We start from the raw sequence: 121,032 nt of genomic DNA, 5'->3' as shown, positions 1-121,032 counted from the left end.
GTCATCCTTTAGATAAGTGGTACAGCATTCACTATTCACTACTCCATCCTCAGCAGTTTGCTTAAATTCTCATGAAAACATCTATGAAAGGGATTCCACAGTTCTCTTTAGCAACCTCTTACAACACTTTTCTATTACTGCTGGGGAGCACTCTCTGCTAGGGCTGTGTAACACATTACTTCGGGTGGCTGTGCAATCTCCTGCTGCGGAGTATTTTCAGTGGTTGGACAAACAAACACAGAGGATGTTCTGTCCGCACTTGATCCTGCCTCAGTGGAAACAATTGTCCTAAGTCTGTTAACTATGTTTCCTCAGGTCACAAAGTACACAAGTGTGATCCTGTGCAGTTCCTTCATTTAGAAGAGAGATTGTGTTCATTCAAACACTTGTGAAAAGCACAGTTAAGTTAGATCACTCTAGCCTGGTTTTGTTACTAGGCTTCAGTGTTTGGTCAGGTATAAAATAAAACTAATCAGTTAGTTTATCATCAGAATAAAGTAAGAATACAGCGTAACTGCAAGGGAAAAAAAAGAAAACTCCTTCCTCCTAACAGAACTGATATATGTATTCACAAGTGGACCTATGACAAATAAGAAAAGCATTGCAGGAGAAAAATAACTGTTCTGCTTTTGCATTTCAAGGCACACTGTAGGAATTGCAAAAACATCCAGTTGAAAACACTGATACATTATGAAGATGTTTATTTATCATATTCTTGTATCTGTGAAAACATCTGCCATATTTAACTGAATTAAACTTTCTTTACTGTGCCACTAAAGAAGTACATAAGATTTTAGGAGAGATCAAACCAAAGATATTATAAAAGTACTTTGTAATATGCAATGAACCAAATAAATTAATGTAAAAAAGGGAAATATTAAGGTGGTTTTAGCAGTTACAAGTAAAATTCTACATATATGTAAAATCAAGACTTACTGTGAGACCCTTTATTTCCACACCTTTAAGTCTGTGACTATGAGAATTATTATTCAGTAATAATGTAAGACCAAATGTTCTCAATTTAAGCATTTCATGTAAAACTGCAAGGAAAGCTAACTCTGCTATTATCTTAACGAATTCTGTGATTATGTGTTTTATGTAGAAAGAGAACTGACATTAGATAAAACTGGAGACCAAATATCTTCTTGGTAGCAGAATCCCAGTCTTTCCCAAGTTCAAGTTGATAGCAAAAGGATGGAAATCACCTCTCAGCTCTTCTTACTCACCCTATTGCTTTCTTGATCAACTCAAAAGCCCAGTGAACACGACTGTGTGTAGAAATGAAGTTTTAGTATAATAAAAACTTGTAAATCCACCAAAGGGACAAGAAGAAAATAATTTATTCTAACGATAATTACTTGAAAGAGAAAATTTTCTATAGTACAAAGATCTGGCCTGTATAAAATACTGTCTGATGCTGAAAACATCATCATCTGAGCCACCCTATCTTTTTAGAATCTTCCACATGGGAAGTATGTAGACTTATAATCATTACTTGCATTTATTTGCACTACTGCAGTCACTGCAGTGGAGTACCATGCATTTCATAAAGGCAAGCTTAAGAGTCCTCCTTTGCACATTCACGTCTGTTAGAATTGCTTCCATCCAGCAGTCAATGCAATTTTATTTGCATTCCTGACTAAAGTAGCCAAAATCATAGAGTTTTCCCCTCTGTCAAGGAGTTACTAAAGAGGAAGATTTCCAGGGCTTTCCTGACTGTTTCTTTATCTTGTTCCTACATGCCCTGTAAAGTATGAAGTGTGTAAAGCTTCCCATTTTGGCACAAGGAAGCTGTGTCAGGGGCAATTCAAATTCACTGGAGGCCTATTCCTTCATGCTTTTTTTAAGACCTTTGTTCTTCCTCTACAACAAAAAAAAACTTGCCAGCTGATGATTGTCCACTTCACTTCCAAAGAAAGGGAATTTCCAGATGCAGGAACCCTATATTCGAAAGAGAATAGAGCACTGGGACTTAACAGAAGTGAGGGGGGTGGGATTCAGAATGAGCCAGCACCAACATTCCCCACAACTAAAGCAAAGGGCAGAAGTTTTGCTGTGAAGAATCATCTGCTCTAATAATTTCAAAAGTCTCGTCCAGAATGTTTTATATTGTACACCTGTGAAGAACACCAAGCCGTAAGTATAATCCTAAAAAAGGGTGCAGGCCAACAGGCACAAGTTACATGAAGGACAACAATTTTTTCCCTAATTTCTAAAATAAGTGGTATCAAACACTGGAAAAGGTTTCCCTTAAAAAAGTTGAGGTTGATGAATCTCCATCCTTAAAGATGTTTAGAACTCAGCTGGGCAAGATCCTGAACAACTTATCTAACATCTGACTTGACCTTGCTTTAAGGAAGAGATGACTTCCAGAGGTTGTATCCAACCTGAATTATTCAATGATTCCAATAAGATGTACAAATATCTTCTACTACTTTCTATACTTCTCAATTTTTGTATCATATTTTGCAAAGTATTCCTTCCTCCATCCATCCTCTTAAAAGAAATCACGTGCCCATGTGCCACCAATATGATTAATATGTTCCTACAGCCATTTCCTGTCGTATAGTCATTGACTCTCCAGGATGAAATTAAACTTCTGTAGGTCGAGATTTATATTACTGTATTAAATGATAAGATTTTATTTAAAAGCATACCTTGAGTTAGATGAATCATGCAATTTCATCAGTGTTTTGAAAACTATCCCTTTCAATTCCTTTGTGCAGCGTATGAACTGTAGCAGAAGAATAGCAATCAACTGCAGTAGCTTTTATTTTCCATTTGAGCCTAAGGAAGAAGAAAAGGGAAGCAGTATTGCTATTTAAATAATTTCTTGACAACAGAAAAGGGACTTTCTACAAATCACTCCATATCACTTAAATATCACAGTATCAATTGTCCTAACGCTATTTAATTGTTTCGCCATACAATCACTACTATCAAGAGTATTCACAGTAATGATTTGACAAACATGCTCCCGGCTTTCAAACTTCAACTTGGTAATGCTTTGTTGGGATTTCTGCAGTTTGTGTTTGCTTGAGTTTCTAATTTACTTTGATTTTAACCCATGCAATAATGGGAAACTTGTAAGAGTTTTGTCCTTTGATGAACCACTGCACCCTCTAACAATTCAGGAAGAAGGAATTGCCTTTTTCCCCCCAGGGTTTCTGGTCTGCTGCCAGCAAAGAGCACCAGCTGACAGAATCAGACAGCAAAGGGTGTATAGGCAAAGTGCATACTGAATGCTGCAGATGCCTGTGTGTGTGTAAGAATTAGAAAAGTACTATTTGTATTATTTATATTACTTGAAATGTGAAAAGCAGAAGTGACCTCTCTCTCTCTCCTAGGAGACACTTTTCTTCACTTTTTTCGTTAGTAGGTGATAATATAGCAGATACAGTAACTGAGATACAAGAACCTGTATTGCTACTCCATCTCACATCCTCCACATGTTTCCACAGGCGCACTTAGCAATCAGGACACTATATATTGAGAGAAGCTGAGAAGGAACTGTATTACTGACATCAGGCACTTCTTTTAAGAGATCCATCTAAACTGTAAGCGTATCTTACTGAGAGCTCCACTAGACATACAGAGTAATGAGACAGTTAGGAAATAGAACACAATGTACTGTGTTTTAATGACAGAAGGGTATTTATCAAATGACTGAACGTCTTGTCTAATAAGGAGATTGTTAATTAAATTATCAACATAAAATTTCAAGATTTCAAGATTTTTCCCAACTGTGGACTGAGATCCCAAGAGCCATCCTATGGAAACAAAGATAGGGATAAGCCAAAGATTCAGGACACTGAATATGTATTTGGCAGGAACAAAACAAACATAAGAGAATTACTTTATTTTATAAAAAGCTTACACAAATACAAAACCTGAAATCCACATAATTAATTTAGGTGATTCAAATATTAAACTTCAACAGCCTTTGATATACCATCAAATGTCTGTAACTGCGCTGGAATGTTGTAGTTAGCCTACTTTGTAAAAAACCCTTAAACAGTAAGAACAAAGTCATTTTGCAATCATTCCTGTATAAAGTATGCACAATGACAACACCAGCCTCTTCTAACTTATTTCAACAAAATTCCTTCTGAAAATTATTGTTAAAGGTGCTAAAAACAAGCATTCCTCTTACTCAAAACAAAGAAAGGATCCCTCTCCTCTGCCAAGAATGCAAAGTCTCTACAAAATTGTTTACTATGTATGTTGTTAAACACAGTATTTACAAAATCAATCCCATTTTACCTGATTTTCCCTGCCAAAAATTAGACAACTCCCATGATGAAAATTATCTGTCAAACAGTTTACTAACCCCAGGTCAGATGGAAGACAGGCTTTCAACAGGATATTGAAGTACTTATTCTTCCATATTAAATACTTTTGAAATTCTACTCATCCTTGTGGCTTTATGTCTTAGAAAACTCTCACTGTAGACACAAATTTATAACCATTTGTTTAAGGCACTTTAGAAGATAATATATGATTTTAAATTAATTTTTAGATAGTAATAATCTAAATTACGTAAAACCAAAATCTGTCAAATATTAAGTTTAATTAGTATAAAAAAATTGAGAAACTTATTTTTTAAATTCAACAATTGGCAAATCTGCTGAAGAAGAAGAAAACTTGAACCGCACTTCGGGAGTTAATTCCCACAAGAGTCAATCACAACTTTACCACTCCAGTTCCCACTGTATCCATGTGGCGTATGGTAATGGTTGAATGTTTAGAAATAATTTGATAAAAGTGTCTGACAAAAATATAGCAAAAATATTTATCTCTTCTTAATGCTGAGGTTGGCTATACTTTACAACTTTCACATACAAACTTCATACATAAAATATTATGCCCAGAATGAAGCAATATTTTAAAATAAATAGCAAAAAGTCATGAGGATGCAAATGCTAGGCGGACTCTGCTGCACAAAAGAATATGAAGCTGGGGCACCTGGAAGACTTACTGGATTTGATTTCAACATATAGCATCCTATATGTAAAAGACTAGTGATGGAAGACTTACCGCAACCTTAAACTTCTCTGTAAATCCTTCTTCAGGAGCCATAACATCACACTGAATTAGTGCCTTTTTCTTTCATCTTGACCATGGCAATGCTTCTTTTCTATTGCCTCGAAAAACAGGAATTTTCTAATAACTTCATAGCATCGCATTTTACAGTTGTTTTTTAATCAGACGGTTTTTGGAATGCATGTCTGTTTTTTGATCCTTAATTGCAAATGTTGGAGTCGTTACTCAGGAAAGCAGTATTTCCAGAAAAATCTAACTTTTATAATGTACATAAGGTACTGGTATTGTTTTTTTCATAATAATGTAGACATCAAGACAAAACAGTAAAAATAAGAAAAAGTATCCTTGTTTTATCCAGCACCTCCATTGAATTTTTCATTCAGGCCTACTTTTACTTATATTAATATACCACATAAAATAAATTGTAATGATGATAGAACTGTTTTGGACACTGTAAAAAGTTCTACTCTTTGAACTTCGTGAGGTTTCTGTCAGCCAATTTCTCCAGCCTATCAAGGTCCTTGTGGATGGCAGCATGACCCTGTCATATATCAGCCACTCTTCCCAGTTTCGTATCACAGCAAACTTGTTGAAGGTGCAAGTCTGTCCCATCATCCAGAACATTAATGAAGATTTTGAACAGGACAGGCCTCACTGTTGGCCCCTGGGATACAATGGTAGTCACTGGCCTGCAACTAGACTTTCTGCCACTGATCACCACCCTCTGGGCCTGACCATTTAGCTGGTTTTCAATCCACATTACTGTCTGCTCATCCAGCCCGTACTTCATCAGCTTCTGTATAAGCATCATATGGGAGACAGTGTCAAAAGCCTCACTGAAGTCCAGGTAGCCCATATCCACTGCTCTCCCCTCATCTACCACATCAGTCATTTCATTTTCAAAGTTTATCAGGTTGGTCAAGCATGACTTCCCCATGGGGAGTCCATGTTGGCTACTTCTCATTACTTTTTTATCCTCCACGTGCTTGGAAATGGTTTCCAGGATTAGCTGTTCTACCACCTTTCCAGAGATCAAGGTGAAGCCGACCAGCCTATAGTTCCCTGGGTCCTCCTTCTTGCTCTTCCTCAACATAGGAGTGACACCTGCTTTCCTTCAGTCTTTGGGCAATTCTCCCAGTTGCCATGATCATTCAAAGATTTCTGAGAGTGGCCTCACAATGGCATCAGCCAGCTCCCTCAGCACTTATGGGTACATCCCACCAGGGCCCATGGACTTATGTATGTCCAGTTTGCTTAAGTGTTCCTTGACCTGATCCTCTTCCACCAAGGGTACATCTTCCTTGCTCTAAACTTCTCCCCTGGTCTCTGGAGTCTTGAATTTCCAAAGGTTGGTACTACTAGTAAAGACTGATGCAAAAAAGGCGTTCAGTACCTCAGCCTTTTTCATGTCCTGTGTCGCCAGGTCCCCTGCCCCACTCAGCAACAGGCCTACATTTTCGCTAGTCTTCCTTTTGCCACTTATGTACTTGCAGAAGCCCTTCATTTTGTCTCTGACATCCCTTGCCAGATTCAACTCCACGTGGACTTTGGCTTTCCTAACAATGTCCCTGCATCCTCACATTGTGTCTCTATATTCCTTCCAAGTTACCTGTCCCTGCTTCTACTGTCAGTATACTTCCTTTTTATGTCTGAATTTTTCCAGGAGTTCCTTGTTCATCCATGTTCATGCTGGGCCTCCTGGCATTTTTGCCTGACTTCCTGTTCATTGGGATAGACTGCTCTTGAGCTTGGACGAAGTGATCCCTGTGGATCAGTGCTGAGAAAAAGGCCTCTTAAGAAAATTAATCTGAACTGTTTTAAGTATTTAACTTTAGGATGAGATGAATCAAGCTCTATAAATATCTTTATTCACCGTGAGAGAAAGGCAGACGTGACTGATTTATTGCTAAATGTACACACATGTATTTGGTCAGATGAATTCCCATTCTCTGTGCCCCATCTAATACTTAATTCAACTGATATAATCTTGCTTATCATGATACAGCTTTCCACTTGACAACTCTTCTTATTGACCTTTGAATTTCAAGGTTGTCATTTATATTTATTTCTTTCCATTTGCTGCAAAGCTTTTGTGTCTCCTACCACTGTTCTAATACTGAAAACAAATTAGAAAGTTTCATAGTTTACTGCAATACTAAAGAGAGATTTTTCAAGTTCTGCTTTCCTTGTGACTTCCACCTGACACAGAGTCCCCTAGAATGACTTTTGCCAATATAAAATGCATGACGTCAGCAATCCATGGCTAGAGTGGCCAGTTTGCTATGGTTTGGCATCCTATTTTTTATGAGAAATGGTTTTGTGGTTTCTGCACGAAGGATTGAAGAGTACTCTTCATCTGGCCTTGTCCTTTGACCTGTCTGACTCCCACAGCACTATCAGGAATTACAAACACTGGTAGCAAATCGCAACAGGAACATACAGATTGACAAACTTTGATTGTAAAGTAAGGACAAGCAATATAAGAGAAAGAAAAGGAAAATAACTTGCTATATTGCAGCAGAAACCAAAATAACATCAAAAATAATAGTTTTAGCTCTGTTGTAAAAGGATAATCATTGTTCAGCTAAAGACTGGTTTTGATATGTACAAGGTTACAGAATTTAGTCTTTTGACAAAGAAACCAGTGGGAACAAGATATATAGAAAACATACCCTATTCTTAACCACAACAAAGCCTGTAAACTGACTTATAATTAGGTTTTCCAAGCTGAGGTAAATAATCATGTTTTTCAAGATTTGTTTCTTCATCTAGATTGTTAAATATTAACATATGAAACAGGTAGAAAAAAATATGATCAGCTAAAAGAAACATTGCTGTCAAAATTGAACATACACCTAACAAACATACTTTCACACTCTAAATAGGAACATGTAAATGGAAGAGCTCATGTGAATATACTGGCCTGCCTAACTGTCTACACTCTTCTAACCTTCTCTGCTACCTCACTCAACTTCGGGCAGGGATATGCATTTCCTCTATTTAGGACTTCCTTTGTTTCTATCCTTCCAGTGTAAGAAGAGGCTGTACTTCATAAGAAGAATTAGTCTAAAGTCTCAAATAAACCAACACGGAAATATGGTACATTTTTAACTAGATAAAAGCTGATTTTTAATAGATCATCAGATCAAAGTCTATCTGTAAAACAGGTCATTATCTTCCACCATGTCCTATATAAAAGCTATGGACTTTCACTGGACTAATACGTACTGATCTTCACAAAACTGAAAGGTTATATGTCTCAGGAAAAGAAAAATCACCAATGGCCTACAATGGCAGGGTTAAGATTATGAAAAACATGCACACACATGCCAATAGAGGACATTCTTGTAACGGGGAAGAAAAAAACTGTCCCCAAAATTTTAAAAATCTAAATATTTTGGGTTTAATCAGTACTGCAAGCTTTTTCAATTGGAATTCTTAAAATTCTACCCTTGGACAGGCCAACTGAAAGCAACTGATGCAATGAGTGTGCTGCTGTATTAGGTATCTCCTAAAAACATCTGAGGACACTACAAGGCACATGAGTTTTTACATGCTGCAGTGCAGAGCTCTGCAGAGAAATTAACTTAGGTTCAAACACCAATAATGCTGCATCAAAATGATCCTAATCTTGAACTAATTAACCTCAGTCTCAGCAGTTATTTAGCATGGACAAAGTTAACTTACAGCTAAGTCCAGTATCAGCTAGGGAATGTTACTATCTGAACAACATGGATATAACCAGTATAACACTTACTAGCCTGACAGAACAGCAGGCTCTGCTCACCAACAGTCTGATTAAAGCTATTCCATAGGTATATACACAAATGAGAGCTTTGTAGAGGATTAAAGGAGAACAATTAAGCAGAAAAGAATTCTTTTGGATGAGAAACAGCACAGTACATCTTGAATCTTTGCAGACAGAAAGTAGATTGGTTCCTCAACAGGACCATAGGCTTAGTGACCTAGTGAATCCTCACCAAAACCCTTCAAGGCAAAATGAAATAGTACAATTGTATCTATGCTAAGAATGCACAACATCTTGGGTTTAAAGTTTACCATTCTTTAAAAAGTGTTTTTATAGATTTTGCTGCCTTGTACAACTCTGTAAAGTACAAATCTTGCACTATTTAAAAATACTTTTTTTCATTTACCCACAGAGAATTATCACAGTTAAAATGGATGTAGTCTTCTCTATTAATTCAGCCTTCTAGAAAACGCTCTCTTTGTCTACACAAGAGTATGAACTGGAGCGAACTTCTCTTTTAGAGCTCTTCACCATTTTTACTCTACTGAGGAGATGAAGACACGGACTTCTGAATCTGACCAGAAGACCTTTTATTAGTCCAAAACCTACACTTACATATCCTCGTTTGCTGTTCACGCGCAACATACTAAAATATCATTGGTTAATCAATACTGTTCACACTGTTCTTGGCTACATATAATTGGTTAATTACTAAGCTGCAAACGTACTGAACTTCTTGCATGGTTTTTTTCTCTCTTCTTTCTTATCTCTGTGAGTTTCATGTTCTCAGCCAGCTGCTGAGACATGGCATCGCGCATCCACTCCGGCCTCGCTTCATATCCCATTTTTCCTCCAGGCGTTCAGCCAACGTTATCTTACTTTCTTTCTTCTTTAGCCTTCAAGGCCCTTCACAGGCATCGTGGCCTCCAGCACTTGCCATAAAGCTCTCTACACTCTACTAATGTAACCCATTAAATACAGATCCTGCCTACTGAAAGCAGATTGTTGCACGTGAGCACATTAATATTAGTGGTCTAGAGGAACCATTATTAAAAGCTATACCCTCTCAGACTGCCAGCACCGACCTAATCCATTGCCAGGCCTAGTTCCATCATATCAATAGCCAATAATCAATGAATGTAAATATGCCGAACATGAACTTAACAGGTGTGTAAATATGTTGAAAGTGGTGCCTGCATGCTGCTATTGGACACATACCACCTGTTCGTTACTGTGTGTTGATGCAAATTCTATTATCATCATACGATTACTCTGGAAGACCGCTGGGGTGTCTGGTATGTGGCCTGAAGGGTGTGCTTGCCCACAGCCGTGAGATGTCAGGAATGTTGAAGGAGCTATGAAGGTCTCATTTAAAAAAAACAGTCCTAGAAGAACATGCCCTCACCACTGGTCTTTATTTTGACATATCCTTGCCAACCCTCCCAGGATATGGTAAGAACCTGACACTTTCCCATTTATGCCTTGCAACCTGAAATTTGTAACTGTAACCCCGTTTTTGTTTTTTTTTTTTTTTAATTAATTTTTTATATATATATTAAAAATAAAAAAAATAAAAAAAACATTAGTTGTGTACATATCTTTCCAGTTTGTTGTTACTGAAAACAGTCAAACTACATTACAATGAATTTCTGTGAGATTTTGCCTGTTCCTCTGATGGCTGAGAAGTCTAGTGCTTGTTTTGTCTTTAAGTAATTACCTTACAAAACAAATTTAAATTAAGTAACAAAATTATACATTGAAAATGCACTCATAAAATGAGACTATACTAAAACATGAAATGCAAAGCTTTAAAATGTTAATTATTGTATTTTCCAATTATATGCTTAAATAGTAAAGTTGTTATAATGAAGAAAGATATGAATAGGTAAAATTATCTGGACATGCAGTTAATATTATTGTAGGCGTCTGACCTTTGAAATTCCTTACATATTTTCCATTCCATTATTGAAGGTATACAAACATTTCTACATTTAATTTAAACATAAATATATAAGACAGTACACTTGAGCACTTGACAGTTCTCAGTTTATTAACCTCTCATTTCAAATAAATTAGCATTGATTTTAAACAAAATATAATTGCTAGCTGACTTTGTACTTACCCAACACCACATGTAAACAAACTTGTATGTTGGACATTATCTTTCATGGTCTGGAAGGTCACACTCTCATTCTGAATGTGTACATCCGATTTAAGAAGAATGTTATGCTGTCCTTCAGAAGGAAATAGCAGACTTAAGTAACGTAAGATCTTCCATAAATAAGTGTTTCCCAATGTTGCAGTAGCAGACTGAAAAGTATTACAATTTTAGTTTGAATTTATTTTTTCCTAAAATAACATATAATGTATAATTTAATCTTTATTTCATTATCTACTACTCCTGGTTTCCAGCTATAAATAATTAATTCCTAGATTATTTTGGTTCTTGCTCTTCTATAATTACTATCAAAGATACAGCTTAAGATCCATCTAGTGCTGTATCTTCTCTGGCTTAGGCAAAAGGCACAGGCAAAATAGGTAAGGAAAATGGTAAATTTTCTCCAACATTATTTTCAGAGCTTTCCGTAATCAGTGGTTTGGGAACATCTTGAACTGGAGTTTTCATCCAGACTAGTACATTTAGAAGCTATTTATGTTTTAATTTGCCTAACCCACTTTCTGAATTGAATTACAGTTTAGCCTCAAAATCAAGCACAGCAAGAAGTTCCACTATTTATTATGCATGAAAAGGATTGTTTGGTTTTTGTTTTAAATCTGCTGACTGATTATTTTGCTGGGTGTACTGTTATCCTTAAGAGGGGAGAAAGAGCAGCTAACCATCTGTATTCCACTGTTCTTCTGTTTATCCTGGAAAAGAGATTACTGTGTAAGGATTCAACAGAGGCTAAAAAAAATATATCAGGACAAATCCTCTCCTTGTACAGCAGTTCTTCCATATATCTGGCCATCTTCGCTTTCTGTCTCTCTAGCTCTTCTCTTTGAGATGGAGTGACCATAAGTGCCTACAGTATTCAAGATGCCATAAGCAATACAGATTTATACAGCTACCCAAGTGTTTACCTTGACTGCTGCTGAACACTGGGCTACCATTTCAAAAAGACTACTCACAATGGCTCCAGCATCTTTTTTCTGGGTGAAGCCCAACACCGTACAGGTATACAGTGTTGTTTTTCCCTTTGTGCTACTCTGCACTGATCATCATTTGCATCTTATCTTCCCATTTTCAAAACACCCATTATATTAGCGTGTTACGCAGCATGCTAGCATCAAGGAGCTTCAGTTACAGATAAGAAGCCTACTTCCAGCACTGACAATGTACGGTACTAACCAAAATCTGCCGTCCTAAGTAGTCTGTCTGATCTTCTGGTGTCAAAAGCATTTTCCGTTTCACTGGAAGTCCTTTGGGCAAAGTGTGCCTTCATTTACAAATTATATATTTCCAGAAGGAAATCAGTAATTTCATCTCTTTCTGCTGTGAGCAGGCAATGAGAAGTATGCGACTCCAAAAGATAAATTTAGGGAGAAATACTGAAAAATGTCCTAACACTGACAGCTACTTGGCTTCAAAATAATAACTTAAGCAATCGCTTAAAGCCAAACTGGAATTAATATTCAGATGTGGCTGTGCTTGTTACTGGGGAGAATAGACTTCAAATAGACTAAATTACAGAAAAATCTTAGAAGATGGCCTAAAGGAATGAAATTAAAAAAAAAAAAAAGAAAAAAAAAAAAGAGAAGCATAACAGTTTTGCAATGATAAGCATCCCCTACAAAGAAGCATTTTTTAGAATACAACCAAACCGATCTACTTAGTGTAATAAACTCCTTCAGTGATACCAAATAAATTTATTATGTTCATTGAAAAAGAAGAAAATTCTGTGAAATCTGTGATAAAAGATTGATATATAAAGCATCAAAATATTATGTAGCAACAATATGGAAACACAAGTTTAAGTTTTATGACTGGAATATCACAGAAGTATTCCATGCTACTACATGTTCCTGGTTGCAGTTTATTGTTTTGGTTTGATAATAATGATGTGCATAAAATTAAGCCATGACAAGAAGGTAAAAGGTGGCGCTCAAGTAAAAAGGAAATAGGGAAACTCACTTGTGACAAATTTGACTACATTCACTCTTTGTCTGAAACCACATAGTCTCAAAACACATAAATCAATCTGCTTTGCTTGCTGTAGAGCTGAACCAGCCATAGAATTCCAGCAATCTAATAAAATAAGAATTTCACTGGACAGATGCTCTTCTTCAAATGCTGTTTCAGACTCTGGTTGGAATACAAGCATACAACCCTATAGAAGGAGAAACAAAATCATCAGCCCAGTGGACAAGTACTATTTCATTAGAAATGTACCCATGTATCTTCATTTTTCTTATTATGGAATGACAGCAGAATATAGCTGTATTTTAAAGTTTTAAGCAATATATGTGGTTTACTCTTAATGCCTGAAAAGTGCAACTTCCATTTCCTTTACTTATATCCCAGGTCTCACATGAAAACCTGAGAAAGGAATTTTGTGGTTTTATGTTCTTACCTGATTCGCTCTTCTGCAAAACAGCACTGGATTCTTACTACAAGGTTAAAAAAAAAAATAAAAAAAAAAATCACGGATATCACCTTTTACAACTGTCACTGCCACCATCAGTTTGTGAGAAGTACTAGAATTAAAAAAATACATAAATCAGAAGTGCATACTGTCCTTGCTATGAACAGAGATGCTATAAAAAACAAAGCCTTTCAAAAGTGGAACAAAGAAGATGTGAGTGTTTCCAATAGGGAAGGAAAGGTCTGCAGTTTGAAAACTCAAATAGGAATCTCTTTCCTTCTCCTTTCCCTGGGGGAATTATCAGCATTATTGCAGCAATCAGAAAGAAATCCCTAAACTAATACATTTAAACTAAGCATCTCCGATTAAAAGTATGAAAAATAAAAAACGAAATTGTTGGAAAAAAACCAGTCTTATCAGTCATTTTACTTATTTTAATCAATTTCAACATCGGACTGACAGATTGGTTAACACCAGGGCTTTACATTTCACCTCTGCAGCATTTTATCTTATTTAAGAAAATATAAAAATATTAAAAGGAGCTGAAAATAACTAAAAGTGCCAAGAGCTTCAGAAAAAATATAGGAGAATGAAACAACTCCTAACAACCTGGAGCCACCTATTTTAAGATACACTTTAAAGTTTTAAATGTATTTCTCAGGCAAGGAGTTACTGTGGGTGAAAGTAAAATGGGTTGAACTGATCCTTTCCTATTTAATGTTTTATTAATGTTTTCCAGTGGTTATGATGAGCTTTTCTGTGACACAGCCACAGCTGGATTCTGCTTCAAGGTGATCCAGAGTGCTAGAAGTGCTAGTTATGTCTTTTTCACTTATTAGTGAAAAAAGAAAATATTTAAATGCCTTTGAGAATAATCACTGCAGCAGTAACAACAGAATGCAAAATCTTGTAGAAAGACCAGATACCATCAAATAAAACACTAACAGATTCTATAAATATTTGTGTGTATGTTGTAAATACAGTCCTACAAATATAATGGTTTAAAATTTTGCTTATTTTTTATCAGTATAGTGATTGCATGACTCTGAAGCTACTTGGTTCCAGCCTCAGCTGTGAATTCTTTGTTCACTTCTATTGCTGCAAATGCAATATCTGTATCAAACACTGTAGTCACATTTCTATGAAATACAAACAGCAGCAAAACAGTTAAGAAAAAAAGTGTTTTAACAGAAATGACTGGACACTGCTGAAACACTCTCAGAAGGCAAAGCATAAAACAGAAGTAATAGCATTCTGTGCAACTGAGAAGAAAACTCATTTCTGGAGAATGCTCAGCTTAATATTTAATCATTAAATTATTAATTTATTAATTATAAAATAGAAATATAAAATTATAAAGTAATTTATAATTAAAATTAATAATTTAATAATAAACCTGATCAAATGTATCACTGTCCATGGTGTGAAACTGTTCTTCATCTTTTACCCATCAAAAGTAAACTGTTCCTGTTTATTATGTTTTAGCATATTCAGTGTTACCTTATGAACAGTACAAGTTATGCAGTACCTCACTCATTTTGTTGGGATGCTTCTCTACTCAAATTTGAGGTAGGTAGACTTGAGAAATCCATATACCTATAACACAGCCACTAATGTCTAAGGAGCTGTTCTCCACAGTCTTAATTAGTCTTGCAGTTTGTTTGCCAGAAGAGGGAGAAAATGGGCATTTAAATAATTATTTAATAACAATACAGTGAATATTGTTTACTTTGTGAGGACAGGGAATGACAACAGCAGATTTCATATGGGTAGTCCCAAATGTTTTTGCCAAAAAGGTTATAGAAAGTTTACAAGGTACAGTTTCTATTTACACATTACATTCTTTAAAATACCATTCACTTCCCTGAATGTATTTTAGACAAGACGACAACTAAACCAGAAAGGTTACAAGCACAGCAGAAACCTTCATCTGTGAAAAACAGAGGACAAAGCTGTTTGCAGAATGAACAATGCATAAAGCCATACAGATCTGGCACAAGCATTTTCTAGGATTAAAGTTCCATTTTAAATACACAGCAGAACTGCCAAGGCAGAGGCATAGTTACAGTGAGATTAATTTACCTTTATTTTTTTTCTGTGTCCAACTATGTATTTATTCAATACTTGATGGCATCTTAGTAGACATATCCACAGAAAATCCACTAAATAAACAGAAAAGAAAACCCTACCTGAATGGCGCTCCAGGGAAGATGATGTTTAATCTGCATGCTATGACATCTACATGAGAAGGCACTATGTTTCCCATCCTTTTGAACTCTTTAGATGAAAGTGGACAATACTGAACTAGTTAGACAAGTTTCTATCCCGAGGACACCCCATGCTGATTCACTATGAATGTTCATAGTTTAAAAGGTTAGAAGGGATCAAGAGGTCATTTGACATGATTTCCTCTATAACACATTACATGATATTTTACCCAATTATGTCTTCATTTAAGCTACTGTTTTATTTTTAAAGCAAAGCTTCATAACAGACAACCAAACTTGATTTCAGAGAAGGCGAGTTCATCATTTTCCCTGGCAAACTGTTCCAAACCTGACTGCTAAATCTGCCCGTCTTTTTTACATACTCAGCTTTAACTTCCAGTCTTTGCTGTTTAGTTTATTTCTGTAATGACATTAAAAAGCGATTTGATAGATGCAATCATACAATACAAGATACCATACGAAGTCATGGAATCACCTCCCAGTTTGCAGACAGAGGTCAATGTGTGTGGCCTTGAGGTGCGGCGAATGAAGAGAAGCGACGTAGCTTGATGCAAGCAAGATGTTGATTTATTAGTGATTCTTTTACATTTATATACGTTTCTACCTTCTACATGTTACACACTGGTTAAATCTTAAACGTGAACTACATAATCTAAATGGAAACTCATTGCTCTTGGGAACATAGTCATTCAGCAAGTACAAAATATTTGCTTTCCTCGGAGGTGCAGTAAATGGAGAGATCAATAAAGCCCTCTGATCCCCAATTTATTGCTTAATTCACATGATATTGTACCAAGTACTTCCCCATGTCCTACTTCAGTTTTTCACCCCATTTAGAACCATACACTATGACTCACTGAAAAGCAGCAGAATTATTCATTATTTGTATCATAGTAACAAGCAGAAGCTCCTTTCAGGGCTTCACTGTACTGATTGCTGTACATTTCCATCATTTCTGTGTTTTGAAAGATTTTTAATCAGAAAGTTTAAGATTTAAATTAGATGTAACACATAACAGACAACATAACATACATTTGTCAGAAGCAAACATATTATTCTACTGCAATACTTTGGTGAGAAAATTACAGTGATAATAGAGAAGTTTTATCTGGGTAGACTTAGGCTGCATTGAAAGAAGAAAACATTAAAGTACTTTTCAATATTCCTCTCTGCATTGCAGTACATGATAACATGTAAGTTACTGTTGATGTGTATAAAACTGCAAACCTCTTATTCATCTACTGATCCTCCTATATTCTCTCACCATTACAGAAAAGCTTAGTTTTTCAAGGACACTGTATTTTGCAACTTCAAAATCTTGAGGGGAAGAAATGAGTATCTTGACCATTTTGACTGTAAAATCAGGAATGGAAACAAAGTAATTAAAATCACATATGCCCAGTAAATAAATGTACTGTAATAGTGTCCAACATCATACTAAAGTAAGAACTAATATAAGAAGATCTATTTTTCAGCAGCAAAATAACAAATTTTTTTTTGAGAAATGAAATCCCACCCAGACAAGCTCCTGCATTAACAGGCCAGAATGTCTAGTATGAACCTGAAGACTGGATTTCAAACTTCATTCTTTAGAAAAACTATGGAAGCAACACAATAAATGTATTTTCATTGCTTGGTTGCATGTTAATTTTTTAATAGCTTGGTCTATTCCTTCCCTGGCTAATTCCTCCCTTATTCCTGACTTTCACATTAAGACACGTATGTGTAGTCATACCCTTCAGCATCAGCACTTTTAAACCAAGTGTAGTTTCTAGTACCTTCCCACAGAGTAACTAAATACTTGCCCTATGACTGAACAGCAGTCTCTAAAAGTGAAAGCTGCATTTGTTTAATAGCTTTAAGAGTGTTGGAGCTGTTTTTGTTCCTTTAACTTAGTAATTAGAAACAGTTCTAACAATATTGCTTCCCTGTCAACCAAGAGCAGTCTTAGTCACCTTGGTGTTTCAGCTCTCCCAAGAATTTTCACGGGAGAAAGAGATGCTCAGCGCTTCCAAAATCAATGAATTGGACTGGATTGCAAAAACCCATGTGAAGCAAGAAAAGAAAAAACCTGTGATGATAAACAGAGCTCCAACTAGAAAATCATAAAACTTGAGCCATACTAATGCCTGCTGAGTTGGTAGAAGCGCTTTGCATGTGTTAAGGAGCTGGACTGTAGGTGTACGCAGAGATGGAAAAAGGTAAAATCAGTAAAGTACCTCAGCCTTCTCCATATCCCAGCTCTCCCACTTCCTTCTGGTGAGCGCCTGCATTTCCCGTAGTCATCCTTTTACCACCAACGTACCTACAGAAGCTTTTCTTGCCATTGATGTTCCTGGCCAGATTTAACTCTACCAGGGATTTAGCTTTCCTTACCTGATCCCTGGCTGCTCAGTCAATTTCTCTGTATTCCTCCCAGGCTACCTGTCCCTTTTGGTGTTTGAGTTTGTCCAGGAGCTCCTTGTTCATCCATGCAGGCCTCCTGGTGTTTTGCTCTTTGTGGGGATGCCTCGCTCCTGAGCTTGGAGGAGGTGATCCTTGAGTATCAACCAGCTTGCTTGGGCCCCTCTTCCCTCCAGGGCTTTATCCCGTGGTACTTCACCAAGCAGATCCCTGAAGAGGCCGAAGTGTGCTCTCCTGAAGCCCAGGGTAGTGAGCTTGCTGTGCATCCTCCTCACTGCCCTAAGGATCTTCAATTCCACCGTTTCATGGTCACTGCAGCCAAGGCTGCCCTTGAGCTTCACGTTCCCCACCAGGCCCTCCTTGTTGGTGAGAACAAGGCCCAGCATAGCATCTCTCCTTGTTGGCTCTTCTATCGCTTGGAGAAAGAAGTCATCATCCACGCACTCCAGAAACCTCCTGGATTGCTTATGCCCTGCTGTGTGGTCCCTCCCACAGATACTGGGGTGGTTGAAGCCCCCCACGAGGTTCAGGGCTTGTGAACATCTGTCTATCAAGGGCCTCATCCACTCAGTCTTCCTGCTTGGGCGGCCTTTAGTAGATCCCCACTATAATGTCACCTGTCCCTGCCCTCCCTTTAATCCTGACCCATAAGCTCTCATCAGCTCCTCATCCATCCCCAGGCAGAGCTCCCTGCACTCCAGCTGGTCGTTGACATAGAGGGTGACACCCCTTCCTCGCCCCCCCTGCCTGTCCTTCCCAAAGAACCTGTACCCTTCCATTCCAACACTTCAGTCACAGGAGCCATCCCACCATGTCTCTGTGATGCCAATAATCACAGAGATTATCACAAAAATCACAGCCCTGCAGGCATGCACATGTCTCTTAACTCCTCGTTTTACTTCTGAGTATTTTTTACATCATGACAGCTGAGGACATCAACAGTACCCACAAGAACATATGTATTCTGAAATACAGGTTACAATTGCAGTTTCTATGCACATAACTATAATATTAATCCAAACCCTGTTTATTTGCAATTCATACTGGTACAATCCTAGAGTCCAAACAATTTTAATTGAAACATCTAATCTAGAAACATGGGACCTGTGCACTTCATCATTAGACAGCAGAGAGCAGAACTCAGGTGACAGTTCAGCTCAACTAATACAGAGATATCTTCAGAGTGTGTCCACTTTTCCACAGAAACTATGAAGATATGAAGGTGACCAGGTGCCCAATGTTCTGCAGAGCTTTTAGTAGCACATAGGAGGTCCAATAACAGGCCAAGTTCTGTTGTGGCCAACATGGTACAACCCCAAAGCTATTTGGGTATAAGTGTTGAAAAAAAAAAGCTGGGCAGAATGCTAAGTAATCAGAATATGTGCTTTGGTAGCCTTATAAAGTCACACATTATTTTATTGGAATCATATATATACTGAAAATTGAAACCTTCAGCATAGTTAGGACAAAATAAAGAATTTAGAGTACTCAAATCAAATGGTCATTAAGTTAGAGGCAGTGGATTTTGCACCTCTAACAGCTAACATTAAGCATGCAAGAACTGATGGGCACAGGTAAATTAAATATTACATCAGAATGAAATCAGATATCATTTGCTTGGAAATAAGATGATAAATGCATGTACTTTTTGTTTGTCACATATGACAGAAGTATAGCTTTTAAAACCAAGAGCTCTTACCTGATACAGCAGCACCAAGCCCCGATCTGTTCTGAGGTTCCCATTTAGAGACAGACAAGACACTTTTTAATCACAACATTAACTTCTGAAGCTTAGGTGAGATTTACCCTGGACAGGCTGGCCACTTGTTAGCTGTTCTCAGCATCCGAAAGCTCACAAAATTTACGTATTAAAATCTCTCTCTTCTCACTGTATTTATAAAAATGATCCAAAATAAAGATTTCAGTTAATACCATTGTACTGCATTACCTCTTAGTTCATTTGCTGTTTTCAATAATTAATTTTTTTAGCAAAGCTTTTTTTGAAGCTTGTTTTTAATGAGGTAATTTCCTTGACTTTTTTCCCACAAATCACATCTGGAGATCAGCAGTTTATGTGTCAACGCATCTTGGAAGATCCTGAATCTACAGCACAAAGAAATCTGTCACATCTTTGGAACACTCTTGCTAGACCTCGATATGTTATTCATCAATTTTTTATTTTCTCTCCTGAACAGATGTGCATTGTCAGAGTTAGCAGGAAACCACTGGGCTCTGAACAAGACAATTATGTGCCTACAATATTCCTTTTCTTCACACATTCCTTTCTTTTCCCTTCAATGTCAACATCTTATGTTATACACAATTTAAACTACAGACTCTTGAGGATGACATATACTATATTTGCTGTTTGTAAAATGACAATCACCTGTAGGAGCTATGCATAATGGGAGGATTTCAAGTAACTCACACAATGTTCTAATAGGAAATGTTATACAAAAGCGAGAGGGAGAAATTAGCTCAGTCATACTGTCCTGGTTTCAGCTGGGATAATTTTCTTCCTGGTAGCTGGTATAATGCTATGTTTTGGATTTAGTTTAAGAATGTTGATAACACACTGATGTTTTCAGTTGATGCTAGGTAATGTTTATACTAAGTCAGGGACTTTTCAGCTTCTCAGGCCCTGCCAGCAAGGCGGCTGGAGGGGCACAAGAAATTGAGAGGTGTGGTAGGTTGACCCTGGCTGGATGCCCGGTGCCCACCAAAGCCGCTCCATCACTCCCCTCCTCAACCAGACAGGGGAGAGAAAAGACAACAAAAGGCTCCTGGGTCGAGATAAAGACAGGGAGATCATACAGCAATTACTGTCACAGGCAAAACAGACTCAACTTGGGGAAATAATTTTATTACTACTCAAATTAGAAAAAACACCTTCCTCCCCACCCCTTCTTCCCAGGGTTAACTTAGTTCCCAATTTCTCTATGCCCTTCCCTCAAGCGGTGCAGGGGGACAGGGAATGGGGGTTACGGTCAGTTCACCATACATTATTTCTGCTACTCCTTCCTCCTCATACTCTTCCCCTGCGCCAGCATGGTGTCCTTCCCACAGGAGACAGTTCTCTATGAACTTCTCCAACATGAGTGCTCCCCACAGCCTGCAGTTCTTCATACACTGCCCCAGCGTGGGTCCCTCCCATAGGGTGCAGTCCTCCAGGAGCAGACTGCTCAGCATGGATTTTCTGTGGGGTCACAGGTCCTGCCAGCAAACCTTCTCCAGTCTGGGCTCTTCTTTCCAGAGGTCCACAAGTCCTGCCAGCAAACCCCCTTCAGCGCAAGCTTCCCCAGGGTCACAGCCTCCTTCAGGTATCCACCTGCTCTGGCATGGGGTCCTCCACAGGCTGCAGGTGGATATCTGCTCTGCTGTTAATCTCCATGGACTGCAGGGCACAGCCTGCCTCACCATGGTCTTCGCCGCAGGCTGCTGGGGAATCTCTGCTGCAGCACCTGGAGCCCCCCCGCCCCTCCTTCTACACTGATCTGGGTGGGTGTCTGCAGAGCTGTTGCCCTCACACAGTCTTACTCCTCTCTTTTGCTGGTGCCAATTATCCCCCCCTCCCCCCTCTTAAATACACTATCACAGAAGTGCTACCACCGTTACAGATGGGCTTGGTCTGGGCCAATGGTGGGTCCGTATTGCAGCCGGCTGGCATCGGCTCTATTGGACATGGAGGAAGCTTCTGGCATCTTCTTACAGAAGCCACCCCTGTAGCCCCCACTACCAAAAGCTTGCCATGCAAACCCACCACAAGAGGGGACACAGCCAGGACAGCTGACCCAAACTAGCCAAAGGGATATTCCACACCATATGATGTCATGCTGAGTATATAAACTGGGGAAAGAAGGAGGAAGTGGGGGACGTTTGGAGTGATGGTGTTTGTCTTCCCAAGTGACTGTTAGGTGTGATGGAGCCCTGCTTTCCTGGAGACAGCTGAACACCTGCCTGCCAATGAGAAGTGGTGAAGGGATTCCTTGCCCCGTTTTGCTTTGCTTGTGTGCATGGCTTTTGCTTTACCTATTAAACTGTCCTTATCTCAACACCCAAGTTTTCTCACTTTTACCCTTCCAATTCTCCCCCGCACCCCACTGAGGGGGAGTGAACCAGCAGCTGTGTGCTGCTTGGCTGCTGGCTGAGGTTAAACCATGACACATACTCTCCTTAAAACTAAAAAAACTGTATATGGAGAAACCAAAAACCTGAAATCATAACACAAGGCATTACCTTCTCCCCAGGGTGGATTAGAAGTAAGCACTCTAATATGACAACTTTTATGAGCTCAGCGTAATTGCTAGCTATGGAAAGAAGGAAATAAATGTCACTTTCAAATGGAAGAAGTAATAAGGTACTATGCCTTCACTATTAAGTTAGATAATGTTACATAATTCCCTGTCACTGTCATGCAAATACTTATATTTTAAGGCATTATCATGTTCCTTCAAGCTTCTGCCAGCTTGCATCCTCCCAGTTTCCAGGCACAGTCTGGGAGACACAACATCACCATGACCATTCCCATTAGGCAGTTTGGATATGAACATCCAGTCTTGAGGACCTCTTAAGAGGATTCACTAGTCCAGCTGTGGGCCAAGCCACGCCTGCTGGCCACAATCCCTGCAAGCATTCCTAGGCATGTAATGTACCAGTATAGATGCCGCCCACTGATTTCACTGCTGTGCATATCCTTGATTTCTCCATGCTGCGTGTTCAACATATTTAAAATAAAAAGCTGTATTTAAATTAAAAACCGCAATATCACAGACTTCTAACTCTACAACCATCTCTTCCTCACTCTGTAATCAAATGTTTGCATTCACAATAACATAACCAAAACCCAGTTCAAAGATGCACCTCTTTATTCAGAGCTTCCCCTCTCTGATGATAAGAAAAACACCATGGCAATTTATCCAGGAAAAAAACCAAACAAATACCTGGCTCTTTTGTGGAGGCAGAATATTACTCTTAATTTTTATGTGATGTTTCAGTACTACACAGCCAGTATTTTCATTTAAATATTGAACAGAGACATAATCTCTACAGTTCTTATTTCTCTACATGAGGCAAGATTAACACTCATATTTTCCTACTGAGATCCCAGAAATAAATCTGGAACTTGTCATTTTTTGTGATTAAGCACAAAATTAACTACTCCACCATTTTATTTTATGGACGCTTTCAGTCTGCTCCTCTCCTGAACCAGTAGGTGTTTTACTTCATTAAAGTACACACAGTTTGCAAAGACTGACATTGCCCTTCTGTTAAAAGGGAAAATAATTTTTTTTTTCATTTTGGCTGAGAAAACTTTCATTCCCATTATCCACCTAGGTAGTCTCTGATCAGACATATTCTTTGCAACTCTAGGAAGTTCCAAAACAAATCCCATTTTATTAGCATGGTAATCAAATCCACCCAGAACATCTCTTAATCAGTTTTGGTTTGGTTTTTTTTTTAATTATGTGGAAAATTTAGTGTGACCTACGTTTGCAATACAGTCATGGCTTGAACAAAGTGACAAACTCTTGGTTTGATCTCTTGCTGCTAATACCCACTTCTAGTAATGCGGAATTATCTTAACTTAGACTGGAACAACCTTGCTTTCAGTTCCCCTTTCACACCATACCATTAAAAAATAACTCTCTCTTTCAAGAATGTAAACTGCTTTTCATGTTTCCATTCACTGATTTATAATCTATAATATATATATAAACAACACCATCCCACAACATTTAAAAAGAACTTTGGAAAACTGATCCAGATTAAACCCAACATAGCAATGCCCCCCTGGCACCACCACCACCAAAACCCCCAAATACAAGAGGCTAATTTTAATCCAGATCTGTTTTCTGATTGATTTCACCCCCTGGCCTATGGCAAATATTTACAAAAAGGAGTAGTGTAGCAGTGGAAGCAATGGAGAGGTAAGGGAGAGACAGAAGTAGGGGGATTGCTTCTTTCTCAGCATCATCAACCTAACTTGTCTGTAAAACAACCTCAATTAAAATCAGCTGTGTGTCATTTGTGACAAACTATGCTAAGATATGAGGGGCTGGGAAAGTTTTATTCAAACAGGAGTAGAATTTATAACAACAAAATATACAGGCAGCATCTGGTTTAAGTGTTTAAAATGTATCATCAATGTGTATTTTTTTTTAGATGCCTATGAGTGTAAAGTTATTTTAAAAACTGATGAGAATGACAATTACAGTGTAAATGAGAACATTATACAGGGCACTGAGCTTTTTATATAGCATGAGCTCCTCAGCATGTCATGGGCTTTATAGAGTTTCAAACCCTATCAATGGTAAATGAGCGTTACATGCGAGCTAGAGGGCCTTACAGCTGGGTGGGTTCAGACAGAAGCCAAAACCAATGCCCCCACTGAGCTTATTTCAAGCATGGTGCCCAGTTTAGTTTTCCCTGAAAGGCATTCAGAAGGTACACCTCAAAACCACTTTGAGAACTTAAAAGGCAGCTCTTGACAAAAAAAAGATTTGGCTTAAAATTGCATCACTGCTCCAAGCCAAACGGCTAATGCAGACACACTGCTAACAGTAACTAGCATGAATAGAACATACGCTTCTAAAACAGAACATTCAGGTCATGAATTCTTTTTACCAATGACTCTTTGGATCCCAGTACACCATGTCCATAGCTCATCCAGAGGGTTAGTATCAGTGTCACTGGTAAAGCATTTGGTTTTACTCTATTTGTATTTCTGGAAAAGCTACTTGATGATGTAAATTTTCCACAGTGACTTAAGGCCAAATAAATTTACTTGTGAGATAACTGAATAAAACTGACACTCTAGAGTACTTGGCCTCCCCAAATTTACCCTGGACTCACAAGATGAGGCAAAACAAATAAGAAATTGCTTGTTTGAAAGTCAAGATAATGTGAAAGGAAAGCAGTTCTTGTGTTAGCCAAAGATGTCTAATATTAAGTGCCCTTGCTCTTGGGGGAGGCCATTAGGAGCAAAAATGGCCTTTCTCCAACTTAGTGAGAACTCCCACATAGACTGCAAATTCTGATTAAGCTTCTATCCTCCTACTTCTATAAAGAAACACCGCCTACATTAAAGACTGCAAATAGGAAAACACATGCTGTTTGAACTACTTGCGTTCACATTTTTCTGCACTAGGTATGTGCAAATCAAGAAACGCTGTATTAGAGCCGTTTCTTTACTAGTTTCTTAGGACAAAAACCAAAGAAAATCATTACCCAATAGATTTTTCTGGCTTAAAAATTAGTATTGGTCAAATTTCACCAAAGCCTTTACCAGGTCAACAAAGCCTTTATGTCAACCCTGCAGAAAGATTCCACTGTAGTGTGGAGAGAGACAATAAATGAAGAGACAGTAACAATGCAGCGGAAATGTTTAAATGGCACTGACAACACTTCACAACCTTATACAATATTATTGATTAATATATCAATGACCGAAGCCTAGAGAAGATGACTAGGATAAGGTTTCAGATAAACAACCAAACCAAAACCACATTAGCCTGAGGTAATTTTAGAGTGAGATTTTGAGTTACCCATAATACCTTTAAGGAATGTGTTTATTTTCTTACTCCATGGCCTATTTGATGCTAAATGTATGCAAGTAAAGTTGTTCTTTGGTACAGTAAAAAAGGAATCATTTGGCCAATTAATGTGGAATAACTTACATTATTAGCTAAAAAGATAAGCAGCTGTTAGTCAAGGAGAGAAAGCAACAGAATTCATTTGAATCTGGGTTTTCTTGAAAACCTAGAAAATCAACATTAGCAGACACAATTTTATACACGTCTGTTTAATTTTATCTCAGGAAGGTAATCCATAGGGAGGGCTCAAAGTATCTACTGCACTATACACCTGATGGAACTGGCAACTCCTTAACAGTAATACATACTTTTAGGTTGGGCAGACAGCAGATCAAAGGGCACATGAAGTCATGATATACCTGTATTTTGTGGCTCTTGTTTTTGTTTCTTATGGCATTAGCAGTGCTTTTGGCATAAAAGTACTCTCTGCTCACACAAAAAGCCCCCAGATCTCCATATTTTACCTAAGAGGTTTTCACAAGATACTTACGAGGTGATTGAAAGATCTTGTAGGACGCAGCCTTGTTATAACTTGACTCTGTGGGAAACTGTACCTTTGAAAAGCCCTAGTTTGTAGTATAAAGTCATACTTGAAGCTGCTTTATCATTTTGAATCTTGTTACAAACCAGATAATTTGAGGCATATATAAAGACAAATGTGCCGCTGCCAAAGGCTTCCTTTTGAAACAGAACAAGGTCTTAAAATAAAAAGATTAGTCAGGATGAGTTTGGTACAACGCTCTGGGTGATGCTCTGTGTTGTACTCTAAATAATTAGAAAAGATAGGGTGGGCACCTTAAGGAGATAAGGAGACCATCAAGTCAGGAAATCGTTGAACAAAGAAAATTGAAAGGTCTACTCCACCCAGATCCCACCTATTGTGAATGGAATGATTAGGTGTCAAAATCAAATGAGTACTATGTAAAGATGCTGTGTAACCTCTCATGAAAACTGTATAAAATACCTAACTTTTCACTGAAAACGTTGCAGCTATTTTGTCCAGTGCAAATCGGCTAGCTCCCCAACATTGCACGAAATAAACACCTTTGCTGCTTGAAGACAAAACTGGTTGCTGTGCCGTTTTGTCATCACTTTCACAACCGTAACATAGATCTGGACACTGCCTCCCACTTCACTAGAGCTCTGTGTGCACTAGTTTTCACAATATATTCCCTAAAGCAGATTCTGGATACTGCTAAAGCATCACCAGAAGTTGTCTACTCAGGAAATAATGAACTCTATTTGCACAGCCAAAACAAAAAATGTATTAGAAGGCAATGAAACAGACAATAAAATGCAAGCATTGGCCCTGTCTATATATCCACATCACATCTGGAAAACACCAAAAGCAACTGAAATCGGTAGCTACATGAAGTGCAAAACTCCACAAAAGTATTTTATATTACATTTGCTTAGGACTGTCAAGCTGCTAAGAACCAAGAAAAGAATAGAGAGAACTGATCTGTAAATAAACCATAGGTCAGCTAGTAAGCAGAAAGGAATGCGTAAACTCGAGGGATTCATTTGCTCCAAATCTGTCCGCAAAGACACCCCTTCCTTCTCTATTCCCAGCACGAGAGGTAATAAATGACCCCTGGTCCCACTTCTCTCTTCAGATTTTGAGCATGCCAAATCATTTACACTCATCTGCTCAGGCAGCTGCCCTCCCTAAAGGATCTTCCTGCTTCCCCAACAGCAGCAGAGCCTGGGTGTCATAGGTAGGAAGGGCTATACACACTCGTACACCCCTGTAAAGCACCCAAAGGGACAGCAACCCAGTCAAATAAGCCAAGCAAAGCACAGCGTACTGCACAGTAAGGGGCAGTAACCCTCGCCGCACTTGGGAGGAGGAGGAAATTGTCACTGTTAAAGCACAAGTGAACTTTGGGATACTTGACAGAGAAGAGGAAATTTAGCTAAAACCTGTTCAAAGTCTTGACCCCAGCAGCTTTTCTCTCCCTTGTGTGAAGATTTTATTCTCTGTCATTGTTGATGAATGCTACCATTGAGTAATAGCCTTCTACCATTTCCCTAGAGAACCAAACCTCTCAAGGAATTTTAGCAGTGTTTGGCTTTACTGTTTTTGAATGGCAGGATTTCCAAAATTGACAATCTGTATAGAAAGCTATTGTATTTAATCTGTGTGTTGAGAATTAATTAACTACTGATAAATACTTTTATAAGTGGAATACTGTGTTGTTGCAGCACCATATAAGGAAACTATACAAAGTGGAACTGATGACAATTACCACTGGTTTAACTCTTACAATTGCCATTTACGTTGGTGGAGATCCTAAAGGCCCGAATAGCCTCAGAAGGATTCCATGCAAGCACACAAGCTTGTACTTCATGATTAAACAAATTCAACACCGTTGTTAGCAAAGAATTCTATTTTTAGCACAGAGAAGGCGACAAAAATAAATTTTTTATCATCCAGCAACAGACCATGAACAATCTGCAGTCCTGCAAGGCCTTCAGCATGCAGGTAAACTGAAAACAAACCTCTACTGTATTGTCCTACTAAAGGGACTGAACACAATGCTGCGCTTTAAATAAAGCACGAGTACAAACCCTTGTATTTTCTAGCACAGTAGCTTAACACTATTAACAAAGAATCTAGCCAGAGGACAGCTGCACAGACAACATACCTGGCAAAACCAGAGCACAGGGAAGATGGTGGGACGTCTAACAGAAAGAACCCTGTGGAACTTCGAAAAGTGACAGCAGAAAGTAAAACTAGCGGTAGGCAACTGAAGGGGCTGCCCTGGGTTATACAGGCTGGAGCTCGGGTCTGTACCTGCCGCAAGAGCTGCAGAAACAGCTCTCGGCCCGCGGCGTGCCGCCGGTGCCCGGGCGCGGTGCCCTGCCGCTCGCTGGGGCGGAGGGAAACGCGAGCGTCGCTCCCTAACGCAGAGCGGCCTGCAGCACAGAGCGCCAGAAAGCCAGGGGAGGAGGTTTGGCCCATTTATCTTTCCCTTCCGCCCTTACTGCCGCTATTTAAAGATTAAAAGGGTACAAGCAGCCGCAATAAAAACCGCACAAGCCCGGAGCCTCACCCCTGCAGGGAACGCCGCACAGCGAGCGGCTGGCGCGCGGCCGAGCGGGGCGGCATCTCCTCACCACCGCGCTGGGGCCGCCGCCGCCGGGGCGCGCTGCGCGGGAACGGCCCTTCGGCAACGGCGCTGCCCCAGGAGAAACCCGGCTCCCTAAAGGGCCACTGGCGGAGGACCCGGGAGCCGCCTCCACCCGCTGGCCGCCCTCAGGGGCGAGGGGCAAGCCCGGCTGCCCGGAGGGATCCCCGCCGCCGCTGCGGGCGGGAGTCAGGGCACCAGTGGCTGCAGGCGCCCTTCTTCGCGGCGCTGTCGGTGCTCGTTAACGGCCGTTTCGCCGCTGAGGCGCCTGGGAGCTGTAGTTCGAGCTCCGCAGAACCGCCTCGCAACTGGGAGGGGAAGGCGGCGGCTTGGGACTACACCCCTCGGCATGCTCGGCGCCGGGGCGGGGCGCAGCCTGTGGCGCCGGGAGGCTGTGCGATGGCGGCAGGTTTGTAATAGAAGCAGAGGGGTAGCGGTCAGAGCGGAGTGTTGCTGCGGAAGCGGCCTGAGGAGCCGTGCCGGTGCTGCCGCCCCGGTACCTGCGGGGGGTCGCGGCGCGGGTGCTGCGGGGCCGTGAGGGCGTCGCGGTGCTGCCGGCTGGGCCGGTGTCCGCGTCCGCGGGGGGGAGGCAGGCGCCGGGCTTGGCCTCTCGGCCCGGCTGAGGAACGCGGCTGTGCTCCTCGCCCCACCGGCCACCTTCCCGGGGATCCCTTCGTCCCTCCTCGCCTTCCCGGGACGGGTCAGCGTCAGCCCTGCCAGCCCCTTGGGTCGGCGCGGAGGGAGGCGCTGCTGCCCGTGGGCTGTGGGGGACGCTTCGCCCCGGCGGGCTGCCTCGCGCGGCGGGAGAATCGGCGCGTGAGCCCGGGGGCTCGGGCTGGGCGGCGCGGGGGTCTGCGCGTAGCGCCCTGGGGACCTTCCAGTGGCGCCTCAGAACAGAGGGCAGGTGAAGCACATTTATCTACGGGGAATTTTGCTGTTCCTCCCGGCTGCGCCTTCAACCAGCGTTTGGAACTGTAAGCCTTTTTACAGCGGGAGAATGAACGGAGAGCTGGCGTGAGCTGTCCGCCTGGCAAGGAGGAAGCTTTTAGGAGTTATTTCCTGATAGACGGGACTGCTGAGCCTGGGCCGCTGTGGCTGCCACTCCTTCGTCCCCAGCCCCTTCTTTCCTCGGTATTCCCGTGTGCACGGGCCGAGGTTGGTTGCCCTGGGACTAGTTGGAGGTGGCAAGGCGGAGGGGTCAGGCTCTTGCTGCCACTTCATCGTCATCACCATCATCATCAGCGCTGGCACTTTTTCTTCCTAAGTAAGGGAGTTGCTTTGGGTCTCCTACCTGCCACAACGCATTCATGTTTTGTGATGCTTATGTAGGAATTTGGTTATCACTGGAACTTTTGCAGTCTTAAAACTTCGGATGGATTTTAAAAGAGGCTGGTTGGGAGAAAGAAGCTAACAGGCAGCGTGGTTGTAGAGTTTCTACGTGAGAAACTAAGGAAGACATGGAAATTACAAGTGCTGCATTGACATATGTGCAGTAAAATGTTTGTATTTAGGTGGACATATTTGAAACTTTGCATTAATATGAAGGTCCTGTGTGGGAAATCTCTCTTTCTGCTCCTCAAATCACCTCTCTTCTTTGGTTGCAGGCACTTAAAACAAAAATTCTGAATCTCTCACTGTACCCCTAAGGAGAATATTATACACAGCTTTATAATATTTGGGATAATATTAGCCACACTCAAATAAATATTAAGATTAGAAGTTGGATTATGTTGATTTCCTGCACAGAAAGCATTTATTTGTTGTCCAAATTGCTTCTATTGCCAAGGGAGAAGTAGATTGTGACTTATTTTTATAAATACACTAGGTTGATTATCAGAGAGTAACACTCTTTTACTAAAATCTGTTCTTGTAGATTTCTTATTTTGTTTATTTGCTTAATTTCTAGGTGCTAAAAGTAGGTAATAATTCCATACCAAAATACTTGGAACTTTGAAAGTTATGCTGTCCTAACCCTACACAACACAATATTGTTATGTTAATGCTACACCAGCAAACAAAGGAATACAATGTAAAGATGCCCGCTGTTGAAGATCCGGGTAGTGAACAAAACTTCGTTGCACATTGGATGTCCGATAGTTCCCGTGCTGGAGTCTTATTAGATCCTAGTTTTACTGGTTTGAAAATCAACACAGAAGACTTGTTATCTGGACCTGACAACATCACAGCTTTCCCTGCTGAAGTGTTGCATCTTTCAGACAGTTGTTCTGTAAGCGATGACTCCTTGTGTGAAGAGTCTGGCAGCTCTCGCATGCTTCAGCAGTGTACTACTGAAACACCTTTTCCAGCAGCAGCAGCATGTAACCTAGAAACCTCTAAAACAGACTTTGTCCACGGTGAAGTGGATGGTCAGAATAAATCTGCTCACAGCGATCCACTCTTACAAAAGCTTGAACAGGTAAAAATCTTAGAATTCGTTGACATAGATGCATTAAGGTTTGGTTTTTTTTGTTCCTGCATGTGATTTGTCATACCTGGGAGGGAACAGACTCTTTGCAATACATAGAACACAGAAAGCTTAAAGAGCAAGTCCTAAGTCATAGCTAGGTGTGAGTAAAAGTTGATGGCCTCCTCATGATGTGCAGTTACTGAGTCTAACTTCTGATGTTTCCAGCTGGCACAGGTTCCAGTTTAAAATGAAATTGCATTTGGTGGCAGTGTACTTGTTCTCAAAATCGTTTTACCCGGAAAGGTGCACACAGTTTTACAATGTTGCTTTGTTTCTTCACTGGAAGCTGCAGAAATGGGGTGCCAGTCATTATGGTGGTAGTACTTCCACCGCAGATGTTCACAACATGGTGAAGTTGTATGCTCTTGTATCTATAGTAACACCTTCAGTTAGTTCTCAAAGGAGGTGTGTACACCCATATACCTGACTCTGTTTAGATGAAGAGAGATGGTAGTACTGAATGTGAGTGAGGAAATATCCAAGACAGTGGGACAAAAAGGCCTGGAATTACAATGCTGTGATGTTACTGTTTTTTTCCCCAATGCATGTCAGTTAATCCAGTGTAACTGGCTATACCTTTGCTTGTAGCTCTTCCCAATTACTAGACACAAATTGCCTTAGCTGGAATTGTTCAGCAGCACTTCAGTAGATCTTGCTGTTACGGATGAAGTTGCTCACCTCCTTGTCTATTTTGCTAGCACCTATCCTTATGTCTGTTCACTCCAGTGGATAGAGGGAGAAATCTAGAGTAGGTTTCCACAACTTATCTGGTGCTGTAAGTTTTTTCCTGTATTTTACAGGATAGGAAAATATTTATTCACTCCTTCAGTATTGTCAGCAGTATCAAACAGTGGCTAAATGACAGATAGTAGCTGGTTTAACTGTATCTTAAGAGGGATTATTGTCTCCTGTCTTCAAAAGTTATTGACAGTCTAATGTGTTCTAATAAAATAAAACTGATGCTTGTAGTGGTGAGCATAGTTTTGGAAGTACGAGATTTTTTTTCAGTTTGTTTTTATGAGGCTGTCATTATCAGAACTAGTAGAAGCATGATTTCTTTAATAAGTGAAGGGGTTTTGGAGATGAGACTTTAGATGATCTTTGGATCTTGATCGTTAGCTGACAGCTTCTACTTGCATAGTGTCTTCTGTTTTCATTGGAATGTTAAGGGACTACAAGGGAAATTCAAGAGAATTTTTTTCTTACCTGTTGGATGACAGGTGTGGTCCAGTTGTTATTCTGTGGAAGGATTTAATCAGGCCTCCTGTCTTTCCTTTGGAAGAGCTGGAACTAGCGCATATGTGTGTGTTGAAGATACAGAGATGGGCACAGAGGCCTACCACCCATTCTGCACCCAACCAAACCACAGCAATGCCCTGCCTCCATACGGCCCTTGAGGCTGGTCTTGAGACAGGGCCAGGGACTCCTGCTACACAAGAAAATGAGGACTGCGTGACTGAATTTAATCAGTAGTTTAATTTTTTTTCTTTTTTTTCAGGCAGCTTCATGAGCCTTAATATTTGATGCTCTTTTTTTCTTGGTACTTTTTATCAGTAGTGTTCACTGTAACTGAGATCTGGGAGCAAGAGACACTCCCCCACCTCCCTGTCTCTAAAGCTTTAATTTGAAGTATTTCACATTTTAATAAAAACACAGCATAATAGAAGTTCACATTAAAAGAGCAGAATTTGAGTGTTTTTCCCATGCAGTAGAACTGAGTGTTCTGATTCCTACTGTTTGTAGATTTTATGAGGCTATCATTATCAGATAGCCTCATAATTAAAGACTAGTGGAACTGTTAATAGGGCAAACTGGAAATAGCATGTGTATTCATAGGTAGAAAAATTCTTAATTTCCTTCATGCAACACTTACACAATGGAACATCTTTAAAACAAGAAATACCTTTTGTCTTGACAACACTAATCCTGTGGTTACATTCTAAGTAAACCTAGCCTCTGTAATATGTGTATTTTTTTGTTTGGAAAGCTGAAGGAATTGCAACAACAGAAGCAGGAACAGTTAAAGAAACAACAGATGGAGCAACTTCAGAGGCTAATGGAAGAGCAGCAGAAGCTGCTTAGTATGGTATCTGGCCAGACAGCAGTTCTTGGTAAGTTGAGAAAGAAAGCGTAGGACATGCTTTGAGTAAACTGAAGAATTTGATCCCATTTTCCAGTTAAAATCTGATGGTGTATTCAGTGTTCTTGATCTAAGACTACTTGATTAGTCAAAATGCTGCATCACTTCAGTGATGGAAATTGAGTACTGCTGTAGAAGGAATACTGTCTTGTTTTTCTAAACTGACAACTGCAATTGTAACTTGATGTGCACCATGATGGGAACCCTCGTTTTGAAGAACATATTTTACATATAAAAGACAGTGTAAAACAAACAGTTGCTTTCCTTTCCGATTAGCTGTTTCTCACATATCCAAATGCAGGGGTCCCTCCGTGTTTGTGCTCATGCAGTGCAGATTTATTCAGGTGATGAACTGGACTAGGGAGATGATTTGTATTTAAAAACAAATGCTTGTAACAGTTTTCCAGTCTTGTTTGCTGTGTGCAAAGGGAGGGGACAGTGCTGGGCTGGAAAAAGCTTTGAGAGCTGAGCAGGGGTATTTTCTCCTGTTGGCAGCATTAGTCCAACCTGACTTAAATTATTATCTTTCTTTCATTCTGCCTGAGAAAAGGAATTTAGGGCTTAGTTTATGAGAACAAAATCCAGATTGCCTAATCACTTATTTTTGATATGTAACATAACGATGGAGGCTGGGTGATCAGTCTTGCCCTTCAGTGCCATTTCTGTTCTCCTGTGGAACAGTGGTGTGGTAATACAAACACAATGACACAGCCTTTTTTTTTCTTTTCCTTCAAGGGTATACTGTAGTGGCTGAAAGTCAACAGCTAAGACCCGGGCATTCGGCGGGCTTAACAACTTTACGCCGATTACCATCATCTGGGTATCAGAATGTCCTTGAAGGCAGAACTTACACTTCAATTGTTTCTCCACATACACAAGACAGTGATTTTTTACAAAAGTTAGACAACAAAGAACACACCTCATCTTTGAAGAACAGTCTCTCAGGAATGTCTGCCTGTGAGAAACAAGGTCTGAGTGTGTCTCTGAAAACGTAGAATTGTTTGAAAAACAAGGGTGACAAATACATTACTGGTTAGATAACATGGTGTGTGATGGGTTTTTTTCCGCTTGTAGTTAGTGAACATAATTTTCTACTACTTACTGTGAAGATTTTATACAAGTGTTGGTTTACTTGGCTTGTTGGTTGGTTTACTGACAGCTTACAGACCTCAAGAGTGTTCCTGTTGATGTCCACTTGAGTTCTGTTAAAAGCAGCATGAGACAAAAATCAAGTTCTTCTGTCTTATGTGAAATGCTTGTCTATTTTAGGAAAAAAATATGACTGCGAAAGCTTATATATGTGATGAAGACTGGGAAAATAGCAAATAACTACAGGTATTGGATAGCTGAATTGTTTGAACTGAGGTGTAGCCACGTCTTCACATGGCAAATGGAGAATAACAATCTGTTCAGGGATACAGAATGTCTTCAGACCAGCTCTGTTGTGAGGCTTAGTACCTGACCTGGAATTAGGAATCAAGATGGGCTGACAAGGGTGCACCATATGACTAAAAATTACTTGTACATCAGAAGCAATGCACTGAAATTCTTCATCTTTCCACCTCTTCCCACTTTTACCATTGGCACCAGCATGACTACTCTGCTGCTATGACTGGAATAGTGGTTTTGGTTTGAATCTAGCAATTTAGTAAAGTTAAACCTTATTAACCTGAAGGGGTTTCAGGGAAAAGGTATGAAATTGCATTTCGTCATACTTCATGCCAGCTTGAAAGTTTTTAATCAGTTTGGTTTAAGAGAATGTGACAGGATAAATTGATCTTAATTTATACGTATATGTGTGGGAGACAGAAGCTTGGTAGGAGAGCTCTTCAGTACAACAGGCACCCAAATTTGTTCAGTTATTTTTATTTTTATGCCATAAATTAACAGTAGCAAAGAAGATGAACAATCAGAATAAGTTATTTAAGGTCTGTGGAAGATTTTTAATGCATAATTGGATGTTCTTTTAAAAACAAAGCTCAAATTCAAGTAAGGATTAATTTGGGGAAATCCTAGGACTATTTTATGCAGGAATCCAGACTACATTACCATGAAGCTCCCTTCTTGTTTTAATCGGACCTGAATGCTGCTTGAAGTATGAGCTGAAGAGTGACTTGTTGTTGGGGAGGAAAAAAAAACCATTTTATTAATTTCATAGGAAAAAACATGTGGTGTCCAGAACAAAAGATGGAAATATTAATGGAGAGTGATGATGATCACATTGATCCTTTATGTGTGAAAAATGCAGATCTCTCTGAGAATTCCAGCAGAGGAAAACATTTGTGGACTGATACAGAGGAAAGGTAATTCAGACCATTATTATGCAATTTTTGTCAAATAACACAAGTTTGGCTCAGTTCTGAGTCCTGATTGAAAGAGTCTGATATTCTCAATATGTGTAGCTTTCTCAACCAAGGATTCCATTTTGCTAGGTACTACGGAGACCTGTAGTAAGAGAGGCTCTGACTTGAAATTGCTTATGGCCGTGAAAGATGTGATGTGTATTGGCTGAAAAGGTGTGTGCAGCCTGGGGGTAATGATAATTTAGAAGCCTGTTTTAGTATAGCTTAGGATATAAGCAGTTATAATTGCTGTTCCCAATCTGATTTATTACAACTTATCCGTTGTTAGGTGGTGAAAGTAGTAACGTGAAGGAGGAGTGTAAGGCTGTGACTTTTTACTACCAGAAGTTATGTTTGTTTAAATGTCTGTATATGGCTAAGAAGTAATAATAGTGTTTGTGGCAGAAGCTTTCTTGAGTGTGGTAAAGGCTTTGTTTATGGAGTTGATAGAATTAGTAGTGGTTGGCATTGTTTTAAAGCTCTGCCTTTTCTGCCAGGTCATCAGAAATCTGAGAAATCCTCATTCCAGGCTGTGGTGGGTTGAGCCCAGCCAGCAGCTAAGCACCCACCTGGTTGCTTGCTCACTCTGTCCACCAGAATGGAATGGGAGAGGGTATCAGAGGAGCAAACTTGAAAGAATGTGTGGGTTGAGATAAAAACAGTTTAGTAAGTAAAGGAAAGGGGGTGGTGGTGGGGAAACCCAGGTGATGCACAGGCAGTCACCATCCACCTCCTGCAAGCAGATGGCTGCCCGCTTGGTCTCTGACCAACAGCTACTTTTGGAAGACCAAGTCCTTGGTTTTTACTGCTGAACATGGTGTCATACAGCATGGAATAGCCCTTTGGTCAATTCAGGTCAGCTGTTCTGGCTGTGTCCCCTCTCAGCATCTTGCCCACCCCCAGCTACTGCCTGGGGATGGGGAGTAGGATGAAAAACCAAAGAAAGCTTGACGCTATAGCTTAAAACATTGGTGTGTTATCAACACCATTGTAGTCACATCTCCAAAACACAGTACCATATGAACAGCTCTGAAGAAAGCTCACTCCATGCCAGCCAGACCCAGTACTCCTGTAAAGGAGGAGTAGTGTGAAAGGGGAGATAAGGAACACCATCTCAGTAGCGTTACAGAGTGGGAAGGTGGTGCTGTAGAAATGGGCAGTTTGCCTAAAATACAAGTGAAAGTTTGGTGACCTGAGCAGAAGAAAGGGTCCTTGAGAAAACCAATGAAAGAAGAAACAGCCAAAACCTGCATACAGTATCTTTTTAGATACGTATATTAACTATAGCAAGGATTTGATTAAACCATTTCTCAAAGGATAAACGGCTAGTGTCACAATGCATTTATTAGATTAACTTTGACACTTAATGATAGAAGTACCTCATAATTTGTCATCTTCTATGTAACTGCACCTTAGGTTTTTGAATAGCAGTGATGTTAAACACAGTTATTTTATATAGAAATGTAAGATCTGATCTTTTCCTTTTCCTTTTTTTTTTTTTAATTATACTAGACCTATTAAAGCTGCGATTCAGGAAAAGAAACAGACATTTGAAGAATTCCTGGAAGAACAGATAAAACTAGAAGAGCAGCGTCGGGAGCAAACCCAGAAGTTACAGGTTATTTGTATTTTTAACTTTATTGTTCTTTATGTGTTGTTCCAAGATGTGATAGGTGCTTTAAAAATGTACAAGGAAGATTCTAACATCAACAGCTACCACTGAATGCAATATTCACGTTCTTAAAATGAAACAGTAAGCCTCAAATACTTCACTTGTTTAAGATGTCTTTAGAAACCCAGTAGAAATGTAGTGTATAAACTCCTAGTCATACGTGGGGTTTATTTGAAGAAATCTTGAAACTGTGTAACATTTTATGTTTGACTTTTTCCTTACCCCTTTTCAGAGGACAAATGGATCAGCTGTTCAAAAACCAGTGATCAAGCGACCCTTCCTGAAAAGAGGAGAAGGCTTAACAAGATTCACTAATGCCAAATCTAATATTACAAAACCTGGAAGAAACACCCCAAAACTTCAACAAAAGGCTTCAGACGACAGAAATGTTACTAAAGTAGATGGATCACAAATACAGAAGAAAACCGTGCCTCCTGGCAAAGAACTGGTTCCTGAGAACCCTTTAGCACAGTGTAAAAAATATAACCATGCTGATAAAGCAAAACATTGTCCTATTCAGAAGACCCTGGTACTCAGGAATCACAATGGAAAAAATATAGAAACAAGAATGCAACCAGGAAAAAATCATGATGGACAGATGAAAGATTCTTTCCCATCAGAAATTAACAACAAAGTAGAAAATAAAGAGAACTTAGTAGGATTTGATAAGTTTAACATTGGCAAAATCCGAAAAAAATTACCTGGCACAGAAAAACCTCAGTTGCCTTGTGAGCTGGCCAGTGCCTTTTCTAATTCTAAATGTCCTGTAGGTAACCCTGTAAAAGATTCAGAACTGTCTTTTGAAGTTTCATTTCAGAATAAGCTGGAAAACTGGGAAAAAGAAAAAGAAAAAGAGAATCTAGAATTAGATGAATTTTTGTTTCTAGAACAAGCTGCAGATGAAATATCTTTCTCAAGTAATTCTTCATTTGTGCAAAGGATCTTAGCTCAAGATCAGCAGACTTTAAAAGGCCGTAGAATGTCTTCTACCCCTATCAAGGTAAAACAGCAGCAAGTAAAGGCACTGGCTGCTGAACTTACAAATAAGGAAAATAGAAAAGCAGACTGTATGATACAGGGAAATATAAATGATAGAGCAGTCATGCATACAGTCTCAAATTCAGGAACAGCTTTTAGAATGAAGGATCCATTGAATAAAACAGACAGTGTAATATTTTCAGCTTCTTCTATGACAGCAGCTCCTGCTTTAAAAAGTAATCAGTGGATTGTAAATGAAGATAAGGGTGAAGGCAGTGGTGATACTACTACAGATTCTGAGAGTGAATTTGAGACCACATTAAAGCATGAAAATGAAGATGCAAGGACATCCGTTATAAGCCATAGGGAAAGTGATCCAGAATTTTTTGATTATGGAGGTTCTGTTACAGACATCAGCAAAGAAAGCAAAAATGGAGATGGTGACGTTGGCTTGTCAGACAAAGATTGCAGTGCACTGTTAAAGCAAAAGATTCTAAAAGCTTCAGACCATCAGAAAAACATGTCTTGTATAAGTAGGAATAAGTTTGAGTTTGATGATGAAAGAACATGGAGTGACCTGGATGAAACTGATGTTAACAGTGATTTACCTGAAAAATACACTAAAAAACCTTTACAGATGGACTTTTCCAGTAAGAATGACACAACTGTCCCAGATAAGGTAATAAAGAGGAAAGTTGCGTCAAAGAGAGGAGATGAAATATCCGAAGAGTCTGCAGTGGACACTGATTCAAATGGACCTCCCGCATCAAACCTGATGATGAAGCTGTTCCTTTCACTGAAACCAAAACAGAAGGCAGGCTGTCATTCAGAGCGTGAAATCAAATCAAATGTGGAACAGGAGCCAGGAGGTGAGAGAACAGCAACTGGTAGGAAATGAAGACATATTACAAGTCTTTCCTTCTAACACCTAAGCTGCAACCTGACATTACACCAAAGGGTGTAAGTACAGACTTCTGCTGCAGGAAATGGCTCTCTTCTCACCTTTCATCTCCTCTCCTGGTTGCATGTCTGATGTCTGATCTAACAATTACGTAGCTTGCAGGATGAGTACAATCAGTGAAAGTTTCATTTATTTTATTTTTCTAATTTTTTTCTTTCCTGGAGGCTAGTTTTCTGTCAGGCCAGCTCATTGGACTAACTTGATCTGGAGCTTCTGGGTCACTGTTTCTAAATGAAGGGAAGTACCAAAGGCATGCCGAAAATGAAGCGGTACCTCCCTTTCCGCTACGTTTGTACCAGAGCAGGGTAATGCCGTGCACTGTTAGGTTAGCTTCTTCCTCTTATAAAATATAAGGAGGCAGCAGCCCTGTCCGTATTTTCCAACAGTAGTACAGTATCTAGAGAATTCATGTGCAATATGGGGAACATGGATTCACTTTTCTGCTTTGCCCAAGCTGATTTTGACCGTGTAGTCATAGCCAGGAAGGACTCCTCTAAAGCTCCTGTTGAAGCTTTTATGCGTTTATGTGAGATCATGAAAAATGCAGTTGTTCAGTGAGATCAGGGTGGCATGGCCTAGGACTGAAATCTTTTCTCTCTTAGGTGGTGAGCTCTTGGTTTCAAACTCTGCTCCAGTGAATGTTGAGGATTTTGTTTAGGTTTTTATGAGAAGTTCACATGAAAGCAGCTACTTCTGCTTATTGTTTTGTGCAGAATTGATTTTGTAGGGTTGTCTAGACGTGCCTGCTAGATGATGTTTGCAGGAAGAGGGCTAGGGTGCTGGTTTTTTATTGAATCTCACAGCATTTAAGGGTGAATGAGGCAACTACCTACACTGCAGTATCAGTATTTAGGCTCTTCTGTTGCATACTCAGAAGCAGACTATTAAAATTCTGGGAGTGTTAAGTAGTGACTGAACAGGAAACGGATGGAAAAAAAAGGCCACGAATCCCATTATCAGGATTAGTGATGGCTGTGAGCAGGCTTTGGTGTTGAATAAAACTTAAAAAAAACCTAGAACCATAAACTGTCCTGTTTGATGCTTGGCCCTTATACCTTCATTTAATTTCTCTAGCTTGACATGAAGCCCTTCACATTCCAATTCCTAATACATATTTAGTTCTACAAGGATGATAATGTACTCGGTATTTGAGGTACTTCACTAAACGGTGCAGAGTGCTTTACAGTGTCACTTCTGTGTGATTTGAATAGTAGAAATTTTTGCAATACTATTGCTATATCTAAAATAGTATAACTTGATTTATTTATTTAACTGGTGCATGATAATTGTTTACTTCAGTCTTAGAGATGGCACTTACGATAACTTGCATCTGGCTGTTCTTTGACAGGAAAGACTGTTCCATCCCAGGTACTGAGAGAGAGACTCACTGAACTGGAAACTGAAATAGAGAGATTCAGAGCTGAAAACGCAACTCTAACTAAACTCCGTGAAGAAAGAGAACATGCCTTGGCAAGTATCAGGTAATTTTCAGTTAAAATGTTTTGGTGCATTCACTTACATAGTATGTTGCAGACTATTGTAATGTCCAGTTACCAACAGCACAGGTAAATTATTGACGTATTTTGGTTATAGTGGAGACATAGGTCCAGAACTGGTTGTTGCTCTATGTATATATTAAACTGTAATTATTACTCACACACAAATTATAATATTAAGAACCCCTACTAGTTTAATATGATATCCTGAAAGGCTATACTTGGAGAATTTGTATACTTCTGTTCTGAGTGATAACACAGCCCTAAATTCGTCTTTCAGAACTGATCTTTATGCTAACATGATTGATGCTTTTCCTTTGGATCGGATGTTGGTGTGTACAAACTAAGAATATTTTTATTTGAACTGGGGGACTTGTAAGTGACATATAGAGCAGAATAATTATCTCTGGTGACTAAAATGTGGCATACCTATTGCTACCAAAGTCTGTTTTGTTTTTTTTGGAAACAGCATCATGTCACTGGATGATGTTTTGATTTGTCGTCTCCTGCTGTCAGCAGATTCTTTTCCCTGGTACTTTTGGGGCAGTGGTGTTCTACTGCTTTGAAGAATGTTGGAAGATTTTAGCAAAAGCTTTGTTAAATTCAGGATAACTTTTGTGACTAGATGATCTAAAAATGGAAATTGCTGGACTTCAAACACTTAACTGTGTGACAATTCTTACTCCTTAAATAACTAATACTATTTATGATTAAGTCTTCTTGAGGGTAACATGCTGGTTTGGAATAAATGACCGCAAAATTCAGACTCTTTATTTTCTTCCTTAAAATCCAGATTGTAAGTCATTTTGGGCTAAAACTACAACTTTGTTTCATAATTATAGGAAAGAAATTGCGGACTTTCAACAGCAGAAAGCCCAAGAACTGGCTGAAATAGAAGAATATAAAAAAAAGGAAATCAAAAAACTGCAAAAGGAGCGTAAAGTTTTTGAAAAATATACCACAGAAGCTAGAGCAATTCCAGATAAAAAAGAACGTGATGAAATTCAGGTACAAAAATATATTATTCTAGTCCACACGGGAACACGTAAATTCATTTAAAGGCAGTCAAGAACTGAATTCTAATTTGATTGAAGGGTTGCAAGTGATTTCAGGGTGGGAACTGTTACTAGGGAACTAACGGAGGGACGAACTACAGTCTTCCAGATGTTGTTTGATGGTTTTAAGGCAAACCCCCTTGAGCAAATACTTTTGTCATGTTTCTATAATAGAAACTGCTCATGAGTATGGTAGAATGATTTCAACTTTGATACAAAATTACTGTCATTCATACTAAGTTGTAAGTTTTTATTCATGATAGTGGATCAAAATGCAAAGTAGAACTGTACTTGTGTTTTATTCTGTCTATAACTGTTGTACATTAAATGTAGTGATTAGTTTTCAGAGTTACGTTTTGTTATTACTTGTAGGTGTTTAGCTATCAGACATGTAAGAAAGAAGATCTGGTTGTTCCTTCATTGTCGGGATGTATGGTATATGAGATGTACAGACAAGTCATATAAACATCATGCATGGATTTCCCTCCCTATTCCCTACAATTTTCCCTCTTTCAGCAGGCTGAAGGAACATTTGCTATAACTAGCTAGGCAGATTTACATGTGTGTTATGTGCTTGTGTCCCCCCAATTTTTCTATTTTGAAGGAACCTCTCAAGGGTAGCCTTAAAGATTTGATGTTTCTGTCTCGGGTGGATTTGTACTGGCCAATGTATTAAGTGTAAAGGATGTCAAGAAGTCAGTAAAGATACTTCCTGTGATTGAAGCTGAGCTTATAAAGTTGGTAGTCTGAAGTAAATAATATCTATTTCAGGGAAGAAAACTACTCTTACCTTTCACCCTCTGCCCCATCAAGCTGATCTTTTCCCACTCTTGTACGGTTTTTTGTGTACTTGTATTTCTATTAGAATATTAGTATTTTTTAATATATTTAAAAATGAAACCTCTTTAATTTATAAATGTGTATTTTTCTAAGGCTTTAAAACAGCAGATTGCAGAGTTACAGGAAGATTTAAAACAAAAAGAGGTAAAATGGTCAACCACCCATCGACGCCTGAAAGATCGAATAGAAGCTTTAGTAAATGAGAATATGGACCTAAAAGAGGAAATCAAAATTATGGAGAGGTTTCGTCTAGAAGCCTGGAAGAAGGTGGAATCTGCTGGAAGCAGGAGGAAAACAGAAAATTCTGGGCCGACTCTAAAAAGAGCAGAATCTGTACGTTATTAATCTTGGTGTTTTAAATTCTTCTGTGTGAATACTCTTTGAGTTTTGGATCATAAACTTGGAATCCGATAGCTACAACTTAAATGTTTAATTTGCTGATCTTGGGATTCCACTAGTGGTGACAGATGCAGAATTGTGTTAATGTCACATTCCCTCCAACTATGAGTGCTCACAACAGGCAGCATTCATTTTGTTGAGGAAATCATCTTAGAAATTCAAAATAATACAACTGTAAGAGAAAAATCATAGGTGGGATTTAACCTGTGAACCTCTGCACCGTAAGGATCAGCCAGGCAAACCAGGCAGTGTATCATTGGCTAAAGCAGTCATACTTAGTTTTGAAACTGTTAACTATTATATTGGATTGCTGGTACCAAATCAACATTCTGCAGTTGTTGGTAGCGAGGCAGCAGACAGCGGAAGAATTCCAAAGTACAGCTTGGGCTAACGTCACACAGGCCCTTCTGCTAAATCTCAAAAATGTAGCTTGTGAGGAAAGCTTCCAGTAAATTTCATGTCACATGGCTTATAAATTTTGCTGCTGCTGTATGAACAGTTATGAATAAATGCCCCGTAAACCACAAATAACTTCCTTTCTTCTAGTATCTACCAAACAGAGGTCCAAAAAGTCAAACCGCACCTCCACTTCTTCCAGTACAGAAGTGCAGCAAGATAAATGGCAAAAGCTGTTCACAGGTGAAAGGTATGTTTGTCCAATCAGGTAATTCTTAATGTGCATTTTTTCTTGTATTAAAAAGAGTGCATCACCACCTCGAAAGGGGATAGAGAATAGTTGTAATGGACTTAAGCATATGGATAAATACCTTGCAGGGTTAAGATTCTGGAGAAAGCTGTGATGAGACCATTCTCAGAGCAAAAATGCTTCTGGTCACGTTTGGTGGTCGGGAGCGTACCGGAAGCTGAGTTCTGTAATCCCCAATGGCACCCATCATTGATGCTCTCCAAGCTGCAGGCGCCGATTAGATGACTATGTTGATAGCACTGGAACTGCTGTGTCTTTTTGGAACCTTCTGTTACCGGGATCTGTAATCCTATGGGCAATGCCGGAGCAGGCGTTCCTTGTTCACAGCTAGGAGCAAATCCTGTTGGCAGCTGTACCTCTTTCTAATGAATAATCACATATGGAAAGTAACTGGAGGGTACTTTTTTGACACCTCTGACAGCTCAGGCAACCATCGTGTTATCTGTTAGAGGAGTACGTTCCAGAATCGAAGCCCGTGCTGGTTTTAGTTTGCTAATCTTTCTGGCACGCTAGGAGAGACATGGGAAAGGTTTGCCAGTCAGTTCCTGTTAACAGGTTGTATTAGTTATAAGGCATAACTAATAATGCTGTCTAGATCCTGGGGCAGGGGAGCTGTGGGAATCCTTTGTAAATCCAGAGATGAAATAGGAGAGCAAGTGCAAGTGTTAGGCCTGTTGCAATGAATCTTCAGTCGTAGCTTCTTGCAGACACATGAAGCAATGACATACCTAAGGCAGCTGGTTTACGCCAGCTTTTCACAGATGTACTGCTTTCAGTTTCTAGTGCACTTAAGAGATGTAGATGCTTTGCTGTACAGCTTGACCTCATATATAACACCTGCCTACTTCAGTTTCACTGTCCAAATTAACTGTATTACATGTATCCGAGTAGGAAAGCTTTCTAGAACACCTGCATCAGGACTTGCTAGTGACAGAAGCAACTCTGAGACAACGACACCACTAGAGGATTCTTCTAGGACTTTTATGGTAGTAAGTGTGGGATCCTGATCTGGTTTTTAAGGGGAAGGAAAAAGCCTAAAATAAGACAATAGTTACTTGTACTTAAATTAGTATCTGGGGGGTGACTGGTGAAGCTGTTGACTCACTTTATGTTCTTAAACTGCAATTTTATTTTCATACCAGAGAACAGCTATGTAGTATTAGTCAGTGCAGGGTGTTTTACCTGTGTCTAGTAGTTGCAACATTCTTTGTCTGAGGAAAGAAAATAATAACCTCCTGCTCCCTTGAAATTTGCGAAATGTTTTTACCTTTTGAGAGAGGAAAAGAAGACGGATATTTATAGGCTCCATGTAGGGCAACCGTGCAAGAATCTTGTAAACAGCTGAATTAATTCTTACATTAATTGCTGTAGGTAGCATTCAGACTTCATGAAACTTCATCCACTGTTTCATACTTTGATGTGGATGATTAAAGGCAGTTGAGCACTATGCCACAACACATCAGTGAATTCCACTTTAGTCCAGACTGCAGCTGACCACAGATGAACAATTACTGCAGTCTGTCTTACCAGTTGAATTATAATAGGAGATGCATAAACCCCAGATTGTGTTTGTGCCTTCCTATACTTGTGTTCCTTCCCTGATACTCTTTAATTTCCTAAAATACCTGTCAGCCTAAGGGGAAAAAAAAAAAGGTATAAAGACAAAGCTTCATTTGGGTTTATGCTTAGATTACTGTCATTTCAGGACACCTCTCCTAATGAAGCCTGTGTGTCACTGCCATCTGGACCTGCCTGTACAGACAGTGAAGAGATACAGAGAGAAACTGCTTATCCTGATGGAAAGGTAAAATGAGAGCTCAGCACCCTGCAGTTCCAGAAGACAGCTGTTGAGAAAGACGAATGAGGATGTGAGTGTGATGGCTTAATACTGACCTCTCTATAATGTGTTCTTTAGGTTGAAAAGTTTTTGAAAAATGGCTGTCACCTCATATTTTTCCCTAATGGGACATGGAAAAAAGTGGGCTCTGATGGGAAGACCGTAACTATAACCTTCTTCAATGGGGATGTGAAGCAGGTTATGCCTGATCAAACAGTGGTATGTATCCTGTATCTTTTGCGTTTTCCCATAAATACTTAATTTATATGCACATGTGTACACACACATATAAAATTTCTTGTGTTACATTAAATCTGAACCTTTTTCTGCAGATTTATTATTATGCTGATGCTAAGACTACACATACTACGTACTCTGATGGGTTAGAGGTCTTGCAGTTCTCAAATGGACAAATAGGTAATCATCCAACCCAACCAACCCTCAAAACTGCTGCCCATATGTATGTACCTGTATTTATGTAATAAGCATGCTGTCTCAAAATACATTTCAGAGAAGCATTATCCTGATGGCAAGAAAGAAATTACCTTCCCTGATCAAACAATTAAAAATTTATTTACGGATGGGCAAGAAGAAAGTATCTTTCCAGATGGTACTATTGTTCGTATTCAGCGGTAAGCCTTGGCCTTCCAGGTACCCTAGCCTGTTGGTGGGGAAGGAGCAGTCAGCGCTCAGTGACAGAGGCAGTATATGGTCACTATATACTATAGAGGTCTGTTCCTCTAAGTTTACACTTGACTGTGCTGTACTGTGAATGTGCATTTACTGTTTGAAATTTTGATATATTTTTTTGTGGACATAAAAACTTGAATGCCTGTGAGTATTTTCTTATACCCTAACCTGAGAGCTTTCACTGATTTGTATGTAATTCTAGACAAGACGTGAGAACCTAGGTGATGTGGCAAGCAGGTCTGACCAACAGCTGATAACTGGGAGTGCTCAAAACATTGTTTTAAATTTGTCTTGGGACTGTTGCAGCAATAGACAGTGCAGAGAAAGTGCAGCAGAGTCTCTCAAGTATAAAGTTGTCACGTCAGTTTTGCTTGAACAGGTTTTTGAGTACCAGCCAGCTGGGCTGATTTTTAACAAAACAGCCTTTTCATAAATAGTGTATTTTTTTTATTCTATCTTCATTTAATCCTTGCATATTTAATGTCTTGAGATTAAGCTTAAGCCTATGTATGGTCCTTACAATGTTGGTTTGGTTTGTTGTTGTTTTTTTTTTTTTTAATACTTACATACATCTATTTAATGCAGAGATGGAAGCAAAATGATAGAATTCACTAATGGCCAGAGAGAACTACACACATCACAGTTCAAGAGACGGGAGTATCCAGATGGTACTGTCAAGACTGTGTACTTGAATGGACAGCAAGAAACAAAGTACACCTCTGGCAGAATAAGAGTAAAGGACAAGGATGGTAATATTATCATGGACACTAAGGTGTAGGTAATGTCAAAACTGTTGAAGTGTTAGCACATCAGCAAAAATAGTGTACATTCCTGTAAACAAGAGGCGAAACCCCTTTAAGCTTGTTGTGTATATATTGTTTATACTTTTCTTGAAATTTATTTTTCAGTGAGTGTTACTGCATCAGAGATTTTTTAAAATTTTTCTCTATTTCTGTGTTAGTTTATTGATTCAGTGTTCTGTCATGTGTGGATTAAAAGGTGGTTTTTACATTGGCTGTCACTGAAAATTCATCAAAAAGCTGCGGAGTACTTTATTTTAGACATCAGAGAGGATTCCTCAATTCAAGGTAAAAAGTTGTGCTGCTGAAAACACCTCTTGTGGTGAAATGCAGCAGGTGGCTGCGGAGTCTGGGTGTCTGTTTACTTATCTTGACTTGAGAGTCAAGGAACGGCAGCATTCCTTTTCAGTCAGCCTTAGGCTATTTTTCCTTCATCTTGCCATTAGGAGGCAACAGCATTAGCAGGCCCTGAAGTCTGTTCTGTAAACTGCTCTTCTGTATTCATAAGGCTAGGACTGGTGAGACTGGTGGACAGTGTTGGAACATCACAAGTTTCCACTTGGAAATGTGGTAAGAAACACCAGAAACCAACACAGGTCATTTCATCTAATTGTTGCACCTAACACGTTTTGAAGCTGACCTGTCTTTTAAAACTCCGCAGTTACCTGTAAGTTAAGTGGTACTGCTAGAGAGTCTGCTTTCACTCTCCATTCTAGTGGATGCTGGAAAACATTTCATTCTCTTGCGCAGCTGAAAATACTCCCATTCTTCCCCTTGGTCCCCTCTACTCCTCCCCTTTCTCCTCAGTGAAAGCAAGCTCTGTAGTTACTGTGCCTGTACCCTTTTTTACTCTATGCTCACTCACAGCGAGAAGTAGCTTGGGTGAGTGGATAGGCAGGTCCTGGTCTTTCTGGCAATCTTGAATAGCACCTCTTGGGTAGTTTGGAGTCAAGTCCCTTTGAAGATGGTTGATAAGAAAACTTGTTTATTAAACAAACCAACCAACCATGTTTTGAAGATGAGCACACAACAGTTCTATAGGGTATTTGCGAGAGCATAAAGCACGTCTGATTAATATCTGAGTATGTACTAGAAGTCCACTACTAGTACAGACAGGCAAGCTACCCTTGCAGCATGCCTGCGCAACGCTACTGAGGTAAGTCTGGTACACCTGCTTTCAGGTGATCTTAAGGGAAGAGACATGCCTAACGCTATGTGTGTATGGGCACAAACACACACAGGAGCTTCCCTCCAAACATCAAGAAAACTTCTTTACTGTGAGGGTGACTGAGCACTGGAACTGGTTGCCCAGAGAGGTTGTGGAGTCTTCACTGTCCATATTTCTTGCTTGATAATCTAGAGAGGTGACTGAGCTTTAAATGTAAAGGATATACTACACTAATACAATAAAGAGACATCCAAAGAAACCTTACATACTATAGCAGTTAAGGAAAACAAGACTTCAGATGCATGCTGCACAAGCTCCTGTTTATTCCAACACTTTCAAATGAACACTGCAGCTCCAGGAGCAGGAAGGAAGTGCAAGGACACCCAAACCCCTATCTATCGCATCATGACAGAAAACACAGCAGCAATGCAAACATGTTCCAGAACAAAGATAGTAACACTCCCCCCCCAACTGTTCATTCCCCATCCCAAACTCTAGTACAGGAAAAGTCTGTCACCAAGTATGCCTGAAACAAACAAGAGTTACATCATAGTAATAAAACTATCATCTTCCCTCCAAGTCTTCTAACAAGGTATTAGAACACATGGGCCAAGCATGAGCTTTTAATCTATTTCTTTACCACTATACATTAGTTCCATCTACTTCTATGAAAGAGGATATCGCAGAACAATACTTAACACTCTAAGGGCAAAAGAGATTGATATATGAAAATGTTCCCAACACTCTGGAATCTTGAAATAGTGAAACTATAATCTTGTAACATCAATTAGAAAAGTGCTTAATAAATGGGAAGGAAAAGGACTACTTAACAGTTAGCCAACAAATTCAAAAATCCAAGTCTCCAGTATTCTCTGTAGACAACACATACTGTAAAGCTTTTCATTAACATATGGATATCCATACATCTAGTCAAACATGGAGTATTTTTACCACAGATCTATCTGAGAACAACTGGCACTGGATATTGAGATCAAATGCTGGAAATGAAGAAAAACAATTAATTTGGTTGTTTGGACAGAGTACACTGCCACACATCTGCAAGTTATCTTCTTCAGTTACTATTCACTGGACTTACATGTCACTCAGCCAAATCTGCAAGTCCCATCTCTATCAGTTTCATATGAACTAGACTGTTGTCCTCTTCATACAAAGAAATGGTGACCTCTGGTGAAAGAGTCTGAAAACCAGAAGTTGACAGAGTAACAGTTTTAAATCTCAAGCTAACCAACAGAAAAAAGTTACTTTACTGGTTAAACTCACTGCCTAAATGGAATAGCGAATATACAAAGCTTATTTCTGTTTTTACGTAAAGGAAACTGGTTTTAATGCAAGGAATCCTCAGAAACATTGTGATTACAGGATTAAGAAAAGTGCCTCATGATTTTCTCTCTTCATCAGCATTCCTTCATGTTAAATTTTAAATTGGGGGTGGAGTGGGGGGTGTGTGTCACAGTAAAACAAATACTCAGAATACTCTGAGTCCTACTACGAATTTTAGGCTGAGCAAGAACCAGGAGGGAAAAAAAGTGTTTCTCACAAGTATGGAAGCAAAAAGCTGTTTCCCTTGAACACAGTCCACCATAGCCCACAATGCTGCCATGCTCCATTCTGGGGCATAAGGAATTCTTTCTGCATTTTTGTCACGTGAAGCAGGTTTAAATCCAGCCAGCACAGCTTGTATTGCCCGAGCAGGATACTTCAGCAGATGATAAGGTATGCGGCGCAATCTAAAAGAGAAATGAATAATGTTTGTCTGCAACAATCCACCCATCAAGCTAAACTGTCAGTATGGACATAAGGACAGCTTAGTGGCTCATGTAGTAGTAGATCTATTGGTCCCTGCTCTACAATAACATGCTGATATCAGACTGAACAATTCATCAGGTAGGGCTAGGCCCTCTGAAGGACTTAAACATGGCACTTACCAAAAAGCAGGCCACTGTCATGCAGACCCCTCAGCCTGCCAGGCACGCTGGGTCCCCGTTACAATGCTTGGGGAGGAGCTGCAAGTGCCCAACACAGATCTGAGTACAGGAATGCAAGTACAAGTCTTCACAATGCAGGCTCCAAAAATGGAAAATGATACCACCTTTGTGGTCCAAAGTACTTTACACCCAGATGTGCTCCAGACATACTACTGGAAATCAGTACCTTAGTTTTATATTATCATGTCTCGATTCTTCTATCTTTCCATTCCAGTGGCAAGGGAATAGGGAAGCAGAAAAGGAAGTGCAACACTGAAATAACACACACTCTTTCCCATGACCTTCATAGTCCATGAAGCAGGAAATCTGCTCCAATCTCTATTTTACCTTGTCTTCAGCAAGGACCTGTAGATTCCCTAATAAACTCAAGAGCAAGTCAATGTGATTAGAGCAGTATATAGCTATAAAGTGAATGTATTTCAAGAAAGAAAATTCAGACAAGCTTAAGGGATCCTAAAAGCCTGGGGTGTTTGAGATGCTTAGCTGTGTCTGCACAGGAACAGCTCCTAGAGTGGCTCAGCACCAGGCACAACAGGGATTTGAACTTCCATTCTGCACACAAGCAGAGAGAGCAGGGTGTGTCCCACTCAGACACTCCCTTATCTTATTCCCCAGCTGTCTTCTGTGAGACTGCAGCTGCACAGGATCAGAGAGTTTGTTTGTACACCTGGAGGGCTCAGTCCCTATTTTGCCTAAGCTTCTTGGGTGCAGCAAAAGCAGATTACAAGCCTGAGCCTATTACCTCACAGATTAAATAACCTGAAGATGATGGAGAAATCTGATTATAATAATGGACTTTTCAGAACAACCTAAGAAAGAGAAGCAGGTGCACAAACCCATACCCTGCCGACAGGAATTTAGCTGGTCAACCAACTTTCTCTCCAACTGAAGCCTCATGCTAAATTATTATAAATGTCTATAGTTATATAAAACTGTAAAAGTCTGTACAACTGCTTCTAAGTACATATTTTATAATATAAGTGTGTACATACACACACACACACCAATGTACATGCTTTTCTGTCTTATGCATTTACCTGCTTCTTGGGACAACTGCAAAACTACCATAGTCAACACACTGAACCAGGATTGTAAGAGGTTCATTTTCTTCAACACTGAGGAGCTTTGCTCTATACCACAAACCATCCCAGTATTCTACAAGGCAAGGTATTTCTGTAAAAAGAAAAAAACCCCAAACCACTATGAAACATCCCAAAACACCCACTAGACCCACAGTGCAGTACAAACTAAATGAACTTAAAAGTCCATTTTACTTTATAAGTGAAATTAAGTTTTTTGTTCCTTCTCAAATTCATGCTACTATTTTGTTGTATGCATCCTTCAGTTCTCTCTGAAGGCCAATTCACAATCATAGTACGCAATTTCAGTTGTTTTTCTACCTCACATCGCGATTAACAGAAAACTGCTTGGTAAAGATTGTGATCCAAACTGTTTAATGTTAAAACTTCAACTTTGACTCACTGGCACATCTCAGTAAATGTATCAATTTGGAAGAGAACAGACAACAGTCGGGAGGACACAAGGCAGATGCTGCCTAAAACCCCAACCAGAATTTTACTAGTTGGTAGAACCAAATACAAGCAATAACTGGTTTCTCCACAAAGTTTTAGACCCACATGCTTTACAGTATTTTAGGCCCAACAGCTCTGGACAAGAGAATTAAAGCCTATCTTTCGCCTAAATGGAAATTTAGAATTGATGCTCTTTGGGGTTTACATCATTTCAAACTCTTAGTAACATGATTTTCTGTACACTGTACACAAAAACTTGCATCTTTTGAACATTTAATAGCAAGATTTTCACAGTTACAGCTTCAATGACAGTCCCCTTAAAGGAAAAGTTTTATTACTGCCATATGCAATCTAAACTCAGTTCATCAACTTTTAACGGGCATCAGAAGTCCGAGTTCTTTCCATCATTTTCCAGAGGAACAGAATCACACAGAAAACTCAATTTCACGGGAAGTAAAAACATATGATTGAAGTGTATCATATGATTAGTGTAGTGTTACTCCTTACTCTCCTGAAGTTTGATTTAAAAATACACAGAAATACAATTATTCCTATTCTTCAAAAAGTATTTCAGTTTTGTTGCACATTCACATGAAACAACAGGGAAAACACACACACTAATATACCTGTTTGGAAGTGTGTTAGAAGAGGAAAAATTTCCACACATTTATTGCACCACTTCAGGGCTTCATCAAGGCCTTCCAACTCTGAGTCGCAGCTGGCATCTCCCTCTGTGGCAGATTGCTTTATAAGGTTCTTAGAAGGATCAAGGCAAATATATACCTGCTCAAAGAAAAGGTCTCATTACAATTTTTGCAGATGACTTAGAACTTTCAAATCCATCAGTGATCAAGGATTATTAGAAGATTACTTGTGCCCATCTTCGAAAGGTTCAGCACATCCTTTCTCCCCCTTTCCTCAACTTATGAGTAATTTCATATTTACACAAAATCTTTTTCCAGAAGCAGAAGACAGTAATGATTTATTAACACATTTCAATGTTGAATATAATGAATGACAGGAATGTACATACTAAAGAATATATCCATATAAGATTTCACAGCTGTGTCTTATTAGGATTCCTCCCTCCACCTACTTGGCAAACAATCTCACTTCCTAGTATTAAACCAAAGATCAATTAACATTAACAAAAGAACTTTTGAAATTATGTTTTGTTTGCTATGCAAAGATGTTCCATTAATCTAATTTATAACTGGGGTCATCACTATAATGCTATGGGTCAAGGAACGGGAAGCTGAAACAACATGTATAGGCAAACTTAAAATCTCCATTACAGCTTCTAACTGAAATGCCTTTTTTCATTAAAAAAACCTGACAGCCATTTCAGAACATTATGATATTCCACTAGCAGCCCACAGAAATTAATAAATAGATTATTACTTTTTCTAAACACAGCATAATTCATTAGCCTGAAAAGAAATGAATTTTCCTTTTTTAATTTGTACGCAATATAATCAAGCTGTAACTCCATCATGCAGCTGCTACTTAGATCTATAGGAGTCCAGAGCAGGATCTAGTGTCTACAATTATATACTGTGATCAAAAGCAAGAGTTCAAATAATTTGCACAAAAACAACCAAAAAAATATTCATTATAATGTTTCTCCTCCAAGAGAGGAAGTGGAGCACATGGTTAAGGAAAAGCCCTTTTCTAAGATACCCAAACACTTCCATCCTGTATATAGTCAAAGCAGTTGTATATTATAGGATCACAGAATCACAGCATTGTTTAGGCTGGAAAAGACCTTTAAGATCAAGTCCAACCATTAACCCAGCACTGCCAAGTTCACCACTAAACCATGTCCCTAAGCACCACATCTACATGTCTTCTAAATGCCTCCAGGGATGGTGACTCAACCACCTCCCTGGGCAGCCTGTTCCAACGCTTGACAACCTTTCGGTGGAGGAATTTTTCCTTATATCCAATTCAAACCTCCCCTGGTACAACTTCAGGCCATTTCCTCTTGTCCTGTCCCTTGTTATCTGGGAGAAAAGATCAGCTCCCAGCTGCCTACACCCCCCTTTCAGGCAGCTGTAGAGAGCGGTAAGGTCTCCCCTCAGCCTCCTCCTCTCCAGGCTGAACACCCCCAGCTCCCTCAGCTGCTCCTCACAGGACTTGTGCCCCAGCCCCTTCCCCAGCCCCGCTGCCCTTCCTTGGACACGCTCCAGCCCCTCGACGTCCCTCCTGCAGCGAGGGGCCCGACACTGAACCCAGGGTTCGAGGTGCGGCCTCACCAGTGCCCGGTACAGGGGGCGGTCACTGCCCTGGCCCTGCTGGCCACACTGTTTCTGACACCAGCCAGGACGCTGCTGGCCCCCTGGCCACCTGGGCACACTGGGGGCTCATGCCCAGCCGGCTGTCAGCCAGCACCCCCAGGCCCTTTCCCACCGGGCAGTTCGCCTCATCCAGATCATTGATAAAGATACTAAACAGGACTGGCCCCAGTACTGAGCCCTGGGGAACACCACTTGTGACTGGCCACCAGCTGGATGTAACTCCATTCACCACCACTCTTTGGGCTTGGCTGCCAGCCAGCTTTTTACCCAGTGTAGAGTGCATCTGTCCAAGCCATGAGCAGCCAGTTTCTCCAGCAGACTGCTCTGGGAAACCGTGTCAAAGGCTTTACTACAGTCTAGGTTAAGAACATCCACAGCCTTTCCCTCATCCACTAGATGGGTCACTTTGTCATAGAAGGAGATCAGGTTTGTCAAGCAGGACCTGCCTTTCACAAACCCATGCTGAATTTGCCTTATCACCCGGTTGTCCTGTACATGTCATGTGATAGCACTCAGGATGATCTGCTCCATACCTTCCTAAAGGCAGAGGTCAGACTGACGGTCTGTAATTCTTTGGATCCTCTTTCCCGGCCTCTTGTAGATGGGTGTCACATTGGACAACGTCCAGTCTTCTGGGACCTCCCTGGTTAACCAGGACAGCTGATAAATGATGGGAAGTGGCTGGTGAGCACTTCCACCAGGTCCCTCAGTACCCCCAGGTGGATCCCATCTAGCTCCATAGACTCCTGCATGTCTAAGCAGAGCAGAAGGTCGCTAATCGTTTCCTCCTGGACTACAGGGACTTCATTCTGCTCCTTGTCCCTGACTGAGTACCCTGAGGGTAACTGGTCTTGCTATTGAACACCGAAGCAAGAAAAGCATTAAGTATCTCAGACTTCTCCTCATCCTTTGTGGCACCATGTTCCCCTCTGTGTCCAGTAAAGAAAGGATGGGGATTACTCTTAGCCCTCCTTTTGCTGCTAATGTATTTATAGAAACATTTTTTATTGTCTTCTATGGCAGTGGCCAGCCTGAGTTCTAGCTGGGCTTTGGCCCTTCTCATTTTCTCCCTGCATAACCCGACAACATCCTCATAGTCCTCCTGAGTTGCCTGCCCCTTCTTCCAAAGGTCATAAACACTCCTTTTCTCCCTAAGTTCCAGCCAAAGCTCTCTGTTCAGGCAGAACTGTCTTCTTCCCTGCCAGCTTGTCTTTCAGCACATGGGGGGACACTGCTCCTGTGCCTTAAGATTTTCTTCTTGAAGAATGTCCAGCCTTCCTGGACTGCTTTGCCCTTCAGGACTGCCTTCCAAAGAAATCTCGAACAGCCTCCTAAACAGACCAAAGTCTGCCAAAAGGCTAAGGTAGCAATTCTCCTGACCCCCCTCCTCCAAGAATCAGGAACTCTCTCATCTTGTGACAGTTGTGTTGTAAGATGTCCTCTGACCATGACATCACCCACCAGTCCTCTGTTTGTAAACAGCAGGTCCAGTGGGCCATGTCCCCTGGTTGACTCACTGACCAGCTGTGTCAGAAACCTTCTAGACTGTTTCCATTGTACTTGATTTCCAGTGAACATCTGGTAAGTTGAAGTCCCCCATGAGAGCAAGGGCTAGCAATTGTGAGACTTCCTTCTACCAGCTACTTATAGAATATTTCATCTGCCTCTTCATCCTGGTTGAGTGGCCTATACCAGACTCCCCAGCATGATTATCTGCCTCGTTGGCCCTCCGTGATTCTTACCGATAAACACTCAACCTTATTTTCACCATCAAGCACTAGATGGTCAAAACACTCCCTAACATACAGGGCTACCCCACCGCCTCTCCTTCCTTGCCAGACCCTTCTGAAGAGCTTGTAGTCAGCCATCGCAGCACTCCAGTTGTGTAAGTCATCCTACCATGCTTCTATGATTGCAACTATATAATAGTTTTTCAGCTGCACAACGGCTTCCAGCTCCTCCTGTTTGTTGCCCGTGCTGCGTGCGCTGGTGTAGAGCAGGGGTCCTCAAACTACGGCCTGCGGCCCGGATGCGGCCCTCCAGGGTCCTCAATCCAGCCCTCGGTATTTACAGACACACACACACACCCCGCCGGGGTTTGGGGGGGAAAACCAAGCAGCCACAGATGACTGCCTGCCACTTCATCCACGTGCCGGCCCCCTGTTTAAAAAGTTTGAGGACCCCTGGTGTAGACGCACTTCAGTTGGGCTATTGATCCTGACACCTTTTTGGGGGGAGAAGCTCCAATTCCTATGTGACTGTTCTCAGGTGCTTTCATTGTTTCTAACACATCAACAACCCTTGTGTCTTTGCTGCCACATGGATCTCCATCCCCTACCTCCACTGAGAGAGCAGACTGAAGGACCTTGCTAGCGTAACATCTCTCAAACACTGGTATGCTGCCCCCGGCTTATCCCTTATGAGCCTGGTTTTATTCCTTTCTCCCTTCAAAAGTAGTTTAAAACTCTTTACATGAGCCCTGGTAACTCTTGTGCAAAGATCCTTTCCCCCTTTCAGACAGGTGTACCCTTCTGTTGCCAGCAGGCCTGGTGTTGTGTAGACTGACCCATGACCAAAACCCCCAAAATTCTGCCAGTGGCACCAGGCTCAGAGCCAGATATTGATCTGCTGGTTGTTCCTGTTTCATTCCTCATCATTCCCTGCAACTGGAAGCATAGAGGAGAACACTGCTTGTGCTCCTGATCCCTTAACAGTCAACCCAAGGCCCTGAAATCTCTCCTGATTGCCCTCGGACTTGTAGCTTCATTGTTGCCTACCTCAAAAATCAATAATGGATAATGTACGCTATACAAAATACTAATGATATGTACACTATACATTTTTTTTAAGATATGTATACTCAAGTGAATTAGTGGGGCTAATTTATATTAGACCGTTATCCTAAATTTAAAGCAATCACTTCAATACTATAAAACCTGTTGTTATCTGGTTTACAGATTTACCGAAAACAACAAATACAAGCACTTCCACATAAATCAATCCACTTACAAGATGTCAGATTTTGTAACACAATCAGCTTCTCACTGCTTCCTGTTCTCCTGTTTTCATCATTCAACATTCAAAGTCCACATAAGCACCTTTTATTTGATCAAGGAACATTACATTCTGCCTTCTGCCTGGGAGACTACTAGAAGCTGTGTCGGTTTACACAAAAAATCAATAATCAGCCATCAACCAAATATAGTAAAATACTACTGTAACAGCCAGAAAATGTTTACATTACAATGTTCCAATAATTTAGTTTTTAGAGACTAAAGAAGAGATAAACCATTATTGTTTTGCCAAGTTAAAATCCAGTGACCTATTTTCTTATTATACAAGATAAGTACCAGAGTGGCATACTTTAATTCTGAGAATTCATTTTCTAGGGAAATGGCCAGTTTATTTCTCTGCCCCCGCCTAAGAGGGTATTTCAAGTAAGAGTCCATTCAGATAGTTGCACTGCACAACCATCTGCAACAATAATCCAGTAGCAGTTTTGCAACCTCACCAATACATTTTTATATTATCTAAAATTGTTAGCCATGATTTCCTTTTCACCAGCATGATGGGACTGCAACACCTATGAGATGTCTACAAAACTTACCTCCTTAGGGGACACCAAATGGGTAACTCTGACAGGAAAGGTATCTCCTGGAATGGGTAGTGATGGTGACACGTATGAAGGCAAAACAGGAATGTCTCCTTCAAGTAGCTCCTAGACCAAGACAGACTTCAGTCAAGAATCTTATTTAGTAACAATATGGAAACTAGCTTTGGTATGATTTCTGGTTCAAAGGAGTTATGTAATAATGTAAACAGTGTGTCCTTGATGAAAAACATATTAATCAACTTTTCCTTTCAATACTTAGTAGGTTTTTAAAACAGTTGTAGCTGAAAGATCACCAAACAGAACTAGTTAATGAACACTTCCAAATATTAAGAATATACCTCTGAAATGGTCCTAATATACTGATTTGCTAACTTAATTGCTGTTAATTAAAAAATGCATTAAATATGGAATTACTTTTGAAGAGAGAATATTTAGGGAAAAATCCTAAAATAATAGCAATTAACTGGCACAGGTTAACCTGAATGCCATGCCCAATGCTACTGCAGTCTTCCAGAGTAAATCACTCCTGAAGAGAAAGGCAAAGCATAACTTTACTCCTTAGCCACCAGAATTATCACTCCTTCAAAAAGATCTTGCAAAGTACAGACACATATTGTCTCAGTAGCATAGCATGCTGTAGCGTGTCTTCTTCTAGAACCATGTATTTTACAGTTTTAGTTCTACGTATCATTAACTCATTTGTTTCAAGACAAAATAAACCTTGGTGCATTACATTATGCCTTTGTAAGGATGTATAGCACATAGCTCAGCTGGATCACACATCATGAATACAGTTCCTATACTCTCTTGTACTTTATATACATAATGAAAGATAAAATTTCTCTAAAATACATTGTATTTTTACACATCTACTTGACAGTTTTCATTATGCCCAGAATAAAAGAAAAGTGGAAGCAACCATCTATCTGTAAAATAAAACAATAACTGACCGTTTCTTCCCCCCTGCATAGTCTATACATAGGATACAGTACAAAACCCCATTACGTTCCTCAGACTTAACTAGGAAAAACCGCAGCTTTTCCATTGAAAGTATGTATTCGTAAGAATAAAAAAAGTCTCTTGATAAATAATAGTAAAGAAAGGATGTCTAACTATGTCATAGATACATAAATGCTAAATGCCCGATTTCTGCAAAACAATCAGGAACACTGTGACTGGCCACCTGACTACACCTGGCTCTAAAGATTCAACTTAAAGTCCAACTCACTCCCAACAGAGCACCGCACTTGGCTCAAGTGGCTGAAGTCTACCCTCTGTCAGCTTTTGTGTGTATCTTTGAAAGAAAAACTGCATTTATATTTTTGCTGTTAACAGACTGCTCTTAATTGTCAGTAGACTGGTTACTGCTAGATCTACCACACAGACAGTCCAGTTGTAAGTGCTGATACTAAAATGGTGTCCTACCAAGACATCTTTAGGCATTATGTATTTCAGACAGTTGTCCCTCACCCTTTCTGTCTTTGTGTCCACTCTTGAAAAACCTAAAAATGGCTTACATTCCTATCATTTCTGCAAAACCATAGCAGAAATGATGTATTTTTAATATGTAATATACACACCACATAATACTGTATACTTAATAAGGCATCAAGAGTGCTTTTCAGCATGAGGAATTTAATCCAAACTAAGTAAATGGTAGGTGGCAGTGCAGTGTGTTCTGTTGTACTTCCTTCTCCACCACATGCAAAGCTTTTTTTATGAACAGCCTATATGAGCCCACCCAGTACTGAGAGGCACTGAAGACATCTTTAGGATGATGAAGACCAAAGTGACAGTCTGGCAAGTCTCAGATTTTTTATTTCCCTGAAACGGACAGGGTGTCTTAGACTTTACTCTCACTGCAGCAAAAGAAAAGCAGAAAGGGCTTCCTATCTAGATGTTTGCAGAATGCTTTTCCGCTAGTCTTGCTGCAAACATCAGTAACAGAACAGGTCTTCTTGGTGTCAAGAGATGGTGGGATTTATGACCCACACAGCTGGCCTTCACCCACATGGCTGGCCTTCAACATAAGCCCACAGCCATTTGACACCTCTGTCCTTCATCCCAGGCTTGTCCCGATAAATACCTAACAAGGAAACAACAGCTTAGGGTATCTGGCAGGACTTTTAGTCATACAGCTCACTGGGTTCAGAGGAAGTTAACTCCCTATTTAAAAGGAAGGAATAAGGACAGAAGGATTAAGCCTTCCTGCAAGTTGAGTGTCAAACTACATAGCAATCTCAGTGCTAGAATTTGTAATTATGCATGCAGTACTGCAACACCAACTGCAGTTATCTGCTCTCATCTGTCCTGAAGTCCACGCAGAATCAGAAGAGGAGGAATCAGTCCTTTGTGTGCTGCTGCTTCTGCCTTAAGATTCCCCTCTCTGCCCGAAAAGATGCCGATCCTCTGTCTAGAACTGCTGGCAGGCTGAAGAGCTCCTGGTGATACCGACAGTGTTCAGATGACTACAAGTTAGTAAAATAAAAAATGGCTTTGCATGTTCAGCATTATCTTTGCTATCAATCAGAAGGCAGGTGCTAACTGAATGAATATGGCTAGTATGCCAATAGTATCTCTCCTTTGACCTAGACTAGTGAGACTCTTCCAAGAAAACCAGCACTGGCATTTCCAAGGGTGGATTAAGATGGAACAGTTCGTCCAAGTGTTTGCTCAGACTACGGGCTTAAAATCTGCAGACTTCAAGTACCTCACTGTAAAGGGGCTGATATGCAATGCAGTTAAAAACAAGAACAGTCTGTATAAAGAACTTTGAACTGACTTTGTTTCAGATGCATGGAAATTGTTTGTAGTTAACTGCTGTAGAAAAACTAATTCTAAAAACTATTGTTAATTAAGCCTGAGCTCAGAATGAAGACATTAAAAGCCTTTCTGTCAAATGAATCAAGGGTCCTCCATGCCAGAATATATGAGCACAAGACAACACTTGGCTGCTTGGTTCTGACTCACAGTGGTAGAGAAACAAACAAAATCAAACAAACAAACCCCATTTCCCAAAAAGCCAAATAAAAAAATACCACAGTGTAATGGTCTTGTATATATAGGTAAGTATGCAAGTACCTATACGCACGCACACACACACATATATGTATACACACACCTGGAATGATATTCACTGCTGTAAGCTCACTGCACTTGGGGTTCTGATCCACTCTCCAATATCATACTGCCTATTCGAGGATTGTTATAGGGTAACCCAGCCCAGCTCCTAAACCCACCTGTGCAGCTCAACAGAACTGCATCCCAAAGACAGTAAGACATTCTGCAGCAAGCCACAGGTGTAGTGGGCTCTGCCTAAGCAGCTTATTACCACTAACAGAATTACAACACTCACAGAACAGAATACAGTCCTTAACAGACTACTTACCTGAAAACACAGATTTGAAGCAATGAAATGAAGTTATAAAACTAAAAAATAATATATATAATGGCTATACTTTATACAATAGTATCCTTTAGTCCATGCAGTTTATCAGTTGGCTGCTTTGTGTCTACAGCTAAACCCAGAGCTGATTACGTTTAAATGCTCTCAGTGCTGCATGCTTCCCATTTCTGCTATTCCTGAGGTTCTGCTCCTGGAACCAGCTCAAACTCTGGAGATGCCTTGCTCCTTTTCTGGTCTACAACTGAACACCTCTGATACTCATTTTCTTACACATTGTTCTGAAGCATTTATTCCTGGAATGGATCTGCTTAATGCTACATTCCTTGCAGAAATCATTCCAGGCTTTCTGAATGCTTCTTGCTTACAGCCTTCTTACACAGCTTTGTTTTTGTTTTCCACATTTAATTTTTGTTTAAAGGGTAAAATCTCATTTCAAGATCCATATTTAGTTTGCTGAATGTTTTGTGTCATGCTGACTTTATGAAAATTCAACAAGAGACTGATTTACAGTTAGGTTTTCCATGATTACTCAGTTTTAATACACACTGAGAGATTGTTCTAACTGCATCACAAGCCCACTGACATACATGCCAAGACTTACATCAGCAGTGACAGCAGCGTACTCTGTATCGTAAAATTATTTTCTGAAGCAGAGACTCATGTTGGAAAGAAAAATATGTACGCAGGCTTAAACAAAATTAAGAGAAAAACACAGCAACAAAGCTGCAGTAATTTAAACAAACTTGATCCTCAGATTTCAAGGAAAAAACCCAACCCACAGAGAAATAACTTACCTATTTGTGTTAAGCCAATGAGGTTTGGTGAAAATTTCAATCCTTCTCTAAAGAACACCAGATTGATATCTCAGATACTTGGAATGAAGAACCTGGGTAACTCTTAGAACACTAGGTTTATGTTGAAATACTCGATTTAATTTCATTTTGAGTATCTCCAGCCTTGGATATATTTCTATAATTAACTAATCCTTTCAAGTGATAAAAATATTACCCTATTCCTATTGGTTTACGTTTTAGAGGAGCATAAAAACTAATCTGACTTTAAACAGAAATACAAAGCTCTCTTTTCAGTAAGGACTCCAAGCACAAACCCTTGGCAATTCACTATTCCATGCAATCTTATAAACACATCATACCTAAACCTGTTACGCTACAGAGTTCTGTACTTGGTCCTACTGTTGTTTACACCACAAAGCTGTATAAAAATATAAAAAGAAGTAAAAAAACCATCAAAGGTCACAACAAGCAACTGAGTAATCTTTTTAATGTCAGAATAACAACAGCAAAACACACACACATGCACAAAAATCTCACCAGCTTTGGTATGTCCTGACCATCTTCAGCAACACAGTACTGCTGGTATACCATGAAGGAAGAAAGTGACATTCCACCAAAATACAGGTTGACAGACAATTTGCCCCATGGGTTATCTGGTAATTCCTATTTACGCAAGATAAAGTAAGATTAGAACAGCAATAGTGTGACTGAGGTTTTATAAATAGTGCCCAGGAAATTCAATCTCATGATTCCTATATGCACCATACTCACTCATCAAAGATGCAAAACCAGTAAGGATGCCTATTAACACCAGTTACGACACAAATGGAAATGTGCATCTATCTATGGAACAGCAGCACCAACTACTCAGTCTAACACTGAAATGTTATCCCATGTTTGTGCACTCGGCAACAAACCTTTCTCTTTCACCATTTATCATCAGAAATCAAACTATCTGAAATCGCAGGTTTTCAGACAACACAGATTATGTTTCCCTATAACGTTAATACAGTCATTTAAGCACGTCCATACTTAATTATGCCAAATTTTGATCACTTAAAATTGAATTTAGAAGAATTTATGCTTGTCAGAATGACAACACAGAATACAAACAGGATCAAAAAATAATACTTCTAAAGGACACATTTAAGGCTTGAAAACTATAATAAAGGTAAAGTCATAGGAGAAATAACTTCAGGTATGGATTTTGTTTTGTCTAAGAAATACATTCACTGCTATACTCCTTTATCTATTATTCTTAATGCAAGTTAAAAGAAGAAATAAAATCCCAGAACAAAAAGTAAGCCTCATTCCATATCTATGAATAAATTAAGCTACCTGAACATGTATTTCAACCTCTTCGTTTGCAAGTAGTTCTTGAAGACGATCTATGGCATCCAGCTGCCAAGAATTTCCAATCTATTTAATAAAAAGCAAGAAACCTCCCCACATTAAGATGCTGACAGGTAATACTCTTACTGTTCTTAACATAGTAAGATGAGAATATGTGACTATCATTGAAAAATTTAATTGAAAAATTCACATCATTAGTTTGATTTGTCTACAACAGTTCATTACCTGCTACTTGTTACACTAAATCTTGTGTGACAAAGCCAACCAGAAATTTTCAGGTCTTTAAGTGGCTTAGAAAGAGATGTTGCTTGCCAAGTCTAACCTTTACTATATACATAATAATGTATGTGTACGCAATTACCTGAAGTATAACCAAAAGATACAGAATTACACTTGAAGATGACTTAACAGTCAATAGAAAACACAGGATCCTTTAAATACTTCTTTCATTCCTTGCAGTACCTGTTTGCCACCCAACCCAGAGCCTTGTAAGCCTGTCTGTCTTAATCTATCAATTGAACTACTTACAGCAATGAGAAGGTTTTCTTTAAATAAAAGTTTGCAAGTAATTTCTGTAATTCATTCACATTTACTAAACGCACCATTCAAATGTGAGTAAGATGTGACGGTATGTGAAGATGTTATTTACACATCAAACACTTACTAAGAAACCCCTCTAAAACAATTCAATTGCATTAGTTTAGCATAACAGATTGCTTCCTGCACAGCTAAGTTGAGAATGACAGAAACACTTCTGCAGGACTTCAAGATTTACAACCTTCTGGCCATTTTACATTAAGAAATCCGGAATTATTTCTTGTTGCTGCTACTTCATAATGAACTACTGCTTCAGAGTACCGTCCTGCCATCGTACAGCAGTGTCACGATTTAATTCCAATGGCAGCTGCTTTTGAAGCATGGTCACTTCATAATGCAATCTAGCAGTTCCTGATAAAAGGCTGTCTTGCTGAAACGATCCTCATCAGCTATTCTCTGAATCCTCATAGGCAAGAAAAAACATACCACCAACTAATCTCAACCTTTGTATGACTAAACAGTACATCAATTTGAGCAACCACCTAATAAAATGTCTTCAAATTTACCATTACTTACCGGTACTATCTTGTAGAGCTGACATGGTATGCAAAATGGAGGAATACCAGTGTACAATGTAGTTGGATACAGATGACACTGAAGAATGTTCTCTATGAAACCACAGTCTATATATTGTACCTACGTGAAAAGAAAAGCTTTCCTGAAATAATTCCTGTTTTTTAAGTCAAGTTTAGTAAGAGAGAGTGTTCATTTACAGCATTCACTTTTCCAAAGGAAAAAATAATGGTTTGCTGTTAAGTTGGTGATGTGACTACTTAGAAAGGAAGAAAAGGATTAAAAAACTGGCATTGCAGATTAGAAGTTCCATTTCCAAACTTGCCTTGCAAGAGATCCCACCTTTTGTATAAATAACCTACAGCAGTTTAAAATTGAAAGAAAGAAAAAAATTCTGAACTAGTATTAGACTTGCAAATCCACATTTGAGAAGCATGAGTAGACCGAAGTGTTCAGGTAAGATTAACTGCTAATTAGAAAAAGTAGCTCTATACCTGTGAAGCAGAAAGAATTCAAAACAGCCAGCCACTACTTTTTGGGTGGGGACAGAGTGGGGTGATGCTAAGCCTAAGTATTTTCAAAGCATTCCTCATATGGTAAACAGCAACAAGAAAAGAAGAAAAAACCTAGAAGCGACGACTTACAGGTGATCAAGGGTAACTTTTTACTTAAGAACATTTATCATCATCAGGAAAACTATGGGAAAAATCATGACAACTGAAATAGGCAGATAGAATTAATCTTTAAAATAAATGTAAAAATCACAAAAAAATTATCACACTTTAAGCAGAATGAGCATCTGAATAGTCAGGTCAGCTGAACAGAAAAAAAGGTGTGATCATAAATTTATTTTAGAGGACCAGATTAATTGCTGCAAAACCCCCCTCCCCGTTTTTTTTTAAACTTACATATGCATGTGTTCATGCAAACACACACACAGACACATATTCCCCATATAATCAAACTTACCTGGAGAGCAGTACCACCAAGTTCTAAAACTTTGCCTCGATACCACATGGTATCTGATCCTCTTACAACACAAGCTTCTCCCTTTTTCCAGCAGTAGGGTTCCGGAAGACCAAGGCATTTGAAGCTACTTTGTATTTCAGTCATCAATTTGTTTAGTTCCATTTCTGCGGTGGGGTGGTAAAAGAAATAATATGAGAATAGTCTATAACATATTGGGGCAAATTATTTCAATCACTAAAAACTATGAGATTCAGATGAAGACATGTTCAAACAGGAAATACATGTGCTGCTCTGAAAAGTATTTTCCAACACTGACAGAATATGTATGTTCAATGTCTAGTACATGCAAACAAGTTATTACTTAAATGAAAAAGCAAACTGAATTTCCAATTGTGAAGCCATTAGTAACTCTGGATTCTCATCTCAGAGAAGAAAGGTCTACAAATTTTGCAACTGACACCTTGGCAACACTAATACAAGAGCCCCTCCATGAACAAGACAACGGATTCCCAGAGACAGTGGTAGGACACCATGAAACAACACAAAACAGGTGTCAAGAAGTGCCTCTTCTGCTATGGGTACAGTCTACAGCAACAACTGCAAGAAGAATATAGTCTTGGGCAAGTGGCCTTACTGTACTTTGGATTTTAAAGTTTTATGATATGATCTAATAGTTAATTGTATTCGTAGAGTAAAAATAATTGATTAATACTCTTATATGGAAACATTTCTCTAAAGCACAATATATTATCATGATACTGAAGACTGACACTGCATCTGTCAGGTGAACATGTGCCTCTTTCAAACAGCACAAACACAAAATACTAAGAGATACAGAATCTATGACAGTACAAATAAAGAGCCCAAGGAAACAGGGCATTGAGCTCACTCCAAAGGAAAAAAATCCAGAAATATTTGAGAACTAGGCTAACTTCCAAGAACCTTTAGGACTGTACCTTCATTATTAGTAAAATGTACCTAACTCAACGTTATAAAACAAAGCACGTGCTGCTTTACCCAACACTGGCTAGAGAAGAAGAGGCAAGTAACTGGCCCATCCAAGCGCTTGGGGTTGTTAAGATGTCTTGGGAGGTGGAGGGACAGGAGAGTGGATTCTGGTGGGTTTCAGGAGGGTGCCTCCTCCTGGGGAGGTGGGCTTTCTCTGCTGGAGAGCTGCCAGCCCCCTCCCACTGCTGCAGAGCAAGGTGTGCACCAGCACCTGCCCCTCGTCCTCCACCCTCCCTGCCAAAGGCCTCATCACCTCCTGACAGCAATCCTCCTGACAGGAATCTTCCAGAACTGTGTTCTGATACAGAACATGTATACTAGGACACTTATTTGGTATATTCTGATATAGCAAAGCTATTAGATTCAGACATAAACGTATTTTCCTCTATGTAATCTTACCAGATGATTTTGGTAGTATATAAATAGTTCCATCACGTCCAACACAAGTTACTACAGCTCGAAAAATTTTCTCTTCAGGTATAAGAGGAGGTTTATATATTTCATTCATTCCTGACTGACACGGTGATTGGAAGTTTTTGCGTGATTTCTGTTCACTCTCTGAAACAGCGACGCCTTCCTCTGGAGCAGCACTGTTTCTTGCACATGCAGTTTTGGAATTACAACCATCCAGTTGTGTGTTCTCTTCCTCTAAATATACTTTAAGATGTTCCTTGGAGACTGAGCAAGCCATGTCAGCTTTATCAGTTCTAGCAGATTCAATCAAATCATATCGACATATTAACTGACAACTTAAAGCGCAGAAGAATAGAATACAAGTGAAAAAACCACACATAAACATGGCAAATACTTGTTAAAGTACTTTCAAGCATCCAATTTACCAACTCAAGAGAACTGAAAAGTGCAATGGATACAATTAATGTTACACTCAAATAAGTTCACTGAAGATGGAGTTCTGATCCTGCATAAGCTGTAGAGGACAATCCAAATTTGTGTTTTACTTATTAGCTTATCATGATGTGAATATGAAAGTCTGAAAGAATGTAAACAAAACATATCCAAACCTTTTGCTCCTAAAAGCCAAACCCTTTTTAACAAGGTGCTCTGAAATATCAATCAATTCTCCTGTTTCATCTTTGCAAAGAATTTTCACAGGCAATGCACAGACCACATCACTTTCCTGGAAAAAATGAGAGGTGGACAACATATTACAGTATGTACTTCCTCTAAACTACAGACATATTTTTCATTTTATTGATACTGACTGCAAATCAGATGGTTGAACAACTGATGCCCACATCAGAAGACACAAAATTTATTTAATCCATGTCGTGTCATCATTTTACTAACTGTTAAACATGACATTAAAAAAAAGTAACAGACTAAAACCTTGCTTCTTCCCTTAGCTGTTTTATCAGAATGAACTGCTAAACCACTTGTTTTCCTCCAGCGGGAGTTTTGAATACACTCATCAATAATTTTGCTCATTAGTGCTTTTACTTCCAGACACACAGTAAAACCTCACTGGCAGGTGCCAACAGATGCTAGCCAAATTGAACCCTCATAATAATTCCAGGGGTTTTACCAATGATGGGTTTTTTACTAATGATGTTCATACACCGGACTTGTTCTTTCAGTTTCTTAGGCTTGAAAACATAGTAGCTGCTGAAATCATTCTCATCAAGAATATGAGCATCTTTCTCATCTGTCCATAAAAGGTGTCAGCATCCAGTGATCCCAAAGATGTAAATATTTTTCTTCAGTAACTAAATATATCTAAGACTGCATTCTTTCCACACTGGGTAGCCAAACTGCTCTAATGCTCCAGTGAATAACAAAAGCAAAGCAGAAAAGAGGAAAAGCATCTTTTCCCCTACAGCAAACAGCAATCCAAGCAAGCTTCACTCAGGACTTTTCTGAAGAGTGAAAATACTAAGAAAAAAAATAATTTAACAGAAAATGTGAAAGAAATTTTACAAATACCGCTGGTTTTGTCTACAAACCTGTATGAGTATTTTTACTTGTGCCCCCGTTAGGTAATATGATAAACAGTCACAGGCTGTTGCTGTCCACTCCGTGCTTCCACCTGTTGGTCTAACATGGAACAAATCATAATCTCTGTTAGTACGAGAGAAGTTGCCATCTCCAGAGCTTAGCCACAAGCCCTTCCCCTAACTGAAGTTTTGATCTTTTTTTTGAAACTGCCAGAACTGTCAGAGAAAAAGACAATCTTCATTACAGTCAACAGAAAAAAAAATGGTTATTTGTGCCTGGATCTGTATGTCAGGAAGAATTCAAAAATCAACCCCAAAACTTCAAAATGAGGAGGAGGATCAAGAGTTCCAGAAGTATGACACCTGTCTTATCAGAATGAAGGAAAACCCATACTTCACCTGCAAATTAGACTTTTTACATTCATTCAGGGAATAGGTATTAAAAACATGATTATTTTTTTCTTCACAATATAGACAGCACACAAACAAATGCATGGGAGAAAACCCTGGTTTTCTCTCTTTTCTAGTCTAGGGAAGACAGACCTCCTGTACATTTTCACTAGATCTGATTAATCTTCAATTCTGAGCCACGGAAAAAATCATTCAGTGAAGTAAGAGAAACCTTTATCATCAGTATTTTACAATTCAGCCTAGAAATACTCCTTTATATAGCACGGTTTCTGCTTTACAGGTATGTAGCATAACCCTCAGAACAAAAACCCTTTACAAAATAAATCACAGTTGCCATCCCATTTCTTCTATATCCAAAAAGCAACCCTCTTCCAAATCTTAGATAATCAGCACTAACACAGTTATGTCATTGTTAGTTTCTAATACTTCTCCTCAGTATAAGGGAAAGGCTACCTTATATCTGTCAAGGAACATTCTATTGCTAATGTCCCAATTGCCTTCATCTCTTCATCAAGTTTTCTTAGACACCTGATATCCACTGTTCTTTCAGCTCCAGAATCATAAAGTATTACCTGTTACAGAGAAGCAACATAATGAAATAGAAAAAAAGTCGCTCTCTTAGTGCTATGTGTAAGGAATGATAATTCAAAGTATGCCTGATTAGGTAAACAAAATTCAAAGAAACACTACCAGGATTCAACAAATGGCCTCTGCACTGAAGTACTTCACCACACAATGCAAACACCCACCGCAGTGCAGTGAGAGGACAAAAACATGTGCAAAGGTGGTTGAACTTTAAGGATTTTACAGAGGCAGTTACTTGAGTAAGATTTTTTTTTCCTGTGCTTCAGTGATGATGGTGTGTTTACCAGAAACACTGAAAGAGCCCCCCTCCAACCCTTGCTTTTTATTCTGACACGGTTAAATAGCTGCTTGAGGGCTCTTAGCCTTAGAAAGCAGACGATGCAAACCAGAAGTATAGGAAGGTCCACTCCTACTTCCTACTAACAAGACCCACAGGCATAATCTGATGACAGTGGAGAGAACCAATAGTAATCCAGTTCTGGATTATCTGTATATTAAAAAGACGCTGTTACTTTTGAGGCAAGTAGTTATTTATTCATGAAATGCCTCTTCTGATGCTCCTTATTCTTTACAAATGAGTGTAACAAAACGCAGGTTTAAAGCAGCACTGTGTGAGAAGTTACTATGGAAAATGCTACATCTACATGGCACAGTGCATTATCATCAGTTTAGGGTTCAGCAACAGCATGACTACATGCATTCCTGTGGTGGTGTTGTAGCCAGTTCAACTGGCTCCATCTTTTAGCAAGGACTGTTAAGTTTGAATTAATGTGACCCACAGGTCAACACAGCTTCTGGAATCTAAGCTAAACTGGTAGGCTATAGCTTGGGAATCTGTGCCAGTGTTGTGTAAACATATGCAAAGTCAACCTCATGAGCCTTCCTCAACTACCAGGTTCCCTGCTAAAGGCATCTGAGCTTTGATGAGACAGTAATTTGCAGCAATGTACAACATACTTAAACTCTCAACAAAAGCAAAAGACTGTATGAGAAAATATTAACACAGAAGAAGCAAAGTTTTTATGTTATTTTCATAAATAAATGCTTACAGACTTAAGAAATAGAAGTATGAACTCTGTTATGATAAGCAATTTACCTTTGCTTTTGTTTCAGAGACAATCCTGCTTATTTGACCTCTTTGCCACTGTTTCAAATCATGTACATAAACAGCACAGTGCATACTACTCTCCCACTTCACAGACTGTGGCTGGGATTCTTTGTAGATGGTAGCCATCTTCTCCTGTAAACTAACATTCAAAAAAACTTTCCAAGTGGTAAAATTTTATACAGTGAATACACGACTTATTTAGTTTACCACTGCTTAACTAGTATACAGTAAAGATGTAGTAACTGTTTAACACACACTGTCATTTTTCTTCATTGTATGTTAGAAATACATGACATGGAGCTTCAAAACACATGCAATCTGATTAAAATTCTGTAGAATTACCATGTTTTCTTAAACAAAGGAATTAATCTGAGTGATCCTGACTGTTTTGCATAGCACTACTTGAAAGATGCACTATTTTCTCTCAACAACTTCAGAACATGGTACTCATTTAGGGTCATGACTAATTCAACAGGACTCTCAACGTAGCGAGGTGCAGGAAGGTAAAAAAGATGCAAGGAAGAAGAGGCAGAAAATAAGCAACCTGCACTAAGCAATGACATTTCCATTTAACTGTCTTCAAATAGCCAGCACTATTACCTAAATGTTACCTAAACATCTACCAAAGGTAAGCTGATACACTATGTCTAGAAATTGCCTTCAAACTTTCCTAACAGCATATCAGAATCCTGTTGAAAGAAGTTAACTTGACTGAAGTTCTATGACTTGGAAAACCGGCATTATTTAACAAGATTTCTAATGAAGCAATGGGGAGGAGAAAAGAAAAAGCAGAAAGATTTAATCTTTTTGGACAGTGCTGCATTTATGAGGCCCCAATACTTACTACATCAAAACTGATTTGAAATAGGAGTTAGACCATGTACTTAGCTTGGAATCACAAATATTTAATAAATGACAACACAGTGCAAATCTGTCTTTTGTTCCTATACTTTCCTCAACAAAGCAAGCATTCAGAAAAGTACCCAGTGCCAAATGCAACCCTAATCAGACTGTTCTAACCATACCTCACCAACTGGTAATAAAAATGTCTTAACTTGAGAAAAGTTTTTTGAATTTTAGTACCTTTTCAGTATACTTCCCGATGACAGCCATTGTATAAAAATTTTACTAGGAGACACAACATGACTAATTCTCACTTGTAGCTCTTTTTTACAAAGTGGTCTGAAATCTCCTTCATACACAGGTTCCATGTCTATAGGATCATCATCTTCTGAGGTTTCAATAATTTCTGGAGGAACATCCCATATTTCAATGGGCCTTACAGCAGTACTTTCAGTGTACCTGTAAAGAACAAAACGTAATTGGAACGGAAAGTTTAAACACATTTTAAACAAAGTGAAATAGAGCTCTGTTCACCTTGACAGGAACCATTCAACCTGAAGAAGAGTGAATAACTAAGAAAAGCAGAAAAAAAACCACAACAAAAGACAAAACTAAATGTTACTTCTGAAATAGTCACAATAGTAATATTTTTATCCTCCTTCAGAAGGTATCCTTGCACATTCTACTGTCAGATGAAAGCACTTTGCAATATAGGCTGCCAGCAGAAAAAAGCAAGCCTGACACATATGGGCTGCTGAACCTTAATGTCTCTATCTGGCTTAAAAGACATCAAATTACTAACACCATGCTCCTGGAAAGCAATGTTACCTCAGAGTAAAAGCTGCAACATTCAGTTTCTATGATGTGTAAATATTCCTTTCAGAAGTAAAGTAACATTTACCTTTCTAGCATTCCCTGAGGACATGAATGCAACACAACTGTTGCTGGCACTTCCCTAAGTACAGGACTGAATGAAGTATAGTCATGGTAATACCCTGATGAAAACTTGGTTTTAATTGTGTGGACTGGATAGAATAAACCCCAACAGCAATCAAAAGTTGGCTGGTATGTATTTTGAGCCACAGCCCAGCTTAGTGCAAGTCTGCATGAAGCATGCCAGCTAGAGATGTTAAGAGATGGCAGCTTGAAAAAACAGATCAATTCAAAAGAACTAGTTTCTTGTAAACATAACTGACTAAAGGAGATAGCAAGCCCCAGTTTAACTGCTGGCCATTTCTGGGCCTCCACGAAGAAACTCTCTTCTGTTTTCAGAGATCTACTATCTGCCTGTTTCCTTCCTGTGAAGGAAAAATCTGCTCTGTTGGAGAGCAGATTCCACAGTGTTTAAGCATTGAATCATCCGCTACATGCAGACACACAACTATTTATGCAAACCCTCCTGATGCAGGTATTTGGAAACTGCTCGGTAAACAACTGACTTGTTGAATGACATGAAACTACTACTAGACATACAACTAGTCTGAACTATGAAATGCAGACACAATCTGCCATGAAGAGTTCTTCCAAGTGAAATAAATACTATTACATGACTTACAACCCCCTTCCTATTAACTCCAGTGTAGCATTATCACTGCAGATCCACCAGAAAAAACGATCAATTTGGAATGAACTTCAGACTTTTGAGATTTCTTCCTGGAATTCTGTATGGGCTACTCCTTGTCCCAACACAAGAATAAGGTTACTGATGTTTGCTCATCAGCAAGCCAGCTTCAATGGACCACTGTACTCTCCTGCTTACACTGTCTTATATCAGTTTAGGGCTGGCCTAGTATCCCTCACCAGCATTAAACATGGAGAAGTTATCACATCCCAAATGTGATTCTAAATGACATAAAGCAGGTTCAAATTACTCACCAGTCTCTTGACTTTTTGCAGACATCCATATTCAGAAATGGGAAATTAATCAAGAAAGCATGACAAACGAGCTCTGAAGAACTAGACACCTATGTGCACTGGAAACAAAGAGAGCCCCAAACCCCCCAGGACCTCTCAAAACAACTCACTACCCCTCTGCTGCAATGGAAACATAATTGCAACTAAAAGACATGTTGCACTGGGTGTAAATGGCAAGGTCTTGCCAGCCAGGGAGAGGGGCTGCATGGGTGACTTCTAAGAGGCCAGGTGTTGCCCTCTGGCAGGCACAGCCTGTTTTAGCCATCTCTGCAACAGATACTCCACAGGACATGGCTGAGCTGTTCTGTGAAGCTGGTGGCATCTCTGTTTTAATTTCAGGGCAGAAAAAGCTAGGGGGAGAGAGAACAGAAGAAAAATAATATAGGGGACATCAAGATCAGAAAGGAAGGTATTTTGTGGGAGAAGAGGCATGCTCTTGAATGGACTGAGGCCTGTAGAGGGCCCATGCTGGAGCACAGGAAAAGCACGGAGGGCGCAGAAGGCAGAAATTGCTCTGTCCTGACCCCAAGCCCCTGCACTGCTCACTGCCTCACTGAAAGGACTATCATCTGAGTGTACAAGGGAAAGCAGAGGTGCTTGGAGTAAACCTGAGCCTGGGAAAAGGGGAGGGTAGGTGCTATAGTTTGTCTTTTGTGTCCCAGTGTCTGAATCAATAATTATTTATGCTAATTCGTAATAAGTTAATTTAAGTCTGTTTTGCCCACAACAGTACTTTGTAATCAATTTCACTGTCATTGTTTTGACCCATGAGTTTTCTTGCTCCCCTTTCTGTTTTCCCCACTCTGACTAAGGAAGGGGGAGCAAGAGTTACCAAAAAATCCCCATTAAAGTTATCAGTGTTAGGTAGGAATGCCTATTAAAGTAACATACCCACTTGTTTGCAGGCCAGAAGCAGGCACCTAAGTATCACTGCAATGCAACAAAATACCCTAGTGACAGTGACAAAACAATTCAGTTGTTCAGGTTTAAATTAAGCTGCCTAACTTCACAAAAATCTTACTAAAAATTGTGGCCAGTACAAACAAAGGTTTACTAGGATTTAGTTATATTTCTGAGCTAAGAGATGAAAACCCACTTGCTTGCTTCTTCCTCAAAAAAGCAAATTCAGGAATTCCCTTTTGGAATAGAAACTTTCTATTCAACAATATTTTTATTCTCATCAGTATGTAAAAATTATTAATGAAAGAGTAATTATTGATTTTAATGAATACAGCCTATGGATTATCTTTTTAAAAAGCCAACAAATTAAATGCAGCAGTGTTACCTTCCTATCAGCCTCATTTTCCCCAGCAGGCCTCCCAAGCCTTCTACTGCCTGTCACACTGCATTATTTGAGTATTTGCTTTCTAGTAACAGAGCTTCCACAGAGATGACTTACCTCAGATGCAGGTTAAACAAACAGAAGTGATACTTCTTTTCTTACGAGAAGGGAATGGGAATGATAACCAGTTTGGGAAGATTCAGCACTTAAGCACACTACAAGTATGGTATAAACATTTAATCTCCAACTTTTGAATCCCTTATAATTTCAGTACATTATGTTACTCAAGATTTAGTCATTTTCATCATTCAACTATGGCAAAGTGTAGTTACACTCTGCAACTTATGTCAGTTATGAATGTGATTTGTAATGATTTGTCACAAATGTGATAAATTCCAGCCACTGGTGGTGACACACTAAAGCCAGTAATTTTCTTTCACAGATTCAGTATTTCCAAACACTTTAAGTTATGCACAGTGTATTCACCCAGGTATGTAGGATGCCAGGTTTTCTTCAACTAGATGGTAGTTAATACTAAAACTTCTTCCATGAACAGCACAGTCGTCAAAGAGCTCAACAGATAAGATGTTATCTAAATTATCTGTGAATAAATAATATAAGCATAATTAGTGCCAGTCAGTGACAGTATAAAAACTACTTAAGGTTTTGCAGGCATGGGAAATGATATGAAAAGACAGAATTTGGTAAAATTAAATTTGATTTATATAACAATTAATTCTGAACATCAATAATACATAGATGCTTAGCTTTGCACGTATCTCTAAAATTAACTTAAAACCCACCAATCATTACAAAATATTTTTATACAAAGAAACCAACTGCTAAATTTAATTTCATTTATTAGTGGGTTCCAACCATCAATGCTGAACAGTAACTGCATATTAACAATAAATGGTATTGATAAAAACCCTATTAAGGCATGTATGTGTTATATGAATTATCTTTTTTGGGGGGGGGGGGGGGGTGATGTTTCTGAGCAACAGCGATCACACTCTCAGCTACCAATGAAGTCAGGAAGAGTCAAGGATAGCTAGTACTTTTGGAAACAAGCCCATCTGAATGAACCAGGATACTTTTCTCACTTAATGCTGGTGTGGTCTGTAGGAGAAGACATAAACAGAGCTTCTGTCCTAAGTTTTATCTGTTATGTCTCCCCCAATTAGTTCATGTTTAGATATTCTCACTCCAGGCTACCTGTTGCAAATATGAACAGAAGCATTTCAAAGAAATACTATTTAAAATATGAAAGTGCATGCTTCTAAGTTTGAGTCAATTTAATAATATTTAAATACACATTAATACACTCCTGGTAACATACCAACAATTGAACACATCATACGTTTATCTTCAGTCATTTCTTCAAATCTTTCCTTGGCTTCTCTGTTCCACTCACTTGCCCCTTCATAAGGCTCAATGGAAGCCAGCCTGCACCTGATGGCCTAAAGAATAACTCCAATTACATATCCACCATCACATATCAAGACCACCTAATTCAGCCAAATCACAGCCTTTGCTTTACACTCATGCAGGACAGCATGACCTTGGCTTCTGGTTCCACATTACCATTATTTGATTTAATTTAAGATGATCCCTGCCCCCAGCAGCTGAACATGAACCTCAAATTCAGATACATTCTTGCCAAAATAGAGCTTACTTCTCCTTGCCTCCCTTCATGGTTAGGCATAAGATTGGTGCACAGCTCAGGAAAGATTCCTGCAGAGAAGTGATAATGAAAGCAAGCCTTCATCCGGTTTTGCTTATGATATAATAATCCAGATTCAAAGCATCTAAGATTAACAGGACTATACCACTGTAGCAGTCTGAAGGGCTAAACACAGAGACACCACAGTACCCATGTCAGACGATACCTCCCAGATTTCTGAAATGTATTAATTAGGAGAGATGAAAAGAGGCACACACAGGCAATCAGACAAGATAAAGTACTTTGATTAGAAGAATTTTTATCATCTCTATTGCAAATTTTGGTGGCTACACTAATGGCTCAAGTTTAAATCAACTGTGAATGTCTCCCTCATTTATTGCACTGAAAAAAAAAAAAAAAAAAAGTAACACAGGTGAGGGAAAAGGGACAGAAAGGAAATAAAGGCAATAGAAAAAACGATGTTTTGTGCAGACATTCTTAGGAAACAGGCCATCGGGAATATGAAAATAAGACTGACTGACAGGTTACATAACCATTAAAAGAAAGGGCTGTGGATGACAAAACCAACACTACATTAAGCACTGCTTATTCCAGTCTTGGCCAAGATTTCTGCACCACCCAAATCCACTGAAATGCTTGCAAACTATATTAACAGGATGAAAAGTCCAGCTTCTCTTGTAACAGCCTAATTCAAATCTCTTAAAAAACTAACATTTGAGGCAGTCCAATACATGATGATGTGTGAACACTTATCAATGCTTTCATGCAACAGAGCTGCACAAGCAACCTAATTTCTGATACTCTTGCCCTCTGAATACCTGATTTTGCAATCTCATGTTCATTCACGTTTCAAAGAATTTTAAATTCTTAAATCTTATTATTTTTTAAAAAGAGAAGATTTGAAACTGTAGCAACACATAAGCAGACTGAAGTCTGTTGATCTTTTCATTACCTGCATTAAAACTAACAGCAACAGGAATTTGTTATTTCATACCGAAACTTCAAGTGTAAACACCTTGCCAGAGTGTTTCACTGTAGCCTATATATGGCATAAGAATTCGGAAACTGGAGTGTAACCTATGGGTTCATATTTTTTTAAACCACTCCGGAGTGGTCATATACCCACTGGCATCTGTAACTCTTTAGCCCCTCCTCCTTTATGTTCGAAGTGAGGGGGCCTAGTAGCATGCGCTCAAGAGATGACAAACCCTTAATAGATTTTTCTGAGGATTTATATTTGGTCAATGACAAGCAATCAGTTGGAACGATGGGATAAAATACATCAAGAATCCCACCACCCTGATTCATTAGCCACTGTGAACTGAGCTGCAAGAACATTTTACCATTTTCAGAATGCCTCCTTCTCCCTTGCTGTCAAAAGAGGCTTGATTATTTTGGCTGAAACTTTCCCCAGAAATATATGCTCAAAACATAAACAATTAAATCCTGTTTTTAGTAAAAGATGCTGGCCATTCTTAGTTACAACAATCACTACTTCTGATGCCTACAACTGGTTAAAACACTCCTATCAACATATGAAGTTTTAAAGTTTAGCATAATTGTTTGGCAACCAGAACTATTGAATGAACAGGTGAATTCAGAAAAAGAATTATTTTCTACTTCTGTGTGTTTTTTATTTGACAGAAATACTTTGCCATTTCCTTTCCCACTCAGTTTTTCTTCTTGTAAAAAGGGGGAAAATCCTACCATACCTAAAATTAGGAAAACAGCAAACCTTAAATACCATAACATAAAAAAAAAAAATAATCTTTTTTTTTTTTTAAAGATCATTATTAGATTATCATTTGAAAATTAAAGAATGTAAACATTAATTCAGCTTAATAAGGAGTAAAAGAAGGTATTTGAATTAAAACACATACACCCACAATGTATATACACCTCCTCACTACAAGGTAACATTTGATTCCATTTAAAACTGAATGATGTAAAAAAACCTGAAAGTTTTCAATGTGTACCCAAAATATACTGAGTAAGTCACATCATAAACGCATGTGAAAAGGAACTTGCTTAACATTTTATTTACTTCAGAACATCAACAACTCTCTTTTCCCTTCCACCTACTGACAATCTATTGATTTTGATTATTTAATCCAAGCAAGCACTGATTTACCTTTTCTGGAAAGCTCAGAAACTCCTTTTTCACTCTGCGTATGTCTTTAAGAGTTAAGTTAGCAACATTGCCAAAGTCAACATATTTTACCATAACTTCCTGACGACTTGGCAGCCCTTCAAGAAAAACAACCCAAGTTATTAAAACAAAAAATGAGTATCTGATACAGGTTAACGCACCAGAATTCCAGAGCAAAATAAACATTTATACCGTCTAATCATAAAATGCCACATTTTCAAATGTTCTATAACTCAATCCAAAACCTATATTCTTTAAGAACCAGCTCTTTCAGGTTCCTGAAATGACAGGAGTTAGCATTTTGGTCCCTTTCCATCTAATCACCTTATGGGGCACTGGCATATTAAATACCTGCCAAGTAGACGTGTAAGCAGAGAGGCATGCTAAACTACCCATACTGGTAACACAGAGGTCAGCACAAGTACACCCCCATCCCCTTCAGAATTACCATGGAGAACTATTAAACCACACTGGTTATATTCTGAGGTTGGCTAAAACAGACAAGTCTGTAGTTCAAACTGTAATAGCAAATGAAACATTATTTAAAATAATTAAATAATAGTATTTCAGTGACTTACAGAAAATTAAGTACACTGCTTCCCTTTGTTTAAAAAAAAACAATTTCTAAACCACTCCATTAATAGCAAAAGAATGTAACATGAATTAGTACCACTGACTTCATGAACCTGTTAGTATAAGAATGCCTGGTAGAAACAACAGCTGTTTGTTACTATGCGTATCCAGGGCGTGGCTCTGATCTAGCGCCCCATCTGATTTTGCAACCTATCATTAGAGTGAAAGAATCGATACTTCACCTATAATCTGTGCTCTGTACCAATTCCCATCTTCCTGTTTTGCAATACAAGCCTGGCCTTCAACTGGGTAGGCAATTTCCAAGTTTCTTCCAGAGTCATATTTATATACCTCCTGAATTTTCTTCGGAAGATCTGAAGAATCCAGACTCTCTGTCTGAAAAAAGAAAACCAAAACATACACACCCACCAGATGTTCTTTTTTTTTTTAAATGGCATTTTTTCTCTTTTAAGAGACATTTTTTCTAGTACTGTACTTCCTAGTCTTCCCGCCAAAATTAAACAATGGTTATGAATACATAAAAGTGAATTAAAATGCCTAACAACTGTTGAGCACTGTCCTGTTTAATCACCACTCTAAACAGTAAAACACTACATACTCAACACAGGAATTAACCATGCAACAAAACTGACAAAAAAATGTTAACCTTCTGGAATTCTATGAATTCCTAGAATTAATCTAGGACTGTAGGAATTAATCTATTAATTCTAAGAATCCTAAAAATCTTAACAAGTAACAGAAGTGAATGGAAATTATAGCTTATTTAATATGGACTACAAGTACCTCAACATTAACACGTCTGTTCAGTTTTATTTGAATAGACCTTATTTCTAAACTTACCAACTGGAGATAGAAATCACTTGGACTATTAATGTGACAAACTACAACAGAGACTTCTCTTTCTTGTGGAATCTTAGGCGGACTATACTGCAAGACGGTATTATTTTCTAACTGACTGAGAAGCTGTGAACTAAACCTGAAGTAAACAAAACAAAATTTTTCATAAATTCTGTCAAAATTAACTTAGAAGATACCCTTTTATATTCAAATGTCATTTCCCATGAAAAATGCAAAATGGTCTTATGAAAATAACTTGATTTATGTTTGTATGAATAGTTTGAACCTTCATTTTTGCAGTTGGTACAGTCAATTCTCTTTCATGTTTCTCCCACCACAAATGTAACATATGAAGAATGAGGATGTGGCTTTGAGCAACCTGGTCTGGTGGAAGGTGTCCCTGCTCATGGCAGGAGGGTTGGAACCAGATAATCTTTAAGGTCCCTTCTGACCCATAGAAACCATTCTATGATTCTATGATACAGGGCAGCTGGCTCCTAAAAAGATTTTGTTATTTGGGATGCAGTAGTGTACTTTTAAATTCTTAAAAAGAAGCTAAAAAGGCTAGAATCCACTACATTGACAAAACCACTTTCTTTTAGACTTCCTTTTCCTCGCTTATGAGAAAAAGCAATTACCCGAGCGGTACAGATGCTGAGTGTAACTAGTTAACACTCATTTCTCTGTGTGCAGCAAAAAGAACTTTCAACCCTTTATTATTCAAACTTGCACAGCAATTTATTTTTTTGCCATTTTATAAAATAAAGTTCATTATCTAAATAAAGCCCTGACTAGTGCAAGTGGGTATACCACAGTGCTTGTTAGTGAAAGGTGAAAAAAGGGAATCAACAGATACTGCTGGAGATGAATACATCACACATAATGTATTAAACACTGCAAAACTAACGTGCTTGCTCCAAGTATTATGCTGTTATCATTTATGGCATAAGAACATAAACTAAAGGAAAACGCATACCTTGCCAAGTCTAAAGAAACTAATGCATCCTTGAGAGACACTGGCATGTTACTCTCCATTTTATCAAATGGACTTCTTTTCAAATCCACAATGAGAACATCATCCTCTTCTCTAAATATGGTCATTAAAACAATTTTATTATTTACCATTCCCAAAAATTTTGCCTTTGCTTCCTCTCCCCAACCTTCACCCTGTTAAGAAGAAAGAAAAAGTTACTGAAGACATCAAAGAATATTAAAACAAAAACTACAAACAGTAATTAAAAAAGGCAAGGAAGTGAGCACAGACACATCAGGTGAAATACTGAACACACTGACTGTTTAGTCCATAGCCAGGACAGCTCTGAACAGTATTCTATGATGGATTTTAAAGTGTTTTTAACTGTATAAAACTGAGTCAGATCTAAGGGCTGCAGTTCCCACCACGTTCCTGTTAAAGATTCGAGATTTCATTCCCTCTGATTGTTCTGACAGATAAACCAAAATTGTCATATGATGTTTCATCTCATGACTCACATTTCTGCTCTTCCAATTAATTTCGAAGTTCATTCTTATCTTTTTGTGCCTTTATACAAATGTACAACTTGTTTTTGTCAATTTATGCATTCCTCCTCTCCACAATATTCTTCTTGACATTTTATCTTTCTTGAAAAAGCCTGTCTGAATTTATTTCTCTTCAATCAAGTTGATGCATTCCTCATTTGATACTGCAAATCTGTGCCTCTTAGGTGTGAAAAAAATGAAAGCATGTATAAGGAACGCATTTTATCCACACCTGCAATAATTGTTCCAGATCTTTCCTATTTAAAGCTATTTCAGACAACATCAGACTGGTAAAAAAAAAAAAAAATCCCAAACCAGCCATGAGTTATACTGTCAGAAATGCACAGCTGCATTAGACACAGTACATTCCCACGTGAATGTGGCAAAAATAAAGCAAGCCAATGAATAAGTAAGTGAATACTGAAAAAAGTAACACTGACATATACGTCCTCCTTCTAAGGGATTTCAGGTATTTGTTGTCATACAGAAAGAGAACAAGTAACACTTTCCAGTACATGGCAAAATTTTTTAAGTAACGAAGGACAATCCCTGAGAAGTTTCTCTTAAAAATTCTCAATCCATTTCTTCTCTGTTTGGATTATTTTTGAAAGTTACTACTTGCATAAAGTTATGAGACAGCCATGAAGTATTAGTCCTGTAATTTGGTTTTAAATTGGACAAAGAACATGTCTAGAGTAAGAGTAGTGAGATTTAAGCCTGAAATATGTATTTGTAAATGCAGCCACTTTTTAAGACAGATGCTATAAGCTCTTTTCCCCTTTCCAATGAAAGCAATGCAACCCATCTTTTTATAAGAGATGACTTACCTTTTTCTTAGAAATAAAATATACCCTGTACTCCTCTCGAGTTTCCTTCTGTTTATACTAGAGTAAGATCATTGTTAAATTATGTATTTAAGTTATTTAATATATATCTTAGGAAGAAAAAAATCTCCTCAAATAGTACAAACAGCTTTTACTTACTGCATTTTTGGGAACAACATCCTTCAATGAACACCGTACTGCTAAAGGAGGAACAGCTGCAAGTTCTGCCTCAATATGCTGATCAAGCTTCCGTACAAAAAAACTTATGTCACCTGTTTTAATAGTTTGCAGAGTAGCAGGTTCAGGCCTTTCAGCAGGAACATCTCTACTGTCAATGGGAGTAAAAGCAGTACTAGCTTAGAAGAAAGGCAAAAATAACCCAACACCAAAAAAAACCCCAAACCAAACCCCAGACCTAAAATAAAGGTAATTCTTGCAATAATTGGCATAATGTCACGTCTCTGAAACAAAACTAGAAAGTCTCAATGAAATGCATTTCTTTTTTTAAAAAAACAAGACATTGTGGACTCACACATTCTCTTTTGCAATGCAAATCCAAACTAAGCATTTTAACATGTGAAGGCTTGTACACTTGTGTACTTACATACATTGCCACTTTTCCTGTGGGAAATACGTGCATACTGAGTATTAGTGTCATTTGGGTATCTGGTTGTCTGCTTGTGTGAAGCTAATGGAGGACTTGTTTCTTAGCAGAATAGCAACAGTCAAGGACAACAGCTGCAGACAGAAACCTCTCTCTGTAAACATACCCTGAGAAAATTAGAACTATAGAGTTCCCAAAATCAATCAGGAATACTTCCAGCAGTGCAATATCACAAACGTTGTATCTTATTGGACCACAAGGCTTCCTCTGATTTTTATTTTTTTGGGGAATTAGTTCTGTGACAGTCCCACGACACCACATTCCAGTTTCCTTACTCTTAATAAAAATTCTAGCACCTATACGGAAGCAAATAAAAACCCAGTAAGACTAAATTCAGTATTTGTAGATATTTTACACTGGAAGTATTATCACATTTCTGCATAATGTTCCATTGTTGCCTATCTTCCACACAGGTAGTAAAAGTGCTACCATTACAATAAATTAACAAAGACATTAAAGAACTTGTCTTGACAGCCACCAGAAGTTTTCTCCCCACAATCATTTAGACAACGTCTGTAAGGCTAAGAGGTTTTTGGCTTGTATTAAGAAGTCATTTCTGGCAAACTTTCTATACCTCCTAATAAAGTGCCAAAAAAATGTACTGAAGTTTAGGCCTATTGCATACTTTTTATCAGTTTTCTAAACACCTTCTAGAAGTGAGTAACACTGTCAATATGTGAGCTAGAAATGGATGTTAATGATTTAGCAATGTATTATTGTATTTCATTTTTACTCCCAGAATGGTTTCTACTCAGTTAGTGAACTTTAAAAAAATAATTATCCACTCAAAGGGAATGTTGCTTGCATGAGACAAATCTGATTTACTGAAGTAATGAATGAACTAGGCTAGTCATTAAAATCAGCATACTGAAAAAACTACCAGTTAACAATGACCACCTAATTCTGGAAAACATTACATTTACAGCCAGGTGTTTCAACTGTTGATTACTCTAAGTGCTCCATCTGTTGAGGTTGAGAACTGCAGAGTCTTTTTTACTTTTACTATTTCTGTTTATGATTTAATAGGTCTACTTTACTAACCAATGGGTACATGTTTCCCAAAATGGATTAATTGTAGATTCCAGAACAAAGGACTGTTTTATTATGTGTGTGGCAGGGGGGAGAATACTATATTGAGGAAGACATATTGCAAGATAGTATTTTAAGCTAATGTAGACCTTTAAAAGTTAATGATTTACCTAGTTCCAAAACGTCTGAAGGCAAGAGATAGGAACTCTTATTACAACAAAATCTTTTCAATTTCTTCTCCAAAATCCTTGCTTCATTCTTCTGTGAGTATTTCTGAACATAGAAGTGGCATGGATTTATGACATGGCTTACAAACACTGCTTCTGTCGAACCTGAGTAAGACATAAAACAGATTATCAAACACTCTCCAAGTGATTCCAACAGATACTATTAGACACGCAGTTACGTTTGTGTTACATTAATCATAACGTTACCTCAGATAGCTTTTAACCTGACAAGTCTGTTCACACTTGGTTCAAACTAGTTACCATGTTTGCTTTCTGATTAAATCCACACTTTTGAATTACTTCCCTTATGCTACCCTGCAAAATAAAAGGCTGTCTCACTGCTTACAAAGCGGTAGCCTGAATTTAAGTAGGCAATTCAGTTTGTATTCCCTCTATTTAACAGAGAAATAGGAAGCTTCTAGAAAGCAAATTATATCTTTAAGAACAGGTATGCTAAGCACTTTTGTATAGCTATTCAGTGTTAATGCATGAAGATCAAGGAACAGCCTAAAGCCAGCCTAGAGATAACCCTTTATAAGACAAGTACTTCCTAAGCATCCAAATCCTTTGTACTGCAGGCACCTCCCTTGATTTGGGATCCAAAATGCAGGTTGCTGTTCCTGAAGCTACTCGCCAAAGATGGTGGATGGGTCAGAAGGTTTTAGAAGCCCAGCAAGTCAATTCCTACACAAGTATTTCATACCACAGAACTCCCTGCAAGGAGTGGACAGCATCATCTAGACCAATGCCACCTATGCGACTGATCAGGTCACAGCAGACTGACAGATTGGCAGCATACTGGAGGGACAGCCATCTCTGTGTCCATCTCTACAACTGACCAGAGGCAAAAGACAGTACAAAGAATCTGGCATTTGAAACATTCTGAGCATGTACACAGGACTGTGCTTGGAAGTTTAGGAAATACAGTGCCCAGAACAGATGCAAGATCACTCTTGGACAGGCGGCTTCCACAGAGCATTGATGATAACTTTTTGACACAGATGGTGGAGAAGTCAACAAAGTGAGTTGTGCTCCTAGACCTTGTACTCACAAAGAAGGACTGGTTGGAGAAGGGAAAGCTGGGGGCAGCCTTGGCTGCAGTGATGATGAGATGGTGGAGTTCAGGATCCTGTATGGAGGAGGCAGGGCACCAAGTAGAATTGTAACCCTGGATTTGACAGCTAACTTTGGCCTCTTTAAAGAACTACTTGGGAGGAATCCCATGGGTCAGGGCTCTAGAATGTAGGGGGGTGTCCAAGACAACTGGTTAATATTTAAGCATCACTTCCTCCAAGTTCAGGATAGATGCATCCCTATGAGTAAGAAATCATGCAAAGGGGGCAGGAAGCCTGCACAGATGAGCAGGGAGATTCTGGAAAAAAACAAAAAGAAGGAAGTTTATGGGATGTGGAAAAAGGGCCAGACCACTTGGGAGAATATAGGGATGTTGTCAGAACATGCAGAGAGGCAATAAGGAAGGCTGAAGTCCATCTGGAATTATACCTAGTAAGGGACGTCAAGGACAACAAGAAGAGCTTCTTCAAGTACACCAGTAGGAAAAGGATAACTAGAGAAAACGTGGGCCCACTGCTGAACGAGGTGGGTGCCCTGGTGATGAATGACAGAGAAGGCAAAATTACTGAATGCCTTCTTTAGTTCAGTCTTTACTGCCAAGGATGGCCCTCAGGTTTCCCAGACCCTGGAGGCAACAGAGCAAATCTGGAAAAAGGAAGACTTTCCCTAGGTCAAGGAGGATCATGTTAGAGACCACTTAAGCAAACCTAACAGCCACAAATCCATGGGCCCTGATGGGATGCACCCCCCAAGTGCTGAGGGGCTGGCAGATCTTACTGCCAAGCCACTCTCCATCATTTTTGAAAGGTCATGGAGAACAGGAGAGGTGCCCAAGGTCTGGAGAAAAGCCAAGGTTACTCCAGTCTTCAAAAAGGGCAAGAAGGATGACTCGGGAAACTACAGGCTGGTCAGACTTGCTACCATCTCCGGAAAGGTCGTGGAACCGCTCATCCTGTAGGTGATCTCGAAGCATGTGGCAGAAAAGGTATCAGAAGTAGCCATCATGGATTCATCAAGGCAAAATCATGCCTGACTAACCCGGTAGCCTTCTATGATGGAATGACTGGCTGGGTTCCCAAGGGAAGAGCAGTGGACACTGCCTATCTTGACCTCAGCAAGGCTTTTGACAAGTCTCCTGTAACATCCTCATAGGTAAGCTCAGGAAGCGTGGCTTAGGTGAGTGGACAGTGAGGTGGATTAAGAACTGGCTGAATGGCAGAGCTCAGAGTTGTGAAAAACAGCACAGAGTCTCGCTGGAGGCCTGTAGCCAGCGGTGTTCCCCAGGGGTTAGTACTGGGTCCAGTCTTGTTCAACCTATACGTCAATAACCTGGATGAAGGGACAGTGCACCCTCAGCAAGGTTGCTGATGATACAAAACAGGGAGGAGTGGCTGATGCACCAGTAGGCTGCGCTGCCATTCAGCGAGACCTGGACAGGCTGGAGAGCTGGGCGGGGAGGAACCTCATGGAGTTCAACAAAGGCAAGTGTAGGGTCCTGCACCTCGGGGGGAACAATCCCATGCACCAGTACAGGCAAGGGGCTGACCTGCTGGAAAAAAGTTCTGAAGAGAAGGACCTGGGAGTTCTGGTGGGCAGCAAGTTGCCCATGAGCCAGCAGTGTGCCCTTGTGGCCAAGGTGGCCAATGGGACCCTGGGGTGCATCAGGAGGAGCATGGCCAGCAGGTGGAGGGAGGTGATCCTCCCCTCTGCTCTGCCCTGGTGAGGCCCCATCTGGAGTGCTGTGCCCAGTGCTGGGCTCCCCAGTTCAAGGGAGACAGAGAACTACTGGAGAGGGCCCAGCGGAGGGCTACAAAGCTGACGAGGGGACTGGAGCATCTCCCTTATGGGGAAAGGCTGAGAGATCTGGGCCTGGTTAGCCTGGGGAAGAGAAGACTGAGAGGGGATCTCATCAATGTCTACAAATATCTTAAGGGCAAGTGTCAAGAGGATGGAGCCACACTCACATATCACCCCCTACTCTGTCCCTCATCCTCCCCAAGCATTACTAATCATATGCATTTTCTAGGTATGTTGTGCACACAGACACTCTGAATTATACTGTGGGAAGCATCTGTCTATTTCCCCCCTATTATCTAACTGGATTTTCCATGTTCCAACTTGCTCCTAATGCCTTCAGCCCTGTCCTTGAGCACCTCTTGGACAGCAGCTTGGTAGGCCCTGCTGGACTCGCTCCAGTAGGGTAGTGACTTTCAGTACTGCAGGGTCCAACACTGGATGCAGTACTCCAGCTTCAGTCTCACAAGAGCCTAACAGAGGGGAAGGATCACTTCCTGGACTGTTAGCTACACTCTTACTAATACAATCCAGGGAAAACCTGCAAAGCTGAGGAAGCTAACTGCTACTGTCAGTAGGGAGACAGATTCAGGAAGCCCACTGAACTGCCCAGAAAAGCATTCTCCAGGAGCCAATATCAGAAACTCTGAAAGGGACTGTAATAACTAAGAGCCAAAAAGAATCATCCAGGCAGACAGAGGAACTCAGGACCCTTCGAGAGAACTTTTGAGAGAATTTTCACTAAGCTAAGCTGAAGGAGGGGAAAAAAGAAACAATGCTAGCTCAAATGAAGGTAAGGCAAAAAGAAGTCATATGAGCTGACAAGAACTACAAGCACACAACATAATACAAAACACAAATAACATCAGGCTTGACAATGGAACATTGAAAGCATCAGATATTAGAAACTTACATGCCACGTCGTCGTCATATATTTCTTCTATTATGACATCAGGACTGGATGGAGACTTGGGTAGAGCAGGAATACTCTGATGACGTATCATAGGACACGTTTCTTGTACTTGAACATTTTTCATTTCTTTGTGAGCATCAAGTTTATATGCAAGAGACTTTATTTTACTTTCTCTGCTAAGTGCTGGAAACTTATTCTCTACCGATGACTGAGTATCACAGCTTGGCATTTCTTCTTTGCCATCAAGGATAAGAGTGCATTGTCCAGTATCTTCACTGTATTTAGGAAAACATTTATTTGGAGACATTAATATAATCCAGTCTGTTCTCAGAAAAGCACAATTCAAAGCACAGGTTTAATTAAGAACATACCACTATGTAAAGAAAACACCTCCTAACAGCTGGTTAAAAAAAATATGTTAAGTTTTTGAATACCATAACAACAAAAACATTAACATGATTTCTGAAACCTAAAAAAAGACTAGCATAGAAATGGCATACATTCTTGGACACAACTCGGTACAAGAGCCACCCCTGCTTAAATGAGCAAACAGACCACAGGTAAATACAAAGTATTTGAAAAAAACCTGTTAATAATGTCACAGATAGTTCATGTTAAGATCAAAAGGCATGTCAGATGCTTTTGCACTAACAGTTACTCTCCCCTGTAACCTGCAGGATTTTAAAATATTACAGTATGCAATATGCCTTTTTAAACATAACCAGTGCTAACTTTAAAAGGGGCTAACAGCAACTCCATTCCATTTTCTCAAGTTTTTGTCAAAGACTGCAGGGAAAAATAAATAAGGGGGACTAATAAAATAAAAGCAATTGTAATTTTAAAAATAGTAATTTTTTCCTGGTTCAAGTTAATTTTAAGTAATTTTTCAGTATTTGACGCAATCAGTACTTACGACTGTAAAGTGGAAATACTGTAAATTTCAGTATTTGCTGTTGATTTTAAAGATTTATTTACACTGACATGATACAATTTTCATATACTATTATGATAAACATCTCTATTAAGTGTACTATGAATATGCAGATGTGGTCCTTAGGGATATAGTTTAGCAGTGGATTTGGCAGTGTTAGGTTTATGGTTGGACTTGATGATCTTAAAGGACTTCCAACCTAAATAATTCTATGATTCCATGACTATAACATTAAATGCCAGTCAAAGCTGAAAAGTACACAGTATAAAAAAATCTTAGTAACTTAGGTGATACAGTGAAATACAACTAAAACTGAAATGTTAGAACTGAAACACTAACTGGAATAACTGGAATGCTGATTGAAATAACAGGATCTGAAGTTTTGTTTTCTTTCACTATACTCTTAGAAACCTATAAGCACATAAAGATTTTTTTTTGAAGTTTTTTGATCTCCAATGAATATTTAGCCATTAGAAGAACAGGTAACTTACCGTATCTATCTTTATAAAATAATATACTTACTGCCCTGTTGCTCCCCATTCAATCTTGCCCAAATTTTTTAATAAAGATGTAATTTCATCCATGTTTAGGAAGAATCTCAAGAGAAATGAAAGAACATGACAGAAAATGACACAAATACTGAAATCATTCTTGACAGTTTATGATGTATGATATTTTTCAGCACAAGTTTTCATGGAGGGGCCAAATACGAGATTATCTTACCCCAGTTTCAGTCTTCCACTCCTGTTAACAGATTTGGTTGCTCAGTTATCTTCACACTCATACTTAAGAACTCTCTTGCCTTTTGCTTCCTCATGCACGGATTAAGTACTCCAAATTCAGTTACCAAATTTTCACACCTATACCCAGTTTACTTCACTAAATTATTCTGCACAGAGAAAAAGAATTCTCCAATGCTCCTGAAGAGAAAACCTTAACTGAAGTCCAAAACGTACTTTTTTTTGTTCCACTTATTGTTACACTAATAAGCACCTGTTTCTTTTACCGATGAAAGCCAGCAAAATCTTTTAAGTACTTCTACATCTAGGCTTAACAGTAAACATAACTTCATGCAATCAAATTCTTAGCTTTGCTGCCAGTTATAATGAACAATTTGTGAAAATTGAAGTGTAAGCAGTATTAAACAGCCCATCTTTCATTCTTCCCTTCTTCCCCCTGCCCCTTCAAGAACATATCTACTCTCCTTTCTATTCTATTTTACATCTACAGAATGTGCCTCAACTACTATGCGCCTCCTAGATGGGATTTTTTTTCACCTTTGCTGTTATTCTGGAGTGGTACCAGCACCTTTATGCTCATCCTTCACCAGATCTCCTTCCCCTGCCATGTTTTGTTCAAGTTCTTAAAAGGTCTCCCAAAGTAAACAAATTTGATTTTGTGATGTTTTAGCTTTCTTCTGGGTTAGGAGAGTTTGGCACTGTGCATTTCAATTGGCTTCTCTGAAATGTTCATTCACTACTTACACTATCTTCAAAATAGGCCCTACCTAGCTAGTCACCAAGTTCTGTAAATGATGATTTTAAAGATTCCTTTATCCATATTCTAATGACTCAACTAACAGATGACAGGAGGAGTTGTAGTTTCTGTCAAGTACTGGAACAGGCTGCCCAGGGAAGTGGTTGAATCACCATCCCTGAAGGCATCTGGCCGAGATAGTTGGGGCCTTACTGTAGTCTTTTAGTACTTGAAGTGGGGGGTGTTACAGGATGGAAACAGACATAATAGGGCCTGCTGCAGCAGGACAAGGGGTAATGGTTTTAAACTAAGAGGACAGGTTCACATGAATACAAGGAAAAAAAATTGTTATGATGAGAGTGGGAAAAAGACTGGAACACGTTGCCCAGAGAGGTGGTAGATGTCCCATCCCTGGAAACATTCAGGGTCAGGTTGCATGGGCCTCTGAGCAACCTGATCTAGTAGCAACTGTCCCTGCTTATTGCAGGAGGGTTGGACTAGATGACCTTTAAAAATCCCTTCCAATTGAAACAGTTCTGTGATTCTGTAATTTAAAGGACTCGTAAAGATGGTGCTGAGGGACATGATTTTGTGGTGGACGTGGTAGCGTTAGGTTGGTGGTTGGGCTCCATGATCTTCCACATCTTTTCCAACCTAAATGATTCTATGATTTCATGATAATTTTTCACACTTCGCATGCAAGTAATCAACTTTGAGCTTCATTCCTCTGTGCCAGTCAGAATCTGATGACACACAACCACTCTATCCCCCAGGGTGGTGACATGTTCTAAAATATAATGGGATCTCCAAGATGTTCCAGCCTAACACCATCTTTGTTCTGTCACTCCACCATTCCTGAATTTGGCTTCTATACACTAGGATTACAGCATGCTGACCAGCCTTATGATCAAGTTGCATATAGGGTCAGCTGTACCACAGCCACAACATTTTCTTGCTTATTTCTGGTACAGAAAGCATATTTGTCACTTTCAATGAGGGCAACATGGTAACTGTGATTTTCCACAAATTACTTCTTAAACATCACTGCCCCAAAAAGCATTTAAGTCTTTCCTGAAGGTGAGAAACAGGTTCATTTTTTAGTAAGTAATTAAGCCACTATTCCCCAATTTATTTCTACTTATAAGGGAAGGACAGTAAAAGTGGCAGAAGTCTGTCAAGAATTTCTTCCTCAGGTGAAGGCTACTCTGCAGTTAGCGATGGGTTTGCATACATCTGAACTAGCAGTTTTTCACTAAAATGCAAGTAAAGCAGCTCAACTTCTGCTATTTAACTGCTGTAAGAACCGTTTTTGTAATTAAGATATCCAGTGCAACCATTTACCTCCCAATATACCTCCCACTCCAGTCATTTACCTTGGAGGAATTTTTTCCTTCCAACTATTCACTCTTGAAAGCTCAGCCTCAACTGGCAACTTTAAATTACAAATAACCTGAAATTAAGAAGTAAATTCTTAGCTTCCATTATACAAAAAAGCAGATTATACAGATACCTATTATCTACAACATGACAAAGCCAAGAGTATAACATCTTTAATTTTACAGAAAACCCCCAAGAGTTTACTCATTAACAGCCAACAGCCAACTAGCAATGTAAGAAAACATAATTGAGCAGACCTAATGGTTGGGGATTTTGTAATGTTTGCCTGTAAACAGAAGCAGGAGTCAGATTTTCCTTTTATATGAACAACTACTGAGAAGGTGACTTAAGTAAGAAGGTAAACCTATAGGAGGACTGTGATGAGTGCCAGCTCCCAAAAGCCACACTGGACAAGATGGAGGTAAATGACAGAAAAAAACAAGTGATCAGTCTTCTTTTCTGGGTCAGATGAGAAAAACCAAGTTTCTTCATACGGAAAGTGACAACTGGAAGCAGGGAACATGACAGTCTAAAAATTACACTACTTTCAAGAATGACAAGACCAGGTATTCATTGTTTTTCTCAACACAAGGACCACAAAGGCTCCAAATGGAGTAACTGGGTAGCACATTTAGAACAAAGGAAGCTATTTTATATACACCTCATTTTAAGTATTAAAATGAGAACTCACTGCCACTACGTATGAATACATACATATAATGTACATATGTACACTCACATACACACTGCCACAAGCATTACAAAGACATTCAAGGAAGTGTTCAAAAGCTTATGATAGAATGAGGTAATGTGTACTGACCCTGATGTATCCCACTGATTATAAAATCCTTAACGTTCAACTTCCTAACACACTAAATGCCCAGGTTCTTCGATTCTTCCTTCCAAGCATCTTTTCCTTTCTGTAGTCAGACAGGCGACTTCACAGGATGGACCTTTGGTCTGATAGAAACCCACACTATCTGCTACGCTGTGGGTTTCTATGACCAAGACTATGCCTCTGTGTGTGTGTGTGCGCGCAGTAAGACTAAATTACTGCAAAAATCCCAAAGACAGATCACAAAACTTTTAACCCAAATTGGAATACATTCATTAAAAATAAATTATTTCACAGTGCAAGAATGTAACTACCTGTGCAAGATCGTAACAGGTTCTTATAGAACATGTAAGTTCTAATTCCTTTGCAATCCTAATCGCACCAATCAGGCACTTTTTCTTCTTTTCAATGACTTCCTTAGCTTTTGCAATATCAGTGCTGTAGGAGCTGATGGTCTTCACTAATTCTGCATGCAATCTTATTTTCCTGTATTAAAAAATACTACTTTTCAGAGTTTAATAAGCACTCAGCCATACAGATTCAAACTTCAACTATAACACACAATTACCAGTTATACCACAACACAAAGTGGATACATATCACACAGAAATATCATTTTCTTCAAACAGTGAAAGGTGGAAAGCATGGAAAACCTGCTTAATTGGAGGAACCACAAAAGTTAAGAGTTCACACTAAAAAGCCACTTCATTTGGAGAAAGTTTTTAATTAAATGTTTAAAGCACTCTTCCATACACATCCAACTGAAAACTAAACAGTTGAATTTTACAATTCAGTCTATTAAGGTATCAGATCCCCCTCGCAGAGGCTATTCTGGAATCCCAAGTTTTGACACCCCTTCCCCCTTTAAATCTGAAGATAAAAATATTTTTGAAAATGAAGAAATGAAGAGTCCTGGAAGACATCAAGAAATGAAGGGCTTTATCAGCTTGAAAATTTGCAGAAAGTAAATTTTAAAAAAAAGTTCTTCTTGATGTTAAACTCATCTAGTATCAATATTAAAAAAACGTCAAAATTGAGCTATTTAAGAAAAATAGTGTCATTAAGACTAAGTTTTTTCTTTTTTTAAAGAGCAGAGGCAACATAAGCTAGTATTTTCCAGCCCTGAAAATGAGCTCTAACAGATGCCACTATGAAAAGAGCAAAAATACTGCACAAAAATTAAGAGACAGGTATTATGAAATACTGCTGAAAGGAAGACTGAAATTTTATATAGAATTCTTTTATCTGAATTAGAAACAACTTCTTGAAAAAATAACTCATGCCCACCATTCTGCAAAACAGATTACTACCTTGAGAGGAGAGAAGTAGCAAGTTCATCAAATGCTTTATCAGCAGTTTCTGCGACTTTGTCTCCTTCCTGCTTCATTCTCCATTCCAAATATTCCAGCATCTATTTCATTCAGTGTTCAATAAACATGCATTAATTATTTCGCTATCCATTATTAGTATTTCATTAGTGTCACATCAATTCTTTCCTTTTTTTTTTTAATTCAGAACAGAAGCAATGAAAATTAAGACAATGATCAATACTTAGCAGGAAGAGTGACACTAAACCATGTAAGAGCAATACTTAAACCAGCTATAGCTCATTAATCCCTTTGTTTTCTCTAGCTTCTAGTCAGCTTGCACTGGCTTGTGATCCTCATGTCAACTGAAATCTTCAGATCCATGAGGCAAGAAACATATAGATCTATGTGCCACCGCCTCACTTTCCTTACTTGACATAGTCATATAGCACCATACCCAGCTAAGTAGCACAATAAGTTTCCTGTTTTTTTAAACTCAGTCTGAGCAGAAATGAAAGAAATAAAGATTCTTTCCCTGGCTAAGCATTAATTTTGTCGCTATAGTTACATTTAATGAAAAGACATGGAAAAATATCTCAGCAATGCAACACTGCTTTGGCAACAATCAGTCTGTTGAAAAGCTGTGGGAAGACCACAGTTGTATGCATGAGTTACTGTATTAGAGCTGCTGAAATGGCAGCTTTTTACAAGATGCTCTTAGTATACAAATTACATATTCAATGTAACTTTGCTTAACTCACAGATTGGCCACTATAACAAAGCAAGTTAGAAAGGGAATGGATAACAAGTTTTAGGGACGCTTCATACCACACTTACTAGAATGAATTTGCTTTAAGTTTTTGGATCATTAAACACTTCTATGCCTGGGTGTATCTTAGAATATATGTAAAATGTAAATAAATGTCAAAGACAGAACTGAAAACTCTCCCACAGTGTATTTAATAAGAGTTAAAGTTTAAATAAAGTCATTATCATTAATGAAGTTCACAGGTTACTCAGTAAAACCTATTACCAGCATTATCCAGTATTTTAGGATTCTTTCTGTGCATAAAAAGGCATTACTTGATTTACATGTTTTGCATATTGTGTCTGTTAAAATCATTACTTCTGTTGCCCATGTAATTTCTTTTCCACCTTTAAATCCAGAACAAAACACATGAAAATGAGAAAGTCAGCATAGTCGCCAGAGCAAAAACAAAGGTTGAATTCTACCATGATTCAAGGAAACAAAAGTTTAGTACTTAAAAGACTGGTTTACATATGGTTCTGCTATATATGGATTGACCTATTAACTATGAATTATGCATAAGCTCATACACTTCTTTACAGATGATCCTGCAGTCGGTACCTTTCAGACTACAGCCTAGCACTTAAAGCCATATATTCACAGAAACGTCCCGAACAGCTAAAGGACAAAAGAGATGTCAAAATGAAGGCAGTGATAACATGTTTAAATAGCACGCTACTGTGTGACTACTCCCAAAAGAATGCTTCAATCAAGGATAGGATTTTATGTTTTGTGATTTATTTAACTTATTTTCACCCACCTTTTCTGCATCATTTAAGTGGCTGAGATTACAAGTAGCTATGCACAAAGCTTCATCAAGATATTCCATAGTTTTGATGTCCTGGGGGAAAGATTTGCCAATGAATATAAAGTTGCCTGTGTGACTAGAAGACAAGATAGCCTAAATTCATTTGCCATTTTGACATGAGAGGCACTTGATGTGGGTGACTGAATCTGTGCTCTGCACAGCTCTATAGCTGAAAACAGGCCCCAAATACTTACCTAACCTGAATTACAATAAGAACATTTACATTGTAGTGTATTCTGAATTTTTTTGACTGTTATAAACATACAATTCATTCACACACACACAACAACCAAATTAAAACATAGTACATGAAGGAAAATCAAAATAAAGTTACCAATACAGAGGAAAAAAAAATGCAAGACTGAAGAATGGGAACATTGCAGCCTAGAAAAAGGTAAAATATTTAGGAATATCATCTGGGGGAAACCAACAAAAAAAAGGTAATAAGCTCCTAGTGTTATGCTGATCCAAGAAGAGACAATAAAATCTTGCATATGACTCCGCACAGAACCAAACTTACATACAGAAATGTCTTATTTTCTCACTGGCACTACTAAAGCTAATGTTAAAGAGTACTGGTTAGAGTGCTGGTATTTTGCTAAAAGCAAAATGAGATCATCATCAGATGGGGATGACCCAAAAAGCCAGGGATGGTATGGTGTAAGCCTTTAGGCAACCAGATCACCTTGCCAAAAGGCAAGTTAACTAGTGTGGAAACATCTCCAACTTTTAAAGTGTTCCTCACTGGTGTTAAGCAGAACAAACACAAGCTAGAGAGAAATAAAAGCTTAAGAGTTCAAAAACCTGAAAGAGTTCTGTCTCTGATCAGACACCAGCATAAATGAAAGGAAGTGCTACCTGCAATCTGGGAGAGACCTGTTAATCACACACATCATTTTGGACTTTACTAAAGGTGTTTGTTACCTTCAGCTCTAGATCTTTCCAATTAACGTACCTGAACATCTCAGACGGATTTTATCGCCTTCCTAGGAGCAGAAAAAAGGAAGAAAGCCCTCCTCCTATTATGACTTGAACATTACCTGGAATACTTCCCTGTGACAACTGTTCCCACTATTTTGAGCAGGCACAAGGAGACATAATAGGTAAAAAGCTCATGGAATTACATTGCTGCCTCTCTGCTTCGTGGTTCCCATTATGATCAATGATACAGTAATAAAAATCCTTCTAAAACTCAAAGACACGGACATACTTATTCAGTGATGTAAGAAATGATACTGCCAAAGATCTAGTAATCACTAATCAAAAAATAAAGGAGTCTGAAAAAAACTTCGTAAACTTCATTCAGAAAGATCATGTTAGAAAACTTCATAGAATGTTTCAAGAGGAGGTGTCTCACAATCACTAGCCCTTGCTCTCATGGGGCACTTCAACTTACCAGATGTCCACTGGAAATGTAACAGTGAGAGAACACACTCTAGGAGGTTCCTGGAGCACATGGAAGATAACTTCCAGACACAGCTCATCACTGAACCAACCAGGGGACATGGCCCACTGGACCTGCTATTTACAGACGACTGGTGGGTGATGTGGTGGGTGGAGGACATCTTACAACACAGCTGTCACAAGATGAGACTTCCTTCTTCTTGGGAGACTTCTTCCTTCTGGGAGAAGGAAGGGGGTCTGCAGAATTGCTACCTTAGCCTTTCGGAGGGCAGACTTTAGCCTGTTTAGGAGACAGATTTCCTTGGGAGGTAGTCTCGAAGGGCAAAGCAGTCTAGGAAGGCTGGACATTCTTCAAGAAGGAAGTCTTAAAGGCACAGAAGCAGGCTGTCCCCTTATACCAAAAGATGAGCCAGCATGGGAGAAAACTGGCCTGCCTAAACAGAGAGCTTTGGCTGGAACTTGGGGAGAAAAGGAGTGTTTATGACCCTTGGAAGAAGGCACAGGCAACTCTGAAGGACTCTAAGGATGTCATGAGGTTATGCAGGGCAAAGAATAGAAGTCTGCAGGCAACACCAAGTCGCAGGGGAGTATTATCTGCGCGAGGGTAGGAAGGCTCTACAGAGGGATCTGACAGCCTGGATCAACGGGCCAAAATCAACAGCATGAGGTTCAACAAGGAGAAGCACTGGGTCCTGCCCGTGGGTCACAACAACCCCACACAGCACTACAGGCCTGGGGAAGAGTGGCTGGAAAACTGCCTGGCAGAAAAACACCTGGGGGTGCCAGCTGACAGCTGGCTGAACATGAGCCAGCAGTGTGCCCAGGTGGCCAAGAACACCAGCAGCATCCTGGCTTGTATCCGAAACAGTGTGGCCAGCAGGACAAGAGGAGTGATCATCCCCCTTACTCAGCACTGGTGAGGCCGCACCAAAAATACAGTATTTGAGTTTTGGGCCCCTCACTGCAAGAGGGACACAGAGGTGCTGCAGCATGTCCGAAGGGCAGCAAAGCTAGTGAAGAGTCTAGAGAACAAGTCTTATGAGGAGCATCTGAGGGAAGTGGGGTTGCTTAGCCTGGAGAAAAGGAGGCTGAGGGGAGACCTTATCACTCTCTAAAGCTCCCTGAAGGGAGGCTGTAGGCAGGTGGGAGTCAAGTCTCTTCTCCCAGGTAATAAGGGACAGGACAAGAGGAAATGGCCTCAAGTTGTGCCAGGGGAGGTTCAGATTGCACATTAGGAAAAATTTCTTGACTGAAAAGGTGGGTAGCATTTGAACAGGCTACCCAAGAAGGTGGTGGAATCAGCATCCCTGAAGCGTTTAAAAAACACTTAGATGTAGTGCTTAGGGACCATGGTTTATTGGTGGACTTGGCATCCCTGGGTTACTGGTTGGACTTGACGATTTTAGAGGTCCTACCCAACCTAAATGATTCTATGATTCTAAAAGAGATTCATTTACCCAACAACCTTGTTGTGCTGAATGACTGCTTCAAGGATGTGTTGCATGAACCTTGCAGCTGCCTCAAATTGCAAAAGAAGTAAAAAAGCCTCAAACCCAAACACTGTGAAGCCTCAGGTGTCTTAAGAAAAGCGAAATTCAAAATACTTAGTTTCACAGTTAGCTGAATAAACTAGCCCTCCTCAATTATGACCTGGTTGGGTTTGAGCTGATTGATTTTGTCAAGTTATTTTATTAACATTGTAGCTGCACTTCAAGTCTGTGCTAAGACAGACTAATAGAACGTAACTATTAAGGTTGCAGGTTTTTGTGTTTTAGAAAGTATGGTAGTAACTATGCACATACAAAAGTAATGAGAGAGAATATAAGGAAATTCCGTATTAACTCACCATGTCTGCTGATGGAGGTAAACCTTTTTTCTCCCTTAGCCCACCATTTGAAGAAACTTGGTACTGAACATTTTCCTCTTTGGTTTTGTGACTGAAGGGCCTGCAAAACAAAACTTTAAGGAAAAAACCTACACATTTCAACTAAAATATCAAACTTCACAGAAACAGAGACAATTTGAGTATTACAAAATCTGTCTTTAAATGCATACACACACCTACTTTTTAAAGAGTAGAATTCACTGTGATATACTACAGATACCTCACTTTTTGAAAAGTTTCCTTTCTACTAGCATCATCTTAAAATTCATCATTAGTAACTGAATTTCATCTGACAATTTTGGCAAGGCTGAACAAAACCTTAGTAGGTTGCAGTCATTTTTATCCTCAGTAAGAGTAAAATGCATTACTATTAGCATTCCAGGATTAATTTGTCATTTGTTGACCAAATGTTTTCCTTCAGACATCCCATCAGATATTGATTAGGCTGTTAAAATCTTTTGAATACATGACAGATTATACTAAAACCATCTACTGACAACCTGTTTAGAAAGCTCTTAAATTCTGTTGTTACGGTCACCTATATCTGCTCTTTTGCAAAGTACAAATGGATCTAAACATCTGTCAAGGCTCTCAAAAAACAGTCTGCAATAAACCAGCCCAACAACAGGAGGGAAGCATAGTGTTTTTCCTGTGCTCAGACTGTTGCTTCGGATGGGTTGTGAGAGGGCTTGGAGAACACTGCTGCAGATGCTGACAGCCATATGTGAAATCTTGAGTTTCTATTTTACTTTGGGAAAGGTTTGGTGCGTGCAATGTGCGCTGCTATTTCGCAACATATACCTCCCTTACAGAATAAATAGATTCATACAAAACAGTTCCTTTATGTAACAGATCTGTAAGAATTATCTGGGCCTATTCTCATTTGTATCAACACAAATCTCCACAGTAATGGCAGCAGGGGGAAAGACACCCACTTTAAGGCTTCCTTCAAGTTCACGTAGGCTAGACAACTAATAAGCAAGTGAATGCGTGACTTAGATATGCAGAAGGTGCAATGAGAGCAGCAGGGGGGTGGGAGGGAAGAAGGCACTTCAGTGATACAGTCCTTCCTATCACAGCCTGGCATTTCAGCAGTTCTCTCTCTCTCAACCTTTATCAGGGTGTTACCACAACACTTCAAACTTTCAGTTCCAAACGTTTTCAAGCCAAACCCATTTGCTTCTCACTCTCTTTCAATGAAAGTTTTTTTGTACTCAAGTGTCAAGCAAGTTGTGCCCCCACAGTAGAGACACTCATAATGGGAATACATTAAAAATGAAAAAAAAATCAGCCCAAGAAAAATGGCTGGAAATGCTTGCTCAGTCAAGTCCTCCCCCAGTCTGGCATCTAAACACAAAACCCATTTGAGTTAAAGGCTTACCTTTCTAGCCTTTGTGAGTTGTAGCTGCACAGCCCAAGTTTAAAATCAGGTATGGTCTAAATTCAGAGGGAAAAAGTAAAGTAAGTTCAAATACAGGGTTAAATCCAAACCCCAGTACAAAAATGTTCTATAAGCCTGTTTTCACCTTCAGTACCACCCCCCCAGCCCCCTCCTCCAAATTTCAATGACACTAAGCTTTAAAGCAAGTGCAAGGAAAGGTATAAGAAAACAGCTTCCAGGCTGAAGCTCTCTAGCCCATCACTGTACCTTTTTGGTAAGTGAAAAGTGTTCCTAGTAAAAGGAATGTTAACTTCCTGTTTCCTCTTAGTACTTTTCCCACTACTATGCATAACTTCTAACATATTGCATTACTGAACCTGATTACAAGGGTTTTTTTCAATAAAATATAATGACAGGGCTTAACTCCAGAGATTTGACTTCTCTGTATTTTGCAATACTAAATCTCAATTTCATAACAGAAAAAACAGAATGGCCACACCCTATGTTTTGCATAAATTAAAACAAAAAAAAAGGCACTTAATGTTTATCCAAATTACAGATTTCTGTAAAACAAATGGCACTAGCAGGTTAGAACACAGAGATGATTCACAAGCAGAGCATTTTTTTAAATACAGAAACAGAAATATATTCAGAAATTACGCATTGGCAGGCAAACTGAAATAGTTTTAAAAAAGTATCAAAAAATCTTTGAAGTCCTTTTATTTGTGAGTTGACAGGGAAAAAGTGTTTTTTTATTTAGTTTTTTTAAAAAACCTACATAGTTGGTTTCTGGCACATTCTGTGCAGACGAGAGGGTGGAACAGAGGTGGCAACACGGGGCACTAAGGAGAACTATACAAATAAACCTAAAACCCGACTCTGGACATCAGATGCATACTGCACAACAAGAAATGGTAGCTAAGACTTGCTGGAGAACAGGTGGTTATAAAGTTCAGGTCCTTACACCAGAGGGGATGTAAGCTTGCTTTAATCACTTTCAATGCAACTGCAAAAGGTCCTGTAGTATCACTATTTCAGACCACCACAGCGACTACTGAACAGAAAACTTCAACTTACTTCTGTAGAAGAGAAACCGAAGAAATCAGTGTTCTCATCCTTCACATCATCACACAAGGCTGTAAAAGCAAGCACAGAAAACACTTGACTGCTAATGTTGTTAACTGTAAGGTGTCTCAATCAATTAGATAAACAGGAATACATGATCACTAGAGCAGTCTTCTAGGTAGTATTCATAAAGAAAATGGGAATTTGGACATTGACTTGTAATGACAGAATTTGAAAGCTAGAAATAGAAATCCAGACAAATAGATATGGAAGTTAACTGGGAATTATACAAACACACACACACCCCAAAACCCCAAAATTCAAACACAATTTACTTGCATTTAATGATTAAGGTATTTTCTGCACAGTTAGCTGTATTACATTGCTACTACATTCAAGACAGGATAAACACACAAAAGGGAAGCCGAAAACGCAAAAGAAAACACACATTCAAAACATGTACCTATAGTACAGGAAAAAAAATTTTCATAGAGCATCCGTACACAACAATTCTGCAATTGGGAAAAAAAAATACTCAACCAAAAAAATCCCAGAAAAATGAGGTTTCCTATAAAGCAAACTCTTCAGTAACTTTGTCAAGAATAACAGCAGGAAGAGAAGAGAAAGATATTGATCATTCTTGCCAAGTACTACAAATGTAGTAAAACAATGCATTAATCGAATCTGGCAGTCCATCTATTGGCTTTAACAGACCATGTAACATAAATTAACAGTGAATACTGCACACCACAAAACTGCTGGAAATAAAGGTCAAGATCCAAAAGCCTTACCTTTTACACTCATAGCTCTTGACATACGACATAATTCACTGTTTCTCTGATTTGGTTCTGCAAAAATCTCTTCCAGTATCTCAAAACATTGCCTTCACAAGTAGAAGTATAGGTTGAAGGTAATTAGAGATTACCAACCAAACACAAATTCTGACTACCAGCTCTCTTAGAGCTAAGCTTGCCCACTTTTACCAAATGACATTATGGAGAAGGTGCAGTTAATGAAATACACACCACGCACACAAAAATGTTGTTACTTCTTCTAACTGGAGGGGGAGCAACTCACCTCCACGATACTGAACTGATCATAAAAGTAGTACTAGAGCTTTTAGATATGCAGCATTTATGGTAACTAGAACCAGCATTAATCAATTGTTATATAATCGATTTTAATCACATTAATTAGAAATTTAACTGAATATATATTGACTAGACCAACAATAGTTTATTTACTTGCAGAATACACATTCAGATCAATATGAGATATTAATAGCCCAATAACTAGGTATTTTACAACCCAAGATGCATTTACATTTTTTTCCCCTGAACCCACTCCACACATTAAAACTTCCCACAAACTGCATGTTTAACACATAAATAGCATAAAAATGGACTCAATTGCAACACCACAGAGTACAAACATTATTTTCTAATTTCCTCAATATGATTTCCTGATAATTACATCAGAACTTAAAAATACTAAAGCCACTACAGTAATCTCAAAATTCACGTACCATAGATATTTTTTTAGTCTTCTATATTCTTCCCTACTGTCACGTTCTTCACTACTGTTATGTACCAAGAACTCAATCTTTCTACTCATGATGGTATACAATGGTCTCACACTTCAAAGTAAAAACGTGGCTAATTCTCTACAACATACACGTTTTATCACTTGAGCCAACACTACAGATTACTTGCAGCACTGGGCAAAGAGCAAAATGAAAAAGGTAAGACAGAAAATTAATTGAAAACATACACCTGTTTTTTCCTTAAAAAACAAATATTTTAAATGCAACAAAATGCTGCCCTGTTTTGCACTGTTCAGCTACTCCACCCCTAACCTTATCAGACACAGCAGATGATTATTTCCCGTTTCTACAGCATCTCAATACCTTAGGTTCACACCTCGCTCACAATCCGCCACGTATACTGACCCCCACTCCTTTCCTTAAGGCCTGCTATCTGGCCATTTGCATCCTTGACCCTCCCACCCCCCACGTCCCCCAACCACCCACCTCCCCCTCCCCCGAAGGGAGAGGTGCTCTTTCCTCCCAGACGCCCAGAGCACCACTGCCGCTGCAGGTGACAAAGGCCGATGGTGAAGAGGCTGGAGCGGGTACACACCGAGACGGCCGGGAACAGGACGCGACTCCCCTCACCTTGAAAGGAGGACGAAGAAAGCCTCGTGGCGCCCACTGCGCGCCAGAAGAGCTACCCCAATCAGCGAGCGCCCCGCCGGGCCTCGTTCCGATCGCAGCCAACCACGGCGAGGGGGGAGGGGGAGGGTGGTGGTTGCTGCGGCCGGCCAGGGCGGCTTTCGCCACCGGGTTGGCGGCCTGCGGCGCTGCGGGGGCTACCGAGCCTCATCCTTTCTCGCTTCTGCCGGGAGGCCAGAGTCCCTTCCTTGAAAACAAGGCGTTTCCTGGGCTAGAAACCATCAAGTCCATGCTTTGGGGTAGCTGTCCTACACGCCTTCTCATTATTTGCAGGACAAGTAAGAGATTTTTTTTGTAGTGTTTTATTATTCCTGTTTTGTCTGTCACAGATGTAGCGTGATGCTCTCCAGATTTCTGTTTAAATTACCTCTAGCAAAAGAAATTGACTTTTAAATTAAAAGTACACTGATTTTCCTCTGCAACTTTTGCTTTTTGCACTTGCCAGATAATGATCTAGGCCCCAGGTTTCCAAGAGGCCAGTTTCCTACCAAAACCTAGCTAGTTTGTATTTTTGCCCGGTTCATGTAGTAAAACTAGGTTCTACCCCACACCTTTCATTTTAAATGTCCTAAGTATCTGTGCATGCTGGGCTGGGGTTCTGACTCAGGTAAGGAGGCAGAGTTTGAAAGGCCACACAAGCTCTAGGTTTCCCTGGTAGGGAGTACTTCAGCAGTGTGGCCAAGGCAAACAGTGACTTGAGAAAAGAGGCAATGGGGAAGATTAGTTTTGTCTTTTGGAAGGGCACAAAGAGAATTTCAGGAGTAATGGGAATGAAAGCATAAAGAAAGGAGCAGTAAAGCTTAAAAATTAGAAAATTCTGTGGAGCTAGGCCCTCGCCTGTGTTTTGTTAAACCTCCCAAATCAAGCAAGCTTCCATTAGTTTCCTTTGGCTATACTGGAATGTGATTTGTTTGTGAGGGGCAGAACTTTCCAGAAGTTTTCCACAAACTGATCCAGCTTGTAAATAATTTCCCCTAGAAGCCCTTGTTCACCAGGACCTGATTAGACTTGACTACGTATAAAATCCTTGTGGAGATGTGTTGTCAAATTTTACAGTTGTGCTTTGTGCCCAGTCTGGTTCCATTTGGTGTGGTTTGGCCTATGGACACTTTGTAGGAAACACTGTGAGACTGAAAATCAGTACCAGGGTGAACTGGTACATGCAGTGTAACGTCCCATAACCAGTAGTGTTTGTTTTTTTTTAAACAACCTGCAAAGAAGTCCTACAAAATACTGTAAAGGACAGGGCTGGGAGACAACAAATGAACCCTGTCCCACAGAAGATAAACCCGCTTCTGTTCTGTAAATATGAGTTGTCCTTTCTCTCAGATTCTCCTATCAGATTTTGCAATGAAGTTAAAATCTCAGGAGTTTTCTCAACTTGTATTTAGCTTTGGAAATCGCTTCCTCTATTTCAAAGGCTTGTGCACCCAAAATTTTGTCTTTATCTTCTGTATTCTGTGTTAATTTCCACTTAAACATTAACTCATAAACATTACTTAAGAACATAGTGAATATTGGCTGAGGGGTAAAATATAGGATGGGTGATGGCAGACCTGTTGTGGATGTAGCAAAGAAAGGGAACGGTAGGAATGATTGCCTTGTTAAAGGTCTGAATGCAATTTTAAAGCTGCAGTGTAAAGGATAGTCTTAACAGTAGCCTAACTAGCTCTTTGATTAGAAGCCTGATTAGGCCTAATTGGCTCTTTGGTGGAAAGACAGCTCGTCCTTGCTTATATTTCAACTTCAGCTCCATTTAATAAATAAGTGAACAATAGCAACAAATGCTTGTTACCATTTTCTGCTTATGAATTTGTGAAAATTCATACAATTATAGCTGAACATTCTGTTCTTTATGACTTTACAAAGAATTATAAAAGCTATACATACACGTTATGTTATATATCATGCATATAATACGTTTGTTTGTAGCTCTGCCAGCCTATACATGAAATAAACATACACTGCACCACTTCAGTTTTGCGCTCATACCGCTCTGAAAATCTGAAGATGAAACTGGCAACTTGGTTTATTATTTCTGAAAAGACAACAGTAATATTCCGTAAAAGAAGGAACACCTTCTGTCTGTGTCATTAGCTATTCAAAGAACATTCCTGACGTTTCTTAATTTTATACGATAGTATTTAAAACGCAGGCATGCAAAAGTCAGTGTTTCTGATGTGGGGAACCACAAGATGGCAGCATGGATTAACCCTGGGTGGATTCATTCGCCCGTTTCTAGTTACACGGGTGCGATTGATCTCAGCCACTTCACTGGCTTTGTCTGCGGAAGAAAGTAGAGTGTATTAGAAAGATAATACTGAACAGCCCGCTGTCTTTGGTGTGAACAATGTAGCTGTATTGAAAAATCACAGTCAAATGCTGGTTGAAAACAATATTGTATACTGTCTATATCATCTTTCCAGCCAGTTGTTATTTCTTCAAATTATCCTCCTTTCTCATTTGCATCTTGCCCTTTCTCTGTGAGTTCTGCTTTCAAAATTTAATGACTCAAGGCTAGAATTGCCAGTGTTTGGGGTTCTTCTGTTTGTTTGGGTTTTCTTTGTTTGTTTTGGTTTTTCATTTAGATAGTACATTCTGTGAACATGTATCTTGGTTATTTGGTATTGTAACCATTATTGGATTTTTTCTGTGTATGACCATATGATGACATGGTAAGTGAAAAAACAGTGTTCCCCTAAATATTATGTGAAAGGCTACATGTGTTTGGGGAGGGAAGGAGACCTGTTACATATTACTGCAGACAGGGCCAAGTGCAATATTTAGAACAGTTTGTAGATCGGGGATATGCAGGTGTGTTGAAAGTATGATTTTGTCAATGAAATGCTAATTATGTAGCATTAACAACTGAATTATCTGGTTTCTAAGGTTTACACGTGTTAGACAAGTAATTTAAAAATGTGGTGGTGGTCTAACAGAGAGACACTGATACCTGAGGGAAATGTTGTACTTAATCTCAACGCCTCATCCACAGTTTCTGGCTCATAATATTTATCTTTTTGAAGTATCCCAGATTTAGGTTACTTATACTATGAAAGGGATTAGACTTTTCAAGGTCATCAGTGTATTTGTTGCCCAGGATTTACATGTCGGTGATCTCTAGAATTACCCAATGTGTATAATTTCTGCTCTAACACTGCAGTTGGTGTTTTCTCCAGTGAAGTTTCTATCATTATAAATAGTTAATTTTTACAGCTGTAGTATCTGGCTACAGTCATTCAAGTAAAAATAACTGCTTACTCATCTTCAGTTAATACATTGCTTTTATCACTGTGCCTGAAATGAATTCTTAATGACCAGTTAAGGTTGATCTAAGCCTGTGCTGTTGCTGAAAGGGTAGGCCTTGTATTTTTCTGGTTCCAGGCATGTGTTCACCCTTCCCTTGTGTTACCAGTAGTGTTTCTGGAGCCATACAGTGAGGATGTATGGATCTCTAGGTTGCTGTTAGGTAACAATTAGTTCCCTCATAATTCATACCAAGAGCCCTGGATCCTTGCATTTAACAATGTAGGTAGTGGTTGTTCTTACATGAGCATGTCCTCATAGTAATGGTTACTAGGTGCTTACATTCATTAGCTATTACCTATCTAATTTTCTATGAATGAAATCGGTTGCAAAGTATGCCAGATACTTTTTTTTCCTCATCCACCCTCTTGGTTAAAAACTACAAACTATCTGTAAATTACGGTGGACAGTTTGGTCCTAGGTACTTCTGTGGCATTGGTGCTGAACTCGTGCTACTTCCATTTCTCTACAGAACCTTTTTTTGCTTGAAGCACAGTCTAAGAAATTTGCTGAGTCTTTCTGTAGGTATTTTAGTTGTAAAAATATGAAACGAAAAGTCATAAGTATAAAAGCATTTTATTTAAAATGTTACTGTGATTTTTAGGAAACTTAATGCTCAAATCAATCTTTCATCCTTTAAAGTTCCTCTTACAAGCTTTTTACTGTGAGCATAATACAGTACTCTTTGTTTAAAGTCCATCTTTTTTTAGCATGTAGGGAAATAGCAGCCAGAGTTTGGATTGTGAATTAGCCTTGTCCGTTGTGTTCAGCTGCTAAATCTGGGAGCCTGACAGAGGTGAGGCTGTTGCAGCTTCATCTCTCCAGGTCCAGCTGGTAGCAACACTGAGCATGCATTCCCAATTTTAATCTAATTTTGAAAAGACTACATTGCACCTTGACCACATAGTATAAATAGGGTTACCTGGAAATAAGGAGTTTTTAAACAAGCAGAAAATCTTTTCCTGACTTCAGCTTTCAATCTCCTGATACTCAGCATGCCTATAGCAAGGCACAGATTTGGTCCTAATGCAGAAATAAGTATTAAAGAGAGAGACTGCAGTATCCTGTGGGGTCTGACTGAAGGCTCTGTGTAGGCACTGAAATTTGTTTGGGGGTCTTTCAATTATATTTGTGTGTATGGAGATTTCAACATCTTTAATACATCTCCAAAATCCATGTTGTTGGTCAGTCACTGTTAGGCTTCTTGAAGATGAAATTCTGTCTCTAGGCTAACCAAGCGTTCTCTTTTCTTCCTAAAATCTTTAAGAAACTTGGTTTCACAGCAAAAATGCCATCTGAAATTCTTAATGAAATACTCTTTGTAGTCCAAATTTTTGGAGCATAAATTACTTAGTACAACAGGGGGGAAAAATGTCTAGGTTTTTAGGGTCTTAACACATAGCTGAGAGGGACATGCTGGTGAGCAGGCTTGTTATTTTTTTTACCCTGTCATATAATGTAACTTTAAGCTCATCCTTTATTGCTTAGGTGATTTTAAAACACAGCTTCAAAAATAACTAAAGGTACATGGAGCCTCCAGGAGGCTTTATCAGACCCTAAGGAAAATAGCAGTATTTGAATAAAACATGGGAACCCAACACTGACAAATGGTAAGCAATGCTTTTTTTTGGTAGCAAGTATTTCAACTGCGTACATGCTTGTGTAGTCCAGAATTACTCTAAACTCTTCAGGAACAAAACAGAATGGCTCTCTGTGCCCCTGCTTTCAGAAACCACATGAGATGATAGACTATATTAATAGTGGTTCCACAGTCTGTGGCATGTAATATTACACTAGATAGTATAATGCAAAGCCTTTTCTGCATAGTTCTGCTTAAGCATAGAAATAAAGACTCCAGCAGTGTTTTATGGAGCTTGTTTGTGAGAGAGTAAAGATATGGTAACCTGGGCAACCAGACTCCCTGGTAAACTTTACAATGCACACTGTGGCTTGCTGTGTCATCTTTTCATGTATTACTGTCCAAACTAATGGGATCCAAGGTAGTTATATGCATATTGCAACCATATCCTTCGCTGTAGTATGTTTATTTTTCAGAGACAAAGATGAAAATTATTTGCTAGTCACAAACGGAGGTGGTGGAGGCAAAGGCTTAGGAAAGCATAATCGCTCTGCAGAACAGGCATGGTCTCTTGTATCCATAGAGATCACATAAGGAAAACGTGCTGAAGGGAGATTTGGCTCGTGACATTGAGACTTTGTATGCAAAGGCTATGGGTAGTCAGAAAGTCTCACTTGAAATGGACAGAGAAGACATTTCTTCTCTCAGTTCTCCTTTGGGATCTTTCTAAGTTAACAGCTATGCACTGTAGGCCATGATGGATGCTGAGATAAATGCAGTGATCTGGTCCTGTGATAAAGAGTACTCCCAACAAATAATCTTTTGTTAAGAACCAAATTTATTAGAAGATTTGCCAGAATCACCTATGCAAATTAAGGTGAAAAGATCAGCAGTATTCTTTCAGTGCCTGTACATGGTTTCAGCAGTTCAAGATGCAGATAGGCAATGAGGTTCTCCTCACAGCAGATTGTTGAAAATACAGTTTACCATGTGTGTCTATATAAACCTCTCAGCATCCCACTGGGCTGCTCAGCTTTGGTGTCCCTTACTGGATCTCTCTGCAAGACAGAACCACTAGCTTCTTCATCTTTTCTAACAAGTGTATAGAAAATAGTTGATTTCTTAAGAAGGCATTTAGAGGATTTACTAGTTAGAATTCTTCATAATGCATTGAAAATGGGTACTGATGAAGGGAGAGTATGGATTATTCCTGTGGTTAAGAAGGCTTTGTCTGATGGTTATGAATTTGGATATTGAAACTGATGACATGACAGTTTAGTACCATAACCCTCCACTAAGTCCTTGTATGACCTTGATCTGCTTAGTTACTTGCTCATCAGTTCCCCTTGTCTTTTTGGTTGTTTTGTGGTGATTTGTCCAAAACTGTAGACAAAGGAGTTGTATAGCTATTAGGTGTTGTAATACCCATGAGAAATATCACATACCGTTGCTTCTGAATTCTGTTGCTTTACTGATAAAAGTTATGTTATTTAAAATGAACAGGATTACCACCCTGTAGCACACTCATTTCAATCCCTGGCATTGTAATTACTATCAAATTAATTCTGCCTATTCTAGGACAGATATTTAAGTATTTACTAGAATGTACTCTCTGTCTTAAGGATTTTTGTTATTTGTGTGTAAAGAAAAAGGAATAGATTCAATGACAAATGGACAGTCTGAATTTAAAGAGACCACTAAGCAAGTGGGGCACAATCTCAGTACTGTGAGCATTTTAATTTTGAATCTATCACTCTCTATACAAGGTATAATATTAAAAATTCAAGTAACACAATGTTTGTGGTCACAGAGAAAGCTATGATTGCGTGCTTCTTGTACCTACTGTTCCAAGAAATTATTTTTGTATTGTTCATTTTTTGGGGTGCACATCTGCTATTTGAGGAAGTGTAAAGTATTGTTGCTCTGTATACAGCATCTGAGCAGGAATACACGCAGAGCTTTTGCTGAATCCCCCAAAAGATCTGTATTTTAAGTTTCACTCCCTTTTAAAATAAAATATCACGAACAGGAAGTTTTTGTTTACCTTGGCTAGTATAGCTGGCTGATTAATCTTTCATGTACTTATCCATCTTTCTGATTTTTTCTGCAATAATAGTTTAAATATGTGGTTAGTAACTTTTATCTGTGAAAAAGCTATTTTTTTAGTACATTCATATAATGGTGAGCATAAATTTGAGGTTAATAATCACATATAAGGGAAAATGACTAAATTAGAGGTGCATACATTTTTGTTCTTTGCATTTCAAGGTAGAGATAAAAATCACTGTAAATGATTAGAAATATGCAGAGATTTCTGTAGGAAAAGGCTTACCGGGGCTGTCACTCTTAGGGTGTTGCTGAAGAACAGAGTATAGCACAGTTTTCTGTAAGAACACAGGCATGGTTGTTCATTCCTTCTAAGTAACATAAGAACCAGAAGGCACCTGATGAAATGATAAAATGACAGACTTAAATTAAGCAAGAAGTACTTCTGAAAACAATCCATAATTTAACAATAAAAATTACTTCCTACAGAATTATACATGTATTAAAATATGATCAGTCAATGTTATGGTCCATGAATTAGACCAGAAGAACTGCTAAAAAGGATGGTGCATACATGATCTGTTATAGCTGTCTTAGCCTCTCAGTACTGACAGCAAGAGAGTCTGCTAAGGGAAGCACCATTCCGTACCGGCCTATTTTTATGTTTGCTCTAAACATCCACTTCTAGCCATGGTAGGAGATAAAGCCACTCTTCTCAAATTGTCTCTTGGTGTGGACCAGTATATAATTGCTTTTATTTCCATGCTAATAGATTCTGACCCGAAGAATCTAATAAAGGTCTAATACAAAGGTAATATTGTAGAGTACTACTATGATGTAGTGCCTCTCTGGAGAACTAATTCAACCATGGCACAAGATGATTCAGTATACATACAATATAATCTTTGCACACACATTTCAGGTTACACGTGTTATATTTGATAGCATCCCTAGAATACATTTTGAGTTTTAGTGTATTCCCTGTTTGGGTAAACAACCAAATTAACATTTTGGCAGGTACATTAACTTTAGCAAAGATGACACCGTTTGAGTTGACAATGTGAAAAACATCTTTTTTCCCATTAAGATACGATCCTTCTGAGATAGGCTGACGGCTTGCTGATGGAATGCAATGGGAAATCATGAAGAGCAGTTAAAGCACAGGCTTACATTTGCAATGATAGGCATTCTGGCACCTTATTTAATTCAGACAAGAGCTTGTTTGTGAACTTATGATGTGTCTCGAGTAGCATTTCAGAGAATATATAATGAAAATTTATGACATATATTAATCAAGGGACAAAAAACCTCAAGCATTTCCCAGTGTCTGTCTGTCCTCTGTGAAGGGCGGGCTTTACTGGATTTTCTCTCCATGTTGCTTTCCCCATTTCTTCAGTCACACTTGTCAGGCTGAAATAATGTGTGGAAGTTCTTCCCTGTAAGTCACATATATTCCAGGAATCACTGGAGTTCTAAATGGAAAATGTGAAACCTGTTCTAAACTGAACAATATACACAGCCAGATTGGAGCAGTAGAGCAGTGGCTGGAACAAGCCGAAAAACAAATCCAAACTTTTCAAGCAGACTTCAATTAAAATAATGGAAACTAGGATATAATCAGAAATGCTAGAAATTCCTCAGAGTATATTTCCATGTATTTACAAAGGGGAGCTCAGTCACATTCCAGGCAAAGCTGATCAGTTCATCCCTGGCCAGTTGTTTTCAGTCTTTCCAAACAGGTCATACGTTCAGGAGTCCTGGACACATATTTAGAAACCCAGATCAAGTTGTTCTTATCCAGGAGTTGCTAGTGAGTCCAGGAAAGAGCCTGCAGATTGGTTTGTAAGTGTATATGGATGTTTTTTTAGTTTTGTTGTAATTTTGTCAAGCGCTTTAAAAAAAAAAATCCATTTCAGATGGGGTTCTGTGTGGAGTTTGCTGTTGGAGAATGTCATTTAGTAAGACAGGCTGGTTCAGCAGCTTCTGGATGTGGACATGAAGGGAGATTACCTGAGAATGTAGAAGAGAAGAGCTATGGTGTTTGTGAAAATATAAGTGGGAACAAAGGCCTTAAGGAGAGAAAGCTTGATAAAAGTGTATTAATTCCTGCCCAAAATACTCTGCTGAAAATTTTACTTGTTTTTATTTACCTTGTTATTGTAGCCTTGAGGCTAATAAAAGCATTGTGTTTTCCTGGTTTCCTGTAATATAACTAAAAGGTACAGCTTCAAAAGGAGTCCCTAAGCTTATATAGAATACTGTTAAACTATGTTGTTAAGCTATGTTGCTCTCCATTATAGCAGTTAATCTCGGTAAGTCTGAGAAGAAACAAAGATGGCAAACCAGTAGTATGGCTTCACTGGATTCTTCCTGGAAGATTCTCAAAGGCATCACAAGGAAAGGTTTGAAGGCGTGTTCTGTCCAGCTAACTTACTTTTCTCCCTCCCCTTTAAAGAAAACCAGGGCCAGAAGAATTCTGGGCAGAAATGACCATGCAGAATAACATTTTCCAGATGGGGCTGGTTCCCTGCAAACACTCCATGCGTGCAGTTTCAGCCCTTGTTTACCCCTACTTGTGAATAAGCTGACCAGAACGACATGGGACCCAGATGAGTGGAGAATACCAGCTCTCTGTTACTTGTGGTGAAGAACTCCTACCATGTCTGCAACCATAACTGTCACCTCAAGGGTCAGTTTGTAAGCATATGGATTCCTAGATCTTTCCAACCTGGATGTGATTCATCTGACCATCCTCTGGTAATTAGTGAAGAGGAACAGGCACTTTTAGAACATCAGTCTTTGCTTTATCAAGGGGATGTTGAAAACAAAGCAGATGAATCACACAAGGGCTTATTTTTCTCGCTGACTATAAAGGGAACTTAGGCTAGCTGAGATCATGACATCTACATTGCAACCTTTGGCTTAGATGAATTCCACCCAAATGATTCTGCTATCTAGTAACGTGTCTGGAAGAGTTCTCTTGTCTCCAACCTGTAAAAGTTCTCTTGCATTCTGTCCAGGTACATTAGCCATGTGTTGTTGGGTTTGGGACTTACTAATGCTTTCAAGCATGACTGAGAAAGACCAAAGTGCAATTGTTTACTACAAGTGAAACTTTGAAGAAGTGTGCAGAGGTGCCAAGGGTGCCTGAAATGTCAGTCCCCAGGAAAAAAAGTAAATATTTCATTTTATGCTCATCCAGCAACTGACTTTCCAAAGTTGAATTCATTCAACCCAAACGGTATAATAATCTGACCACAGGGAACATACTTATAGGGTATCTTTCTTTTAGCAGAGTAGTTAAAAGTGCATTTTTCATGCTGCTGTATTTAAGAGGCCATCCTCATGCTCCTGAAGTCATGTGTTTTTACCTGCTCTGATGGCAAGTTTCAGAATTGTCAATCTGGTATGAGAATTTACAGCATATTATTTTTTGAAAAATTCACATAATATCTTACTTTTCAAAAAATACAAGGGATTGTGATGCTATTACTGGTTTCCCTCCATCCAGTTTAAAGACTAGGGCCAGGGGTCCTCAAACTACGGCCTGCAGGCCAGATAGGGCCCCGCAGGGTCCTCAATCCGGCCCCCAGTATTTACAGAACCCCCCGCCGGGGGTTTGTGGGGGGGAAACCAAGCAGCTGCAGATGACTGCCTGCCACTTCATCCACGCGCTGGCCCCCTGTTTAAAACGTTTGAGGACCCCTGGCCTACACTGTAAATTTATTTGTAAATTGAATTAATATAACTGCAGTTCTAGAGGCATGCAATTAAATTATAACATTAACTAAAATTACATGTCAGCCTTTTGCCAGATTTTGCCAAGATGGTACAAATTAGTTCAGTCAGCTTGGCTTTTACTTGTTTTATTTCTTTCTTTGTTTTATTGTCATTTTTGTTTGTAATTATTGTTGTTATTAATTGATAAGGGTTTAGGACAAGCAATTAAAAGCCATTGACAAGAAAAGCTTGTTTGTGCTTTTCTAATAAGATATAGCATTTGCTTTCTGATGATTCAAGTAGCAGGTTATGTAAACATTTCTATTTCTGATCCTTCTAAGGCTTTGGTCTCTTGTCTATTAAGTATTTTGTGGGGGAAAACATGATCATCAAGTCGGCAATCTGCCTAGGATTTTAGAATGGCATGAAAATAAATAATTACACATGATGAAAACATTTAGGATATTACATTGCGATCATTTCATATCACTGGCAGACGCATTTCAGGACGAAAAACATTACATAAAGTCTAGTGGTTCAGTAAACAAGGGGATTTAAAGACTGATGGATATTGCTGTGTTCTCTCCCTAGGATAAAGTATCAACTGTAATACTTTAAAATTAGGTTTTCTCTTCTTTTTTTTTTCTCCTTCTCTCTCTTTTTTTTTTTTTTTTTTTTTTTTCTTTTTGTCCACAACAGAGAAATCTGCAGGTGGCTGATAATAAGTAATAGGACTTTGGCAGTCTGTAATAGCTGTTACTGCAAAGAGTAAACTGAAGGGAGTAGAGGACTTAATTTCATAGAAGGATTTCCTTCCAAGATCACCTGAATTTGAAACATCTTACCTTGGTCACCTACCTAATGATTAGGAGGAGCACAGCTACTCAGTTTCAGGTTCCAGGCCTGAATAGTGCAGTGTCTTTGTAATAGTAATTCCCTTCAGAATTCAAATATAGCTGATATTCTACTTTATTTATTTCTTTTATCCTTGTTCTGACTATAATGCTAATACTCATCTGAGCTTCTGCTCTGAAGTTATATGCTGCATCAAAGGAGGAAGTGAAAGTGATCACTAAAAGACAAGGTGACCTAATTTAATGTAATTAATCTACCATATTAAAAATAGCTTAGATATATCTGTTTTTCAGAAACACTACATTTCCAGAAGGTTGGTAGACGACAGTGGCATAAGCACTTTCACAAAACAATTCCTATGCCTGTATGCATGTGGGAACAGAAGTTTTTGTCAGCTCTTATGGAGCTATGTCTATACTTTTCTGTATGTCTATATCTATACTTTTGAAATATTTATCTCGCCCTCTGATCTCATAAACTGGATCTACTTAATAAACAAAGCTACTTGAAGACCTTTTTAAATAAAGTTCAAGAGATGTTGTTAGATCCTTGGGGTTTGTTAGCTTGAAACCCTTGTGCTTTCTTGTGCCTGAAACCCTTGAAGTGAGGAATGCCACTTCCACGCATCATCTTCTAGTGTGAAGCTGCTTTTGTATCAAAGGAGTCCCCTTGGCTTCTCCCATTTGGGAAACTATGTGATCACAGCATACTACTGAATGAGTGATACAGGTCTGTGATTCACATTGCTCTTGGCCTGAATTAGTGGGAGTTTGGGTCAGAGGAAGTGAAGTGACTGAACACGTTTTGTCATTGAAAGAAATGGAGGAATGGCCTCAGCAGTGGAGTCATGCAGAAAGCAGGTTATTTATAATGAGAAGTTGTTTGAGCTAATTAGTGACAAACACGTGAGGACGTACAGGTTTTATTTATGGGGTGGCTCTTAGAGTCTTTATCTTCAATAACATAGAAGAGAATAGATATTGTACACTATGCTCATGTAAGGTGATACAGTTAAATTCACTTCAAACAAAGGCAAGAGGTCTTCAGGATTGGGTGCTTAATGGTGCAATAGGTTTCTGGGAAAGAAAACCACTTTGCTGTATAGAAGTAACACGTTCTCTCCTGCCTTTGCCATATCTCCTCTGTGACTGCTAAGGCACCTGTTCTTTGAGTGGCAGCCTTTTTCAGATGTTGTTTGGAGGGAAGGTCATGTCCCAAGAGCAGTAATGCCACTTTCTTCTGCCAGACATTGCATTGTGGATGTCCTCAACTAAGATGTAAACTGGGCCTGTATGTGTTGTATGAAAGCCTTTTGAAATGATGTAGTTTAAAAGTCACAAAGTAAATAGGAGTCCATAATGGTATGTTATTGTGAAGAAGGCAAGTGTCATCTGAAAGATACTTAGCACGCCTTTTCTGTTTTGCAGGCCTCACTGCTCTATTATGCCAGTTTTGGGGAAGCACATCCAAGAAAAAGGTGGACTGGTTGAATGGAGTACCAGGGAAAGCAGCCACATTTGTCATGGGACAGGAAAGCACAGCCAATGAAAAGATAATTAAAAGGAATGTGAATAACAGTGAGATGGGTTATCTTGAAGTCAATAGACTGCCCTCCATGTTCACTGAAGAAGGAACAGAAGTTCTTTGTGGGAGCTTTAGCCAAACAAAGTCTGGACTTCAGCTAAAACAAAGAGTAATTAGGCTAAATACTATGGAAAAGCATTAAAATGTTAAGGATAGATAGGCACCTAATGAGATAATTGATATTTTAAACTGTGTACCTTAAGAATATATTAAAAGAACACCTCTCAGGAGCGGTATTTGACCCTGGCTTAAAGTAAGGTGTTGGGCCATGACCTTGTAATTTTCCTTCTCTACCTATTGCCTATGATTTTATGGTAACTACTTACAGTATTGACGTTGAAAAGGTAAAAACTCAGAGCACCAGTTTATAAGAGTAGCTGTACTGGTTTTGGCTGGGATAGAGTTAAATTTCTTTATAGTGGCTAGTAGGGGGCAATATTTTGGATTTGTGCTGAGAACAGTGTTGGTAATACAGGGATGTTGTTGTTATTGCTGGGCAGCACTTAGACAGAGTCAAGGTCTTTTCTCCCTCTCATCCCACCCCACCAGCGAGTGGGCTGGGGGTGCACAAGGCGTTGGGAGCTGACACAGCTGGGACAGCTGACCCCAACTGACCAAAGGGATGTTCCATACCATATGACATCATGTTCAGCATATAAAGCTGCAGGGGATGTTGTGTGTGTGGGGTGCCGCTCAGGGACTGGCTGGGCATCGGTTGGTGGTGAGCAATTGTTTTCATTTGCATCACTTGTCTTTCTTGTGGTTTATTTTTCACTCTCTTACTTTTTTCCTCTTTTCCTTACAATTTAAAAAATTATGATGATGATTATTTATTTTTAATGATTAAACTTTTTGTCTCAACCCACGAGTTTTCTCACTTTTACCCTTCTATTCTCCCCCCCATCCTACTGGCAGGGGAGGAGTGAGTGAGTGAGCAGCTGTGTGGTGCTTAGTTGCCAGCTGGCATTAAACCACAACAGTAGCCTTACAGGATCAGACCAAAGATTGAAGTAAGCCACTAAATCAGCATGACAAAGTACCTGTCTGGGGTGCCAGTATGCTAGTGCATTTGGCATGGGGAGCAAACAGGGGGAATTACAGGTCTGCATGTACCTACAGGGTTACAGTCTCACTGATCACAGCAGCACGGCAGGATAGCTGCAGTGGACTGGAAACACAAGCTGGGAAGATAAGGAGGGGGCGTACAAGAATGTGATGGATGTACTGGAACAAGTCCACGAAGAGCCATGGAGATGATTAAGGGCTTGAAGGATCTTCCGTATGAGGAGAGGCTTAGAGAGCTGGGACTGTTTATTCTGGAGAAGACTCAGGGGTCCTTATCAGTGTTTATAAATACCCAATGGGAGGGAGCAAAGAAGATGGAGCCAGAGGCTTCTCAGTGGTATCCTGTGACAGGACAAGATGCAGCGCACAAATGGAAAAAGGAGAAATTCTCTTTGAACATAAGAAAAAGCTTTTTTACTGTAACGGTGGTCAAACATTGGAAAGAGTTGCCCAGATAGATTATAGAGTCCTCCTGCTTGAAGATAATCAAACCCATCTGTGAACAACCTGTTCTATGCTCCTTTGAGCAGGGGTGTTGGAGTAGATGGTTTCCAGAGGTCCCTTCCAATGTTAGATAGAATCTGGGATTCTATCAATTAGTGGTAAATAGTGGATGCATAGAGAAACAGTAGTGCTCCTTCTCCTGGTTTGTCCTTCTAGCTTCTGGAGTCAGTAGGTTAAATATTTGTTTAGTAGTCATTGACAGATCTCATCTGCATAAATATATTATTATAAATTATTTAAAAATAATTTTAGTATTATTTTAAACCTATTTATGCATATAATTTCTCTGGCGTGTTATGATAATGAGTGCCACCATTTGATTAGGCATAACACAGTTCATGTGGCCAGGACTATAAAATCAGGCCAGTAAGTTCCCCAAATCAGAAAGCTCTTAGCCATTGATATCGGTAGGAGGTTGTGTGGGGATCAAAGGAGAATGTGTCTTTCTGTGGTAACTAAACACTTAGGTCTTTATGATGTATTCAGCGCCTTTTGTTTACATGTGGAAATCTCTAAGAAAATGTGGTCTGTTCTAGGTTGCTGCTGTTCACTTTTATCTTTCTGCCTCTTCTTTCCCTTTCCCATCTTTGAAAGGCCTTGTTTTTGTAACATTTCCCTCCATGGTACAACTCTGAACTCCTAACAGATCTATTTTCACTCCAGTGCCTACCCTATCTGCACCACAAATATGACTGCTTCTTGATGAGATAGTTTTGATTTCACATGAATTTTATGTGCTTTAAAGCAGGTAGTCCAGAAAAGAAGGATTTATGACTCTGTCCTTGGGTAGATAATATTGGATGAACTTGCCTCATGCTTGTAAGGGTCTCTGCAACCATGACAGAGGCTACCATGTAAAAAAAGGGTGATAGATGGATTTCTAGAGATATTTTTATATATGTATCTGTGGCTATGTAAATGTATTGTATCATCTCACACAATCACAATAGTGAATTTAAAAGGATACAGTGCAAAGACCAGTAGTAGAATATATTTATACTTTGACAACACCATCTAATGCATGTATTGAACTACAATCTTAGAAAACTAGTCTTAAAGCTTTCCTCAAATACAAAATGAATAGTAATGAATTTTCAATAATGTTAAAACTGAATTATGTTTTTAAAAATGCTTGAAATGCCATTTAAATTACTAAAGCTGTTTTTTTACTGCTATGGTTACTACTATCACTACCAAAAATAAAGCTTTGTAACTGGTCCTGATCCAATTGAAGTAAATACTGGTTTTGTGTGGAAGAACCTGGTTGAGGATTAACTTGAGTTATATTGGATGCAACCCATACTGTTTTTTAAAATGAGTTACCATTATGAACTTAATTTTTTGCTTTTATTTTCAGTAGTTTGGAACATTATAATGTTAAAATTCTTAAAATATAAAAATCTTACCTCGTTTCTCAAATAACATTTTGGGGCAAATGTTTTCTAGGTACTGTTCTGTTGTGGGTTTTTTGTTGGTTTTTTTGTGGGGGTGGGGGGAAGTGGGGAGTTTGTAACTTCATGGATTAGGGAGTATTCCAGCTTTTTTTGTGTAATTCTGAAATTATCTGAATTTTAGGAAAAAAATTAGAAAAATAAGAAACAAAGGTGTGAAATAGAGCAAGACAGAGAAATGATGCTGGAAAGGATGGATTCTGAGTAAGTTGAATTCATTATGTGGAAGGTCAGTGGCTGGCTGTGGCAGTTAAATCTACTCCTTTGGCCTTTAGCTTGGGCACAGTTCTCTAGCCACAGCTTTTGTGGGCCTTTGTGGTTCAGGCCATTTTACTTGGTATGGAATTGTAGATTTCCCTGCCTGTCCCCACATGACTGTGTCAGCTGGCTGTTTATGATGCCATGAGTTGAGCTGCAGGTGAGATCCCAGCCTGCTTCACCTCCTTCCTTGTTACATCCAGATCTGCTAGTTCTACTTGCTTTGAGGCCAATGGAAAGAAAGACAGGAGGGCCTGTGTGAGAAAGTTATTCTAGAATAAGATGGAGCATGTGTTTCAAGACAGTACTTCAACATTAATACAGTCCACTCACAAAATTAAAATGTCCGTAGAGGCAGCTTTGGAGAAAGAGGTTTAGCTAGGATAAACTACAAAATCCAAGGAACTGGGATTATGAATATTTCCTGTGAAAATCTTTCCCTGCATTGCATTGATAAGGAGGTGAGGTATATATACAACAGCCAAAGCCAGATGCAGAGGTGGTAACCCAAGTCCTGCTGAGCCACAGAGCATTAAGAGCATCATTTCCACACCTCTTTCTGCTCCCTCTGCCCCTTCCTGAGTCTGCTGAGCTGTAAATTAGAAAGATGAAGAGTGTGCAGTGAGCACAGCTTTCTCAGGTGTGATGGAGTTCAAGCAGGTGGATATTTCCAGCCCAAGGGACATAGGAAGGCTGAAGTAACTATCCTGCTGTGTCGATATGGAGGATGTCAGAAAGCATCTCTCAGCACCTCCGCCATGACAGCCTTCCCTGTGGGAGCTCTGCTGCTTGGACTGAGCATGAAGGCTGGCCTGCTGTGCTGGAGAGAAGGGGAGAGCACACACAGGTCCAAAACACGTGAGCATCCACTGTCAGAGCTGATAGTCCTCGCATAGGAGGTACTCAGTGTGCTCTTGTTGTTCAGGATGGTGCACTGCGTACCCTGAGAATACTAGTGTGCACAAGGCCCTGGAGAAGACCCTTGTGAAGAGAAGACTTTTTAGGCTGACTGGAAGGAAGAATAGGTTAGGAGGGACCAGCACTGAGAATTAACCCGCCTTTTTTTTTTTTCTTTAATAGCTTTATTTAAAAAAACTGCCAAAAGAAGGCGTTCCACTACAGCTCTGAGGAGCAACAAAAGTCAGAAGCTTCTGAACGATTGCCCCTTTGTCAGCCTGACCTCTAGCAGCTAGTCTAAATGCTTTTATGTTGCATGTCGCTATGGCGGAGGGCTTACAGCACTCAGCTCATTGCAGGAGAGGAAACCAATGCACAAGAAGATGGATTTTTATAATTGCATTCCCTCACTTATAAATATACATTAAAAATGTTGCAGGTAGCAAAATCAAATTAATCTAATCTTTAACATGGATTTTTCATTTAAAACT

The 121,032-nt window shown here is 39.2% G+C and overlaps 2 protein-coding genes across 7 annotated transcripts; one reads left to right on the top strand and one right to left on the bottom strand.

The window, feature by feature from the left end:
• The first annotated feature begins 28,702 nt into the window (after positions 1 to 28,702).
• On the top strand, positions 28,703 to 47,320 carry CENPJ (centromere protein J). 6 transcript variants are annotated; one of them, XM_037377610.1, is made up of 17 exons: positions 28,703 to 29,137; positions 30,635 to 31,144; positions 33,183 to 33,306; positions 34,071 to 34,304; positions 35,494 to 35,638; positions 37,190 to 37,295; positions 37,582 to 39,196; positions 40,637 to 40,769; positions 41,627 to 41,792; positions 42,773 to 43,012; positions 43,625 to 43,724; positions 44,676 to 44,770; positions 45,490 to 45,588; positions 45,700 to 45,840; positions 45,954 to 46,038; positions 46,133 to 46,253; positions 46,897 to 47,320. In XM_037377610.1, the coding sequence occupies exons 2-17, from the start codon at positions 30,722 to 30,724 to the stop codon at positions 47,087 to 47,089; spliced, it is 4,020 nt and encodes a 1,339-aa protein (XP_037233507.1). In that variant the 5' UTR covers positions 28,703 to 29,137; positions 30,635 to 30,721; the 3' UTR covers positions 47,090 to 47,320. The 6 variants fall into 6 exon arrangements, with proteins under 6 accessions (XP_037233507.1, XP_037233504.1, XP_037233509.1 ...); XM_037377607.1 differs by having other exon boundaries at positions 28,714 to 29,137; positions 44,676 to 44,773; XM_037377609.1 differs by lacking the exon at positions 28,703 to 29,137 and adding an exon at positions 29,151 to 29,224 and having other exon boundaries at positions 44,676 to 44,773.
• A 1,262-nt stretch (positions 47,321 to 48,582) lies between these two features.
• Positions 48,583 to 102,660, bottom strand: RNF17 (ring finger protein 17). The gene is made up of 37 exons (XM_037376532.1): positions 102,572 to 102,660; positions 101,838 to 101,929; positions 101,059 to 101,117; positions 99,982 to 100,037; positions 98,562 to 98,661; positions 95,264 to 95,344; positions 93,699 to 93,799; positions 92,703 to 92,874; positions 91,550 to 91,626; positions 89,223 to 89,297; positions 87,997 to 88,044; positions 87,770 to 87,813; positions 83,932 to 84,093; positions 82,839 to 83,028; positions 82,228 to 82,393; positions 80,703 to 80,893; positions 79,730 to 79,865; positions 79,111 to 79,264; positions 78,278 to 78,393; positions 75,802 to 75,922; positions 74,949 to 75,063; positions 71,507 to 71,725; positions 70,412 to 70,562; positions 69,184 to 69,302; positions 68,329 to 68,419; positions 67,390 to 67,505; positions 66,767 to 67,074; positions 65,360 to 65,523; positions 64,394 to 64,513; positions 63,266 to 63,346; positions 62,465 to 62,590; positions 57,722 to 57,832; positions 52,444 to 52,600; positions 51,323 to 51,458; positions 49,838 to 50,027; positions 49,376 to 49,477; positions 48,583 to 49,277 (listed from the first exon to the last, which is right to left on the bottom strand). The coding sequence occupies exons 1-36, from the start codon at positions 102,658 to 102,660 to the stop codon at positions 49,379 to 49,381; spliced, it is 4,533 nt and encodes a 1,510-aa protein (XP_037232429.1). The 3' UTR covers positions 48,583 to 49,277; positions 49,376 to 49,378.
• Between the last annotated feature and the right edge of the window lie 18,372 nt (positions 102,661 to 121,032).

This window comes from Falco rusticolus, chromosome 2 (genome assembly GCF_015220075.1).
Source record: "Falco rusticolus isolate bFalRus1 chromosome 2, bFalRus1.pri, whole genome shotgun sequence".
In the NCBI taxonomy this organism is placed as follows: domain Eukaryota; kingdom Metazoa; phylum Chordata; class Aves; order Falconiformes; family Falconidae; genus Falco; species Falco rusticolus.
Note: the sequence above shows the minus strand (reverse complement) of the source record. Positions and strands in the feature narration are given on the sequence as shown.

Excerpts from the sequence above, each read along its gene's own strand:
- RNF17 (XM_037376532.1), bottom strand. The coding sequence starts at position 102,660 with ATGAGTAGAAAGATTGAGTTCTTGGTACATAACAGTAGTGAAGAACGT. Across the intron at positions 69,303-70,411 it reads TCTCTGAAACAAAAGCAAAG|GTAATACTTTATGATTCTGG; the intron begins GTAAATTGCTTA and ends TCTCTGTAACAG. Across the intron at positions 67,075-67,389 it reads TTGGCTTTTAGGAGCAAAAG|AACTGATAAAGCTGACATGG; the intron begins GTTTGGATATGT and ends TGAATCTGCTAG.
- CENPJ (XM_037377607.1), top strand. The coding sequence starts at position 30,722 with ATGTTAATGCTACACCAGCAAACAAAGGAATACAATGTAAAGATGCCC. Across the intron at positions 41,793-42,772 it reads AAGAACGTGATGAAATTCAG|GCTTTAAAACAGCAGATTGC; the intron begins GTACAAAAATAT and ends TATTTTTCTAAG. Across the intron at positions 46,039-46,132 it reads GTTCTCAAATGGACAAATAG|AGAAGCATTATCCTGATGGC; the intron begins GTAATCATCCAA and ends AATACATTTCAG.